Source organism: Oreochromis aureus, linkage group 13 (assembly GCF_013358895.1).
Source record: "Oreochromis aureus strain Israel breed Guangdong linkage group 13, ZZ_aureus, whole genome shotgun sequence".
Taxonomy (NCBI): Eukaryota; Metazoa; Chordata; class Actinopteri; order Cichliformes; family Cichlidae; genus Oreochromis; species Oreochromis aureus.
The window spans coordinates 18904076-19048254 of record NC_052954.1 but is presented as its reverse complement, the minus strand read 5'-3'; the positions used below and the strand labels follow the sequence as shown (position 1 = coordinate 19048254).

The following is a 144179-nucleotide window of genomic DNA, read 5'->3' as shown; positions in this document are numbered from 1 at the left end:
TGTCTTTTCCTCTCTGTCACACACACACACACACACAAGTTGCAGGTGCAGCAATGTTCAACAGTCCCCTCCGGGCCATTGAGCCTAAAAACTCCTGCACATCTTAGTGATGCCATACTCAAAACTCTCTTTATATCTGTGTCTCCTTCTGTAAAAATACTGACTTTAATGCGAGACAATGTAAAACATACGACCACACAAAGCCAAAGCACACTATATTTAGGAGGGGCTTGTCAAATTTTCAGTGAGGCTCCTGCACTGTGTGATGCTTCCCGGTAAGAATTAAGAGTCAGATCAAACCCACCAAACGTGGCTTAGGGTTAGGCTGCTGTATGTTTTAGATAACCTCTCCACAGCTGATACACTGCATGAAAAACTACTTTACTTTGTTGCCATACAGCCACTGCTGCACAGCAGCTTCCCCCCTACAGACTCCAAAGCTCATTTGGAGCATTTTTTCACACTTTTAATTTGAAACCTAGCGAAGCAGTGTCTCTATGAGAATCAGATCTGTTTGTTAGAGCTGAGAGTCGAGTAGTTTGGAGGATCTCGGGTAGCGTGTCTCCTAATTCACTGAAAGAAAGAGCAATCAGCTAAGCTTCAGATGGCACCCAACAGACGACAGATTCAATCTCCTTTCTTCGAGCGTCTCTATTGTGACGTTCCCACATGCTGGTGAGCACGCCGCGTTGCTCACATTACTGATAATCTATGCAAATAGGCCACAGATTGACTAGAATGTATCTAATTGAGAAACATATGTGTCACACTCAAAAATAATAATTCTTACATCTCCCAGCGTGCGTGTGTGTTTATTTTTCCCCCCCTTACTTTATTTCTGTCAGCATTCGTTCATTTATGCAGTTACATGTGACTGCGATGTTGGCGTCTTGCCGTTTAAAATGAGGACACCGTGTATCTTTTGTTTGTCGGTACAGCGTTGGGAGTATTCCTCGCTCTCACCTTCTCTCTCTCTCTCTCTCGTCGTGAACCCTTCTGCGGCATCGCAGGAACGTCCTGGCCATTATGAGAAGCCATTAATGAGTGCGTGGCGTGGCGTGTTGTGATGCGCGGCATATTACAGCCATTCATCAGAGTCAGGAGACACTTGACAGGCGACAGCCAACAGGTTGTGTAATCATATAACACAGCCATGTCAGGCCTGCCACAGCTCCGTGTCCCATTCAGGCCTCTAATGTTGTTTTCCTCTGGGTAATTGACAATACCAGACAGAGAGACCCAGTGATGGATAACATAATGGACCGACAGGCACACAAAGATGGCGGCCCACCGCCAGAGTGATGTCATTTCAATTTACATCAGCTTTTGGAGATATCTGCAGCAAATTTGTGCTTCTTAAAGCTTTGGTCTGCTTTTCCTTCTTCTTGGGTTTGTAATTACTGAAATGGGGCAGCACAGCGATCTCACGAAAACGAGAACTTCAGCAATGTAGTAGCTCACGCGGCTACTACTACGGCAATGTACCCTTGACCTTGACCTTGAGCACAGTGTGGTGAAAACCCATTAGGTGATTACTGTGTGCAGGTTTCACTATAATTTGACGGACACTACAGGAGGAATCAGGTGATAAAGAAGGCAAAAAACATTATTAATCATCCTGATCATGTTTTGTGATCCGAGCTCAGGAAGTTGCTCTCAGTGCAGAACAAATAGATACTTAAATCTCTCGTTCCCTCAGCTATTAGATCGCTTAACTCTTGACAGGGGTCATTTAGATTGACGTCTTTTAATGATTGCTCATTTTAGACATTTCTTTCGCAATCTATTTATTTTCTTTGGGGTTTTTTATGAGTTTTACTATTTACTGCTCTCTGTCGACTGACCCCTTTGTTTGACACACCTTGGCACTCAACAGTGTTTGTGGTTAGTGTTTCAGGCTTGTAAGTTGTATGTCTATAATTAGGTAGGTTGTGATCAATAAAGTGAGTTGAAAATGGAAAAGTGCCAGTAAAAAAAACAAATATGACGCTGAACTTGAGCACAGTTTTGGTAATGACTAATTACTGTGAGTAATTGCACTTGTACGTTTGACTGAGTCCTGTGCAAGGAGTAGCAATTCTTGTGAACTGACACCAGAGGCCTCGTCATGGCGTGAGCTCAGCCGTCCACATGCGCTAGCAACAGAATTTCAAAACAGCAGAAATCCCACCCTGAGAGCTTCCTGTTTCACAGTGACTGTTGAGAATGATACGTTAGCAGAATGCTGGTGTTTTAAAGGCAAAGTGAAACGACAGCTGTATTGTTTCGCTTCAACCAAGAGTGTGGCTGACAAAACTAAACTAAAATAAAATGTTTGTGTGTTTAGAAGCAGGTGTCGAGCTTATGTTTGTTTTTTGTTTGAAAGGAGTTCAGAAGTTCAACACTTCGTGCACTTCCTATCTGGTCGTACCTGTATAAATGCCTGCCTGCTCTGCATACCTGTTTGCGCCCCACCCTTCCTCCTCTGTGTCTGTTTGTCTTCCTCTTTTGCAGGTGCCAAGAGGATCTGCCTAGCTAGGGAGCCACCATAGGTCCTCTTACATGCTTTCCCCAAAGGGCAAATACTGCCTTAGATGGTGGCTCATCATCTCCTAAGCATTTTTTAAATTCCTACCAAATTTTCCGTCCCAAAATCCGATTCTGCAGATCATTTCATTTAAGTGAGACCAGGTGAGAATAACTCCAGGAAGAGCCAGATTATCTAAACCCTGTTATCTAAATATAGAGCTAAAACTCAAAGAGAGTAGTAGTAACACAGAAAGAGTTAGAAAGTCAAAGCTGAAGCGGGAATTCTCTGTGTAAACCACAATGAATGTTTAAAGCAGTTGGCCAGAGTCATAAATATGAAAAGCGAGACAAATATCATCTTTATCCATTAAATAAAATCATTAAAACCATTGATCCAAGTTATTGTGGTGATTAGGTCTAAAGATGACAAAGTTAAAGCAATTACAGTGTACCAGCAGGCCATCTGACGCTCAGGAATGTGCGTCTCCTACTCTGCACAACTCCCAGCTCCATCAGAGAGGAAGAGGTGGCCCTGAGGCTGTGTTAGACATTGTTAAGGATAGCAAGTATCCTCACACAACCTGTTCTGCTCTGTCCCTAAGCTGGAGAAGAGAAGACAATGTTCTCTCTTATCCTCCCACTCTCACCACTTCATACCTCTGCTTGTTTGTGAAATGCCTCTTGCAGCACAAAATCCAAAAACGGCCAGCTTGTGCGTGTGAAAAGCAGGGCGTAAGATGTTAACCACAATGAAACTCACCAGCAAGGATAAAAATAAACACCCCCTGTCTTTTGAATATCATCACTGTCTCCTAAGCTGGAGGTAAAACTCCTTAGAGAATAATAGTTTTGATTAGACTCGCTGTCTGTCATTGTGTCTTCGTCTTGCCTTTCTCTCACCCCTTCACATATAGTCGATGTACAGTATACGCACTCAAAAGAAAAAAGAAGATGGGAAGAAAGGGACGAAACAGAAAAAGCAAGAAAAAAGAGGAGGGTGTAGGATACTGGATGGCGGAAAAATAAAACAAGAATGAAAAAGGAACGCCGAGAATGGGATCATAAATCTGTCACAACAGAACGGGTGAGAGGCCTGGAAGACCTAAAAGGGCTTATGTCATTGTTTTCCAAAAAGCTCTGTTTTCCTTCTTCACATGTACACAGGCCCCGCAGCTACGCTGTAACCCTGTGACGCAGAAAATTTCCCCTTTAGTGTGGTCACACACTGAAGGAGTCCACCTAACCGCTGCGAACAAAACGCACTGCTCCTCTCTCCTAAATCTCAGCTTCATCGCCTCACAACGGCCGCATTGTTCGACCTCAACAGTGGCCACGCTGTGCGGCGCTAACGTTAAAAAGGCGTGCAGTTACAAGCTACAGGGATAAATACTCTTCAGTAAACAGCAACAGTCTGTAACGTGTTTGCAGCAATGATAGGCTTTCTAAACAAATTAAGCCAAAGCGGCTCTACGTTACTCATCCTGGCCGGCTGTCTGGCCAAATTCTGTCTCCACTGCACAGTTGTTTGATCAACTGTTTGTGCCGAGTCTATGTGTTAATGTGAGGGAGGGAGAGAGGAAGAACAGATATGAGTCCACGGGCTTGAGCTGAGACGAATACAGCACGACAGCCGCAGGGAGAAGCGGTGAAACTAGTCTTCCTATACTTTCATGTGTCTGCAGTCATGTGCTGTCACATTCGGAAGCTCTGTTCTTTCTTTCGCTGTGCATTACTTGTCAGTCTGCCGATGGTCGGCGTGTGTGTGTGTGTGTGTTAAACCTGTCACTTTCTGCACTCTGAAGTCCGTGTCCTAATCGCTTTGGCTGATCCCTGCTAGTCGGGTGTGTACAGTATTTGTGTCGGGCTGGCTATATGTGCACACGAGTGTTTGTGTGCAGGGCAGATGCTCCCAAAGCACAGCCTTTGCTCAGCATTCACACACACACACATAGCATTAAGGAAGATTACCTTGCACTTTATTTATTTATTTGCTTCCTAAACTGCCCCCACCCAACTCCCAAAGCCCCCCCCCCCCAAGTCATTTTTCTTAATCCCTGGTGGAAAAGAAAACGGGAGGCAAATAAAGAGTGTAATATTGGAGCACTACAGACACTACAGACCTACTTTTTAAATGGCTGATAAATTTTCAGATTTAGGGCAATGAAAAGTGCACCAGACCTTTGAATGGGAGCCACAATAAGGTCCCGGTAAGCTCTTTTAAAGTACAGTGTGCCCTACTATTACTGTTTGTCACTACAAATCTCTTTCGAGCTAGACTTTTTCTTTTTCTTTTTTGGAAATCAAAGGTTCTTGAGTCATAGCATGTTTTTTTTAATGATTTCTCATTTTGACACTGGCCACAAGCATCATGGTGGGGATTTTATTTTAAAGCAAAGCCTGCACAGCTCCTCATAAACAGCAGCTGCAGACTGCTTCCTTAGCTGCCAGCTCAGGAGCGTCCAGTCAAACCAGCCACATCACTCCCTCACTTTTTCTCTGCATGCCAAGTGGGCTCCAAGTCAGGGAAAAAAACAGGAGCCAGGATTGATTCAACCAATGTGCACAATCGATGAGATGCGGAATGAGAGAAAGATCCGTTTACCTGCGTGAACCTTGACCTCGGTGGTAGTGCCGCTGTGGTCGCCACCCCCTCCCCCGCCCCGCCCGTCATGTATTCCTCACACAGGGTCCCTCGCTGACCTCTCCTTAAGTGGCGATCTGAAGGGAAAGCGAGACAGAAGAAGAAGGCTGTTAAATTTCTTTTAATGGAAAGCCAGTGAGAGCCTGGTTCAGACAGAGGACAAATGTATCACAGAAAACAAAAAAAATGCACCCCGGAGTTGAAAAATGTATGCGGGAAGCCATGAGGGAGTTTGCTATACTGCCCCATTTACTCTACCTCCTAACCCTGCCGGAGAGCCAATGAACCAATAAACAGCTGCACCACCAATCACACTACCGTGCGTATATACTGCAGCAGCAGTCCTGTGTAAACCCCCCACCACCCCCATCCACGCGACCCCACCACCCCCACCCCTGCTGCACAGGAACAATGTCCTTCCTAAAGGTTATCAGCAGCCTGCTGCTTGGTCAGCCCTCATTCTGAATCCATTACACACAGAGCATCGAGATTCACTGCCTTAATACACCTCTCTTAGTCTCTCCTCACTGCTTCACTGCGCCCTTTACAGGCCGATACAAATCCAGCGTAGGCCCAGAACACACACACCAGAACACACACATTTACACGGGTTTTGAGATTAGCCTATCAGAACTTTTCCTTTCTGTCTCTAGGACATGTGGGATGCACTTCAGTGTGATTGGTACAAATTTCATCACCACAGAAGCTGTGATGATGAAATGGAGTACTACGCTAGCCCCTACCTTTGACCACCGATGTCCAAATCCTCCAAAACTGACTTTGTCATAAACTTTGATTTATGGCCAAATAACTTAGAAACTAATCACATCCCCGCCAGCCTCAGCTGTAGTCTGTGTTTGGTGTAAAACAGCAAATGTTGCTTAGTATAAAAAGCTAACAGACTAAATCATTTTGGGGTCCTGTTACAATAAAGTTTATAATAGCTGACAATAATAGTCCCCCAGGAAGATACACAATTCCCCTGCTTCCTCCAGTGTTTCTTCACATGCAATCTGGTCAAGAAGTAGAATAAGTCTAAAAACCGCAGTTTAGAGTCAAAACGTGGACAGACAAAATCTTGTTAAAAGTCTGGGATCCAGAAGTTTATGGTTGATTGATTTCTCTTAGATCACTTTTGTTAGTGTCCATATTTTGCAAAAGGTTTGAAAACAGTAGTTTTGCTTCAATCAGCAAAAATCAGCACTCTTTGTCCTGGCAGCAGATGTTAGCTGAAGCTATAATAAAAGGAATAAATGACTGAAATGCATAAAAGATAACACCATGTAAAAAAAACAACACCTAAAATTGCTGATACTAATATTGACAAAACAACGGACATATGGTTGGAAAAGCAGTGGTCACTACCATCCATATTTCCTGTCTCTCTTTACTATTCCCATCAATAAAGGCACAGAATCCATGTGATGCGATGTCAGGCACCTCATACATCACGGCACCTGCTTGTTCATTTATTCCATGATGGGAAGGGAACATACTGAAGACTATAATGTGAGAAGGGGGTGGGGGGGGGATGTGTGCTGATTTTGGACAGAGTCCAAAAAAGAAGAGGACAGGGCAGAGAAGAAAGCCATAAATACGCAGGGAGGCGAGCAGGTGTTCGAGAAATATGATTTACGGGGGTCTACGTAGCACGCGGTGCTGACAGGTAAGCCTATTAGGTTGCTATTACCCAGCTATAACATGCACCAGTGTTTAAAGGTGATGGGTTTAAGAGAGAGTTAAGCTAGCCATACATTTAGTTTTAAAAATGCAGCAACTACATCATTACTGAGCTGGTTTCACATTGATTTCATTCACTGCGTCGCCTTTTTTTGCTTTTTCCGAGCTGACATAATTCGGCAGCCATGAAAGAAATACGTGTTTCGCTTCGCTTGTTGAATAAAAAACAAGCAAACAAACAACAGCAAGCTTGTTTTATTGCAGTAGATGTTAGGTCTGATTCTACTTTAGAGAGCAACACCAGGTTTTTCTCTTTTTTTTCCTCTCATATTCTGAAAACGACATTAGCCTTCACATCCAAAAGAGTGCAAGAGAGAGCTAAACACTGAGATGGCAGTGCATTTCTGCGCATTGAAAACTGCCAGGGAGCAATCAGTGAAGAATGCAAACGTTTATAAGAAACCCAATGCACTAGAACATGGAGATCTGCAATCGAATTTCACTTGAAATACTGCACGAGAGACACAAGACTGCGAGAAAATTGCTACCACTTGAGCAGCACACTACAGATGGTGTTGAGAGCAACACAGCACATAGCAATGTGTTCTTTAATAACGCGGTGAATATTGCAGTGAAAAGCTGAGTAGCTTCTGCAGACTCCTGCTTTTTTTTCCTTTCCCTGTCAGAAGTGTGAACTCTTTCATCCAGGATATAAGAGGCTGCGGTAAAATCCTCAAAGAGACTAATCGCGTTAAATGAGGTTTGTGTCTGTATCCATGACTTCTGAGTGTGCGTGTGTGTGGGATGTCAGGGGCTGGGGTGAGGGAGGTTGTAGGTGCCTGTGAGCGACTACAAATTCTTGTCACCTTTGAATCTAAACTCTGTCCTCTCTCCGCTCGAGTCAGCCGTCTCCTGTTTTCACTCGGTTAATGCTTCTATCCTGGTAACTGTATCAGTTGATCGGGGTGGTCGTTTACGGAGACACGAATACCTTTTCTTTATTCTTAAAAGTGATTCAGTTTCTGAAGATGACAAAGCCTAAGTTTGCCTTTTAAAAGCCTTTAACACCACCACATTTACTTTGGCTTCCTGGAGGGGAATCCTCGCCTCAAGTGGCTGCTCGTACAGTTCAGCTCATACAGAAGCATGTGCACAAGTACGCACACATATGCTAAATAAAAAAAGCAGGAGAGCTTTAAAAGCAAACCTCATCTTCCTTAAAACAGCCAGGGCTGTCCCTGGGTGTCTTAACACAACTCATCAACTGTTAAACCAGAGAGAGAGGCAGAGCAGTAAAAATCAATGCCCCCAGCACAGCAAACAGCAGTCAATTATGTTAGTTGGAAGAGGAAAGAGCGAGAATTTGCAGCAGTGTCTGGAGAGGTAAGGAGAAAGAAATGGGAGGAATCCAAGGAAGGAAGGAAGGCAGGAAGGAGAAAGTCCATCTTAAGCTAAAAGCAGCAGGCTAATATATGTAATTGATTACCTCTATGCAAATAGAAGAACTTTAAAAAACCACCAACTGCAATTTAAAGCAGGAGCAGAGGCTCTGAAAATCGATTGACGCCATGAGCGAGAGAAGCCATTTTCCTCTAGCCAAGATAAAACACTTTACTACGAGCTGTCAGATACTTATCAGGAGGAAATTAGCAGAGGAATACCATTTTCCCAAAACAAACAGGTCAAGTGTTTCTCCTCTTTTGAGTGGCCTGTCCCACGCTTTCACCGTCTCCCGCTCTGATATCATCATCTGTTATTTCCTCCTGTTTAAATGCCAACAGTAACGGAGCCAGGGCTGTATTTCATTCAAACAGTTCATTTGTAATAAAAGAGGAGGAGGGGGGAGAGAAAAGCCCCACGCAGGCAGGCCTTGCGCACCGGCAGTAGCCGTCTGTTGTTTGAAACAGTGAGGATGAGGTCTCCGGTTTTGCCTCAGCTCCCGGGAGCGACCCCAAAGCCTGCCAGCACCCGCACGCACTCGCTGACGCAAGTCCGTCCTCAATCTACGCGCCCGATCTCACCAAAACAATATCTGAGTTTCTGGCCTGCAGTCGGTGTTACTGGCTGGAAAAAAAAACAAGGAGAGAAAACAAGAAAGAAAGAAAACAGACAGAGAACAGAGCACAAAGAGATGTCGAGGCAGGCAGCAGCCCACACAAGACAACTTTGGTGGAGAGAGAGAAGAGGCCAGCTCGGCATCAACATCAACACCGGTTCTGCAGTCACTGCTCAGCAGGTAATTATGATAACAACGTGTTCCCTAGGCGGCCTCTCTCTGATTTAGTTTCCAAGCACTTACCCTTCCTAAAATCTCCCCCCTGATAACATCTGATATGATTACAAAGTCGAGATCCCTTTCAAAGAGCGCCCACTTATGTGCCTTTAATTTGGTGTACACTAACTTTCCCTCTTGTGACTACTCATTGAAGCTTCTCGTCTTATTGTGTACGCCTAGTTAAGATGTTGCACCCTTTGGATTGTCACAACATTTCGGAAAATGCCGTGACATAAATGAACCTCACCTACCGACACCATCTGTTACGGAGCGCGCCACTTGCTTTCTATTACCTTCCACTGTAAACACAGCTTTGCCGCATGGGGAAATACATTCAAATTCATTGTGTCTGTTAACATCCAGTTTTAGCAGTGGGAATTTGGCCCCGAATGGAATCAACCGAGCTGACCCTGTGATTACCTCTGCGGTGCGGCATTTTCCTTGGCTGTCATCACAGCCGACCCTTTAAACGGCCAGAGCTGCTCTGCAACAGAGGCTAGGCTGTTGACATACTGAAGACATTTAAGATAATCCCGGAGATGTCTCTGTGATTTCCAAGATTACATCTTCAAAGGGGAAATGCGCCCGGCAGCCTGTACTTGAAAGGGAGAGAGATGCGGAGGGCTCTTGTTCTGAAGGAGGGGGTGGAATAGCTCAAGAATGCAATCATGGTTTTGGAGTGGAATAAGGCCTGTCCTGGCTAGCTAAGCTGGCAGGAGGGTGAGAGGATAGGAGGGGAGCGTGGCGAAGGAGAATCAAACCTGAGAGAGAAAACACACCTGTCGGAAGGGGACAAAACACAGCGAGGCTGAGATAGAAGCCTCACCTGTGCGACCAGACCTGGGCCTGCCTTGTCAAGTTGAGATTAAATAGTTATTCATTTCCTCCACATGAACCAACTTTTTTTGCCTAAGAAAACAGACTTAAATGCTTCAAAGTGTATAGTTTTATATTTGATTGTGTCATAATGCTGAGGTAGACATCAAAGCTTCTCAAGCCTGAAGGATACGGTCGTTGCTAACCAAGTTTGGGACAAAATATTGCTCTGGTTGTTGCGTAGCACTTTTCTACTCAAGCACTTTATACCAAATGCCTCACACTCAGATGAACACACTAGAAAGCAACTTGGGGTTTTGCCCAACGATACGTTGGCATGCAGACTGGAGCAGTCAGGGATCGAACCACCAAACTCCTGAAGTACAGACACCCTTAATATGGCCGTGATATACCGATATATGCTCACGCGTCCTCTTGTGATATGTGTGGAAACACTTCATGGCTTCTTGTAGAGACAGAAATCAACCTAATGCAGCGAATACAATAAAATCAACCTTTACTTTGTTGCCACATTGTTACATTTTCATGCAACAAAACACTGAACTACCCTTTCCAGTCCTCTTCACAATAAAAGTCCAACAGAAATAATACTGGTCCTTTTTTTCTGCCCCCTTATTTCCAGTGGGTCACTGCATGTTTGATTTGGCACAGATTTTACACCTCACATTTATCCAAGCTTGGAACCAGTTTGTGTCTCTTCCTGGTCTCAAACCAGGGATCTTTTATAAGTATGATAAGCCTGTTAACCACTATGCTATGAAGTCACTATAATTTAAAAAAAATAAATAAGTGAAGTTAGTTCTGGTGGAAAAACAAAGAACCTCATGGGGGGAAAGCAAAGAAAAGCAAAAAGCCGTAATTATTAAAACTGAATGATATCATACACAAACACTAACACCACAGTTCAGTGAATACATAATTTGTTTTTCTTCAGTTACACAGATCATAAACTACAAGAAATTAGTGTATTGTAATGTAGTGAGATTGCAGATTTGCTTAAGCTGGGAGCAACGTGGAAACCGGAGACCACAGGACGTGAATGATATTTGGCGACTTCAAGTGACTACAGGTGAAATAACTTCCAGGCAAGCGACTGGAGCATCTACCAATGAGAGGATAGCATTTATTGACAGATGATTTGGACGTAAATACATTAGAGACTCACGTAGGCAAACAGAATCTGGAATCTCCACAAGCGAGCAGGTCACTTCCAGTGTGGACGTAGCTTTAGTTTTCATGGGGATATATCGCAAGCTATCTTGTAACTCCCGTCCATATTTCCAGTTCTGACCCACTGACTGGGACCCCCTTCTGTGATGGTTACTTTGAGGTTAAATAAAGCCAGTTGCCCAGTGGATCCACTGACACACCTATCAGTTAATAAAATTGAATGCCCTGACTGCTAGATACCATTTGTTTTATATCTGATCATGCATGCATGTACATGCGCTATTGGAAAGGAAGCTTTAGGGGTTGTGTCCTTTAGTCTTGAAGACTACAAACAAAAGTACAACTAAACTGGAGCTAGGAGCCATGTACTGTCCTGCGATATTTGTTACAAACGTCATTATCTTAGGTCCATCCACTCATGGCGCGTGCCAAGTAAAAGTTAAGAGGGCAGATTTGTCCTCTGCACACGACCCATTCTGACAATGAAGGACTTGGGGGCTGTAACTCCAGCAAACATGACTTCACTCCTGTGCAGCCTCCAGGCAGCTCTCTCCCACAGAGTGTTTACTGCATCATCACAAAGCATTTTTAGATCCAGTGCATGACATCTGCAAGCAGCCGTGAGCCGCTGCATCTACGCAGAAGACCCGAAAGAGAAACGGTAAATCGAATGCGCCACGTCAAATTAATTAGGAAGTATTAAATAAAAGCAAGAAATTATGACTCATATCTGCAACAAATGTCAGCAGTGACGTCCTGTGTGGCTGTGAGCACCTCTTAATGACTCATGGAAGTGTTCACTAATGTGGCTCTGACGGACATTAAAATCATTCAGCGGGATTCTTTCCAGTCGCTGACCGGCATTGTGATAACACCGGGGTATTTTAACACAGCACATGAGGAAGAGCTGTGAATAACAGAAGTAATAATGGCTATTTAACACCACACAGAGTGGCAGGCAAAAACCCGAATGCGTGTGCTTCCTCTCAGCTGGATTGATGACATCATCGGGACCAGAGCCCAGAGCTGGGATCAAAAAGCACAGAGTGAGGCCTGCCTATTATCAGCTGCACATACTGTACAGCATGAGAAGGCACAAACATCCAGTCAAAGAGGCGCACAAGTCACACAACCACCAGAAGGCTATTTATGAGCCGCGGAAGAAAGGGAGACAGAGGAAAACAAATCTGTCATCAGCAGGAGGCTGGGAGTGAGTAGACGAATCGGCTGAATCATAACTGCGTCTCGCAGAAAGGAACTTATTTTAGAATGAGCACCGCTAAACTGCTTTACAAGTGTAGGCAGCATTAGGTACAGTATGTTTCCTCTCAGTGAGCTCTGCATCGAGGGCCCCTCCTCGCATCTCCAGCCTCACTGGCCACAGTTGAAAAATTAATGCAGCAAACTGACAACACTTAGGGCCTCCCTCCCTCTCGCGCTCACTCTCTCTCACTCTCTCTCCCCTTCCTCCCCATGTACCAAACAGGATCAATTACCAAAGCAGGGCTCCACTCAGCAGCGCTAAAGAAACAAGAGGCACTCTCCATCACAGCTGCGTGTGAGCGTGCACACGCAAGCATATGTTTGTGTGGTTCGGGCGCGCTTATGATGAGCAGAAAGAGGAGGAGGAGGTGGTAATAGTCTGTTTGCTTCTCTAATGACAGCAGCAGAGTGGATTAGTGAGCCTCCTAACCCTTCAGCATCACTCCTCTGAGTGGAGCTTGTAAATAACCAGTTATGGTCAGTGGGAGAAGGAAAGAAAAGATGGAGACACCGAGACTAATAAGCTAACAAGCGCTAAATATGTGAATGTGCAAGCATTTTTTTTTCTCCGTGCACCTTCATTTGTATGCAGGTGGAGATTTCAAGGAGTTCCATTTCTACAACATCAGCCAAGTTATTCAAATGCAGCACATCTGACTGGAGAGGATAACATAAAGAAAGGCATCAGCAGAAATGGCAGCAGGCAGTAATCCCCCAGCCAGGCCACTTGTGTTTGCCACGCAGGCAGACAGCGCTGTCAGTGGCAGCACCCATACAGGCCTTATCAGTGACAGCCATAGGGCTATTCTAATAACCCCGCTGATGCTCTGCGGTGCAGGGACAGACGGGGAGATGAGCATGCAGACAGACAGGTGGACAGGTTTCACTTCCCGCATAAAGAAAGAGCCTGAGAGCCAGGTATCAGCTCATGCCTGTGTGTGCGCGTGTGTTTGTGTATGTGGAAAACTTTCTAACATGTAATGCTCTGACAGCTTCATACATGCTGTCACTGTCATCTGAATATGCTACAAGGTTCACCAGCCCACCTATTAACCCCGCACACGTGCCCACTTTGCATTTACGGCAGCGTTCTCTAAACTCAAGCGTGCTGGTTTTGCAGCCCCTGGTAGGCGCGTATCTGTCTCCGGCATCATTATCACCATTCAAAAGGTCAAGCACAATGCTTCCAGCCTCTTCTTTGTGATTTATGCCTTTGTGCTATTAACTCTCTTCCCATTACTCTCCATCTGTAAATCTAATCACACTCCCTCACTGTTGCAGCGCCTGGTGCTCTCAGGACAGAAGCCGCGGCCGACGGGAAACAGCTTATGTAAATACAACACTGTTGACATAAGACGGGCAGTACACGGTGCCTCTCTGCTATGATGAGACACGCCGATTGGCGTCCAGATAAGAACAGCTATCGCTTTATTGTTCTTTCTTTTCATTTGCTGCAACTGTTCTTTGCTATCTTTTAAAAATCCCGACATCTTAATGTTTATTTCATATCTACAGGATCATTTCCCTGAGCTCACCTTAAGAGACTGAGGTGCTGTTGTTAGTAAAAAGACCAAAAGAACAACAAAGAAATGCAGGCGCAGTGCTGCAGGGCTCCATTTGTAGTCAATGAATAACTCGAATATTGACACCAGTAAATGAGGGTGTCACTCATGACGCAAAGAAACAGAGCAGCGTTCAGCAGAAGCGCTTCCAGGCATTCTCTGCATGTATGTGAGCCAATAATCATTACCTTGGCTTGAGAAAGGCTCCACAACCACTTGAAGCCCCGTGAAAACATCTACTCTCGCGTGTCTCGAAGCGGCCTTGGAGCACTTTGAGGAAAGTGGGCTGACAAGCCGCTCTACGGCTGCCACATGCAGTATAAAGACTTAATCAGGTCTCCCGTGTCTAAGTACAACGATGGCGTCTGAGAGAATTCCCTCTGCAAGGACTGATGGGAACCTCGGTGATGACACAGAGAAGCCTGCAGGCCTGTCAGCTCGTCTCGATGCGGCTCAAATCAGCGCTGGCCTAACGGAGAACTTTTTACCGCGGCGCTGACACGCACTCATACACTGGCTGACACAAATCTCCAGCATCACTTCAGCCATCCACTCAGTCCTTCAACATCATACTCGACATGTGGCGTCTGCGCGTGAGATTCTCAACATACACACAGGCTGAGTCATTCCAGGTTTAAATTTGGATGTTGCATGACACACGACCATCTCAAAATAAAGCTCTGATATGCAGAAGAGCAGCAGTGCTTTAGCACAGAGCCAGCTGGACCGGAGACTACAGTGAGGATGAACTGGTAAAGGTTACGTTAAGTTCACTTGGCACAAACTCTTTGGTCTGCATCAGTTTCTGCGCTGTATCGAAATGTAAGATCTAAACTTAGCAAAGCAATCTTAGCTCTAGATTTGGTTTCACGCTCTGGGATAGATTGGCAACCTGTCAAGGGTGTACCCTGCTTCTCACCCTGTGACAACAGGAATAGGCCCTCCCAGCATGCCTGAATTGAAAAAGGAGAAGAAAATGGATGGATTTGGTTTCATTTGATTAATACAACATTAAACAGAAAAACTGTCAATGAAAAACTTAGTACCCGATGTAGCAAAACGCTAGAAACTTTGCCAATTGCTGCTTTTTTTGCTCGCTATTCAAACCACAAAAGAAGAGAGTTTTAAGAAATCAACGCAAAGCCCTAATCTCTTTGACAGATATCATAACTAAGGATTTCAGGATGGTGACTTATATTTTATGTGCCACCAAAAAAAAATGCTAGGAAAGAGCGTTTAATAATTGATGGTACTGGAGTAGGGAGATAACCGCTTTCCTCCTGTTATCAATCATTAATGGAGTTTCCATCAAAAACACTTCAACCCCTCAAGTATCAAATATCTCTTGAAGGTGGAAGACCCACATTCAAACATCCCACTTAATCAAAGGGCACACAATGTGCTCTCAGTTTCTCTCATTTTCGCTTGCTCAAATTAGGATAATCACAGCACAAATTAGAAAATTGTTCACAGCTTAAGTGTAAAAGTAGGCATTTTCGCAGAGGTCTTCTTTTGAGTAATGAGGGTTAATGTGCAAATTTTAAATGTTTAAATCACGGGGGAGAGAAAAAGAAAAAAAAACAGCCAGTGTTTTTATTTTCTTACAGAGACAACAGATCAAATGCTGAATCTGAGAAATGCTTTCTTTCTTTTTTTTAATATGATGCAACACCTCAAAGTAGTTGGAAAAGGGCTATGTTTACCCCTCTGTTGCATCAACTCGTCTTTTAATAATACTCACAAGCATTTGGAATTTGAGGAAACCTATTTCAGCTGCATTAGTGGGCCCGCTTTTTCATATTTTTCATTTCATAATGCAACACAAGAAGTCCGCTGAAGTGCAGGCAGGTCAGCATCTGCACTCTTTTACTGTGCAGTCACGCTGTTGTGATATGTGAAGAACGTGGCTTTGTCTAGCTAAAAGAGCTGAAATATAGCATGGCCGACAATTTGTACTGTGGTATTTTGAGGATTTTCACAGTATATCACTGTGTTACTGCTATTAATATTATATCTGTAACACGAGCTAGTTGTCTCATAGAAGTACATAAAATACAAATCTTTTTAATGTCATCATCAAAAAGGAGTAACACAAATAAACCACCAAAAACAATAAAATATCTACTTTTAGGCTCTGTTAACAAAAATCAAATATTTGGCACATGAGTGGCACGTGGAGTTGGTGCTTAGAAGGCTGCTTTTCATGCTTTTACCAGATGTAGCATCGGTTTATGTAGCTGCTGTTTTCAAACAAAGTCAACATATGGCTCATTAGCATATCTGTGCCTCACCTGGCTCCCTCTTTGTGTGCCTGTGTGTGTATGTGTGGAGGAGCTGCCTGAGCCCCACCCACAGTCAAAGACCAGCACACAAGCAGCAGAGCAGAAATGATTTAAAGTTGAAAACTTCCAAAAAGCAGACACAACTCCTGTCTTGGTCTTGAGTTATCTCGGTGCATCTCCGCTCTCTCTTCTTCATCCTCCATCTGTCTGCATGTTCTCAGCAACAGAGCCTCTCCCAGCTGTTAGCGAACTGTTATGCTACCTGGCTAGTTAGCGTCATTTCCCAGCATGCTCGTAAGCGCCGTAATTACTGGTAAATTATTTTATGTTTCACAAATTACTGGGAGCGTCACCGGGAGGTAAAGACAGCTAACTGTGGATTGTTAACGGCCGTGCCACCGTACTGCTCGGTCTGTGATTTTAGTCCTTGTTAAGTGGTTGCTAGGCAATGGGATGAAATCAAAACAGAAATTTTGTTGATATAAATGAGATGTTACAGTTGTGAAATTAAAATGACACAATGCTTAATTAGGAGTTATATGTGGATTAACACTACCAGTAGGTCATTTTAGCCCGTTGGTAGGTGGCTGCCAGGTAACGTGATGACATCATTATATCTGATGTGGATAAGAACCTTTGGGAGCTTTAATGTAGCTGTGTGCCAATTCTGATTGCTAAACTTGTGATCGTGTTCGCCACTACGCCAACCATATGAGTCGTGCGATTAGAACTGTGAGTGAGAAGGGTTCACAGTTACTACAGACCCACTCTCGTGCTTTTTACTGCTACCGGTAGACAATAATATAGTCCATTTAAGCCACTTGAAAAGCCCATGTGGATGTTTTATCCGTTCGCCACCATGCCACCCAGCATTACAAGCTACCCCTTTGCTTTAACTCAGAGGATTTGCTGTCTATGTTTCCTAAAAAGGAAAAGAATGTATAATTTTAACTGGTCATGCCACATGACACTTTTCCACTTTGCCTCCATCCATTTTAAACAGATGACAGCACTTCAAGATCTTCTCTGTATACATTCTTTTGTTTGAATGGTAGAGTTTTAACTAGCATGTAAAATGTTCATCAGTTCAACAGCTTTCAGATGTGATCCTGAGACCATGCAGTGGTTTCCACCACAGCGTATCTTCAATGCATTTCTTCTAAGTCGTATAATTCGTATAATTTATTTTGGAATTGTTCTTTGTGTGCGGCGATTTCTTTGGATTGTATATGAATCCCAGAATTTGATGCAATCTTGTGTTGAGACTTTTTTTTTTCTTAATTACCTATCACAACACATTTAGAGTGATAAACCTATCCCCATTCTTACTTCTGAAAGCCTCTCCGCCTGTTTTAACATAATCTTGTTACTATGTAACCCTAATTAGTTGTTAGATGTTTCACCAGGCTTTTTATAGCCCTACACAAATTTTATAGCTTGAATTTGATACTAGTTACACTGTAAAGTGAGCATATGTTTTCTGAAAAGCAGTGCAGCTTCTGAATCTCAGTGTTTGATATATGTTGTCTCCGTGCTGCTTTCAGTTAAATATAAGCAATAAATTATTTGCACCATTCATTTACATTCAACAAAGTGTCTGAACTTGTATATGCAGCACTGTTTGAAGAAAAATCTGTCTATCTGGCTCGCTCTGTAAAGCTGAAGGCTGGCCTGGTCAAAGTCACGCAGGACATGATGTGCATCAGCGACACTCACAAAGAACCGTAACACTGCTGCGACCCTTTAAAACAAACATAAGGTTACACACAGCCCCGTGTGTGTGTTTGTGCATGTAAAGCTGCACACACACACACACAGGTCAGTTAGAGTTTACAGCTTTGGACTGTCTTTAAGGGATCAGCCAAGATCCTTCCAGTCCACCGCCCAGCTAAGGCTACGCGGTGTAAAATTTACTTTTACGGTATCCTTGCAGCATCTCTTCTAACAGGCTCACAGGCTAAGATTTCACATACACACCATACACATTCAACACTACATAAGCACTGCAGCTAAGTGATACCAAAAATGACAGAGTATCCCTAATTACCCATCAAGATGGTTCTGACAGTGTTCCGTGTGCCAGTGATCAGTGTCATGGCGCATCGCCAGCAGCGACTAGAGTTTGTCTGATTTGTAGCTGCAGCTCAGTAGTGGGTGGTACACCATCAGAGCTGCAGTGCCATATACTTTCTCTCTCTCCCCCTTCTCCTTCTGCCACCCCCCCACACACACACAGACACACACAGTCACACTGTCCTGTTTCACTAGCCCCGACCTTGCCTGTCATCGGTATAAAGCAGCTTTTCAAGGCTGCTGCATTACAGAAACACAGGGAGGACACTGAGATGATTCTGTGGAGAGAATTCGTCTTAAAAGGTTCAGACACAAACGTGGGCTCTGCTTTAATTTAACAAGGAAAGCAATATGCTTACATGCGGTGTCTAAAACACGAGTTAGTGAGTGAAAATAGACTGTCTACAGTCATGCAGCTGTGCTTTGAGCTGTGCCCCAACGCCAACGTGCTCACAAAAACCGTGGTAACACGCAGATGGTTATGTTTACTACACTTAACACCTAGTTTTCTTGTGTTAGCGCTGTTACCTGTACTAAGCACAAAGTACAGGTGAGGCTGATGGGAGTGGCATCAGCATTGCAGGCAGCTGGTCATAAACACACAAGTGTTTGGAAGCTGAAACTTTTGCCAGAATGTTACGCGAGCAGAAATGATAATAAAAATCACAGGATCATTAAAAGAGAAGTCAGTTTGTGCACAGTCCATTCAGCAGCTGTAAAAGCACTTGTAAGAAAAAACCATCACCAAAGTCAGTAGTTTTCTGGGGAACATGAATGTCAGTGGAAAATGTCTGGGAACTCTGTCCCATAGATGCTAAAATAGGTCAGTATACACCAAAGTGTTTTACCAACTGACCATCACTGCTACAACTAGAGCCACGTCACCAACATAGACTATATCAGGGGTGTCAAACATAAAGCCCGGGGGCCAGAATCGGCCTGCTAAAGTTTCCAGTCTGCCAAATGAACATCTTTGGAAAATGTGAAAGAGAGCATAAATTTATATTTTATAGCTATCCCTTCTGATCCAGACCTCCCCACTTAGCAATTTATACAATACCAAAGTAAATAAGCAACAGACAAACAATTAAATAACAGAAAGTTCCTGTTTTTTCACCATCTACTATAGAAGAAAAGACAAAATATTAGCAGCATTTTTAATCATGTAAAAAAAAGCCCGTCTTTGGCTTATATTAAAATATCTCCAGGATTAAATGGGTAGTTAAACTTCTTTACACTGACAGAAAGAGGAGTTTTACTGGTCCAGGCCACTTAAGATAAAAGTGGGTGTGGCCCACGACGTAAACAAAACTATATAAACAAAAGTACTGGGTCACCTACAGAGTTCACCGACAGGAGGTGTTTGACATGCCATGAAGCTCCCAGTTCATAGTTTATGTGCTGACGTTAATGCCAAAGAAGGTTTAGAGCTGGTTTATTAAGTCAGCAGTGTGCTGGGGACTTTTATGCACTCAGCACTCGGCTCTGTAAACCTTACATGTCTGACCTGCTGTGGTTCCTAAATGCTTCAACGTTGCAGTAATACCACTTACAGCTCATTGTGGAATATAGAGAGGAATAGAGAAGAAATTTCACAAACTGACATGTTGCAACAGTGGCATCCTATTACAGGACCATGCTGGAATTCAGTGAGCTGTTTAGAACAAACCATTCTTTCACAAAAGTCTGTAAAGCCAGACTGAGGCTGAAAACACCTGAATTACAGATTAAGAGGTGTGGCTACTTTTGTCCACGGAATGTAGCTAAACATGAAAAGCCTGTCCAAATATTAGGTCTAGACCATGTCAGTTGTATACTGTGAAAAAAAAGGAAAATCTTTTACTTTCAGACAAAATAAAATAGTTGAAAGCACCACTTTAGAAAAGTGAGATGACTACAAAAACAACAGACTTATTGTGTTAGCAGTTGGCCTATTTAATTGAATAAAAGAACCTATAAAAACAATAAATGCACGCGTGGAAGATGTGTCATAATTTATCTCATTAGTGTTGGGATAGCATATGTTATTATAGTGCCATTGTGAACCTATGAAAGGCTGATTTATACAGTGTAAGCACACTGTGAGCTTTGGCTATGGTGCTGTAAGTGAACTGAATTAATGCACAGAGCCAGCCAGTTAATATTTGCTTAGTGAAATGCTATCTGAAATCTGCAGCGCTGATGGTTTTTTTAATGCCTTTAAAGTGTAAACCAGCCATGAGTTTGTCAGGTCATATGAGCTGTTCTGATCTTAAACCAGAGGCAGCATTACTAATGAAGGGCTGATCTATGCACTACACTGTCTATTGTATTAATTGAGTAAATTAACCTCTTTGCAGCGACAGTATGTAAACATTTAGTTTCAGGCTTACTGGAAGAAGCCGTTGCATTTAAATCATGGAGCCATCATGGGCTTGGGTTCCTGCCAATAAAGTGTCAGAGGTCAATTACCTTTCAAAAGATAACAGCCACATCTACCATTTATCTTATCGCAAGCCTGATTTCCATCTTGTGGATTCATAATAAGTAAACAAGATGTTGAGATATTTATTTTGAAAGGGAGCAGGCATAATAAAGGGGACTAATCTACTTGTTACACATGCTCGCCTTTTACTTTGTGACTCTGCTGACTCACACAAGATGAGCTGAATCAAAGCGGCTTCTGATTCAGTGACTTGGGAGCTGAGTATTCAAGAGGCTTTGAGCTAACAAATAGGTTTACTGCTTTATCTTAAAGGACCATACCTGTGGTTTCGAAGACCTTTCATTTGCTGCGCACATCTTAGATTTTTTTCAGTTTTTATTCAAAGGCCCTTTGCTCATTGATGACTGTCTGCCAGGACAGAAAAATACAAGACAATCAGAAGTCTTGTTGTTCCTGTGCCAGAGCCAGACAAACAGAATCAGAAAAAGGGGCATGAAAATAGCAAAAATGCATCAGCTGAAATGATCTTTGAAAGTCATCAGACTGAAATCATAATTCTTAAATACCTTCCTTCCTTCAACATTACTCTAACTACTCCAACCAAGCAGCAGAGCAATCTAAATCTGAAAATGATTTTGACAGACAAAAAAAGACAATAATCATTTGTTAGTGGTAAAATAGCTCCTTCAGCTCTCTAATAGAAAACATAGCCTAACGTCTGATTGAATCAAGAACCAAAAAGAAAAGCTTGATTCAGTCAGACTATGTTTTTGCACACTGAACTTAGCATGTATACTTTAAACACCAGCCAATGTTAAAGAACAGTATACCGGCCATTTTATTAGTTACACTTTGCCAGAGTAGGGTTGGACCACCTTTTGCCTTCAGAACTGCATTAATTCAACAAGGTGCTGAAAACATTCTTCAGAGATTTTGCTACATATTGACATGAAGCATCACACTGTTACTACACATCCATAATGTGAATCTCCTGTCCCATCACATCCCAAACGTGCTCCACTGGATTGAGATCTGGAGACTGTGGAAGCCTTTTGACTACAGTGAACTAACTGTGATGTTCAAGAAACAGTTTGAGGCGATTTGAGCTGTCTGACATCGTGAGTTATTCTGCTGGAAGCAGCCATCAAACATGGGTACACTGTGGTGTAGAGAGGAGTGTGGACAGCAAGCATATTCATGTAGGCTGTGGTATTTAAATGATCCTCATTTGGTACTAAGGAGTCCAAAGTGTGCCAAGAAGATATGCCCTGCACCATTATACCACCGGCAGCAGAATGAACTGTTGATACAAGGCAAGATGGATCCATGCTTTTATGTTGTTTACACCACATTCTGACCCTACCATCTGAATACTGCAGCACAAACTCATCAGAGCAAGCGGCATTTTTTCCAATCTTCCAGTTTTCAGTTTTGGTGAACCCATGTGAACTGTAGCTTCAGTTTATTCTTAGCTTCTTAGTGTGGTCTTCTGCTGCTGCAACCCCTCTACTTCAAGGTCTGACGTGTTTTGTGTGTTCAGCGTCACTCTTCTGCATACCTTGGTTGTAACAAGTGGTTATTTCAGTTACTGTGTCCTTCCTATCAGCTCAACGGAGCGTGGCCATTCTCCTTTGACCTCTGACACCAGCAAGGCATTTTTGCCGAGAGCACTGACACTCACTGCATATTTTCTCTTTTCTGGACCATTCTCTGTAAACCCAAGAGATGGTTGTGTGGAAAATCCCAATAGATCAGCAGTGTCTGGAATATCCAGACCAGCATGCTTGGCACCAATAACCACGGCACAGTCAAAGTCACTTAAATCATCTTTTTATCCCATTCTGCTCCTGCGTTTGAACTACAGCAGGTCATCTGAAACATGCCTACATGCCTATAGGCATTGAGTTTCTGCCATGTGATTGGCTAATTAGACAACTGCATTAATGAGCAGTTGAACAGATGTGCCTACTGAAGTGACTGGTGAGTGTAAGTTTTTATGCTGATTTCCAAACTGTTTGCTTTTGGGTTTAAAAAACTGGAAAAAATTATTGATTCTTAAATAAGTTAGAGTTTGTCACAGTCTGCACTGTGCTCTACAATTGTAAGACACTTAAATTGCAATCAGGAACCATTGTCAAAACCGTTGTCGCAGTCAAAAGCTGAAAAGGCACTGCTTTGACAAGCTGCGCTGTCAGAAATTCAAATCAAAATGGGAAGTGAGTAAACATGGATATGAAACGGCGCGTGTGAATCTAGTTTTCTTTCTTTCTTTTAAAGGTGGCTCACAAATCTCTGATGTGGCGTCTTCAAATATACTCGCAGAAGGAGTTTTCACTCTGCTGTCAACCACATCACTAAGTGCCGATAACATAACTTAAAGACGACTAAATGCTGTGTGTGCTGTGATGGATTAGCTGTGTCAATCAAGCTTCTGCAAGTTACACTTCATAATCTAGTGAAGTCACTGGAAACAAACAGCAGCTTAAAAACAATCAGAAAATGTCAGAAAAGATATGCATGTGTAAAATACAGTGTAAGTGATTTGGTGTCAACGAGCTGGGACATGCAAAAAATCATAATATTAGTAGCAAAACTAAGTTATGGTCCTTTAATTGTGAGTTTTCATTTTCCCATGACCGAGTGAGCATTCACCAGTCTCGTCACTTGGCAGGAACTCACCTGTTTTGGGGAGGGGGGGAGGAGGGGGCCACTACTACAACACCAATAAATGTCAAAACAGTGAGCGGGATCAATATGCAGGCATTAATCTCTCGAGAAGGTATGCGATGTATCAAACTTGGCAGACGCTGTGTGTGTCAATCCACACTTATGCTCTCTTTAACAAAACCGAGCAGCTGCAATTAACGCCTTTTTATTCGTTCTGTCATTGGTTTTGTCATTAATAGCGTTGCCCCAGGCACAAAGAGCCAGTTTAACTGTCAAAATCTTCCCTTCAGATCAAGTGCACATCATCGTGGCTGATGAACAACCTGATAAAACTGACATTTCCCTCCTGCCTGCACCTGTGAGTCTAAGGAAGAGCGTTATCAGAAGACATGGGACGGTGCCAGCCCAGCTTGACTGAGTGCCACACAGTCCAAAGGACAGACGCTTCACATAAAGACAACAAACAACTTAATACCCTGGTGTGTGTGTGTGTGAGGGCGCCTGTGTGTGTTTGGTTGTGTGCAGTGTGAATTTTAATGAGAAACGCAGAGAAAGACACTGGGAGACCATAACACAAGAGATAGAGCTCTGAGATTGTCTCCCACTGTGTCTGGACTGGCGGCTGCTACTCTTCGTGACCCCGATGCTTCGAGCCACAGATCAGATCAGGGACGCTGTGCGACAGATGTCTGCCCTGGCGCTCTGTTCCAGGCATGAGTGCTGCTGGCACACAAACCGACGAGGGGTGGCGGCGAGGGGGAAGGCGAGGGGCAAAAAAGGGAGAGAACAGAGTGAGCACAGAGGACGAGGTGGATGGCATGAAAAAGGAGAGGAGGGAAAAGAAAACAGGAGAAGAAGAAATGGGTGGGGGAATTCACATGTCACTTCCTGCAGACTTCATCAGCAGGACGAGATCTACTCCGTCACATCTCTGTCAGAAACCAGTTTGGGCAGAAAGAGATGCTACAAGTTCAGACGTACCTCCAGCTGACCCCAACTGACCTGGGGGACGAACAGGAGGTCCTCACGCTCATTTTGAGAAATAAACGTTTGCGTGAGGCAACACACAAGCCTGATAAAACTACAAGTTTTCAATCAGGCATCGCTACACAAAAGTCAACGCACGACCTCCACACAACGACTCGCTTCCACTCTGAGGAGCAACACGCGATAAAGATGATGAGAAGAGAGAAGAAGGGAGCTAATTATAGCCGCGCAGCAGGATGGCCAGAAACAAACTTGATTATCATCATCGTCAAGAAGGCACAAAGGAAACCTGCTGCCTCCCCTCTTCCACCACAATCCAATAGAGAGGCTTTTAGCCTTCGTAATGATTTAGAAAGTGACAAGTCAAACAGATTTACTGTGACAGCCTGAAAGGGACCAGCACGAACACTATAACGGCTCACGTGATCCAGACCTCTGAGCACTTCTCCTATTCCCCCTTCCTCTGCTACATCCCCTTTCTCAAGCACCCCCAACCCCCCCTCCCCTTTCACCCACCCACCGTTCCAGTGGTCAGGGAAGAATGAGGCCGGCTCAATAGAGGTAGGCAACAACCCTATTCATTTCCCCCCTCACTCAACACGAGCCCCCTTCAAACGAGAGGGAAAAGCACTGCTTTTGTGGAAGTTAGTTACTTAAAGCGACAGCCCACCAGATAAGGATCTGGTCACGGAAAACTTGTGGTACGGAGTAAATGGAGATACCTTTGTACAATTTTAACACCATTACCCATGGTTTATCAGATTTAATGAGCCATGAATGTGAGGTCAAATTTTCAGCTCGCAGGAGCAGCTGACAACATTTCTACAGCACTGTTTGCCCTTCCAGCAACCATAAAACACAATTAAAAATGCTTATTAATCTGCAAAGGAGAATCATTAAATGTGGAAAACATAAGGCAATCATTGCAACATCTTTTTTTCAAACCATTATTAGTTTTCGAGTAAAGACAGTGCTTTTTCTTACCCTCTGTTTTTCATCCATATTCATTGGAAGGTATCTTTTGTGCCCTGAGTGACAGGCTCTACATTTGACTTTCATTTCCGTGTCTGAAACATGGAGAAAATTTATGTTTGAGCAGCGCCGGTCCCTCCAGGCCTGAGATGGTTTTCCTGGTGCAGTCATCTGATTTTTTTTTTTTTTTTTTTTTGCCTGCCTCTCTCCCTCTCCTTTCTCTGGAAGGTGAAAAACACCTTGGCTGTTGTGAGCTTTGAAAACAGAGCTACCCCTAAAAAGCCGTCAGAGATGGCAGCAGAGGGATGTGCGTGGAGAATACTTAAGAAGGAGAGACCCTCAGGCTACCCAGATTTGGTTTCCCCCCGTTCTGGCTTCCAAAAACAAAGGAATTCCAGAGAAAATCAGGGCAGGACCTCACCCCAAGCCACCGCTACTGCTGCTGCTGCTGTTACTACCACTACCCCCATTTCCCTCACAAACACACAGCACAGCAAAGGTGATTTCATGCACCCATCAATGAGACATTCCTTCTCTCTTGTTATACATTTATGCTGATTTGATACCCAGGGAGACATGACAAGTAAAAGAGGATGGCAGTGTGTGTGTGTGTTTGTGTGAAGTTTGGTCCTAAATGTATATTTCAGAGTCTGGTCTATCTGCTGCTCTCGTTTACTGTCACTAACCAGCATGACTTAGACATCATCTCTGGACCGGAGCACAACACTGTGCAACCGCCTCAAGATATTGCAGGTGAGGCTATGATATGACAAACTGCACCCCCACCCCATCTTTTCCAACATGCCCCTTGCTTGACTCAGACATGAAACGTGTGAGGTCCTCACGTGTGTCTTTAACAATGTCAACACATGCCATTCAGCCTCCTCTCAGCTGGAGCTGCCAAGTAAAGGTTGGAAGACGGCTGTGAGAGCAATACAGCTGAGCCGTATAATAACTCTGGTAGATCGTTAACATGTAGGTAACGGGTGGATGTTGGGACTGGAGCAGACACGGCTGACTGAAAAAATATTATCGCCTTTTTACTAACAATATTTACAAGCATGTTAAATATAAATCGCTTTACTCGAGCTCACATATTTATGAACAGCAGCCCGCATCCTTAAAACACAAGGACTCTCGTTGGTTTGTCAATAATGTTTGCCAGATAATTAAAGAGCCCTGGGAGACAATGATAAACATTGTTTAGAGGCTGATCCCTGGCAAGCGCCAAGCAGTGTATCATTGCTGTCTCCGGAATACACACGATTACCCTGGTCTCATTACTGATATGATAAACGACGGCTTCCACCGTGGCTTTGGTGTGCCGGGAGGACGCACGCAACAGGGGTAGATTAGGAAAAAAAAAGTGGTTAAACACATTGCCCCTGTAATAGACCAGCGCTAAACAAGAAAGATGGGTTATCTGCAGGAGGACTGCAGATAATGTTTGTGATATTTGCAAAGTCAGGTCTGCAGCCAGCTTTTATGGTGCTTCCAACCATTTATTATGAATTGCTGAGATTACTGTTTAATAATGTGGACTCAGACTCTTTGCTTCTTTATTTGCTTCACTCCTCATCATCCCATTGCTCCCTTCATCCCTCTCCTTCTCTGTGAAGTTAATGCTGTTGCTCGGCCCCGGCCCACCAGCCCGTCTCTTTTTACAGTTAGTGTATCCACACAGAGGTTTAAAATATGCCCCTTTATCTGAGCCGCCCAGGCGGGAAAATGAAAGGGATGTCAGTCCTTAGAACCCTGGGAAAGCGCCTGGCTCAACCGCCAGTGTCAAAACTGAGGGGAGGGCAATAAGCGGGCAAACACACTGCACACAGTAATAGACTTTCTTTTTTTTTCTGTCACTGAGCAATGTTGAGAAATAGGAAGAAAACAGCCTTATTAGAGCAGCGAGGCTCACGATTATATGCCAATATGATTTGAGGAGGCTCTCCATAACAACCACAACAGGCATCATTAACTGACCAAAAGGCAAAACTGGAAAATCAAACCCCAGCGTACGGCCGACTCTCCGCCCTTAAAGCTGAATGACATTTTTATTGCTCGCCCGCACCTCGCCAAAGAAAAACGAATGCCGCTTTTCGCTATTGACCACGTTATCAGCCCAGCGCTCTTTGCATGCGTAAGCAGCAGGCGTTGCGTGAGAGCAGATATTGCACGACTCCCTCGCAGCCTCATAACCCACACCGCGAGCTGGAGAATAAATGCTGTCCCTTTGCATTAGTAACATCCCAGTTAATTTACATTGTCAGAAAACAAGGAAGTATGTATCCCTGGAGGCCATGTTGGGAGACAATCCGACCGCCTTCATAGAATCTCTGCCATCACTCTCCATCTCCCACGCAACCTCCACCAGAAAATCAGCATCAGCGTGCACTCTGAGAGACAACAGTGCCGACTAGACAAGGCGCTGTTTATAGCACAAATGGTATTATAAACACAGCATGTGGTGTATTATCTTTAGAAAATGATTCATTATGGCCTATAAGCTAGAAAGATTTGCAGCACGCTGGGTGGAGGGGGTAACTGAACTGTATCTAAAATTAATTCCTATCATTGGGAATCCTCCTCAAGATGAGGTGCTGTTGCTTGAAAACATAACAGGTTATATTGACGCGAGCCCAGCAGGCCGGCCGGCCCAGCACCTGGCATGAAATGAAGCGCAGGACAAGCTTCGTGAGATAGCGAGAGGAAGTCTGAGCGCAGACCTGAGTGGCTGTCTGGCAAATGAACCCACGTGGGACGCTGTGCAAGGTGTGAGGACCTCTTGGAGGAGGCTTGCAGACGTGCTCGAGTATCAAGAGAAGCAAGGCAAACACAGCAGATCAGTGCCAAAACTGTAAACCCACTGACCCGGCGTGAAGAGGGAGAGGGGAGTAATTAGTGACTGTACTTACAACTCAAAGGAGGAGGAAAGAGTAGAGGAGAAAGTAGGGAAGAGAAGGGGGCGGGGGGGCTGAGAGCACACAGTTGGAGGATGAAGACAATGAGTTTGTTTAGCTTAAACAGGATTTACAAGCCAAACAGACACACGCCAACGCCACTCACTCAGACACATACTATCTCTTTTCCTCGCTGCCTCCCGCCCCTCCCCGCCCCCTCCCTGTTTCACCAACACAGACGCACAGAAACGCAGCTGAGACGGGCTCTCTGCGAGGATTTCATCAGCTGGAGGAAAAAAGTGAGGGTAATTGCTCGCGATGGTGAGAAGTCTTGAGTGCATGCAGCGGCGTCGGGGCGAATGGATGGATAGAGGGAACATTTTGTTCCTCCTGTGCGGGCTCCGACTCTCATATTGTTCCTGATGAGGCCGGGTGTCATTTATGATTCAAGGGCCCCCGCTCTCTCACGGCGGATGGGAACAGGACACGGCCATTGTGACGTCCTGTGCACTCGTTTCTCAAAGAACATTAAATCAAACATGCATGAGATGGTGACAGGGGTGGGCCGGCAACTTCTCCCTATTCGCTCTCCTCACCTTCTCTGCACTTTGTTTCGCTCTCGTCTCAGGCAGAGAGAGAGAAAAAAAAGAAAGCACTTAGAGGACTGCGTCTCCCTGATGTTGGCAGAGCTCAAGAGCTGAAATGACGGCTCTTAAGAAAGAGGAGTTAAGCTGGTGTTTTGTCTATATTAAACAGATATCTGTCAACAAGGAAACAACTGACAGGCAAAGCAAGGACAACACGGAAAAATTATATCCCCGCTGTAGTTCCTCATAGTAACCAGAGCCTTTATTTACCTCAAATGCAGAAGGTAACAGGCCTTTATCTGAAGCAGGATTGCATTAGAGGCAGCATTTTATTTCTAATTCCCTCTGTTTGATCAGCGTAAGTGGTCACGATTAAACAAAGCCTCACTGCAATCCCCCGCCATTTGCCATGTTAAAGCTCAATCTGTTAATACTATGGCGACTTAGTCTTGAGAGAAAACAAGGAAGCTAAACTCCACCTACCCACTGCACACATGGTATTAGTTCTTTTCCGATCTAACATGAAAGTAAATAAAACCCAACAGGAGCAAACAGAGCAACTCATTCATGACAGCACGTGCAAAACATTTCACCTGACGTCCATAAACATCTCCCGCATGCCCGCTCGGGCTCACGGCTACAGTCCTACACGGTCGTTAGCCAAACAATGCCGCTCGCCACCGCCGCTTGAGGTTCGGTGCCTTGCTCGAGAACTCAGCATTAGTCATGCTGACTGTCCAGCCTACCTCAAGCAACTCAGGAGTTTAAAAGCAGCGGTCTCTTCAGCCACAAACCACAGTGCAAGGTTGGCAGCTTGAAGAACAGTGGTGACAGGCATGTGGAACTGAGGGGTTTTTTTAATCCCGGCGCCTCATGTTGGTCCACTTTTGGCTTTCTGCACTGAACTGATGTCATTGCACTCTGTCAGCAGGATGAGTTACATCTGCTGTATGCTTCATTTTCTCTGAATTAGTTACACTACAATTACCAGGCTTTAACTTGAAGGGAGCTTAACTGTAGACTTATGGGTAGAATTACAACAACATTTAGGAAGTAGTTAAGTGTCTGACAAGAGGGCACAACCTCAGCTCAAACTGAATATTTCAGGTTTTAACTCCCTCTAAGCTCTTATTCTCAGAGCAAGTCTTTAAAAATGCTCTGAGGCAACACAAGTTTTCCCTTATTAAAAAGACCAAAATAGGCACATTGAAAAACAAAAGGCTGGGTTTTTAGATGACAAGTAATGCCAAGTTTGAACCGCACTCAAGACACAGAGAGCGGGAGAGAGAGACAGAGAGAGAAACACGGCCTGACTTCTGCTCTGGACACGAGTGGGTGGGTTAGGGCTGCTGGTGAGACACCAGACTACAAGAATCTGTGTCAAGTTGAACAGGCAGCAAGTATTTCACAGTAGTCCTCAAACAACAGGAACAGTCAGATGAAATGTCAGGCTGTCAAAACATTGATTAGCGTTCGCCAGGTTTTTAAGCACTTAGCTGGCTGCAGCTGTGCCGACACACACAGCAAACAGCGGCAGAGACGGTGCAACTTGGTAAATTGCTGAGTAACAAAAAGCTAATTACTGAGACACAAGTAATTAGTTGTTTTCCCGCTACGTACTTCTAATCAGCATTACCTCACTGCTTCACCGAGGTACAATGACGGGGGTAATGTTAACTCACTACCTTAATCTTTTCTGTGACTAATCAGCATGTGAGACTGAACAACTGCACAACTTAAGCACGCGTCGCAACTTTCTGCAGCCCAAACTATCAGAAAAGACTGATTGATACTAAACAGATTTGGTTTTAAAGGATACATATTTCCCAATATTTTTCCCCAATATTGGCTAATGCTGCAGCTTAAAGAGAATAATCTCCACATTCTGCCTCAGGATCAAACACACTGTTGGATGCAAACTTAATTTTTCTTCCCGTTTTGCTGCAACTTGTAGCGGGGCCAGTGCATGTGTTGTCTTTCTATCTGCTGAAAATTTCACTATTTTTCCAGTAAGATCGCCTTCACATTCTTGCACAGGCAGCCAAGCACTTCATTCTCAGAGAGCACGCCTGCTATTGTGTCCAGCACCATCTTAAATGACTTTGGAGAAGAAGAAAAAAAGAAAAAGAAAAATTTGATTTCAAAGTGTGTATGCTGGAGCCTTTTAGCCTGTTTAGTGAATCAGACACTTCTGTCTTGTCTCTCAGTCTGGCTGGCTGGCTGGCTGGTTGCAGAGAGGCCCCATGAGGGACAACAGAAGGAAAGAAAACTCACACGAACACACACAAACACACACATACACAAACAGACACACTTCCAAGTTTCAAACAGTTGCAGATGGCTTTAATTCCTTGCCCTCTTTCTTTCACAATTTATCAGGTAACCTACTCTGAATGACTGTGCCGCCTTTTCATGCTTTGGTGAGATGACTTAATGCTCCTTTGTTTTGTCAGAAGAAGGGGGGGGCAAACAGCACTAATTAATGTGGTGCAGCTGACAAGTGTTGCTGCTGAAACAATTTCATTACATCACCAATTTAAATTACCCAGGAAGGAGACACTGGAGGGTGCACCCATCCAAAATCTGTTTATACACTTTCTGAGACATACAGGGAGTGGACACAATAATACGAACACCTGCAATCCAATGCAATACCCCAGTAATGAACCCAGTAACTGTTTTTAAGCCTGTAATATCAACTTTTATGCGAGGCTGTGTCAGATTTCTTAGGAATCTGGTGCTTTTGGGTGTTTAAAGCATGATGACATTATAACAGCAGTTAATTTGATCATCCGCTCCAATCACGCTCCCTTCAACTTCAACCTTACTAACAAGTGAAGGGCCCTTTTTGTCACCCTCTCTCAAAGTTCAGCTGTCCTGTAGCAGGGTGCACGGTAATGAAAGAGCAGCAGTCTCCACCTCCTCCTTCTCCTCCTCCTCCACCCATCGTGAGCCCCCCTCTTCTCCACTCTGCCCAGACTGGCCTCACATCCAGACAGGAGGAATTTAACGGGGAGGGTCCACCAGACTTAAGGCAGAAGCCTGCACTGAGTCAAAGCTGCTCATCCACACTCTGCTGCAGAAGGGCTTGTAAATGTGGCACTGCTGTTCTCTATCGGGGATAGTTTAATGTAGAGCAAGCCAGATGCACAGGCTAATACTGAACCATTACAGATGTGAGTGCACTGCAAGGCTCCAGTGCAGGCATACAGTTATTATAAATCACCTGAGCATTGTCTTAATTGTAATAGTCACACTACAACACACATATACACACAAATACATATAGTGCAAGTAAACTATCTATCAGAGGCCAGAGTCACAAGGTCTCCCTGCAAAGGTCCCAAACGGCCTAACACGTTGAGCCACTGAATGATCTTTGAATGATCCCTGAGTACATCCAGCAAACACAACTAGTGTTATCAGATAGCAATTACCACTGAAGCTGCATGACATGTGCTGTTCAGCAGAACAGAGCAGGGCAGCATATGGACATGCCTACTAATTGCATTACAACAGGTAGCGGATAATAGCCTTGAAGGGAGTCAACAAGCCCAGGCACACTGCTGACTGTTAGCTAAGTGACACACATTCTCAGTTTAGCATCAAACGAGCCATCAGCTGATCCACCGAGACGAGACATTCACCCACACATACACACGCAGACCTGCAATCACTGACTTACTAGCGCATTCCTTTCTAGTGATTTTAAGAATAATGTACACACGCCTCACGAAATGATCCTACAGACCCAGTGACTTTGGACGTGTCGCTCCAGCGTAACTACACAGGTAGAGGGGATACGCGGCACAGTCTGGATATTACGCCGCGTAAACGAGCTCCGGCTCGGCTCTTAACGTGCACCCGCTGGCACGAGACTCTCAGCGGCTGCTAAAAGGTTTCCAAGAGGTCACCCTATTGTTAGCAGGTAGTATCTGTCCAGCGGGAGGCAAAACCACACACGCAAACACACGTTCAAAACCCCGCTGTGTAACACAAAAAATAACCAGGCGCGAAACTTACTTTGAGCTCGGACCCGAGCGGCAAAGCGGCGTATTGTGTCTCCAAACCGCGTGTTTACGATGCTCCCCTCGCTCACTCGCTTCCCTTCCACAAAGACGACGTGAGAGCTCCGAAGACGCTGTGACTGAGTGACTGAATCAACTATCGTAGAGCACGGCAAGTTGAAGTGTCAGATTACACTGGCTATTCAGTTACCAGAGAGAGCCGTGCTCGGCGGCCGGCGTGAAAACGCGACCTAGACTTTCCGCGGAAGGACACCCGGGTGTGAAGGCGTAAGTAGACGCTAACAGCCTGATAACGGCACGTTTCACACTGGAGCGGAGTGCAGCCCGCAGCTCCGGCTATTGTCTGCTTTTGTGTCATTACAGCAGTGATGCCTCAGAGCTCCACTGTGTAACCGAGCCAAGAGTTAATTGCTAATTCAGCCATTGTGTGAGTTTAATAGCTGTTAGTAAAACATGATAGGAATATACATGAAAGCCAACATCGTAAGCTTATCTGAGATACAGATTTATTCACGTTATTATCAGAAAAACAACTTAATAACTAGCTAGTAATTATTATTGTTTTGTTGTCGTTGGTAGCAGTAGTGATGTGAACTCTATTAACTTTATTAGCCAATTTTTATTGTTCTTTTTATTATTATTATATATTATTGTGCCTTTAAAGTGTAGTGGTTTACACATTTGCCAAGAAAGCAAACAGTCCCTTGTTCAGTCTCAGAAAAAGACACAAATCCCTTTGGAGTTGTATCAGGAAGGGTATCGGGTGTAAAAATCTACCAAGTCAAACATCCAATGTGACAACCTGTGCATAAGGGAGCAAACAAAACTCTTAATAACTGTCTAATTATTATTATTATGCTTTAAGGTTAAGTACAGGTCATCCCTCACATGTTAAATCATCATTAAATGTGAAAAAGGATTCAAATTGAAGAAAAGTCAGCAAGACACAGTACTTGTTGGTTATTTTTTTTGTTTGTTTTTTAAAAGAATAGAATAGAATAGAATAATCCTTTAATTGTCCCACAAGGGGAAATTTGGTAATCATTTCACTTTAGCTTCACTCAGGGGCGATTCTAGGTTCAGATTTTTAGGAGGCCTCAGCTCATTAGTTGGATGACCTATTGTAGTGTCTAAGAACAACCAGAGATTTCAATCCAATCCACCACTTTTCACCCGTTTCAGGGTGGAGCCTTTAGTTATCAAACCCGAGGCAAAGGCTCATTTGTTAAAGAAGTTAAAGAAGTATTTTTGGCAAAGCAGATAAGATGAGAAACATGCACAACATTATTTCAGTCTCTTAATCACATAGAGGCAGCCCACCAAATCATCAAGCACTTAAAGCAGCATTAATCAGTACAGACACTGGAAAATCACTCTGCAACACCATAGACCCGTACATGAAGCAGGCTGGTAATAGAGTTGTTTTAAAATTGTTATTAAATTTTTTGAATTCATACAAACCCTCTGTTTATTATGCAGACTCAGCAGAGAGCATCGTCTACCCGAATTTCACGAGTGGAGAAATGATTTGTAGTCCGTCACATCAATGTAGTGGCAGCCATCCTGTTCGAGCCATGTTTAGAGTGGAATGAATCTTATAAAATGCTGCCATTCATATCAATATTTTCTGTCTAGAACGCCCACTGGCATTTTTAAGTGCGCTACTGGAAAGCACGCAAAGCATCTGTGAAATGAATGAAAAACTACTTAGTGAAAAATAATTGTAGTTTTTCCAGCTAACGTCACTATTTGCTCCTTCATTCTTCATGTTCTTGCACAACCTCTCTGTCCTTACTCTCCATCCTCCTCACTCAACAAGAAACTAGGAAAAATATAATCTTATAATAATAATCACAAGAGCAAGTGGGGGATCCACAATCTACAACAGTACAGCACACTGCCGTGTTATGTGAAATCATCATTAATGAATGTGGACAAATGGAAGCTACAGCTTTATAATTTTTGTGAATGTGACCACATGTCCACTCTCACCTGTTTCTTTTTGCTCTTTCTTTTTGCTGTCTTCATCCTGCTCTCTCAGTCTTTGTGCCGTCACCCAAAAGTTAAATGTTACAGTGAATGAAAGACATAAACTGATCCGTCAGTTCATAGCAATATTCAAACTGAATACAGGCTACTGCTGCACATAGACAGGTAACATGATTTTGACCTGCTGTCACCTGGATCTGGAGCTATACTGTAAACAAACACTGAAGTCCAATTCAACCAGAAAAAGAACAGAATTTTCTTTAACAAGCTAAAATAAGTACATCAGCTTCTTGACTGGCATCGAGCGATATACCAGCAAACTTTGGGATCAGAAGGTTAAAATTAGCTAAAAATCTCTAATGATATAAGCCACCTTAGCTAATGTTTTTGAGGCTATTTTGAGAACAAATAAAAATTAGTAGACACTTTACAAATCAAACCACTATCCATGCATAATCAGAACGGTTTGAATTTTGCTGTATTTCAGTTAAAGTGTGTTTTAAATCTGCATCACTGATTTGTGTCATTAAATTAGCTCTTCATCTTCTTTCTGCCGCAGCAACGAAAGTCTTATCTAGGCGACAAACAACACTGCTGAAGCAGCAACACCTCTGTGTGAGCACACTGTAACATCATCACATCAACAACACTGGACACTTCGTTCTATCCTGTATTGCTGTCAGTCGACAAGTTAGGAAAACATAACATTTGACGCTAATTCCAAAAACATATAGTCAAATATGCTATTATTAGCACTATTAATATAGCTATGATGGGGTCGTTTTAGCACTTGCTTATGGCTTTCCCTTGTTCATCTCTGCCCAACCTGCAGTTGCTTTATGACCCACCAGTGGGGCCTGACCCACAGGTTGAGGACCTCTGATTTAAATAATGAGCAGGTTTGGTTTGAAAAGTAATCAGTCACTTAAATAAGTGTCATTTTTTCTCTCAGTTACCAAATTAATTAAAGTTCTATTAAGCAGTTACATTTGTATTATAAGTCAGCAAGACACAGTAAGAAACTACTGTTTAGTTGACCATATCTTTCTCTTGGGACCCCCCCCCCCACACACACACACACACAGTTACAGGTAATCGGTTATTTAAATAACTTGCAAGTATTTTTTTCTGCCAGTGAACAATTTAATTAAGCGTATTAGTCAATTATTAGAAGTTTCATGTGTATTACAATATATTTTGATAAGAAAAAAATAGCCTTAATGAACAATTATTAGTTCTAGCAGAATATTAAATATTGTTTGAAGTAATAAATAACATTAAACTGCAGAACTTTATTTACTTATTTGTTTATATTCGAACGTTTCATTAATAACTTCCCATGTGTGAAGCCTATGTGCCGTCTGCGCTCCGCTCCAGCAGTTGTGCAGGCCGGGCTCCAGGTTTTGCAGACGGCCGGTCTCTGGTGGAAGCCTCAGAATAACAAAGACATGTTTGAGAGCAGCGGCAGGCTGGGCTGAGCGGTGACGTCAAGGAACAATGTCTCTCCTCCCGACACGCACACGCGCGCACGGCAGCACGCAAGCTCTTCCCCTCTCTTCCTACTCTGGCGAGGCTGAACTGCCCAGAGGGAGGGCCGGTCAGCTCGCGGTGCATCAGATAGAATCACTCACTCCTCACGCTGTGCCTACATACAGGATGTCTTCTGTGTGTGTGTGTGTGTGTGTGTGTGTGTGTGTGTGTGTGTGTGTGTGTGTGTGTGTGTGTGTGTGTGAAGAAAATTAAAAAGAAAGAGCAGAGTCCCAGCTAGTCACAGCACAGGTAGACCTGCATGCATGCTTTCCAAACAGTGTATTTCTTGTCGGTGATAAGCATAAAGCCAGTATTATCAGTAAAGGTGATAAAGATTGACAAGATCAGGCCTTCTGAAAGGTAACTGACAATTTCCCTTCACACACTGTCCTCAGTCCAGGGGTCAAATTCCTGTCAGCAGCTCCCGGCCCTGGCTCTTTTCCTTTTTGAAGGGAAGGAAGAGACTGCCATCCTTTTAGCTTCCTGCCTGCAGGGCTCCTGACACTGATGCAGCACGGCCCTAAATGGGGGTATCTGCAGAGAGAGGGGGTTGGTTGGGTGTCTGCATCACACTGCGTCTCAAGGACACCCCAGCCCTCTGGTCGAAACAGCTATCCACACTGATGGGGACAAATGTGGCCAGTGACATCACCGACTCTGGCAGTCACTCATTTTTATTTCAGGGGGCCAGTTTCTTAGACGGAGATTGGGCGAACAGTCAATGTCACAATGCTGTAGCTATGAGCTCATGATGTGATTTTTTTTTTTTTTCCCTTTAAAAATGGCTCATTGAGATGACCCCCTGTCTTTGTGGTGACACCGCTTCTGTTATGGATGTTTTTCACCTGTCGTGTTACAGCAGTAGTATTGATGTTAACACTGTGATTCACATCTGAGAAATCACATATATATGTGTGTGTGTGTGTGTGAGTGTGTGTGTGTGTGTGTTTTCCCTCAAATCCTCAGGCCGTCGTGTTGTCAGACATTTTGAACCTTCTCCAATTTAAAAGAAGACAAATATAGGTTTCCTTATTACTCTTTCCTCAGAACTTGGGATCAGCAACTGACAGATCTATTGTTGGCTTTTGCCATTTAGTTTTTATTCTGATCGTAATATTAGCCGTTCTGGATCATCCATCAACGCTTTGTTTAATACCAACTCCAGGCGACAAGCCCCGTTATGAGTGTCAGAGGGGCTTGCAGCTGGTCGGGTCATTCTTCGGTGGCACTCCGCAGTTCAAAGAATGGCTTGTTGTCAGAAGTCTTCACTTTCATGGTAAGGCATGCGCCTCAGCTTCTCCAAATAATATGGCCAGATGGCTGCCAATAAGATGGATGGATTATAGGTGGGGTGACTTCGGCTTGACTTGGCTCTGTGTATAATTTCATACACGCAGCATTTCAAAGGCTGAGCGAATGCATCAAAGGAGAACAAAGAGAACTCGCAGTGAAGCATGCTTCGACAAGGTTAATACATATTGCATTGTGTTGGAGTGTATCAAATTAACATATGAAAACTGTTTAGCCCTTTAAACATTAGTGAACATCAAGGCAAGCCTCGGCTCCCGACTCGTGCTCAAACACGAAATGATGTACATTTCCTTTGGCCACCGTTCTGCTGGTGACAAGGCGGCTCTCTATAGAGGCAGCGCCGGGAGTGATGGATGCTGCTGGGGCTTCATGTTGCTACATGATGGAGGGAAAATTTCAGTTGTGCTGACATCAGCTCTCCCATTCACACAGAGGTGTGATGGTGGTTTATATGCCACCCTGTTGTCGCCGCCATGACTGAGTGACTGACAGAATGACTGATACGTCTTTCACAGGACAAAGACAAAACAATGTTTTCCACTGGTGTAAGGCGTAAATCTGTTTTCTGACCCTGCTCCTAACCAAGCTTTCTGCTACTTTGCTAACAAAAACTTGCAATTATGCAACTAGTAGTTCCATAACAGTGCACTCCAGTACTTTAGAAGCACTCCCAGGCTATTTCTCCCAATAAATTCTGCAGTGACCCTTCGGGATGCTTGTTTTGCGTTATTTATTGCATTAACCTTTCATAAAGTGGGAGTAGAAAGAAAAGAATCCCATGAAGTTTCACCACTTTGTCCATATATGTAGAAAAATGCTTCAGACCTCATTTGAACACAAAACACCCATCACAATTTTTCCAAAGCCCACTTTAAACCTTTAAATTGTTTGTTCTGCGTGATGACCACCAGCTTTTTTTAAAAACTTTTTTCACTATTTTCTTAACCACCCAATTCAGGGTCATAAGGGCCTGGAGCCTATGGAGCTGTCTTGAGGTGATAGGTGCAGTGAACCCTGGATCGGTTGCAAGCATGGCTTAAAGAATATCTGACCAATCATTGCATTTTTAAAATGGAATTAGTTGCCACAAACTGGCATGAGTCATGGGTTAAACATGCCGAATATCCTGTTTTTAAAAAAAAATAAAAAAAAATAAATGCTTGTGTGTGAAAATGATTTAATTGATTGACCGGGTGACTGAATCCAGAGGAGGTGAGACAAGGGTTAATTTTCAGGACAAGTAGAGAAGATGTGGGGCAGTAAATGGATCGTCTCCTGCAGAGAAAAGGCAGAAGAGCACTATTTTAAAACAAGACAAGAGAAGTCTGGTTGAGTACACCATTGATTGTCTCTGGCTGTGAGAAGAACAAGGAGCAGAGCGAGAGAGAGAGAAAGGGAGAGGAGGAGAGAGGACAGAAAACAGATGATATGACTGCTGGACTTTGGAAGCTTGGACAGCCTTTTATAAATGCTCGCTCTCGCTCTGTCTGCGTGTTTGTGTGTGTTTCTCTGTCTCGGTTGAACTCTCCATTTCTCTTCTGTTTTTCATGGTGTATGTTGACTGAGCAGTAAGGCAGACAGCCCGGGCCCCATGCTGACTAGTCCGACTGGCTGTGGGGAGCAGAGAGGCAATCAATGAGTGCTCACAATAGAGCGCCAGCATCCAGATAGCTAACAGCTCCCTGAGGCCATGGGAAATAGGTGGAGAAGAGGGGGATGATAGAAGAAGGGGAAAGAAAGGAGAGAAAAGGCAGAAGAAAGGTACAGAGCATTGAGCAAAGAGATTTCGTGGGTGTTATAGGTGGTTTTCCAGCCACTGGCAGAAATAAAATAGAAATAATAAAGGAAAAAAAAAGCCTGTTTGAAATACTAAAGCACACATTCCTTTGTGGTTGTTTATGTTCACTAAAGCATGTGTAACTTGAAGATTACATACAGTTCAGGAAGCAAACTCTTGGCTATATCCAAATCAGGAGTCTTAAGTTATGAGATGTGAAGTGAAGAGTGGTGGTGCAATGCTTTGGGTGATGGCTGCAGTGATAGCACTATTTTTAGTTGGCTTCTTATTCCCCTCATTGTTGCATAGTTTGCATGTTTGCATACGTGTGCGTGTGTGTATGTGTGCATGAGAGAGAGAGACATGGAGCGCGAGAGACTCTTTTTTTTATTATTATTATTATGCAATGCAGTATCTGACCTTGGCAAGAACATGAGCCAGAGGGATAGGGAGAGAGCTGAGTAAATGTGTGACCATTTCAACCTCTGTGTCATCCTTGACTGCACAACTAGCTACCTCACTAGTCACAGGGGAGCTCTCATGAGGACTCCGAACATTATTAATTCAGTTTATTCAGTTCCATAGGTTGCCTGCTCCACGTGTTACACCACCATCAGAGCTTGTTGCGAGGCTGGAATGGAAAAAAGGGTGACTTCTTTTTGTACTAAATTAAACATAGCTAATACTCGCTTGGTTTGCTTGTTGAAACCGGTCAAATTCCTATTTAAAGCACAACCATTACCTGCCGTTTAAAACAGCTGTCAGTAGAAATCCTCTTATTGCTACAAGGAAACCTTGACCAGAGTTAAAAAGGAAAACAGGCTGGCAGACAAGCCACCTAAGCTAGTGCCTATTTCTCAGGATGACATTAATATAATAGCGCTGGTGCCCAAAACAACTTTGTATTGATTCGCATAACCTTTTAAGCCAGTCGATTGCTGCACTCTAACTCAGAATGCTTTAGCATGGCTATGTTTTCAAGCAAGGATTTGTTGCGGTGTTGCATGTTAAATATTATGTCTGGTGTTGTCGTTTTTTTAAATATAGTTTTGTAAGTAGGCTTTCTCAGCTCTTTCTCATCAAGTTGTTAAAAGTAAGAAGTGCCATCTTTTACTGACGTGGCTCTTTCTGGTATCATGACCCCTTCAAAGTTGAAGTATTATTTAAAGCTATAAATACTTATGTAACGTCTGTTTTAATGTGCTTTTATTCCTGATGTGCTGACTCATACTCTTCAATGGTGCTATTGCTTCCCATCTCACAGGTCATGGTGACTCATCCTCAAACACAGAATCTTAAGATCTTGAGGGAGTTCATGAAAAAAGCTGAATGGCCAAAGACACTGGGGTTGTTTGTAAGTGCATGGCATGCTCACTGCATTTTCCACTTGAGTGTGCCCAAATATGTTGTGGCAACTGGGTGTTTTTGGCGTTTAACAGGGATTCTGCCTCTCAGCGCACATGCAAAAACAAAGCCTGTTCCAAACATGCGACATTAATAACCACCACGTAGTAGTTGTTATTGTGCTGCAGCTGAATGTTTGCGGGACATGTTTACAAAAGAATCTCCACCCTTTCCTTCTTTCTAAGAAATCATTGTGACAATTGAGCCATTTGAAAGCAGATGTTGTCTTTTCAGGTTTTCCACATGTAACACCCTCTGAGGCAGTCAAATATACTGAAATGCACACAATGAAACCACATACAGTACTTTGCAAAAATCGTGAAAACGGGACACAAATGCAGTGATTTATTGAAACAAGCAAAAACAAAGTTTTTATAATTCTAGCGAGCTTGAAAGTCAACTCTCTTAACTCTCTATGAATATTCAAAGCTCTTTTTTGGATGTTGGCAGCTTTTTGTTCCATTCTCTGTGAAGCTGATCCCACACTGCTTCAATAATATTGAGGTCTGGGCTCTGGGGAGGCCAGTCCATGACTGATAGTGTTCCACTGTGTGTTTTTATATCCAGGTATACTTTTACTGCATTGGCAGGCTGGTTGAGGTCATTTGTCATGGTGAAAAACAAAGTTGTTCTTTCCAGATGGTTTTGCATGGTCGATCAAAATCTAATGGTACGTTTCTGTGTTCGTATTTTGACAAGATCCCCGACACCACTGATTGAAATACATCCCCAAACCATGACAGATCCTGCAGCGCGTTTCACAAGTGGCTGTAGACACCAACTGTACCTCTCTCCGGAGTTCCTACGTACATATTGACAAAACTTTAAATTTGCATTCATAACTCCATGAGACCTGTTGAACTGATTTTCAGTGCAGTTTTTGTGTGATTCTGCATACCTCAGCCTCTTATCCCCGTTTCCCTTCTTTAACAATCACTTCTTGACAGCCAATCTTTCACTGAGACCATTTCTGATGAGACTAACTGGATCAGCTGAAGGGCCAGATGCATCTCTCCGGTCCTGTGGGATCGTTTTTAGGCCTGTCACTTTTTCTCTTGTCCTCCACTTGTCCAGATTCCTCAACTTTTTTAAGGACACACTACACACCATGGCAAGATATGACAAGTTTTTGGCTAATGGCTCTTTGGGAATCACCTTGTTGTTGCAAAAATACATTTATACCTGTCAAACTGTGTTTTCTTCCTCAGTATTCATAGATGAAAACTTAACAATGGAAAAAAAATTATGTTTTTGTGACAGCCTGCTCGTAACAAATCGCCTAAAGGTACAATTTAAAATTGGTTGTTTGCTAAGTTGTCTGTTATGTGTAGACACAACACTGGTTCGTCTGTTAGGTACATTTTTATGCTTGAGTTGACCAAAAGGCCACTGTTAAATGGCTTAACAAAAACGGCATTCCTTTGAAAATTGTATGAGGTATGAGGACTGGAATGAAAATGAGTGAAAAACAAAGAAACTTTGAAAGACTTTCAGAAAGTCAGAACTGTTGGACAAGACCAGTTTTAAAAAACTGCAAAAAAGGCTCCTTGGACACAAAATACAAAGAAGGGGCAACAGGCTTTTTCCACAGATCTCTAAATGTTGTAAACTAAAGAAGTAGTCTAGTAGTAGTAGACATATATATATGGATATTAGAGAACTGAAGAGACTAAAGTAGAAGTAGGCATTCATGACACTGCAAGAGAACACTCACAATGTCCACTTAACAGCAGAAACACAGCCGGTAGTCTGCTTAAGAGACTTAGCCATCCCAGATCTCTGTGATTATATCCATTAACAATGACTAATCATGTTATAGAACCTACCACTACCTACTTTGCCAAAAAAACTCTGTGAGTGAGCTTACAACCTCTCATGTGTCTCTGGAGGGAAAGTGCTTTGTTCCGCAGATGAATCTCGGAGCCATGAAGCAGCGGGAGTAGGTATTGAATCTCCTCCAGAAAAAATAAATAACGCCCTTGTCTGCGAGTGACCAGCGCTCGCTTCCAGACTTTCAAGGCAGCTCGAGTTACTGTGGCCCCTAAAAGGAGCAGACAGGTTGTGTCTGAGAGAAATACCTTCCCACAGATGACATCATTGTGCGGGAGAGCGAGGCACAGAGCAAGCCAGGGATGGCTCCACCACAAAGGCTCGATACTCTATCAAAACATAAGATCATGTCCTGATCTTTTTCTCCTAACACATCTAACTGCATGATGTTATCGCTGAGAACACTGTGTCCTCTGTCAGAAGGTTTGGATGTATTGCTGACTGATCAAGACCCTTATTAGACTGTTATGTGTCCATGGAGAGGAAAGCTCCAATCTTCAATTATTAGTATTCATAAGGCATGAAAACATGACCTTAATTCCCCAGAGTGGCAACGCTCAGACACTACAGTTTTCTATTTAATATGTGCGAGCTCGCACACATGCACATACACACGCGCACACAAAAGATGGTGTGATCTAACCAGGCAGTCTTAGAGATGAGTCTATTGTGTGGGTTGAAATTAGCTCCCACCACCCTTCTCCCAATGAGGGTGGTCTCCCCTGGGCGCTGTGGATGACATTAAAGGGATTTGTCCATGAAGATCTGACTCCATTACTGCAGATAATGCTCTGGTAAGACAACCACAGAGATCAGAGAGAGAAGTGTGCCGCTTCCAACTTGTAATCATGTGTATCTTAATAATCTGAAACGGACTCATCTTTTCATCTACTTCATCTTCATCTTCGCTTGTTTGCAAAGCAGCACAGAATCACGGAGGTTAACAGGGAGCAGCACTGTGAGAGCGTTTACTCTTAAATGTTGCCCATACAGTTAGGTGGCTGCTATTAAAGGATGGAGCTAAAGGGTAAAACCAAAACATTTTAAGCCAAAGAAAACAAAGTGATACTACAGAAGACAGCACCACCTGCTGGCTGTGTCTAGTCAGTGGTGTGGGGGGTGGGAGGGTTGATACGTGCATGCATGCAAAGATGCAGAGATGTAAGTGCACTGTGAGCAAGTGAGTCCCTGCAGTTGCAGAGCCTAAAAGGTGTTAGAGTTATGGTTTGTGATCAAAGAGTCCCAAGTTAACTTGTTGCATTGCTCAACTTGATCAAGTTTAAGCAATGAAACCAAGAACCAGGACAAGCAGTTATGCTCTGTGACTAAGACAAGAGAACAAGACGTTCGTGTTCAATCGAATGTTCCTGTACAAGCACAAGTGGGAAAACAAAAAACATTCTGTCCTACAGCGGTCATTCACGGTCTCACTCTGTTGTTGACACTCCTGTGTGACGTGACGCAATAAATGGCGTTTTAGCTGTGCAAACATCTCACCGAGAACGGACTCTGGACCTTATTTACCAGTGAGCTGTTAACCTCCCCAGCCACCACCCACCCACATGTTGCCACACATGGGACCTACTGTACACAAACAGAAAAAATGACTCATCCTTGTGTTAGGAAGGGAACCGCCCAGGTCCTTCGACGAACAGTATCAGTATGTCTGCATCTATATAGCACCTGACCCAACACTCAACTCACCGCGGCTCTCTTGCCCTCATATCCTAATGCTGTTTGGAATGCGTTGCCAAGCAATGGTCTCTGTAAACACAGCACCTGGCAATTCTGACAGGAAACCTCTGTAGCTCTCTGGAAAATTAGATGCCATTATGGCGTGCATGCCCATTTGTTCAGATAACTGGATATCCTTGCATGGGATCTTTTTGTCAGTCTCAGCTGTTTTGCTTCTACTCTAGCCCCGAACTGTTTTTTTCCCCTGCTTTTGTGCATTTACAATAACTTTTCCTACAACCTTATCGCTATGTGTTGGTTAATGAGCTCCTAGCATCAGCTCCCATTCCTCCTCATTACTATAAGCAAGCTTTCACCAATTAACTCCCCCTCTGATTTGCACAACAGAGGTGGCCAAGAAAGTGCCATTACTGAGCCGCCGAGCTGCTTACTCTGTCCCATCAATTTCCTGTTATTGTTGGCAGTTGAGCTGAAGCCCCAGTATTGATCTCTCACCCTGGGAGAAGATAAGGTGAGGAATCGAGATGGATTCCATATCTATTATCTAATGGAATTCCTCCTCCCAGAAAGGGCTATGGATTTTCTGCCATTGGACCTGCGAAAATGTGTGTCTATGTGGGCCTCCACTTCGTGTGTGTGTGTGTGTGTGCGTGTGTGTACGCAAGTGTCCCCTCTTCAAGCATAGAATGACACTTTTGTAGGATAGATTAATGCAGCAAGCACAATATGGCGGAAAGTGGCACTGAGGCTTTACGGACTGTTGAAGCATTCAGGGAAATGCACTCTCTATGAATGTGTATTGACCTGCTGCTCTTCAAATGGCCCTCTCAGGGAAGTGCAGATACATAGGCTCTCATGTGTGGAGTATTGCATCAAATTTTGACACAGAGTGGTGCTGTTATGGTGGCTTTCGTTAGACTGCAGCTTGTATATATCCAGAGGTATTACTTTCTCAAATGCCATTTTTCTTAAAGTGTTTGTAACATAGACAATAGATCAAATGTGGATGTAGCCGCAGTGGCAGATAATAATCAAACATAGCAAGCTGCATCATTAGTCTGTATAAGTACATCACATGGACACAGATACCTGCTGATTAGTGGAAAGTAGAATGATTGAATTAAATAATTATTCACTCGCCAAGACTTCTTGGATGGACAGTTAGTATAATTGATTATACAAAAAGCCTCGCTAGTTTTGACAAAAATGCTCAAAAAGGCAGCACCAACACCGCAAATAAGTAAGTAAGTAAGCCGAGATGAGAGCTAGCAACTGTTTGTTTCCCCATGTACGTGTAAGTCAGGCTACCACAAGTTTAATTATGCAAACTGTAGGTCCTGATAAAGTTTAATAGTGGAGTTATCCTCTGTGCAGTTGTTAAAGAGGTGGAATTACATATCGATGTTTTGCATGTGACCATTAACCATGTGATAGTGTAGGGTCAGATGAATAAGGCCCCAGTCACACAGGCCCAGAGACTGTCTGACAATCGCCAGTCGTTTGAGACAAATCTTGAGTAATGTGCACATGATGTCACTTGAAAAACCTCAGTGGTTACTAAAACTGCTTACATCGGGCTCTAAACATGTTTATTTTTACTCAGGGATGTACTAAGCCTCTGGTGGCCTTTTGTGGAATTGCACATTTTGGCATTTTCAGGTTAGAAGTTACTACTTGGTTTCTAAAAATGATTAAGTGGTTAATTATTAATAGTTTAATTATTTTTTTAAAAACTCGGTTATGTCTTATAGTCAGGTATGAGCAATATGACAATCTTTTAGAGTGTCAGGCTGTGCAAAAAAATGCTCAGTAAATGATAAAGTGAGATTCATACTTTTTTAATAAGTAACAGCAAAGGTTAGTAGTTAATTTAAGTTAATTTAAGAGTTTCATGTCATGTCCAATAAAGTTACTAATAATGACTTCAGTCCATTAAGTTGATATTCTTTTAGTATTCATAGTTAAGTATGCATTAGCTTTATTTTGGAGAGAATGCATATGAAAAACTCTGCATAGACTTCAGTATTTGCACTTCCATTAGATAAGCAATAACATTATGCCTCATTTGGAGTCTTGATTGCATCCCTCTGTCCTGGTGTATACTGTAAATGGAAATGGCGCCGTGAAAAGCTGTGATTTTATGTACCATGCACAACATATTTCACTTTTTTTTAATCATTTCATTGACTGTTAAAATACTTTTTTTTAAAAAACAACCTTCCGATTTAAACCTTTAAAAAAATAATCTATGGCAGCAATTTTCAGAAGGTTAAACATGACTCTTAATAATGGATTGTCTATAAGGAATATGCGAACGAGTTAACAAGTGTGTTTGTAGAAAGTTGTGCATCAGAAGATTAACCATTTTTGGAAAAAAAATCATTGCAACTGTAAGTATAAATTGATGTTTATACAAGTTCATTGTACTGCACTGGTTTTAATTTATCCTTTTTTTTTACATCTTGCATGCTACTTTATCAGATCATCAGATAAGCTATGCAGATTATCCTCTTTTTTTAATCACACACAGGCATAGGCTGACCCTGCAGAGATAGCACCTCGGATTTTCATTTTCTAATATCCCACAGACATTAAGAACAGTTTCATCCCCTTTAAAAAGTGAGTGCACGGGTTAGATGGGAGTTGCTGGAACTATAATATTTCTGTATCCCATTATGACTTGATTATCTCCCAAAGAGAATAACAAAAAGGTGTTTGGATGGTGTTGGAAATAACTAAGAATCAGCAATGTACCACCGTGATAGCTGCACTTGCAATAACTATACACAACAATATTACAAAGAAGCATAAATCGATGCGCTGTGCAGCAGAATGCAGGTGTCTATGTTCGGGGACGATAGAGTCCCTGTGTAATCAAGCTGCGGCACAGCTGTATAGTGAATATTGTCATTCTGAGTGACTGCTGATAAGATGGCACCTGCTTTACAACACACAGGGGACAGAGCTGCAGTGTTTTTTGTGCAATCAGGGAAAAGGAATTGAAAAGCTGTTTTGATTACAGTGTGTGAACTGTTACAGTTACTTTAACCTACGCTGCATTGTAATGGATAGATAAATACACTTTCTTCTGCGGTAACAGGCTAAAACCTGGAAGACAGAAGTCGGTTCTTTAATGGGGAAAGTGATAGCGTTAGTGGGTAAATGAATGTCAGCAGCAATTAGAGGCCTGTCTAATAGCATCTAACAGAGAAGCCAGAGCGCAGACGGGTCAGGAGTTTACCATGTATCACCAGCATTATGTCCACACAGAGCTGATACTTTCCAGCCAAGGATGTCTCGAGGGCAGGGAGGCAGCAGGACAAGCAGGCGATTAATGTGCATACAGCGGAGATTAACAATAAAATACAAAAAGCTACCATCACTGAATAATTCCCTGAAGGGTATATGCAACAGCTTGTTGTCCTTCGTCTTGGATTTGAGCCTTGGATGTCTGTGGAGAAGCTGAAATAGGTTTAAAATTAAAAAATTAACTGTAGGGATAAGATTGGTAGGAAAGGAATAGAAAAAGACTCCAAAATAAAAATGTAAATCAAAATAGGTGTAATCAGTACTGTGCAAAGGTCTTGAGCCACCCTTCATTTCTTTGCATTTTCCTAAAATAGAGGGAAAGTTGTCCAGCAGTTTATTTAATCATGTGAAAACATACATGGAAGTATATAAAGCGAAAAAACTGTAACAGCTTATAAAATTCTAGCAAACTTGAAAGTCAATATTTGGTATGAACACCTTTATTCTTCAACAATGCCTGAACTCTCTTAGCCAAGCTTTCTTGTAATTTGTTTAAGTAGTCTTCGGGAATAGTTCTCCAGGCTTCTCGATAGACATTCAAAGCTCTTCTTTGGATGTTGGCTGCCTTTTGTTCCTTTCTGTCAAGATGACCCCGCAGATTAAATCCGGGTAGTGTGGATACCAGTACACGATTGAGCTCAAACAATGACAGAGCCTCCACCATGTTCTACAGATAACTGTAGATCCTCACTGTTGTACCTCTCCCCAAACCAAAAATGTGAAATTTTGGATTCATCACTTCCTAAGACCTGTTGCGTCTGATTTTCAGACTAGCCCAGATCCATCTTTCAGTTCTGTATCAATTCTTTGCCAGATTTTCTCCTTTTATGAATGATATTATTTTGAGATACTGTTAATCTGGTGTAGATATTCTTTTGTTTTTTCACGTCTGTCAGATCTTTTTTCCCACTTTTCTGAGGACACACTGCACACCATTCCGAGATAGGGCATGTGTTCGGCCAATAGTTGTTTGGGAATCACCTTGTTGATGCAAAAATGCTATTTTATGCCTGTCAAACTGTGATATCTTCGGCATTTTTCATAGACTAAAACTTAAAAATAGGAACAAATTATATATTTTTTGTGAAAGAAAAAAAACTTTGAAAGACTTTCAATGCCAACAAAAAACAATTTCAAAAATTAGAAGAAGGTTTGGCAAAATATAAAAAATTCAGTGGTGGCTTGAGACTTTGCACAGTACTGTTTCTGGTCATGCACAGGCAGCACAATATCTGATCTGTGCTGTGGCTGCCATCACATGAAAACTCACACGTGGGAGCAAAAATACAGTCCTCATCATGTTATGCACTAATATTAAACCACAATTACTGCAGCACAAGTCTGGCCAGGGACTTTTTTATTAGGAAAATAAATAAAAGGATATTCAAAACTCAAATAAAGCACTAACAAAGAAAGAAAGAAAGAAAGAAAGAAAGAAAGAAAGAAAGAAAGAAAGAAAGAAAGAAAAGGGCTTTGGCTGCATATTCAGAGGTTTTCCCCATGGGTCTGGCACACTGGGCTAATCTCATCCCATGCTGACACAGTGTCTACCTGCAGAGAGAAGGTCCAAGGATAGAAAGACAAAAAGAGCAAGGATGTGTGTGAAAAAGGAGGAGGGGGTGAATGGAGAACAAGAGGAATGCTGTTAGAGAGCAGACGATGAGTGGAGTGACGTTCACAGCAGCAGTAAAAGAACAAAGAGGATACAGATAGTTTATAGTGATGAGTGCCGAGATGACGCAGCGATACTTAAAGCTGTGACATCCTGAAACCTGGGAAATAAAAATAAAATGCTGTAGAGCTATAGAACAAAACACATGTGCACATTCTAGATGGAGGTTTAAACTGTGGTGCTTTAGCCTGCATTTCCAGGCCAACTAGACACCTTTTGTGCCTGTCATTACTGAAGTGTGTAGGAGGCAGCGGCAGAAGATGACATCAAGCTTAATTAGATATAATTATCCCTTTCTTTATCGTCACCCTCCAGACCTCAGAGCTATACTGTATAGCGTACACTCCAAACAATGCACACAGCACCCTCTTTTGGCAGAAAAACCCTCCTCTCGCTGGTGTTTACTAGCAGTCAATGGGCCATATGGAAAGTGAAGAGGCTCCAGTTTTGACACCATTAGCTTTAATCGGTCCCTTGGTGCAACATGTCTGAACACACTCTGTACTCCGGCGCCGAGCAGGATAGTTTGTCACCTCTTCTGAACGTTTAAACCCGACTCTGATTGTGGAGGAGGAGCACGTCGGGCGCTTTAAGTGTAATTTAATAGAAGCAAACTACAAAATAAAGCATCGCAGAAAGACTGCATTCTGCTTAATTACAGAACAAACCCACCATATGCCAAAAAAGGGGTTTATCTATGTAAACATATGATTTGACTTTGATTTGAGGCTTTTAATCTCCCTTCTGTCATATGTGACTCTGATCCAATTTTTAATTAACAACATCTTATTGCCACAGTAGTGTACTTTTTAACAACACTTTTTTTTCTTCCCCAGATTACAGACATAAAAAAGAAACCATGGTGCATAATTAAAGGCTTGAAATGAGACTAACAGGATTTTAGCATTATGGACGCCAACTCTTCCTGGATGACTTAGTTTATATAAGAATCTATTGGCGAAAATGCAGTCGAGACATTTAACAGGTGCGTGTGCACGCTGCCTATAAGGGTAGTTTAATAGCTTTAATATGATACATGTATATTTTTCTTCTTTTCAGTGATGCTAACTTAGTCGTTTCCGAGATTCTTGCAGATAAAATTCGCCTTGTATCCTATAATAATCACCCGTGTCCATGGCAACCATGTTTCCTCTGGCACCAAGGAGCTCAGGTGCATAGTCTTCCTCCACACATGCTCACTCTCTTCCCTCACACACACACTCAGGCTAACGGCTCCCCTGACAACTGAGCACAGCTTGCATGGAGTGAATGAAATGAACACCAGAAACACCCAGCAAACTGTTACATCAACCCTTTCTGGCAAAGTCCTCCCATCACATCTGCTTTTGTTATCAGCTCAGAGGAGCTGCCTTCTGTTGGGTTAGGGTTTGAAGGAAATCTGTCCTTCCCTGTTCTTTTTACTTTTTCTCTATTTTGAGAGGAGGGAGGGGAGCGTATGGAAATCAGAATGGTAAAGACAAGTAAAGGTGCCTGTGACATATATGTGCATAATTGGAGCACCTGTGGTTATTTTTGGTTCCACGCTTATACCACGCGCAGATAGCATTATGATGGATTTTAGCGTCTCTGTGCACAACAGGGCACTGAGTGACACTCAGAAGATTGATATTGTCTTCGGTGAAAAGATCTGTGTCACGCTGAATACAGAACATTATGTTATAATGCTCCTCGTGTCTGTTTCCCGATACGACCTTGCCCGTCAAAGCCTCCTAAGTGGGGTAATTGCTTGTACAACCTTCAGGAGGCTGCGCATGCTTGTCCCCATTAGATTCAAGCATTTCTGGACAGGGCATGGACAGTGCACATTAAGGGCGGCGTCTATTCCCGTCCTCTCCTCCTATCTGCCTTCAATTTCTCCCTCTAATCTCTCCATCATTCTCTGTCTTTATGAGAACTTGTGTTCATTCCCCTGCTCTCCTGCTGCAAGTGAAGTCCCAGCCAGCCGCCAGTCTTTGCCTACGGGCGTATGACAGAAAGAGCTTTCATTTATTAACGATTATATCACTAACACAAACCAGACCAAAGAGCTCCTTCTTTTTTTTTTCTTCACTGGAGCAGCACTGGTCATCAGAGGCAAGAGTGAAAGATCCCATGTGGTTGAGATCTGATAGCTTCAGATGCAGTTCTCTGATCAGCAACATCAGAACAGAAGAAAGAGTTGTCGTATATTCAGGTCTGCATGGCTTGCATCCAGACAAAAACACACTGATTAAGTGGCACGCTGTGATCAAAATGTTGTTTTTTTTGTCTGATCTTAAATCTTAATGAACCAGTGAAACACTGTTTTTCTTGTTATTATATGGAAATATTGCTATCTTGTACTTATAACCATTTAAATAACTCCTTCCAGCCAGCTGGCTCTGCCATGCTGAAGTGTTATTTTCAAAATCCTATTTCCCTTCCTTCACCTTCACTTTTTATAGTGTATTTACATTTTGTCAAAGAACCCTGGTCTGAATAAGAAAAAAATAAGCTGATCAACATGCTGATTTGATTAATTATGAAGCTATGGGAGCATAATTGTTAGATTTTTAATTGCAGAAGACTGGCAGAAAAAGCAGCTTTAGTGAAATCCAGCTGACAGAGCTTCCTCATAGCTGATCTGCCTTACTGCGATTAGATTTTACTCCTGTTTTGTGGTTCTTGTACATCTGAAACACCTTTACCTCACATGATTTAAGCTTTTACATAACAGTTAAACAAGCTGTCCAACAGATCATCCTTACACTGCCAAAACAGCTCTGACCCATCAGTCCCGTGTTTGTGTTTTGGTGACCTCTCAGGGTGCAGTGTGGTGTCTGGCACCAGAACGTTGGCAGGAGATCCTTCAGTTCCTCCAGGTGAGACGATGGGGCCTTAGTGGATGTATGCCTTGCTGCACAGCCTGCAGGTACCTGACTGGATTGGGATGCGGGGAGTTTGGAGGCCAGGTCAAGGCTCTAGGCTCTTCTGGTGTGCCAGGGTGCATCCATGCCCTGCAAATGGCAGGACCTAAGGTTTCCCAGCAGAGCACTGCAGCATAACTACATGTTCAGTGTTTCTTAGCTCACCTGTAATTGGTTTTAATGCTGAGGCTGGCTAATGTAGGTTGTTTGTCTCTACTGCACTGCTCTCCAATAACACCCAGAGGAGAGTTTAAACTTGTGTAGGGAAAGCTAATGATTTAAAACAAATATCCCACCTTTATGAAGGCTAGAAGAATTGGGTAAAGATCTTATGCAAAGCACTTTACTGGACCCGTCAGCTGAATTTTGTCAAATGGGAGAAAAGTAGGAGTGATCAGGTGATTTGAGATTAACCAAAGTTGTCACATAAATAAGGCTAAGCTCAAGTTTTAAAAGATGTTATCCGATGTGTCAAACATATAAACCACTAAAGGGTCCAGTAAAGGTCTGCTTAACTACCTTGAAAAGTGTGATACAGCATAAAAATGTGGTCTCATAGCTAAAATGAGACTGACACTCCTAATATAACCAGTTCCAAACATAACCCGACGCAAAATTTTCATGGAGTCAAATCTACTTCTTTTGGCAGTGTGTCCAGTCATACTATTATACTACTTACCAGGCAAAGGTGGAGCCAACACAAAGACATGTTGGCTTAGCCGGTCTAATGGTCGCTCTGTTAGCCTGCAGTAATCCAGCCCAGTCTCAGCAGCCCTCCATCTGTCACTGGAAAAACCGCAGTGGTCCCCCAGGTGGGAGCGTTGTGTCAGCCTGGCAGGGTCATTACAGCAGGTCCTGGGAGTACCGCTGGTGCAGTCTGCTCTCCCTGGCCAGATCTAACCCCTGCCAGGTAGCAAGCTCTCACACAGACCTAATGTATTCACACTAATTAAACTGTGCCAGGCGCCACAAGCCTACGGCCGTTAAAATAGAAAGACCAACTGTTTGTATCAGAGGACTGGCAGTGTCATACACTTAACCCCTCCAAACCCACCTGGATCACCTGCACCAGAGGATCACAGACTAGTGCTTTCCTTTTAAATATCCACAAACATTTACTTTTTAAAAATATTTCCCCGGGAGTTTTTGGCTTAATTAGATGTTAGAGGCAGCAGGGAGGTGACACAAAATGAGGTGAGACAGATGAGAAATAACATGCAACAAAGGACTCTGGCTGAAATTTAGTCAGCCAAGAACATCTCCCACTGCTATTTTCTACCCTTAAAATTTGAACTTTGTCTTAGTAATTTAACTTTTTACACCTTGCAACTCCATTAATCTGCTTATAAATCTTTATTGGGAACTAGCAGTTTTTAACAATCAAACACCTCAAGTCCAATATTAGTGCATGGATGGAGGCCTCGAGCTCTTCCTGGATCAGGATTGACTTCTAAGTGATCTGTGATGCTGGAAATTCTGCTCGCAGGAATGTGCCCTAAACCCTTTTGGTGAGGATGTGAAACTTTCCACTTTCAGCGGATGAATTTTTAAACAGCCTTCTAGCGCAATAATCCACACGCCGAAATTCAAACATCCAAGAGTAGGGACGTTTACCAAAAAGGGTTGCCGAGGATAATGGGTGGCCCCTCACCTTTTTGTGCAGCACACATGTGCTCTCTTGAGCTGTTATAAAACATATAGTCCAGACTTTATGTACTCCCTTCACCGATCTGCTTCTACGTGAAAACAGAGAGGGGGAAAAAGACAACATAATAATAATTAACATGCGTTACTTTGGCAACATGTGAAAGAAGATGGAAGGATGAGAGGAAGATCGGGGACATTTTTCACGGTTAAGGTTTCTACTTTGTTTAACCACTGAGGGAAATTATGTCATAACAGTTTATGTCTTATTTCGTGCACTTCTTTGTGTGTTTTTAAGTGCTCTCTTGACTCTGTTTGAGGTGGGAAGAGCGTGCGGCTGCCTGCTAAACACAAAGACGTGGAGAGCTTCGTGCAGCAGTCCAATATGTTAGATTGCTTATTAGTGATCTCCTTCCAGAAGTGGTGTAGGGGTGGACAGTGCCAGATTGCGCACAAGTAATCATCTGAAGTGTTCAGGGAACAAAGTGAGCAGGTGTTTGATTGTGAGAAAACCATTTGGGAGACATTTGAGTCCAGAAGTTGGCAGCAGGCGTGATTGATAGATATTTCTCCCATTTTGCATTGCAGAGGAGTCTGTGTGTGCTGTTAATAGGTTTTAGCTTGTACAATTTGGTATTTATGCTGCAGTTATTGGGGCTTGGATATTATGGTTTTATGATTTTTATGATTTTTATGCTCACTTGTGATGTTTCAACAAGTCTGACTTGATCATAATACTGAATTATGAGTCTTTCTGGTTTGGTTTTGTTAATTTTATGTTTAAAATCTAAATATACATTTATTTTCTTTTTTTTAAATCATGTTGGGAATGTGTGACTTCAAATACCAATAAGCTGCTCTGATTAAGTTAGTAGGTTTAATTGATTTCTTAATTTATAAATTATCATCCTTATGCTCCTTAACTGTAATTTCTTTCAGTTGATGGCGGTACACAGTGTAATATAGGCCGCATTACCGCTGTTGTTGACTTGCCTTTGTACTCTGTCCCTCTGATGATCTTACCGCATATCGCTGCTGACCCACAAGCCCTTGCCTGCCAATTTGCATAAATCACAGTCTATATCTGACAGTTACTAGGCAGTACGGGCGGGGAGATGCCCAGCCCCCGTGCAGAAACCAGGCCACCAACCCGGAGAATGGGAGGCCTGGCTGCCAGAGTGACAAATGTGTCCAGAGCCTACTCTTAACTGCCTCCTCTTGTGTGAATGGTGTCTGTGTGTGTGTATGTACGTGTGTGTGTGCACATCTGCTTGCACATGTGTGAGTACGACCCTGTATAACATGACAAAAAAAGGTTAAAAAGTGCTCAGGGGCTCTAAATAGAGTAACAAAGAGTATATCTAAAAAATCCCCTTAATTCAGTGACCGACATATATAGAGCCTTGTTATTCACTTCTCTACACCTCATCATACTGGAGTGGCAGATAAACAGAGCCAGTACAAGTGAGCTGGTTGGTAAAGCATGAAGTGCTGTGAACCATGACAGCAGGTGAATAAGGAGGGCCCATCACTCTGAACCTTCTCAAACATGGCAGTGACCCAAGGAAACCAGCCTACCTCTGTTATTCCACCTGCAAAAGTCTAAATCGATGACCACATGAGATTGTACCTGTTCAGTGATACAAAGACAGCGGGACACATAATTAAAGGCCTTCCTGATGTAAACAGATGTGTTTTCTACTGTAGAAAAAGGGTTTTGTTCCATGTTTTACCTGGCAGAGAAGCTGAGACTCTATTGTTGACATTACTTTCAGCACTGTGTGTGCGTCACATGTAACAGAGTACACAGCTGAGCAGATGGTGCCTTCATGTTAGTTTGTGCAATATGTTCCTGGAAAGTCAATTTAGTATAACTCTATGATATATTGAGAAAGATTTCAATTGATATGTCAATTTTGGAATTTTTTTATTTCTTAAAAATGTATACTAGCATTAGCCACAAAAATCAGGTATCTAACTAAACCTCCGATGTGTGTATTCATTTAAGGAGTATTACGGTCTCTTCTTAATGAACCACATATCTGATGTTTTAGTTTTTAAAAATCTGATTTTTTTTGTGCAAAACCTAAAATGTGCATCACAAAGAAGTTAGAGGAGGTTCTAAGCCTACAGAGGCAGCTGACATGTTGGGAAATGTTCTGCTTGGAAATGTTGGGTCCTACCATCCATGTGGATGTTACTTTGACACTTACCCAAGCATTATTAAAAACCATGTACAGCATTTTATGGAATCAGTAATCCTTGATGGCTGTGGCCTCTAACAGGAGGATAACGTGCCCTGCTACAAAGCAAAAGTGGTTTAGGAATGGTTTGAGGAGCACAACATGCTGCATATTGCCCAAATGACTTTTGATTGGATCAGTTATGATGACTGAGCCTGATTGCAAACAACATGATTTCAGATTTCTGTAGTTTATAGATATTGTTTCATTATGACACCTATGATTTAATTTTAATCTAATCTTCAAAAGAATAGCCACAAATGACTCTCATTAGGTCAGCTGATGACACTTACCCGTAACGCTTGATACGGAAATGTCAGGTGGAGCTTAAGGACCGTGCTGGAGAGTTTAATGAGTGTCTAAGTGCTTGAGTAGCCGCATTTGGAGACACCGCGGGGCTCGAGATGCGTCTCTCATCTCTCCAATTAGACATGAGCAGAGGCTTACTGTACTGTGAGGCCAATCCAAAGTGACAGTCAGAAAACAACATGGTGGGGATTGAGGGGATGAAAGATGGAAGTCAACTGGAGCGTGACAGACCAGTCATTTCCCAGAGTACGCCACTGACACTCCTGTCTGTCTCTCTCAGAAAGACTCGGGCTAAAACAAACAAACAAGCAAACAAACAACAAAAAATAAACGCAGTGATTTGTTACACTTATTTCAATCACAAAGCCGGGGATTATACATCTCTGGGCAAACCAACTAAACTGTGATAATGTGACCAAATAGACAAAGACAGCAAATCCACTAGAAAAGGTTTTAGTAACTGTGGGTCACTGTGAGTTTCCGTGCAAACCCCACTTAAACTCACACTGCCTCTGCTGCATGTGATGTGATGCCTGGGGTCCTGTGTTATGCTGTGATGATGAAGTGTGCCCAGCACTGACAATGCAGCTGTTTACACATCCTCTGCTCTCACTGCAACACCCAGCCACCAGGTTACGTAATGCTAGTCCATGTGGGTAGTATGTGAGAAAGAAAGGGAGGAGGGCTAGGGCAGCACAAGCTGTAATAATACAATTGGATATATCCTCCACTTTGATACTGATCCCTATACAACTGTGCTTCCTGCCTCCTCTTACACATTGTATATACTTGCCAGGATGTGTAAAGAAGCTGCTGATTCACCCTGTTCCTTAAAATAACTGGGTAGTCTCTCCATATATCTGCCATTTCAGTTGATCCGAATCTTATCTGGATAGAGGCATAATCCCCAAAAAGGCTGTTCGGAGGACGGTGGTATACCAATCAGGATTCAGGTGGAAACATTTAGCTGTGGTCTGACAAAACCCCCACACTTCAAAAGCACTTTTGATGTTTCGCCCTTGTTTTTTCAGGCCACTCATGCATCAGTACTTTTGTGAAAAACAGACTCTGAGACAATATTAGAAACGATGCCCGCGGGCGGTTCTTTGAAGCTGAACGCCAAAGCCAGTCGGCCAGTCAGCCCATTGATAGCGTGCTACTCTCCCCACTAGTTTGTATGATGCCGGTCTTCAGTCCAGCTAGAGGGAATACAAAACAGCTTTTTCCTCCAACCCTTGTCAGCAGTGATGTTAAATCTTAATATTGCAGCCCGGGCTTCAACGGAGGCCAGTAAAAATCTTGCAGTCATTTGCTCAACAGAGCATGTAACATTTGGCATAAAGCAAGTCAAGCAGCTCATAACGCATTCATTCCAAGTTAATATAACCAAAGTCAAAGAGTATCCCTGTGCCTTTAGTCTTCTGAAGTACTAAGTAAATATTCATGATGGCACGGGTTCATATTCCACATGCTCGCTCATTTCGCACTAGTTTTCTTCAGTGCACTAAAATACTTAAGGAGATATATATCCCACGAAGCCCTGAGCAATAAACTCTTCACTGAATAACGTTGGCCTGGAAGTAACCATAAACCGCAGAAGATCGCAGTGCAGCTTTGTTTCATTTTATTTGATTAGATTTTCTTATGCTACATCTTTGCATCATGTCTGAGATTCGGGGGCTGAGCCTTTCCCGGGCATAAACATCGCTGCTACGGCGCCAAGGATATCTGTTGCTCTTAAAATAGCTGCACCAGAAGGCATGAAATTATGCATGTGTTACAGTGGCCATCAGGGATTAACAAAGGTGTTCTATTTTATGCCTCTTCTCCAACAAACGCACAGAGGGAAGTACTTTAACCGCTCCTCCTTGTAATGCATGATAACGAGCCTTGTATTGAAATGTAAGACAAATTATGGTCTATGGAGACAATTACTGCTGCCTAATATTCACGTGATGTCACAGAGCCAGAGCATGCAAACATATGGCAGTCATAATATATATCACATGACCGCATAAACTGTACAAGACACTCAGACTGATATGGTCAAAGTGTTAGCAGCTGGATGTTGCTTTCATCTAGTAAGTCTGTGTGCAGTTTTGACGATTTGTAGTGTTTACACATGCCTTTGGGCAGAGGTTATCAGTCGTCTTAGTAACTGTAATTATTATGTAATTATCAGATGTTCAAACTCAACTGGCTCCTTTCGATGTGGAGGAGTGAATTGCCACCTTATCGTGGTGGAGGAGTTTGTGTGTCCCAGTATTTACAGGGGCTATGTTGCCACCTGGTAGGGTCTCCCAAGGCAAATTGGTCCTGGGCGAGGGCCAGATAATGAGGCATTCAGCTGACAAGGACAAAATCAAGGAACCAGTGTGCGCTACCTGGAATAGGGTTTACAGGGCCCGACCCTGGTTGGGCACGGCCCAAAGAAGTGACATGGGCCCGCTCTCATGTGGGCCCACCACCCACAGGAGGCGCCACAGTGGTTGGGTGCAATGTATGTGAGGTGGCAGTCAGGGGCGGAGGGATTGAAAAACTATTTCAGTGGTCATGAGGATGTGCAAATGGTGGACAGGGAAGCATGTTGGTTTGAGCAGAGAGTCAAGGAGGACATTTGTGTTTATGTGGAAAGTGAACATCCATGAACTGAGGAGGCATAAGAGTAAATTGTTCACAATCTTAAAATTCTGTGATTGTAGTCATTACCCAATTCTGTGTGAAACGTAATCATGGCCACTGATGAATGGATGACAGTGACAGTTCTTACATGAGCTTGTGGCTTTCAGTCATTATGCAGCTGTGCTTTTTGTAAGGCTGGGGAAACCTGCAGTCCAGTGAGACTGAAGAAGTAACTCATGTGAGTGATGAAACGTTTCTCCCACTGAAAATGTGTCCAGATGAACAGAATCAGCTTTCTCATTACCTGAATGATGGAGCATTACTAGCTATGTGAGTTATGGAAAAATATGGTCCTGGATACACCTTTCAGTTAGTCTCCAGAGTGGTTTTGTTCATTTCAATGTATTGTTTGAAACTTTTCTGTGTTTGTTTGTTTCTATTTTTTTTTAAGTCTTAGTGCTTATTTAGTCTTTCTAATTTATATGGAGTCAGGCAGATTTTAGAAGTTAAGAACAAGTCTGACAATGCAAACCTTGACTTAAAGGTATGCAGCGATCCAAACCTCAGTAAACAGCAAAGCCTCTTCAGGGTTTTTAAAGGAACCTCATAGATTTTCCTCAACAAATAGTAAAGCTGGCTGCAGTTACTGCAAAATGACATATGCGTTAGCCTTACTTTTATATGGGAATATAATCAGAATATAACCAGTTTGGAACCAGTTGAGTGCCATGGGTCGTAGATGATTTGTATTAATTGGTGCATGCTGACTCAGATTGATTGGTAATCTGTTTGCTTTCATACGTTAGATTCAATTATTTTCAAACCTTCAGCAGTATGTCTGTCCTGTTATTCCTCTATTGTGACAGAACCAATAACTATAGTAGCCTCACTGTGGACAGATTTTGCCACAGTGATACCTTCACAGCCGTGTCAGATTCAACACCTCGCTAGTGTCTTGACACCCAAACTGATGTCATGGTTATGGAGAATTTGGGCCCAAAATGCAGACTCCAGGGCAGGTTTAAATAAACAAAAACAAACCTTTATTTACATGAGGCAGCAAATCCAAGAGGCAGACGAAAACAGGAAACACATGAGGGGGAAAACAGTCAGGCAGACAAACAGAACTCCACGACAGAGAACTAAGGAAAACTTAGGGCTTAAATATAAACGAGGTAATCAGGGAAAGAGAACACAGCTGAGGAAAACAAGACACAAGTGAACAGAGTCAACTCACGAGAAAGAAGGAACGCAAAACTAACACCACACACTCAGGACAAGAGACTATCAAAATAAGACAGGAAACATAACAGAGACAAATACTAAGGAAGATAAACCTGATAAACACAAAGAGAAGACTAAATACAGGAGACCTAACAGAAACACAGATTAGACACAGTGAACACAGGAGGACAGGAAAACCATGAGAATAACTAACAGTGATAACTACGAATGCCAAATATGAATGAAAACACAACCTAAGCAAAGGTAATATTCAAAACTACAACAAACCAAGTCAAACAGAGAATATCTAACAGAAACTGAGAGTCCAAAACTGAAACTGCTTGGGCCAAAACCAAATGAAGGTTGAGTTCAATGGTGTGATCTGCACTGCACTGCAGCAGACGTGATCCCATTGCGAGATGGTCTCCAGTGTTGATTCACTTCAATTAGCTGCAATCTCTGATGCAGAAATGTATTCTGTTTATAAGGAAAAGCCTGGTGACTTCCCCGTTAACTTTACAGGAGTTCTCGCTTCCTGCTATTCATTTTTTATAAACACTTCTTGCTATTCATTCCATTTTCCTCCAACCCTGCTCTTTCATGCCAGTGCAGTTGACTGCACAACAGGGGGCAGCTTATATTCTGGGTACTGCTTAATTATTAATGTGCTTCTTAACACGTAGCCTAATCCGTCTACACAACTTGAAATACTGACACAGGGAGAAATCTGCAGTCTTACTTGCAACCTTTCTCATAATATTAGAAGTTGACCCAGTTGCACCAGGTTTTACAGAGAGTGCAGGAACATCTGGATTTATGGTGTTAGGCTGGTAAACTATTCAAACATAAAACACAGTTAGTGAAAGCAGGGTTGCATTTTCTTCAGGCCCATCCTTTCTATTCTATTCAAGTAAATTATGTAGCACAGTATAAATTCACTACAATGCATAATAATCAAGGAGAGACTGCTGATTTATTTGCCGCATTCACTTATCTGCACAAAACTTTTGTGTCTTTTTAAAATTGTAATGAAATCAAGGAAGATCAGTATGCAAACATGCTCACTAAGACAATATTGACATGCAGATTTTGGTTTTTGCAGATATAATATTTACTGTGTTCATGATCTTAATTGAAACTATGGCATTTGCCTATTACACACACACACACACACACACACACACACACACACACACACACACACACACACACACACACACACACACACACACACACACACTCACCCCACCCCCCTATAGAAAACCATCTGACTATAATGAATGCATTAAAAAAAGTAAGTATAATCAGTATGCATTCACTTGACACTTTATTAGAGACAACATGCTAGTACCAGGTCGGACCTCCTTTTTGCCATCAGAGCTGCCTTGATTTTTTCAAAGCTGCTGCAGATTTGTTGGCTGCACATCAGTGATGTGAATCTCCCGTTCCACCACATCCCAGATCTCTACTGCACTGAGATAAGTTGAGTAAAATGAACTCATTGTCATGTTCAAGCCCTCAGAAGATGAGTACGATGAGGTCATAATAGGATGGACAGATTTAAACTTTAAAATACAGCTTTTGGAATGACTGTAATAAAGTTGTAATAAGCACTATTGTATGTGTAAATATAAATGCATCAATAACTTGCTGAGATTGCTGCAATAGTCTAACCTTTACCTTTCACAAAAACTCAGCTACTCAACCGTCACCTGGTAGCTTTAGTTGTCAAGTGCTTGTACTGAGACAGCAGAAGACATATAGTGGCCTGATCTGTGTGTTGGGGCCTCCAACATAGCCTGCAACAGAGGTAAGGTCAGAGCCTATTGATTTTTAACACTGCTCAACGAGACAGCAGGCTACTCAGTGAAAGACACCACTGTGGAGCCTGTGTAAAGAAACATGTCTGCAGCTCAGTTCCACTAACTGCTACATCCATTTCAAGTAGGTGTACTATTATGAAAAAGCAATGCAAGAAATCTCTATATGATTGCCTTCACGCTTGGATGCTTTCATCCATTTTATCACTCAGATCTGCAATCACCTCGAAGAAGAAAGGAAGCAGAAATGTGGCGCTTCCATTGCAACCTCATGCGTCGCATGAGCACGGCCTTTGTATGCCCTGCAGTGTAGGTGGGAGGGAAAGTGGGGCACGGGATCTTTAATGTGCAGGGTGGAATTATATATCCTTTTAATCATACTCCCCCACCCAGCAGCAGTTTAGGATGAGAGTGACAGAGAGCCAACACAAAGCTAATTCTGCCCCTGTCACATCCGATTGTCTCTTACCTCGCAAATGAGCAGCAGTAATGACACTCGCCTGATGGCCCATGTTCGTGCACATTTGCAGGGATAATGTTTGATAGAAATCAATCCGTGATAATATTGTGGATGGGAACACTGAGGTGATTTCCCTCAGATGGGTTTTGTCTAGTGTGAATATTTCAGCTGTGAGGGTGTCGCTTTCAGGTTCTTATTTCATCTCGGAAGGGACGCAGTGTTTTCCAGCATGCTTAACCAATGAGTGCAGAATGCACCATAGGAATACAATTTCATTTTTGCGTTTATGCTATTTACCAGTGCGTGTTGTGGCAGTGAATGGAAGACTTTTACATTAAATTCATTTAGAATTCTTGATTATACAACACAAAATGCTTTTAATAAATGGAAACTTTGCAATTCCAGTTAAATAAACTGGGTCATTAAAACTATGGCTATGATTAGTCACATGTTGTAGTTCTTAACCAAAGTGCCAAAAATCTAATTATTGTGACTCAGCAAGTACAGGAATGTTGCCAAAGAAAACTACATTGAATAATATATAACTTGTATAGTTTGATGAGAGATATTTGTGTTCCTCACGAGGGAACGACATCCATTCTATCCAATCCACAGACTGTATATCAAAGATGGCCATAGCCATGTCACCCATTGGCTGGAGAACTGTGTATTATTTTAAATGTCAAAGAGTGCAAAAACATCTGTTAGGCTGGTAATGTTAGTTGTCAGCTAAAGCTAACAAGTTTGGTTAGCAAGATGTATTCTGTATAATAAACTGTACTGCACAGATAGATGCCATAGAGACTTTTTCCTGGAGCACAGACTTTTTAAAGTTTCTGTATTACACAGAAAACTTTATTTGTCAAATAATTGCACCAAAACGTCTCCAGACAGCACCAACCACCACAAACAGGGTCAAGCTGTTCACATCAGCGAACAGAATTAGCCGAGGTGAAGCCTAGAAGACAGCAATCGGTTACAGATGCCTAAAGAAATCAATGAAAGCCCCTCACTTTAAGCCAAAATTACAAATGGCTGATTTTTTTAAAAATTAAATAAAATACACACCCACAGGAAGTTTATTAAGAAGGGAGTAATTATATGTGGAAAACATGTTAATCTCATCGCTGAGTTTGGTATTTCCCATAGAGAGAGTGTGAAAGGATGGACTTTGCTTCCAGGTCTGAAAAGTGAAGACAGCATGTCCTGATCCAGATATGTCAGGGCCATGAATTGCACAAAGATTTGCCTTAAGCAAGTTTTATTTTTAATGGCTCCGGTGGTTTAAAACAGACTTCTGGTTGTATAGAAATCTATAGGAAAGTGGCCTTCAGTTACCTCAGTTAACACTTTTCTGATGACTTTATGAGATTTTTCACCAATTTATTGTCACACTGCACAAAACATTAAGTCAGTTTTACGCATTTTGTTATTTCTGAGATTCCAATAGAAGCTAATAGAGCAAACAGATGTATCAGCTGGCTGATTGTATTGGCTGATATTAGCTCTTTGCATTACATTAAAAAGGAGGAGACCAGAAACATCCTTCAACCATGTTATGAGTGTTGATGTTGCATAGTTTGCCCACCAGAGGGCGCTCTGTAACATCCTGTTGGCAGCACACATTTTGAATGGCACAAACACAAAAACCTGCTGATCTGTGCACGGTCAGTCATAGTGTGAATAAATAATGAATGTTAGGGAAATGTGTTTATGTTTGATGTTTCTGAAAGACAAAACACTTTAGGCCAATATATTGGAATATCAGGTTTTTAAATTACCACATATCGGTATCAGTATCGGTCTTAAAAAATCCTAAATCATTGGGATCTATTGGCTAACTTCTTGTCATTAGCCAGTTAGCATAGGGCTTCACAGTCAGATACACTCCTTGCTCGTTACTTACAGTTTCAAAACACGATAATGATGATGTCACCATGTCTACAACCACCTACTGCCTCTGGTATTTTTTCATGGGAGTGCATGGGACTGACTCAGGCTCGTAGCCCACCTCAAGTGGCTGTTGGCAGCATTGCAGCTTCATTTGTCAGCCCTGGAGGTGGCCGCTTGATCCAGACATATCAGGGCGGTGAACTGCACCAAAATGTACCAGTAATGAGATGATGAGTAAAACAGCAGTAATAAGGTTTATTACATTTTAATTACTTGTGCAAGTGTTAAAAGATCAGTGAATAAATCTAGAGCCCCAAACTTAAACAGGGAACATTAATTAGTCCAACAATGACCTGATATAATGATGCTGAGTAATATCCCTTTTCCCCTAATTTCATATAGCTCCATGAACTTAATGCGTGGATATGTTGAGAGCCACTAACAACACCATGAATTATAAATTTTTTCCGGCGACAGAACATATTATGGGATCAGAGAGGCAATATGAGCAAATCTTCCTTTTTATTCATGCCAGTCCTGTTTAATGAATCACTGGGAGATTGCTCTCACTGTTGCCATTAATCAGAGCTTCTCTGCTGCTGATTGAGGAGGGTAATATGAACAGGAATACCAATGAGTGGAGGAATGTGCACGGGCTGAAAAATGGCAGAATAACTCAGCCATTCAGACAGCCAAGTGCTGTGTGCAGTCTAAACACAACCTTGTCCCATCCTCACCAGGAATGAAGTCTATTACCATTTGACCGTGTTCTCAGATAGGGATTATATCTGCTGCACACCCACTGAGACTGAGACAATTTGTTTTTTGACAGCTATTGGAAAACCATGTACCACAGTCATATTGGTACTTTGGAAACAGCATGATGCAACATCTAAAACACAAATTTGTTTCATTGATTGAAGAAAACTGGACCAGACTCAGGCACTAGGGAGCTTTGCACTCATAAATTGAATCTATAAATTTGCCTGCATGCAGTTAATGCCCCGAGAATAAGGATAGTTTTTAGAACTCATCTGGGGGTTTGTTTTTCATATTTTGAATCTTCCATTCACGTAATTGTAATTTCCAAGCCTTTACAAGTAACTGTAACTCACATTAGTGACCAAGAAATTTAAAGGAATAATTTCACAGTGTAGGGAGCATGTGACATACAGGTCTGCGGATATGTAACAAGCACCATATTAGGACAGGGTGGCATAAATATTGGAAACCAAGAAATAGTGCTGCATGCCAGGGGCAGATAAAGAGTTCGGTTTGGGCGCTGGGGTGACTCTGGTTTTGTGCTTCAATGTGAGCAACATATTGTTATAGGGACAGCTATTATTACTGTTATAATATACACATCAACCCAACATTTTTCTGGTAGAATTTCCTGATTTTCTACGTGGTCCTGAATGTCGCAGCGACTGATTTTGTTCCATTTCATTTTTAAAGATCCTCTAAATGCCCCTCCTGCCTGCTAACTCCTTCAAAAACCCAAATTCATCGTCTTTAAGCTTCAGTATTTGAGATATAATGAGGTAACTGTGGCTAGATTGGCTGGAAGAAAGGGAAACAGCTGTCCTGGCTCCTTCAAAGCAGTAACAAAATTTTACTTCCATCAGCCCAAAACATTGTAATTAACACTGATATATTTCTGGCATACTTCAGGGTAGTGGTTGAATACTTCATAGAAAACCCTAAAGGTTAAAGTGACACTTAGTGATGCAAGTCTCTGCCCAGGTGTCCCAGGAACAAAGACAGAACGTGTTAAATCGCTAATTTTGTTTGTTTTTGGCTTTTTTTTTCACCTGTCCACAGAGCAGACAGATGCAGAAGTTTCATCAATCTTGTTGTCTAATTTTTGTCCAAAGAGTGAATGAGAAGCCAGCAATATTACAAATACTGCTGTATTTGATACAGGCAGCATTAGGCAGCGTTTTGGTATATTTCAGTTTCATTAGCAAACTGGCACACCATGATGCAATGTTTGCAGGGCACAGACTTGGATTTTTTTGCATCACGCGCTCTCTTAAGCCCGAGGGCACACGTATGCGCATATATTTCCTCAATAACTGTGCTCACATAAACACACACAGATCCCGATGCGGAGATTATGACTTATCACACACAGCGCTCCATCATACAGTCACCCACATCTGCTGCCCTTTCTGATTACTCCATCCTCCTTTACCTCCCCTTCTGCCGAACCCTTTTTTCTTTCCCGCTCCTGCAACCATGCGCGTTATCCCCCCACGCCCCGGCCCCCGACTTCCTTTTCTTAGTGTTCTGCAGACTATCCTTCCGTGCCAACCAAAATGAACAGAATTCCTGAGGACATTGGAAGGTAGCCGGGACGCACGTCAGCTGGCACATTTTTACTCTGGTGTGATGTCTTCTAAGCCTCAGATGGCATGTTAACAACCTGGAAAAAAGGACCACAGAGTGGTTTCAATACACCTCGCATGATTGAAACCGAAAAGTGTTTTGTTTTTTCTTCACATGTGCACACAGGTTAGAATACCAGCATTAGACAGCAGGTATGATTTTTTTCCCCCCACCTTCCTCTGAAACGGTGGAAGCATTGATGGAAAATACCATTGTTGCATTTCAGGGACTATACGGGACAATCAGAGGAGCTCTGTCTGTTTGGGCAGATGCAGTTTGCTGCAGTCTCTGCAGGGTTTTTTTTTTTTAATTTTTTTTTTTTTACTTCTTCCACCATTTCCAGAGAAGGATAAATGACAAAACCATGTCAGGCTGGCGATGCAAAGAGGATAATTAGGATTCACGAAACACAGTTTGTCCTCAAAAGCAAATCACATCCCCGGTGCTCAGGGGCTACCAAGGCACAGATCATTTTATATATCAGCACCTAGCAACTGGCAGATGGAGTGAACTTAGTGCAGGCTGCCAAAGCTGATAGGACACTGCAGGACTGCAAAATGAGCTGTGATGATTCCCCTGCTGAGGCCAACAAGGGAGACATACCTCATTAAGATGCAGCGCATCCTTGAATGCCCGGCCACACTTTACAGCAGCAAGTTGCTCTTTGGCAAAATATATTTACAGAGCTATTGAAAACATACCATTTGGAAGCAAATAGCTGCAAAGCAAACACACACCAGCTTGGTAGTAACAAAATGTATTTTATTAGAGCATCAAATACAAGTAAGGCACAAATTAAATGGCTGTATAGTTTCCAGTTCAGATGAGTAACATTGCACATTGAAGCAGTGGCACAGACACAGTATCGTAACATGGAAAACAATAAGGCCTTTGTATGAGACGTGTAGGCTATTGTTGCTATTGATTACTGCACGGACATGCTGGCAAAACCACATAGTGAGTCATCAGGAATTCTGTCCATCTCCTTATTAGTATAATACCATAACGCTGCACTGCATGGAGAGAGACAGGCCATTAAAACAGCACCTGTGGTGAGGGCATAAACATGTGTTCCTCATAAATATCCATCCTGAAGACGACTACAAAAAAAAATCCCCACCTCTTTTTCTACATGCAGGTAGACGAATACTCTCATTACAAATCCCCTTCGTGTCTTGAAGGAAAGCAGAGGTGAATGTTGTCCTTTATCTGCTTTGATGTGGCATGTTCGAGGGTCCCTGGAGGCCCTTGGCAGGCTCTTGCTGCTGAGACTGCAGGTACTGTACAAACACACCAATCTGCAGCTCAATGTCACCCACCGCCTTCTTAACAGTCTGCTTATATTTCTCTCATCGATATCGCCTACCCTTTTTTCCATTTTTTCGCATCACATTACTAACCCTTATTCGTCCACAGCTTAATTCTGTAAATTACTATTTATTGCATTAACCTGCTGATGTCACCCTGCCTTCTCGTTATTAGAAGAGAAGCTGGATTAGTGCAGAACGAAACTCATTTAAATACTTTAATGCTAAAACAAAGGAGGGGCAGAGAAGATATGAAACAGAGGCAAGAAAATAAAGAGTTAGAGACACTGAGAACAAGAGCCGCGAGAAGAAAGAGAGACAAAAGCGAGGGAGAGACTCCTGGGACGGACCAACAGGGCTGCGGCGAGTGGAGCTTAATTTCCCAACACCATCTGTTACCAGTCCCTGGATTGAAAGCTCCACTTATGTCAAACCTCCCACAACAGGAGAACACCGCAGAGTCTTTTTCTCGTCTGTCCCCAGTAACTCGCGCTCCACACCTATGTAGCATACTCTATCTTCCTCTACAGGGCAAGATAAGACACTTAAGATGAGATAATCTCAATCTTAAAGCAATTTTCCGGCTCGTGGCGAGGAAAAAGAAAACCATGCCGTGCTGGAAAAATATGCTCAACTTTACCAGCTCACTGCACACGTAATTAGTGGAGTCTTCATACAGGAACTCAATTCTGTTGTGTCGCGGTCCAAATGATCTCGATAAACTCTCTGTGTTTAATCTTTGCCGACTGGCACAGATTAAAGGAAAAGCCCACCGGGGCTGCCCGGTATATATATGGCTTTCTACTGGGAAACAAGAGCCCATGACACAAAATGTGTCAATGGAAGTGGCTCCAAGGTACTGCCCCCCCTCCCATCCCTTTTTTCCCGGTGGTGTGTACACTGAGGACTCCGGTAGAGAAGTGTCTGACCTACATTTAACAGTGCAAAGGCATGGAAATATGTCAAATTGCAAGGTTGAACAGAATTATATACATTATGTGGAACACAGAGCTTGAGCGTGGCCCCTAACTTGTAACATGTTACATCAGATTGGACAAAGTAGTTGCTGCACTTTGGATAATGCTATTTTGAGGGTAGAGGTTGTCATTTGTAGCAGTGCATTAGTGCCTGTCAGATTGCATTTTCCTTGTTGTATGCTATTATTCATTACTTTAAAGTGTGCACTCAATCTGCCATGAGGAGTTTTCCTCTCCTCTTTAGCTTCTTGCAATCATTTCTCCTACAAGTAGAAATTCTAACCACACAAGAAAGCGAGTCACTGGCGCAGAGGCATGGAGTGAGGGTAACCCTGAGGACTGAGTATTTCTTGGCATTTTAATCACTTCATTTACAGTCTCTCAGGGTATTCTGATGCAAATTATCTGAAAAGGTCACACTGCAAAGAGGGATATCTATTCTGTTCCAAATGGTGTTTATTTATAAACAGGCCCAAACACTGACTAACCTGTGTATTAGTATTATTTAGTCGTCACTGACCTTCATATAAAAAAAAAGGTTTTAGATCAAAAAGAGTTAAAATACCTAATTTGTCAGGTGACCACCCTTTTAGTAGCAGCTTCAGCACATCAAACCAGTTTCATATTTTAGATGAAAGGAGCCCCCATGTGGCCACTCGTGTTACTACAGCGAAAGCTTTCTAATCAAACAAAAGCTGCTGTGAAACTACATATGCGCTCACCTGCCACTTAGGTACATCTGCTCAACCGCTTGTTACTTCAGATATCTAAGCAGGCAATCAAATGTCAGGGACCCAGTGCACATACACACAATCAAGAAGACCTGGCGTGATTTTAGTGACTTATAACTGCATATTTTCTGAGAATTGACAGCCTGAAATACAGAAAATTTCAAATGAGCAATATGAAAATGCCTCGTCAATGTCAGAGAACAGTCATTCTGCTTTGAGTTGATAGGAAGGCAAATATAACCCAAATAAACTTTTATTACAAGCAAGGTATGCAGAAGAGCGTCCCAGAACACACAACAAACAGAAGCTGGAAGCAGATTGGCTACAGCAGCAGAAGACCGCAGCAGGCTCCCACTCCTGTCAGCCAAGAGGAGGAAACTGAAGCTACAGTTTGCACAGACTTTACAATATTAGCAAAGAAGATGTCTTTATTTCTGCTGTGACATTTGGATGACAGGACCAGACATTTCAGGTCCCTGAGAACAAAGTGAGAATTATTTAAACACCACAGTCTACCTGATTATTGCTACTGTGCACCGATCTTCTGATGACTACTTCCAGGAGGAAAACATTTTTAGGATGTGGTGAAATATCTCCAAGGAATGTTACCAGCACCTTGTTGAACCTGCTTCATGGAGAATAAGGGCAGATTTCAAGACATAAAGGAGGTCCAACCTGGTACTAGCAAGATGTACAGATATGGATTTTTGCAATTTATGTAGTCCTATGTTGATTGTCTGTTATGTGTAGCGCCATGGTCTTGGAGGAACATTGTCTCGCTTCACCGTGTACTGTACCACTGCACATGGTTGAAATGACAATAAAGCCACTTGACTTGATGTACCTAATGAAATGGCTATTGAGTCAGGTTTACTGCCCCTGCATTTAGATTATTTACATTAAAATATAAAAACTTTGCATTATTTAATGAGTTGTACAAGTGAATAATTGAAGAAGAAAAACAAACAAACAAAAAAATCACTTTTTGGCTGCTTGACAGTAATGTTACAGCAAAGCCACTGGATGTCACCATCAACACTGCGTGTGTCATTTAACTATGTAAATATGTAACTTGTATTCATCATATTTACTGCACTCACACTGGAAAACTGGCCCAGAGTCCTTAGTAATGAAATTCGCAGATGTCAAAGCTACAAATATCAGCTTTTCCAACAGCTTCTACTCAGCAGCCTACAAAAACACAGCAGGTCATTCGGATCAGAGGGCTGGCTGCCAGCTATCTGACTTTTCACTCCTCCAGTGTTTTACAGTAACACTCAAACACCTGCTGGCTTCTTTCAAAGTCTAGAGTTTAAAAACATATGGTGAATTAAATTCTTTCAAAAACAAACCCAAAGACATTTTTCCAATTTTTTCCAAACTTTATTTGATGACAATATACAAGAACATCTTGAGCACGGAGACCCTCCCTGGCTGTCTGGGATCACTGTGGGAAAGAAAGAAAAAAAATCAATACCACAGCAAATTTAATTTAAACTACAGCAAAAGAAAACCTCACAGTGAGTTTCCGTAAGTTAGAAGACAAATGTTCAAAATAAAAGTTGCATTTTTTGTTGGGAAAGTTTAAATTCACACTTGAATGCAGTCTGAGTAAGACATTTTACTTGACGAACATAATGTCCAGAGTACAATTCACACATCGACAGGCTTTTAGTTGAGCTTCCCCACACAAAACAAGCTAAAACCCACATGCTACACTCTGCTTCTATTAGCTACAGATATGCACTATCAAAGCAGTCTGTTCAAATCTAAGTCAGAGTGGGAAAAGCCCACTGTAGCAGATAAAGTGGTAGAATGGGCTGGAGTAGTGGGAAAACACATAAGCTGGGAGTTTAAAAACACCATTGTGGGGGGTGAAAGACACTGAAGGAAAACTGCAGGGAAAATAAGGAATGACATGCACGGCAAAGCTCAGGTCTATCAGCGTCTGATGTGCAACACATTAGCACACCATGCTTGTTCTGCTTCTATACCTGCAGACTGACACTTCATTTCTGCAAAAGAAATCCATGGAAAGCAAAATCAAGAACAAAACATGGCACAAAAACGATGTTAACATGTTGAAAATTGAAACGTGGAATAGAAAAGAGCTCTGAATGGACCCAAGAGTTTTGACCAAGGCCAATAAACAGCACCACAAGCATGGCTGGACAGTGTCAATATTTTCCTGGCCAGCTGTGCTGTAGCTATTCCAGATGCAGTGAATTGGACTGAAACACCGTCCAGCTGGGCTGCGACATTCAGAGATCTATTCTGTGTGACTGATGCCAAAGAGGGTACAGAAGTATGCAGGGTTTCAGAAGATTACATAATCATTACTAGTACATTAAGTACTACTTTGATGTATTGTTTGGGCGATCTCCTCGCAATGTTAACAGGTTTATAACACTACAACACTATTAGTTTACAGTAGTACTTGTTAGTACTAGGAGAAGGGATGGGTAGTATTTCGAATTAACCGGTGGGGTCAGATCCTTTCATATTGGATGACTCGTGTACATCCAAAGACAAAAGCACTACAGCTTTGGTGAAAAGATGGATCAGGGAGGGTGCAAAAGCAGGAGTTACTGAGCTACTGAATGTAACTCCTGGATTATCTGCACACTGCACTTAAGTCTATTTCTGGAAAGCATTTACCTTCTACAGTTTCCGAAGATAATGAGATATGATTGGAAAGATGACAAAGGAAATTAAAACAGCAGAAGAGTTGTGGAGAAACAAAGATTAGCAGGGTAGAATAAAAGGACAGGTGTGTAATGAAAATCAAATAAAATACAGAGATTTCACAGTAGCTTGGATAATGGTCGAGCCCATTTCCCTGTGGCAAACTATGAGGGTGGTCAATGAGTGCTCACGATACCTTTTTGCCAGCAGCGCCAACACTGGCCTTCTTGACGCCTCGTACTTTCTTCATTCTGTTCTTGCGTTCTTTGCGCTGTTTCCTGGAGGTCTTCTTCTTCTCATAGAGACCGTGCTGAGGACAAAGACAAACGCATTTTATTTTACAGACTGTAAAAGAACATGGAAAACCTCGAGACTGTGACAGGCTTTTAAAAAAAGACCTGTCAGAGTCAGAGCCAGAGTTATTACAGTTTATAACTCTGGCTACGGTTTATATTTTGTAATTAGTTTTTCATTTTATTTCATTCTGACTTTTTATTTTTAATTAAATTTAGTTTCTAGAGTGGATTTTCTTGTTTCAGTTTAGTTTTTATTAGTTCAAGTGTTAGTTTTTGTCTCTTTAAATACTACTGTATGACAATCACATGTCACAGGCAAAATTTAGGAAACTCAGTGCAGGTATAAGACTTAACAGACTCAATAGACACATCCTTTTTAATAACACTTATCAAACTAAGAAAGGACATTTCCTCTATATTCAAGGGCTGCTCTGCTAGAGTTCCACCAAAAACTTAAAATCAATCAAATCCATGTAAAATCCGGTATCTAGTTTACAGGAGGGCTGAACCGATTCACCATTTAGCACTTCTTTATCAGAGATAATACTATCAATATTACTAACAGGAACACATTTTCTTCTTTTAAACACAGGCTACTGGAAAAAATGAATTAGTGGTAGTTCAAGGCATCATTAAACTGTATGTCCACCTAATGGCTCTGACCACATTGTTTTTAATACTCTCTGCTCCACTGCATCCCATACTTAAGATGGAGATGTCACCAGAACCGATTCTGAAAATGCAACAGTGTTTTGTTGCTGTAGATCTCTTTTAGGCAGCATGTGTACTGAAGCTCGTCTATCCTTACATGCTGAAAAGGACAGGAAACCTCACACACACCCACAGAGGGCACAGCAAAACACTAAATGGAAGACTGGGACTAGTGCAACTAGTTGGGGGTACGGAAGTACTTTGCGATGCTTCCTTGATTGGTTGCCATTTTATTTGCAGCAGCTGGCTTTGCCACTGTAAAATCAGCTATGGTCCATGGTATATGAATTCTTAGCCCTAATGCAATGTAGCCAACATTATACCTGTACCACGATTAGGAGGCCACACAACAACCATCCTAATAGTTCAGTGTGTGTTAACAGACTGTTAAAAACATTTCAATAAATGGTCTGCCACAATCAAATCAGCTTGATTTGTTTAAATACATGGGATAACCTTTTTCCTCCTCCACGGTGCCATATTGGGTACAGAGAATTAGGTACGTCTTGTGATACTGGTTTCCTTAATCTCTGGTTTCATGACTCAAGCAGAGTCTTCATGGCAAGGTGCTAACTATTTTAAAAAATACATATCCTGATAGGTTAATAGAAGCCCCATCATTTTCACTTTCTATATCTCTCCAACATACTGCATGTTTATATGCAGCTACATGCAGAATATCAGCCAATATCCCTGTCAGATTTTTTACTCCCTAAAAACATCAAATCTGGTACTAACCTGGCTCTAGGTTCAGGATAATAATAAATACTACATCCTAATGTCATCAAAAGCTCTTCTCGGGTAAAATAATAACATAACATAACATAACATTACACTGGAAGTCCAGACTGTTGCAGAATTTGAGACATGGCTGACAGAACATGCATCTCCTGCTCATATATACCAATTTCAACAGACAGCTCTCTGATCTTTGTATAGCCACTCATGTTGACACTTAGCAAAGTTATTCAAAACTCACCCTGGCCAGTCTGTGCTTGGGCTCATTCTTCTTGGCATAATCTAGGGAGTCGTACACCATGGCAAAGCCTGTTGTCTTGCCGCCACCGAACTGAGTCCTGAAGCCAAAGACGAAGACGACATCAGGGGTGGTCTTGTACATCTTGGCGAGCTTCTCCCTGATTTCAGTCTTTGGGACTGTGGCCTTGCCGGGATGGAGGACATCAACGACCTACAGAGAGGAAGGGGCAGGCGATTAATGTGTCTTGCTTCAGGACTGGAGCTTAAGCTCGAGATGTGATCAACTGAGAACATGTGAGCCCTTACCATTTGCTTCCTCTGAAGCAGTCGGTTCGTCATGAACTTGCGGGTCCTGACTGTTACAGTGTCGTTCTGAAGACGGAAGGAAATTATGCATTAGCAACCAGAAAACTGCTGTACTTGTAAGAGTCTCATAATAGTGAAGACAGAGGCTCATCTGTCTCACCCCTACCACTATGTTGACATAATATCAGTTAAGTCCTCGACTCTCCTAACGTTTACACGGTGTGCTAACTTAGAAATAAAACAACTAATTGCTGTAAAGCCTATTTCTGCCCGTTACTGAAGTGTTCCTGTGGTACTTTAACAAACATGCTAGCCTAACGTGTGGGCCGCCATTAGTGTAATTATGCTAACGTTAGCTGCCATAGGTAGGACTGTAAGCTGCGCTATTTTGTGTTTATTTACTAAATTAACGGATTATCTACGCGTATTAATGTGGCCATGTGGTGCATAGAAATCAATTTACAACGACTGGAAAGACAAGTGTAGCCGCTGTTGTGTGCAATATGCGGATCGACCTCAGTCAGACTAGCATCCTGACGGTATCGCTGAAATTTCTCTAAGATCGTTTCACACTACAACAATATCAACATTTTATTATAAAGCAGCTCTAAAGGATCACTTGGTCTGAGAGAAATGTGTGTTGGTGAACGGATGGCCACGATGATCGACAGATTTTACTCGCAATTTTCACCACAAGACTCACCATCTTGACGCCGGCCTCGCTCAGGGACGTAGAAAAGGAGGAAGGACCAGCAGGCAACCGGATTAATGCCTGCACAAAATTGAGCGGGCATGTTACTCGTACTGCCTGATGGAAAAGATGAAATCGGCGAAATTTAATTTTTTTTCGGTTTCTAACAATATTTAATAAATGTGAAAGCATCTTAATTACGCTACAAAGAAATATAGCCTATTATATGATACTTTTAAAGCAAAAATCAGAACTTTCCTCACCATAAAAAACATTTGGCCTTGAGGTAAAAACTGTGGACGTTTGTTTCTGCCACATAAGAAATTGTTTTTCATCGGAAAAAATACTGCTACTTTTTTTTTTTTTTTAACCATTGACAAATAAAAATTCTTGTTGCTATACAAAATATCGGGTTATTAAAAAAAAAACTGGTTCTTATCTCAAAGGTTTAGACCATTAGCTCAAAATTTTGACTTAATTTACATTTTAGATTCTCCCAGTTTTTAGTAATTTTCGCATTGGTTTAAGTAAGTCAGTCCAACAAAACTTGTTTTCAGTGGAGAAAACAAACTTCTAGAGTAAAATGACATAATGAACAACACTTCTGGCAGTTCTTCAGTTCAATAGACATCAATTCTCATTTTGTAGTCTCATTCATTTTAGAGGATGGACAGAAAACACATAACACAGCTAACAACATAATAAGGAAACAAAAGAAGCACAAGGTGCAGTTTTGTTTTTTTAATACTGTAACATACTGGGCTGAACCTTTTAGGTAGGACCAAATTGCTTTTTGATGAAAGCATTTCATTTCCAAACTGCGCTGGAAAAAAGAACACTATAAGTGCAGGTTTTTGTCAGGGTAACCTCAAACGCACACCTCTTTTGGAGCTTCAAGATCCATCCACATTAACAATGCCCATCCCCTTAAAAAAAAAATAAATAAAAAAAATAAAAATAGGGGGGAATGACAATATAGTTTTTGCATATTCATATATGGTGTAAAATCGGGGAATAGACTAAGCGTAGAGCTCAAACAATTTCCAAACACAGTTTAAAAAGAAAGATTTTTTCTTTTTAAACCAAGTATAGGTCAGATTTGTTTTTACACGTGCATACATATGTAGTCATTGAAGAGATTATCAAAGAGCAGTAACAGGGACAGGATTAAGTCCATCACCCTGCCCTTTTTCAAAGATGTAAACTAAGTGGTGCAGTGTTGTTGGTGGTAATTCAGTATCCTCCCTCTTGTTTATTATGCGCTTTTGAAATAGAGCAATCAATTTACTTATGAACGTAAACACCAACAAGACACCAAACACCATTTCTTTTTTTTAAGAAAGTACTTCACATGCACTATTGTGTTAGATGGTAATAGGTGGTTCGCTAAACAACACTCAATGAATAAAAGACAGGAAAATGTTTACAGGGGTAGTCAGATGAGAAGAAAGATCAACTTCTGCGCACCTGTTTGCACGAGTGTGATTCTGCCTCTCAAAGTTGCCAAAACCACACACAAAGAGGAAAAATAAAGCCCCCAAAATCTTGTTTTTCCTTTGTTACGGAATTTTATTGATCTTGCAGCAACAGTGTCCACTGGCATTGGAGTCTCATTTAAAATAAACGTCATTTAAAAATCAGAACAAAAGGTTACAGTAAAATTGGTTTCAAATTTGTCTCTCAAAGCATAATATTAAGCCCTCTTTGTGAAACTGAAGTCACTGGAAAGAAATCTGCCATGTAAATTATAATGCCGTAATGTAAAGACTTATCACGAAACATGGCCAGAATTAATAACGGCAAAAAGAAGGAAAAAAATAATAATCCGACAGACATCAGAGGTTCCAGTCTTACTGAGAAACAAATTCCATGTTGAGTCATTTACCGAGTTCAGAGCTGCTACTTGGACAGAGTACAATTAGCAGGTATGAATATGATTTGTGCTGTTAAAAAAAAAAAAAAAAAAAAAAAAAAATCATTTGAACATAATGAGTGTGCGGTACTCTCACATTGCCAACTTCAATATCCCATATTTACCATTGCACTTCCAAACTTCACAGCTGTTTGAGGAAAGAAAAATGGCAAAGAAAATAAAAAGTATTCCTTTTGCTCAATTGCCAAGTACAATGTTACCTGTTCAATGTTGCAGTGAAAAAATAAACATCTGTTGGAAAGTACAAATTGATGACCAGGTACCTAGTTACTGCATTTCATGTAAAGTAAGGCATGGGCAGGCGTGATTCATGAGATGAACAAGGTAATCTAAAATGGGTTAAGGACACTGGGGGACAGATTTGATTACAGCATCCATCAAGCCTGATGCAAACAGTGTTTTCTGGCTGCTTAACAGTTCCAACAAATCCACAGGCTTGACAGTGCTCATATCCAAACAAATTCACTCAGTACTAAGAAACCGTATTAAAAAATAAAATGCATATAAAAACATCTGGATTATTTCAAGTTTTCCAAAATCCAAAAACACAAGCGGGATATTAACCGTTTCCATGTTCTTCTAAATGTTTTTATCTGGTTTGGAAAGCTCCCAGCACATGGTGCCAAGTATCCTTCGATTTTATCAAATTATGAATGCAGAGCTCCTGCCAACACAACAAGATCAAAGTGTAGTAAAAAAAAAAAGTAATTTTTTTTTTTGGCAGACGAGAAACATGAAAATAAAAATCACAGCGAGGCCACGGTCGTGATGAATTGAGTGGCTTTATATTGTTATACTGAAATGTAACTAAAATCAAAAGCTCGTTTGTCAGTTGCCAGGTTGAAACCTTACATAAGTGGGAAGTACAATCAGTTTTTGATTAAAAACAGCTCAATCGCAGGCTAAAATTCATTCTTAAAAAAAACAACAACAAAAAAAACCCAACAACAACAACAAAAAAAACAAAAACAAACAAAAAACCAAACAAACAAAAAACAAAACACATCTTGGAAATTGGAAACTTACGCACGCTTGTGTTGGTAATGAAGAGTGAAGTCTTGGAATGGCATGAAATCTTCACCTAATTGAAAACACAGCATCTCTTTACAAACCATCACTGGAAACTAAAGAGTCCAACTGATAATAATAGACTGTGGGGCTTTTCAAGTAGTTCCAAAACAATTAAACAAAAATCACTGAAATATCATGCTAACAAAGGTCTACAAAACCAAAGACTGTGAGGAATTTCATATGTTTCGATTGATTCCGAGGCCAAGACGAAAAAAATAACCACTTCCTCTCCCAATTTACGTGGATTATTACCTGTTTTACGTCTCTGCTGGGGGACTCTGGAGAAATTGGACTAATTTGTTTGGGCATTCTGGGGGACGCTCCCTTGTTGTGAAGTTAATTTGTACTGCAACTGGTAACCATGGAAATCTATTCAAATAAACTGAGTTTCCAGCAATGGCCACACTGTACCTGTATGATAGACTGAATCCCCATGGTTTACACACAATACATCCAGCAGTGAGACAAAGAGCTAAAGAAGATGGCTGCCATGAGGGCTCACGACATTGGTTTCTACAAGCCAAGCCACTGGCACACGTGTTGCCAGGTTATTTCCTTTTGCTGGTGTGGTTCCAGTCGGTTAGATGTCCATTTCGAACTGAGCATCATCACCTTGAAAGCACAAAAAAAGCGAACAGGACAAGTAGGTATTAAGATGTGTCTAGAAGAAGCAGATTAATTAATCAATATGTGGAACAGTGAATAATGAATAGGCTACTATCTTTTACCAGTTGTAGGCTTGCCACCGTGGTTGTTGACGTGGTTGTTGGCTTCATTCTTCTGGTTCTCAGTCAGGACATTTAGGCTGGTCACGCCAGGGATGACAGGCAGGTGAGCCGGTGGAGTCTGGGCAATAGGAGAATTGCGCCGATCCAGGAGGAACTTGCGGTCGTAGATGATCCGGGTTCCTGAAACGGGACACATCAAGTTTCTGCTACCTTTCAAAGAGATGGCGAATATGGGTGCAGCCTAATTTGTTTAAAGGCAAAAGCCTGGTCTTCATCCAGAGGGGCCAGATTCAGGCCAAGTCAACTATAAGCAATAACATTAGTGAAGCCAACTTCCTGCAAATGCTTCCCCATTAGGTTCAGTATGGTCTCTGATTACCAGAAAGACACTTGCTTAAAGAGTTTCCCTGTACACACTATTGTCTAATAATTTCTGAATAAACGTACTAAAATCTGCAGTCTTGATGGCCATGGTGACATCACAGTATTTGCATTCTTGGCTGACTCAAGAAGCGGTTTGACCTTTTTCCTCTTCTCCATAGCAGGCAAACACAGGTGAAACTAATAACATTAACATCAGCTTGTTCACAATAACGGCAGCGCAGGTCAGGTTGATTTCATCAGCAGCACCTGTGTGACTGATCAAATCAGCTGAGCTTCTTCAAATTTTAGTTTCACTTCTTCCTCTCAGGCGTTTTCTTCCTGCTTCCAAGAAACCCCATTCTTAGGGGTTTCTTAGCCTAAAACTAAATGTGCATTTAGAGTGTAGTTGAGCAGTTTCATTTCACTGTAAACTGACTGTCCTTTTGTGGTTGTAATGCTTAATACAGACATTTCCTGTACAAACCGTTTGCTGATAATGAAAGAAAAACAGTGTTGTGTAATACTGTGCACTGTTTTTGTGGAGACCTGTAATGTAAATGTTCCTCTCTTTGCCTGTATCCGTGCTAAAGGCCATAAATGCAACAGATGTGACAGTTCACACAAAAAGGTCCAGATATATTCTTATAGTGCATCTTTGAGGTATTTTTGTTCATTTCCCCAAATAATAATTAACTCAATTCAGCGGCTACATACTGAACATAGAAGATAGAAACAAACTATTGATCCAATATTAATACTATTGATATTAGGATTTATCCACCCACTTCTAGAAATGAATACTTTAATAGAAAGTCTCTGTGGAAGTACTATTACTATGCAGAATAAAGCATATCAATGACGCCAGTCAGGCAGGAAAATTGTGTAAAATTGTCCTTATTGGAAAGGATCCTTTAGTCCAGGGATGTCAAACTCATTTTACATTGTGGGCCGCATCACAGCCCATTTTGATCTGAAATGGGCTGGACCTGTGAAACTGCCCTTTCTGCAACTGAAAACAGTTCAACTACACATTTAATCCCCGAGAGATATAAATATGAGAAATACAAACAAATGTTCAATTTCAACAATATTTCTCTGTATGATAAAGAAATGCTGCTGTAGTAAATGAAAGAAATCTGTCAGCACAACTCTTTGGGGATAAATTGTAACAAATAAATGTGGAAAATTACAGAAAGTTCTGGTAGCTCATTGCCCATACTGTGCTATAATTACAAAACCAACTTTCTGTTCATTTACAGGACTTGTTTTACTGCGGACCTATTGTCAAGACATTTAATTCGTTGTTTATCTGTTACTTAATCACTTTGTACGTATACACTGACAAGGTGGAGATCTTTATGTGCAGAAAAAAATATATAAAACGTATTAAAATACATTTAAAAGTTCAAAATTTATGCACTCTTTCACATTTTCCAACACCATCCAGTGGGCTGGATTGGAGTCTTTGAGGGGCCGATTCTGGCCCCTGGGCCTTATGTTTGGCACCCCTGCTTGAGTCCTTGTAGAAATCACACATCCAGTATTATGAACTGAAGCTAAAACATATGGAAGCTTGTTTCTGCCACTGAAAAACTAAACTTCTTGCGATCCATAAGTCAAAATATCGACTTAATAACTCATTTTGAAGTTAGTAAGTTAATAAGTCAAAACTTTGACTTATGCATGAAAAAAAAAATCCCAGTGGTGAAAACGAGCTTCCACAGAGACACGCCTTTACCTGTAATCTAACGATCATCAGATTTCTGTTTACCACTGCTGGCAAACATAACACGTACACCTTCTTTACACACAGTTTCAGGTAACAGTGCACTAATGGAATCTCTGCGTTGCCAACGAGCCAATCAGGCAGCAGCTAGAGCGCACGGGGGCGGGGCTAAGCTTTGTTTTTGTTTTCATCTGGATGACAAGGCAGCCTAGGCCAACACTGCCAGGAACAGTTGAAGCTTAGCTGAGACCACAAGCACCACCTCACTCCAATAGTCCCCTCTTTCCCTACAAATCGACGACAAAGCAGGCGAGCTGCCCTCTCACCTCCAGGAGTGGTAGAGAATAAAGTGCCTCCGGGGGTGGTACAATAGTCATGAGGTAGCTGCGTTGTGTCGTTGATCAACACCGTCTTGGTCGGGATGGCCCTGCTCTCGCTAAGCTGACGACTGGTCGACATTTTTGTTTAGCGCCGATTCGGTGACAAATCCAGCAGCTACAGAAAACTGGGGTGTTTGTTTCCCGACGGACGGTGGAAACCCGGGCCGTTCCCCACTCTCTTATGTCTTCCCTAAAGCTTTCTTGTCTCTCCTTTCGTCCTCCCAGCCGTCAGCACCGTCCCCTCCCTCAGCAAGGCAGGAAGCACGACAAGCTGCGGCCGGATGTGAGGTGAACGGTGCGAGGCGTCACTGTCGGTTGAAGCCTATTTTTATACGTTAACAGGGAAATCTGTATGTTCTTCGGAAATCATGCATGCTGACAAGAAATGGTGTTTCTGTCATGATACATAAAAAAACAAAACAAAAGGGGGGACATGGCTATACATGCATGTATAGTTTCCTCTTTCCTTGCTAAAAGTGAAAACATTAGCTCTTATTTTATGAAAAAGGGTTTAATAGCAGAATAGGAAATAGTTATAATTAAAATGTATTAAATAATTATAATAATTCTTAAAACTGAGTTTGGTGTTGCTGTAAAATATACACATCCACGTTAATTTCTATTTTTAAGGTTGCTAAAGAGGCAAGTATGAGAAGGATGGCAGCAAACGTGTTTTACAAGAGGGAAGGTTTACAAGATGGTAGTGAGACGCGCTATGATGTATGGTTTGGAGATGTTAGCACTGAGAAAAATACATATATATTGGACAATAGGATGTTTACGATGGAGCTGGCAGGCAAGAGGAAAAGAGGACATCCATGAATCTTGTCCTCAGAAACGATTCATGGATGTAGAGAAGGAGAACGTGCAGAGGGTTGGTGTGATAGAGGGGGATGTGAGGGAGATGATCTCCAATACGAGCAGCTGGAAGCTTTCTCATAGATGATCACGTTGGGATCATCTACTCCATTTGCCTCAGAATTAAAGTGTAGTCGGAAGTGGCATTTTAAATCAACCTTTACAAAACACAGATATACCTTAAAGTTTCTGTATGTAAGCTGTTTCATACAGGTTGCCTCTTACATCCTCTGTGGATGAATGTCTATATGAAGGAGTCTGCGAGAATAGAAATAGAGAATAAAAGCTAGTAAAAGCACTGTTTCTGGGTGCATCACTAGTTGGATGGAGGGCAGCTGGCAGCTGTATCTGGTCATAATGGGTCTGCTGTGTTAACCTCCTGGAGCTCAAAGCAGTTCAGAAGGTGTAGCATCAGTGGTGAGCTGATCCAATGTGAATATGATTGTAAGGTCACCTCTGAGTATGTATGTGGGCAGTTAGCTGAAAGCATTATCTACAGATCAAAACAAATATAATGGCAAGGCACTTGGATTGAAAAAAGAAAGGGCAGAAGATGAACTGGACAGCAACAAGAGCAGGAAGCTGAAGCATGATTGACAACTAACAAGAAATACTGGAAGGACCTAAGAGCAGTTTGTAGTTATTCATGCAGTTTAGAGCTCCACGCCCAATCCTTTATCTTAACTATGTATATTCTTGTATGATTCTTTTTCAAAAGAAAAGATGATTCTCTATGTGTGCGTGTGTGTGATGCCAATAGTTTCCATGTTTGAGAGTGTGCGGGGTGAGATTGACATAATTTTTGTCAACAGAGACTGGATGTTTGTAAACTAGACCAGACAGACAATAAACTAAAAATTCACCAACTATGCATCTGAACAGCCAGACCAAAAACAATCTACTGGCAAAATGCTTCTTGCATGGGTCTGCATGGTGAGGCCATCTTGTTCCAATTTGGGACCTGTAGATGGCGTTACATGGACTCTCTGTTTCCCCCTTCCAGCAGGTTTATTGCAGAGGAGGCATGAAGTGAAAGTAGGAGATATATAATCATTAGAGCTTGAGGTCATCAGTTCCTCCTGCAGATGAAGGGGCACTCAGCTAAAGACATCTTTTCCATCTCCCGATAGCAGAGAGGAAGAGCGGTGCCTTCAGACACTGCACAGGTGTTTTCGTTCAACGTTGACCTGTTTGTAAATTTATGCATGGTGAGGTATCCGCTTCTGTCTGCTTACTGGATTTGAGGCCATCACTTGCACTCCTGTTGCGACTTTAATTGTTTGTGCATATATTTGCACATTGTTATATTTGTTTAACCTGCGTTGTTGCTGCTTTGCTTGAGTTTGTTGATGGGCCTTTTTTCACATTTAACATTAATTCCACATTTAAGTGGAATTTGGAATACATATATTGAGAATCCAGATTTAGACTCTGTTATCAGGACTGTTTTGTCAGGGAACATTTTTTTAAACCACAAAAACAGACAGCTGACATCATTTAAACTCTTAAGTAAGTAGCTAAAGCTTGAAAATGAGAAGAAAACCCTTAAGTTAGCAGGACTGTTTAAATATTTTAAATGAATTTGAGATTAACCCAATTTTCTTATCTTTATTTTTTGCACAAATTTAATATATTATGTCAGTTTGTGAATGTGAATGTCTTATATCTTATATATGTTTCATATTTTTTGTATAAACTCTCAACCTTTAGTACACATGTATCGTGGATAATATTGTTAGCACTGATGTTCACAAATAAAGTTCTAGCTTGTTGGTTAATAATAATGAAGTTCAATGGGTGGAATTTTTTTTTTCTGTTGAACCCAATATTTCCAATTGCCTGTGAAGGCATCATTGGCTAAGTACGCATGCGCGGTGCCCTCGGTGACTGACAACGCAGCGCGACAGCCTTGCGCAGACTACCGACGCCATCCTTCACCCAAATCCAGCGTGAAACAGAAAGCCAAACGAAAACATGAGCTTCTCGGTAGAACAGAGGGGAAACCAGAACTCCCTGAGCTACCGCTTGTTTTTCAGTAAGTAGGAAATAAGCATAAGTTATAACTTTTCGTCTTTATTCTCTACTTTTAGGACTCTCTTCAAACGCCACCGGCTAGCCGCAACCTCCCACGTGTCACTTATTCATTTGTTTTCGCATGTTCCCTTCAGTCATATCAGTGAAGTGTGTGTATTTACATATATCCTTGCAGTAGGAATTAATATAACTTTTTAAAACCGATAGTAAATTTCATCTCTAGTCCAATAAACTGGCCTAACCGGTTCTTTCGGTTTTGCCCTGTGACATAATAATGATGATGGATCTGACATGAAGTGGCGACCTAACAGCTATATACCTGGCTGTACGTGGGAGAAGGAAGTTGTTTTTGGCTCACTTTCGCACGATGTTAAAATACCTGCAGACGACATAAATCCTTGGAGATGGAGGGACAACGCCCTCAATGATTTATAACAACCCCTGCTGTTATTGATTGTGGGTCAAAGTATACTTAGTCAAGGCCCTTGCTGAAATTACTATCAGCACATTATAATCTAGTGTTGTTGTTGTCTCACAGTTTACAGTTTTTATGGCTAGATTACTGCAGGTTTTTCATTAAAGCACGTTCATGCCAGCTGCAGTAAAGAAGCACAGTCCAGCCTTTGTAAGCAGGGGCCTCCGAGCAGGATATGAATGACTTCATTCAGCTGAATGCTGTCATTGAGCAGTTTGTATTTGCCTGCCGTATTCATACAATGTTTAATCTTTGTTGCAGAAAATGCTGAAGGGAAGTACATCTCACCATTTCATGACATACCTATGTATGCTGACGAGGGCCAGGTAAGCCACCTTTACACTGTTACGTGTGTAAATATGTGTGCATTTATAAGATCAGCCCTCAGGATGAATTTCACCTGCAGCACAGGCCGTGATGGTCAGCTGCTTTTTTTTTTTTTTCTGCAGTAGTGAGGCAATAATCGATTCGCAAGGCAGTGGCCTTTACTCCATGTTCTCAGTGCTGTGTCAATACCTTTTGTGATTGCTGTGAATTATTTATCTTATCTGCCAGCAGCACTTAATTGAAGTAATATCTGAGCATGAACTTGGATGCATGATAAAAAGTTTAGAATTGTCTCGCTTAAGTATGTATAAAAAAAACTTAAAATAACTTAAAGACAGTTCAATAGATTTCTTTCTGTCTGTTTTTCAGAACATCTTTCACATGGTTGTTGAAGTGCCAAGATGGACAAATGCAAAAATGGAGGTAAGACTGGTGGTGCGCAAAGTGCATTCTTTCTAAAGGTGCAGTTGATTGACACAAGAAGGAACACAAACACAAAATATATATACTTTTGAGGTGTTTTCACCCACTGAGTGTAGCCCTGACATAGGTGTGCGTGAGAATGCAGATAAGATATTACATGCTTTTTAATCTAGTGCAAAGTCTGTGCAATACCTGTTTGAACCAATAGGAGAATAGTGCAGGTAATAGTCCAGCGTATATAATTTTTCCATTAGTAGACTCCTGTTCTTTGGGAGAAGGGGCAACTTCAGACAATGATCTCCCTTGACAAGGACAGTTTCCAGTGTTCCTGCAGTTTTAAATGATGGTTCTATTAACAGGAAGGCCCTGTATATTAAAAAAAAAAGAAGTTATCCCCCACTTGTTAAAACATGAATTAAATGTTTAACACATTTTTTGGAAAGCAGAGTTCAGTTTTACTAGCTCACTCAGACTGGATTGCTGCCAGACCTGTTGCTTTTAGAAGTCACTTAAAGAGAACCTGTCTGACAGAGCAACATGTCATGCCATGATCTAAAAAACAGATGAGAAACAAAGTCACTGATCTGTAGCAGTCTAGAGAGGGTTACAAAACTATTTCTAAGGCTTTGGGACTAACCAAGAATGATGAGAGCCGTTAACCACAAATGGAGAAAACTTGGAATGGTGGTGAATTTTCCCAGCAGTGGCCACCCTACCAAAATCACTCCGAGAGCATATTTTCTACTCATCCAGGAGGTCACAGAAGAACCCAGAGCAACATCTGAAAAAACTGCAGGCCTCACTTGCCTCAGTGAAGGTCATAGTTCATGATTCAACAATACAAAAAAAGAGAGAGATTAGGTAAAAATGGCATCTATGGCAGAGTTCAAGGAGGAAAGAACAAAAAAATGTGCCTGGATGACTTGTTGTAATTGATGGAACTGTGATTTCAACTCTCAAACAGACAATCCCGAAGAAGAATGCCTCACACAAACACACCAGCAAGTATCCCAAAAAGTTGACTCCGTTCATCGTTTTCGGTGGGAGAAATGTTTTGTCACTCATCAAGTCTCGAGACTGAAGATTTCTCCATAGCGATGTTTAGGGCTCATTAGCAGTTATCACAATCATTTGATTGCAGTTCTTGTTACCAATGGTGGCAAAATCAGTCATGAGGTTTAGGTGGTGATTACTTTTTCACACAGGGCCATATAGGTTTGGATAGCTTTCTTCCCTTAATAGATGAAATCATTCAAAAACTGCATTTTCGAATTACTCAGCTTATCGTTGTCTAATAATCGCATTTATTTGATGATCTGAAAAATGGAGATGTGACAAATATGCAAAAGGAGAAAAAAAATCAGGTTTTTTCACTGCATCGCTTATAGTAGTTAATTTCCTGTGCTAGTCATTTCAATACAGTAATGAGCTGCTTCATAATATGAGTCTGTGACAGTGCTGTAAATGTTTGTGTGCTCACTCCACTGTGACAGTGTGAAGTCATTGTTGCTGCACTGTTATATTTTTCCACTTGCCAAATGTTTGAGTGTTACGATCGCTGTAATTTCTGCCGTTAAAGCGTTTTTCCCTTGGGCGAGAGATGTGAGCACATCTCTAATGAGCTCCACCGCGGACATTATCTCTGCACCAGTTAATCTGTAGCATTTCATTAACTTGCTGTCATTCAGCATTTACAGAATATTTCCCCTACATCTTTATTTGTCAGCTGCTTTCTTCTGTTCCCTGCTGAAGAATCTCCTAAGCCTCTTGAAAGTCGCCTTCATTACTCCAGATTTTCACCACAGGAACTCTGGTTGCAAACATCTTTACCAGGATCTCGTCTTAGCATTTAAGAATAAATTTTCCCTGAGTTTTGTCATCATTAGTGACTTTTTGCACTGTGATGAACTCTCTGAATTCTGCATCAGATCTTGGAAGATTTGGCTTGAGCTTATTCCACAGTGTATTTACTGTGGCTAATGTATTGTTTCCCAATTTGGATAGCTGTATTAAGAATTATTGTTTCTAGCTGTGAATGTTACATTAAGTTCATGCCATCTGCCAGGAATGAACTTAATATTAACTTTATTAAAAATTAATTTCTTTCAGATTGCTACAAAAGACCTGTTGAATCCAATAAAGCAGGACGTTAAGAAGGGCAAGCTGCGCTATGTTGCCAATGTTTTCCCACATAAAGGCTACATATGGAACTACGGAGCCATTCCTCAGGTCTATATTTTGTTCAAAAGAGCTGAAGTATCCACATTAGTAGATTGCTTGAACAGTGAGTGATTTAACTTCCTGCTTTCATGTTTTAGACGTGGGAAGATCCGGCACATAAAGATGGAGATACTGGCTGCTGCGGTGACAATGATCCCATAGATGTCTGTGAGATCGGCAGTAAGGTGCAGTGCATGCTGATGATTTTGGGATTGTGTTTCATTTCATAAATGGATAATACTGCCAATTCTGTGAGTTCTTCTTTGTTACTGAAAATTAACCATGAGCTGGAACGTCCTGTGTAGGTGTGCTCCCGTGGTGACGTAATCAAAGTGAAAGTCCTCGGCATCCTGGCCATGATCGACGAGGGCGAAACAGATTGGAAAGTGATTGCAATCAATGTCGATGACCCCGAGGCCAGCGAGTTTAACAGTAAGCACCTCAGATTTCTCAGTTTTAGTTTTTCTGCATCAGAGTCATGAACTTACGATGATGATGATGATGTTGTCCATCATTAGACATTGGTGATGTCCGGCGCCTGAAACCTGGCTACCTGGAGGCCACAGTCAACTGGTTCAGGAGGTACAAAGTGCCAGATGGGAAACCAGAAAACCAGTTTGCTTTCAATGAGGAGTTCAAAGACAAGGTCTCCACCTAACACCTCATTTAGCCGATAAATCATTTTCTTAAACACTTTGTCTGCATTTCCTTCTTCCTTGTCAAACTTAGCCTTCAGTTTGGGAACTGACAAATTAGTTCCTGCATGTTCAGTTGTAACAGCTTTGATTACTTTATAATTACTATTACACTCCTACACTCAGTTAAGTAGTTACTGTTTTATGTTTCAGGACTTTGCCATTGAAGTAATCAAGAGCACTCACAACTTCTGGAACACCCTCATTTCCCAAAAAGTTAACGCTGGTGAACTGAACTGGTAAACTGTGACTTTTATCAGCTGCTTTTAGAAGAAATGCAAACTTGCAGCCATTAATTTCTTGAATATAAGTAGCCATATTTACTATAAATCTCTATATTATCAAACAAAACAGCAAAAACACATGCGTCTCAGCTGGCGACAGCCCTTTCTGCTGCTCTGCAGATGAAGCTACTGCTGCTGTTGGTGAGGTAAGACTTTTATCCCTGCCAGATTTTGCAATATAACATCAGAAATTTCAACTTTGGGCCTCTTTGATGGATTTTTCTTTCTTTCTTCTTTCTATTTTTTTTTTTTATTTTTTTTTTAAGACATGGCCGTGTGGAAAAGAAGAGCCTGTCCCCTCGTCAGGTAACATTTCATATAATTGTTATGATTACTTCTGAGGTTGAGTGCTCAGATGTGAGATTTACACGGTTGTTTTCATTCGCAGTTGATAAATGGTTCTACTATGAGAGGAAGTAAAAGAAGACCTTCAAGTGGACCAGGAGGAAAGCTCATCTCTCACAGGAATACTTGAAGACAGACTTGGATTAGGAACCAATGGGATGATGGGTGGTGGGGTCTGGGTTTACCTATTTTCTTGTAGATGGAGAAGAATAGCGATACTATTGATCAATAGTAATGATACTGTAGAGAAAGAGAGCACTTATGTCATGACCAACGATTTTTCGCTTATTTACCAAAAAAAAAAAAAAAAAAAAAGTAATCTCTTTGGAGATGTGCTGTAATGAACAAAGTACAGGTACTGTGCCTAGTAGATACGTGTGTCCTGTCTGAGACTGAACTGCTTTAATAAAGCTTCTCTGGTTAATTTATCGTCAACGTGTGACTTTGGAGTCATTAGTGTTTAGTTTAGACCAGTGGTTCTCAAACTGTAGGGTGTTATAGTCGCCTGATTTTAATGGAAAGATGGAGCTGAAACAATCAGTTTTTTAAATTCAATTTTTTTTTTTTTTTTTAAGAGTTCTGCTTGTTTTGTTTTTTTTGTTTTTTTTTTTTTATTGTGATCTGGCTTCTCAAGCGGCATAACAGAAAAGATTGAGAACGACTGGTTTAGACCATGGGCTTTATTGTTATTTATGTTTATATGCAATAACTGGGCACGCCACCACATCCCGTTGAAAGCATCAGAAGATGGCAGCTTCCAACAGGGTACGCTGTGGTCGTTAAAGGATGGATGTGGTCAGCTACAATATTCAGGTAGGCTGTGATATTTCAATGATGCTCAATTGGCATCAAATAGCCGCACCATTTTTACATCATAGCCAAAACCCTGATGCTTTGACACCAGGCAGAACAGATCCATGCTTTCATATTTATGCCAAATTGTGACCCTAAAATCCAAATGTTGCAGCAGAAATTGAGGTAGAGAGAAAAGTAAAAGCCAAAACTTACTTGCATGTACCGAACAAAATAGCCAGTGAGAAAAACGGTTTAAAAAAAGGGGTAACTAAGTTGAATCAGTATATTAGTTTTAAGGGAAATGACGTTTGCTGATAATTTGCAACTGAACTTATCTTTGAGTACTTCCATCCATCCATCCATTCGCTTCCGCTTCTTTGAGTACTTTCATTTCTTTAATTTAAAAAAATGTATTAGTGATTTTAAAAAGTGTTATCTGGCAAGAAACAAAAAGTTTGAGAACTAGTTCAGATCAGACTAAACTCTCATGGTTGTAATGCTGCCACCTAGTGATCACAGCCCTCATCGCCTTTACTTTTACAATATACAGTAATATTTGCACTCTGCTTCAACTACTAGATATTATACATTTCCTCCTGAGAACCGTGGAAAAATGAATCTTCCCATTGAACTCTTTTTTTGTCATTTCCTTCCTCTTTAGCGCTAAAAGAGGCCACCCAAACACGTGAGATATTAATGGAAAGCCCAGGATGTCCTATATTTAGTACATCGGGACTTAGTAGGGTAGCTCAAATAAGTAAAAAGATATAGATCAAAAACAAATGTCCATTACAGAGGACATAAATGAATAAGTTGGTTCTATATATTAAATTTAGATCCCGAGGCCCAGTTTTTGTAGCCCAAAATTATACTAAGAGGCGATTGTGTCTCCTTTATTTTTCAATTCCTGGTAGGAAAACTGTATAATTAATTATTAACATTTAATTACGTTGATACTATGTATTTAGGAAGGTTACACCGAAAATGTGGAAAGATAGTGGCATGAAAAGTATGTTTTTTTTTTTTCACACCCCCATCCCTTCCACACCCCCGCAAACTAAAATTAAACTACAGTCAGCAGTGTGAAAAAGCAAATTAAGAAATAATTAAAAAAGAAATTAATTAAAAAATATTTTAAATTAATGTTTTCAGGAGCGTTTGAAGTGTACTTTTTGAAATTTTTATTATTATTAAAAAACTTACAAACAAAAAACCCCATCATGCGCACTTCTTAACTTGGTGTGTTAGTAGCCAACCCGGTGACGTACTTCCGGTTAACTGTCAAAGTTAGAGGCTTCGAGACAGAAAAAAAAAACAACGGACGAGTTCAGTTCACTAACATTGCTGACCAAGGTAACGCCGCAAATGCTGATTTAAGTTGACTTTGTTGGGGTTTAAACTTTTCCATTCAAGTCTGCTTATTGAAGCCATTTGCCGACATCATAAAGGCCGAGGACTGGTCACTGTGGACCCCTTCGCGCGCTCGTGTTTATTAAATTTACCGTTGTTTATTAGCTGACGTCGGTACCGCGGAGCTGCACGTGATAAGCTGGACTATAGTAGTGATTTCACTGGAACGAGCGTTTATAAAGAGTAGTGAGCCAGTCGTGATTTCTGCTTTTAGCCGTGTTTACTTGTTTTGGAGTGCTGATTTGTTCATTTCATCACTAAAACGGCAAAGCAAAGTTTATGAGCAGTGCCTACAGTGCTACAGCTTTAAATCCACAGATGAAGCAGTTAAATGCCACGCTGATATTTAAGTGACCCTATGAAAACATTATATAATAAAGGCATTAACAATTGGGTAATTTCTCAGAGCCCACAGGCCTCACTATTCACTTTAAGTTCACCCAGTGACAGGTGTTTGTGTGTCATTGAGCGAAGGCAGGGGGAGACTACCAAGATCAAGTGTCCTTGTCGCAACCCTCACAAAAATAGTCAGGGGAAGATCACTGTGAGCGAGTGAGACAGCTCTCAGATCAAACCAGCGTCTGAAAAATCACTGAAGGCTGTTTGTTGCTTTGCTTAGCTCCTTTCCTTTCAAGCTTTAAAACTCGTGTGATTACACGGAGCTTACACATACCAGCAGAGTAATCCACGCAGGGTCAGGAATAATGGTTAACAATGAGCTTCAGTGCTCGATGATGGCTTTTTGTAGTAGTTTTAAAAAGTTTTTATTTGAGACATGTTTTCATTTACAGACTTTATGACTAGCATCTTATGTACATCACTGTCTTTAATTTGTCATAATTAACTTCAGCTTTCTGTCTTTCAGGAAGTCATCAGAAATGTCTTTTCTATTTGATTGGATCTACAGGGGCTTCAGCAGCGTCTTGCAACTATTAGGTATTGAAATAAATCTCCAAATTTTCATCCATTATCATCCTATATTTGCCATTTATCTGAGTCTGAATTGTGGCAGGCTAAGTAGAGACCTCCCTCTCTCTTCCCACCTCCTCCTGCTTTTCCTGAAAGGACTCCAAGGTGGTCCCAAGCCAGACAAGAGATGTAATCTCTTTAGCATAACCTGGTTGTGCCCCTGGGTTTCCTCATGGTAGAACATACCCTGAACACCTCACCTAAGACGCACCTGCGAGACATTCTGGTCAGATTTCTGTACCACTCAAACTGTCTTTTTTCAATATGGTGGTGTAGCAGCTCTACTCTGAGACACCTTTCGGAGGAAGCCGATTTCTGCTGAGTCTCGAGCTGAGTGTCATCCCAGCTGCTTTACACTCCTCTGAAAACCACTTCAAAGTAAGGTGGAGGTCATGACTCGATGTTCAGATGAGATCCTGAGACCACCAAACCCTCCACCCTCCACCCCTTGGCTAGATATCCCATAAAAATAAGATAAGCCCATAAGAATCATTAACAGAACTGATAACAAAGGGCAGCCCTAGTGGAGTCCAGTATCTGTATTATAGCTGGCAATGGAAACCATAATATCCTCAAATATCCTTGAGAGGATCTAGAGCTGGTTCTGTGTTCCAGAATATCAGATCTCAGCAAAAACTTAGTGTGTGAAAAAAACAATGGAATTTTCTGTGCCTCAGCTTTCGCAGGTCAAGGACACAAGGATGAAATACTAAACAATGCCTGAATCAAACCAAAAGGAAAAAGGACAAAATAGCTTGAGACTGATATTGTTGTTTTACAAAATGGTAGCTTGGAGGTGGTAAATAGACAGTTTGTAGTAAATTCCAGCCTGAATACTAACAAATATGCAGATTTTCACTTTGTTTTTGGCATTCACTCTATTTCTACAAAACATAGATATATAAATATATGTCTTACAGATATTTCTATGACTATTCTGGCTCCCAGTTCTCCTGCTCAATGTTTCTTTTAAACCCATCAATTTGACTTCTTTTTGCTATCAGGGTTGTACAAGAAGACTGGGAAGATGGTTTTTCTTGGACTAGACAATGCTGGAAAAACAACGCTCCTGCAGATGCTCAGGGATGACAGGCTGGGACAGCACATGCCGACACTATACCCAAGTATATTTTCACTTGTCACCTCAGGAATTAGCGATGTGTTTCTTCACTGCTTATCCTAAAGTCAATCCCCTCTTCCCCTAGCATCCGAGGAGCTGACAATAGCTGGAATGACTTTTACGACATTTGACCTTGGAGGTCATACACAAGGTGGGGGTAAAAAAAAAAAGTGATTCTCAATCTTATTTTTGAGCTTTCCAAAATATTATTGATGTATTTGTTGAGGTGTTGCACAAAAATACTGAAAATGTGTGTCTTTACAGCACGAAGGATCTGGAAGAACTACTTCCCAGCCATAAACGGTATCGTGTACATGGTGGATTGTGCTGACCATATGCGACTAGCAGAAGCAAAAGTTGAACTGGATGTGAGTTAATTGTACTGATGTCAACACAGACAGCTGCCCATAGCTGCCACTGATAGGAATGATCTGTATGATATGTCTGATATGACACTTCTTGTGTGTAGGCCTTGTTAACAGATGAAACCATTGCAAACATCCCGGTTCTAATCCTGGGCAATAAGATAGACCGTCCAGAGGCCATCAGTGAGGATGCACTCAGGGGAGTACTTGGTCTTCAGGGGCATACAACTGGAAAGGTTTGTACAAGAAATGTGGGATTAAATGATGATGTGATGTCTGGCAGGAGCTTTATATCTGCTGAGCATTAGAGTCATTTGGTATTCATACGGTCTAAACCATAAACTGTATTTAAAAGGTTAACGTAGTCTCTGGAAAAGTGAAACCTGGTCAAAGTACTTCAAACCTGCATTCTTTTTAGTGGCCAGCAGGAGGCGACACCTCTGGTGGGAAAAAGCAGTCAGATTGTATAAAGGTCTATGAGAAAGTGCTGCTCACTTGAACTTTGACCTCAGTAAATACTTTCCTGGTGTCTTTACAGTCTGAGTTCTCAGTTCATAACTTACTGCACATGACGTTCTTTTGTAAAGTACGGTCCCTTTTGGAATAAAATACAGGATAAAGCTGGCTACGCCCCTGTACCAGCTGTGTGTTTCACAGTCAAATCTAACTTTTGCTTGTTACATCCAGTTAAAAAAAAATCAAGGTGTGGCAGCCAAAATGTCAAACTCAAGGCTTCAAAACAGCACTTAAAAGAAAATAAAAGGCGATGCCACGATGCCTATATCAATTTCTTACTGTTTGTACACGTTACTGTGTTGGAAAGACTAAAATAATCATAGCAACAGTACTTAGAGACAGTCTTCTTACTATGCTTTTAAGACTTCAACAAGTAGTACATATACACTCGCTGGGTACTGGGTTGGACTTCCTTTTGGTTTCAGATCTGCTTAAATTCTACATGGCATAATTTATCAAGGACAAATTCCTCTGAGATTTTAGTCCATATTGATATGATAGCATCACACAATTTCTACAGATTTGTCAGCTGCACATCCGTGATATGAATCTCCCGTTCCACTGCATCAAAAAAAGTGCTCTACTGGATTGAGATCTGGTGACTGTGGAAGCCATTTGAGCACACCGAACTCGCTGTGACATTGAAGAGACCATTTTAAGATGATGTGAGCTATTTGACATGGTGTGTTATCCTGCTGGAAGCTGCCATCAGAAGCTGGGTATACTGTGGTCACAGTGGCTATCCATTTACTTTTCAGGAGCCAGATCGCAGCTGGGTGGACTCAGCAGTCAGCCAGCTAACAATATAAAATCTGGTGAAGACCTGCTCAGCCTCAGTGTATGCATTGAGTGGGGATCACATTATAAATATATAGATATTTGGATTACTGAGCAGTTCAGGGATACCTAACAAAGTGGCTGGGTAGTGTATGTGCATTCTGTGCAACAAGGCCAAATCGACCTACAGAAGAAAAGACTGCCCCACAACGATATTTTACTCCACTTAAATTTTTTTGTATAAATCTGAGAGATCATTTCTGGTTCAAGACCTAAGCGTGGGTTTATTGATCCATGCTGATGAGTCAGGCAAAACCTTTTCTAATAGAGCTTAAAGCACGGTTAAAGTTTAAGATGTGTGTTGTATGTGTTCAGTGTTCATGGGCAAGGTTGCTGGATAGAGTTGTAGATTTGAAGCTGTTCTTTTTGATGTGTATTTTTGTTTCTTTTCAGGGCAAAGTGCCGCTGAAGGAGCTGAATTTGAGGCCAATGGAGGTGTTCATGTGCAGTGTGCTGAAGCGACAGGGATATGGAGACGGTTTTCGCTGGCTTGCCCAGTATATCGATTGATTGACATTCTTTAATAGCCTTAACCAGATTTGTTCCACACAAAACTACCTGCAGTAGAGAGAGATTTTATTAAATATGCCAGTACAAAATATGTTTTGTATTTAAAAGCCCAGCATTATTCATCTGTTTGAAGAATCCTGTATTTTATCTCAGTCGTATCGCAGCAAGTCAAAGATAAGTTATGAATCATTGGCCTGTATTATTCAGACTGAGTGTGGAGAAAAGCTCCATGCTGTGGTTCTTCTACCTTTACCTAAAGCCTGTAGGGAATTGTTTCTGCCGTATAGGACATGCCATGGCTGTGAACTTGTTTCAGACCCGGGTTTATTTTTGGCTGCTGGTGTTGGCTTACAGCGAAGGTCAGTGTAGTTAACACTGTGTGTTTAGAGCAGCTCTTCTTTGATTGAGGATGAAACATTTTTGTTGGCAAGATTGCACATTATTTATTCTGTTTTATTTTTTTCTCTTTCAATTGATCGTTTTCAAAAACAACTTTTTTTCCTAGAAAGTGCTGCAAAAATGTGTTGGTGTATTTGTTAAAGTCAATTTGGAAGCCTACCTCGGAGGATGCTGACAGTTCTTGTGATAGTATGTTTATTTTAAGGTTTACATTTAGGTTTACAAACACGGCCACTAACATTAATGTTACCACAAGTGCACTGACTGACTTTTTGCCTCTACTAGATATCTACGCCAGCCAAACACACCGATAGGTGACTGCACTGAAAAGACTTGAGTACTTTGTGATTGGTTGCTGCTAACAGTACGCAGTGATTTATGAGAGTACTTGGGTGGTGCTTAGCAAAAAAAAGCTTATGCAGTATTTTTGGATAAAATTATCTTAAAACATTATAAAATATTTTATGTATAAGAGTGTATTTATATTTTGCAATAAAAACTGGTCTGTCTGTTACTTCGCATTCATAATGCTTGATATATCTCATACAAAAAAGATCTCATATTCTTATCGGGTGTGTTGTGCAATATTTTAGCAAAATAAATATGTTTGGTAACTCTTTAAACCTTGTTTAAGAGATTTTAATTCATTTTTGGTTCATCCACCAAAGGACCATCCATCCATCTATTTATCCATTCACATTCACAAGACTCACTGGTCCTCCTAGAACAGGAATGTCAAACTTATTGAGCTTTAGTGGGCTGGACCAGTGAAAAGCTCCTTTCTGTCAGTGTAAAGAAGTTTAACTACACACTTAAAGGTGTGAAAACAGCTGTGTACTGCCTTTTGTTCCTGGTTATGCTAGGCTCAGGGACTCTGCTGATCGTCTGCCCCGTGACAATGGGTGCTCTCACCAAGCTTCGTTCTGTTTAAAGGATGTTAGCTACCACTCACCGCTTGTCTGCAGGCTTTATTAAATGGAAAACTTCCACAACAGTTTAACATCCCAGTTCTAGAGCATTAAGGGCTAACACAGAGAGACAGACGACCCTTCACATTCACATCAGTCAACTTAGAATCACCAATGAACCTAAATGAAAACTTGTTTTTGGGCTGCAAAAGTACCTGAGGAGAAAAATGCCTCACCTTGGATTTGAACCCAGGGCCACAAACCACTGTACCACTTTTCCACAGATATTAGCAAGCATTCGGTAGAATTAAAACACAATATGCCATTCCATATGTGATAAAATGCTCTAAAATAAAATATTTTATCTGCTAAGAAATATTCCCAAAAAAGTGGTTGCTGGTATTTAAACTTGTAAACAATCCAACATGTCTCTTATGAACGATATCAAGTCATTTTCAGCAGGATAAAGTATTCGTTCCTGTCACAACGTAGAAGCTGCAAAAAAACAAATACAAAACTAAATACCAAAAACAAAACAAATCAGGTCAGTACGATTAAAAATGTCTTTCCCAAGTGTGATCTGGCAAAGAGGACAACAGAAATTGCATGAAAAATAGCAAAATAGATAGGATATTTTAAGTGACCCAGGACTGGATTGATTACAATGTAGAACACAGATTCATAAAGATACTGGCAAAACAGGTTATTTATTTATTTTATATACAACTTCATCGTAAATGCAGTTGACTTCAGCCTATATGCTGATATCAGCAAAGATATTAGACATAAAAACACACATAAAACACCGTGAAACGTAAATAAACTTCTAATCGGGATATAGGAACTGCTTCTAGTTTCCTTGTTTCCCATTGGCTAGAAGGTGTTTGCTTTCAGACCAATCAGGTGCAGGAACGAAGCAGAACCAGGAAGTTAGAAACAGGGCGAAGAAGTTAGACGACACTGTGGGAAATATTTTTGATAAATAGTTTAAACTTGAGGTCACAGTGACTTATCTGAAGGTTTGTTCTCACTCCTGGCATGTACACATTTTTAATGAGCTGCTTTTTCTGCGTTTCCGAGTGTTTTAAACGCCGTTAAAATATTTGTTGATTTGCTTTGCTGGAGCATGGAGTTAAAGGACGTGGAGAGGCGCTGCTGTGTTGTGAAGGTGTCAGAGGCGTCTTCGGCAAAGAAACCGGTGAGCTGCAGCGGAGTTGTTGTCCACCCTCGAACAGGAATCATCATATGCACCGGACTCCCGTTTTCACGTTTCATCACCGACGGAGACCCCCTCTACTGGGACCACGACTTCTTGCCACCTCGCAGCTTCAGTGCCAAACTTCAAATCCGCGTCAGCTTTCCAACTGACACCAAGCAGAGCGCACAGAGAGCAACAATCACACCCTCCAGAAGCAAAACGGCAGCAGGGCAGAAGGAGGCTGCAGCCGAGCTGCTGATGCTGGTTAACTGCATGGAGTTTAAACACGCTTTCCAGGCAGTTTTTCAGGAGGCTGACCAGTGGCGTTTCCATTGTGATGAGGAGGATCAGGAGCTGCTCAGAGATTTCCAATTCCTCAGCTGGTTTGCTGTACTCAGGGCAGGTGTGGTGCTAGACAGCAGCCAGGATTCAGGTACCATCCCCTGGAAGAGCAGTGTGCCTCTCCAGAAGGGCTGCCCTGTTGTTGCCTGCGGCTCACCTTTTGGCTCCCTCTGCTTGGATCTCTTCATCAGCACCCTCAGCAGAGGTATCATCAGTAACCTCGCTGGAGAAGATAACGCTGTCATCCTCACAGATGCCCGCTGCCTGCCAGGCACAGAAGGTGGAGGGTTGTTTGTGGTGAAAGGTGCAGGCAGCGTGCACCTCATCGGGCTGATCGTGTCTCCATTTGGCTGGAAGGCCAATGAGTGGATTGGCCTCACTCTGGTCTGCTCTGCCCAGTTGGTCTTCAGGAATCTCATCAGCTGCATGAGTGTCCAGGATCCCCTCAGAAATGTTTGGCTTCATCCAGGAGAGTCAGGCATCCGGATGTCCACCGCTGCTCACGAGTCAAAAGCTGTTAAATACCCCACTGTTTGCTTTGTGGACAGCGGGCAGTTCTGGGGTTCAGGGGTTGTTGTTGGCTCTCGATTGGTTGCGACGTGCAGGCATGTTGTCAACAGGAAGTCTAAAGTCCGCTTGAAGTTCCACCACAGGGACAGGTGATGGCACATTCACTATCTTAGACCCCCTCCTAATTGAAGCATAAATTAATTCAAACCTTATTAAACACTAAAATGTGTTAATTCACTAATCTTAGTCTTCTTTTCAAACCTAACACAATTTTGGGTAGAAAAAAACAAGCAAAAACAAGTACTAGGAACTTGCCTGCAGATTGACCGGGTTTGGATGAGAGAAAATCAGAAATATATTCAAACTTGTGCATCAAATTCTTGATTTTTAACGCCACTAAAGATGTATTCTGTACTATTATTCCAGCCTGGAAAAAACGAGTGTAATTTATAGGAAGTAATAAACTTCTGAATGTATGTACAGTCCTATAAGCTGACACGGACTTGCTGCATCAAAGACAAAGTGAAATTCACCCTTGCTTTCTGTATGGATCTACACCATATGGGATTATGGTCTTTCATGTTTTGTTAGCATCTTCACCACATTTTGGAAGTATGTTTTGTGATCACTGAATGTGTAAGACTAATAATCCTCACTTTTTTGGTGATTTTCTTTTCTCAGAGTCCATGATTCAGTGGGTGATGTCCTTTTTTCCACTAAAGCATCTTCACCCTATGACCTCGCTTTGGTGCAGCTCAGAGAGGCTGTCCCAGAAGCTGTGGTCTCACGGATGTGTCAGAGTTTCATTCCAGGTTGTGCAGCAGAAACAGTAGAATTACTGTTATTTTTTTTTTTTTTATAAGCAGTGCCAGAAGAGAGTTCCCGCCTCTTTACACTTAAAAACCGTAATGGCCTTTTCTAACTTCAGGTGACTCTGTAGTTGTCGTCGGATACGGTGGGCTGGGTCGAAGCTGCGGTCCGTCCCTGACCTGCGGCGTCCTCTCCAAAGCCATTAGCTGGAATTGCCAGCCTGTCATGCTCCAGACCACATGTGCAGTACAAGCGGGGACCAGCGGGGGTGCTGTGGTGCAGAGATGCTCAGGAGAGCTGCTGGGTAAGGATGTCCTGCAGGAAGAAAGCCATGTACACCTTTTGAACAGAGGGGGGCACATGATAACCACAGAAACCGTCTCTGTGCAGGGAAAAGTCAACTGTGCTTATAACAGTGGTTCAGTCAGCACTGCTGTATTTGCGGTTTTAAATTCACAAAAAATGTTTCTTTCTTGTGTTGCAGGGATCGTTTCCAGCAACACGCGAGACATGGCCACTAAAGTGACTTACCCACACCTGAACTTCAGCGTCCCAGTGACTGTTTTCCAGAGATTGTTGCAGCACTTTGAGCAGACAAAGGATGTTAATGTATTCAGGGAGCTGGACAGCACAGAAAAAGAAATCAGGAGGGTGTGGAGACTACAAGGTGCTCAGAGCAAACTGTAACCAAGGACCCCTGCACTACACTGACACGTAATAGAGATAACAAGTCAGAATGAATTAGATGAGATGTTTGCAACTGAAGGAATAATTACTGCTTAATTGTCATCTCAGAGTCATGTGGTTAACCAGAAAGTCTTTATAAGGATACTAATGTTTACAGGCACTTTAAGTACATTTATACCTGTTTAATTGCACAATAATGACATTAAATTAATTTTTTTTCAGCTAATGTTTAGTGTTTTCTTGGTGTGCTGCTGGATTCCCAAGGTTATGAAATACATTTATTCATTTATAAAATAACAAAAAAAAAAGATTACGTAAACTGCTGGGATAAAAAAAGCGAATCCTCCAACTTTTGATCCTTATTTATGTTACAGTTACAGCATCAAAGACACATTTCTCAGAGCATGTGTTAGGATTTACACCTGCGTCTGGTGCATACAGTTTTTTTTTTTTTTTACCAGGCGGGGAGGAATATTCAGCATAATAAGCTGACAGGCTGCTGAAAATGATTGGTCCCTTTGGGTAGCCAGAGGACTGCTGTCGGTTTCAGGTATTCAGACATCTGTTGGCAGACGTACCCACTCGCAGCGAACACATTTGAGGTTTCACCCACCGGGAAGCTACTGGTTCTGATTTCCATTATCACAGAAACGTGAAACTGAGAAATGACATTTCAGAGGATTGGTTGCTGTCAGTTTTTACAATGCTAAGACGAGCTTTCTGGGCCTGAACTCCTGAGGATGTGCATACGCTCTAACATGCTGAAAGGTTTCTATTTCACTGTTCCCAGGCTGAATAGTTCACAGTGGAGAGTTTTCAGCAGTGTCCCGAGGAGGCTGAGGAGAGAGTTTTCTAAAGGCATTGTGCTGTTAGAAGTGCTGATATGCAGACTTGTGTCTGTATCTCATTTCTGCTGGTCTCCCATAGCTACAAGCCACACTTCACTGCAGAATGAGGTGCGGTAGGGGTAGAAATGAGCTGACAAGAACACTGAATCCTTAAGGAGCATTTCGCACAGAGACGCATATGTTTCAAATAGTGTTTTTTTTTTTTTTTTTTTTTTTAATAGCATCTTATTATAGGTCCAGTGTTCGTCCATGCTGCACTGCTCATTAAAATAAGGAAACCACAAATATATAGATTTCAATTTGATATCTGTAATCAAAAATATGGCTAGCCTGTCTGTGCATCTGTAACCAACTTTGCTAGAGGGAAGTTTTTATTTTAGAAGAAGTAGTAGTTATATTCTGACCGGTCTACACGCTACTGGAAAAACTCAAAGGACCACTTTTAATTAAGAGTATAGCATCAAGTCAGTTAAACTTCTGGGATCTTGATCTGGTCAGTTAAGTAGCAGAGGGTTGTTAATCAGTTTCAGCTGCTTTGGTGGTAATGAAATTAACAACTGATGCAGTAAAGAAGCAACACTGAGACAACCTTTCTCACTAGTTTTGCATTTAGCCAGGGTCAGAGTCACCTCTAGTAGCATGAGGTGATACCTGGATCCTACAGAGGTTGCACAGGTAGTTCAAGTCTTCCAGGATACCAGGTTTGCTGCGTCTCCCAGCACAGTCTCTCGAGCATGGAGGAGCTTCCAGGAGACGGGCAGAGAGCCTGACAAGGCCCTGTTGAAGGCCTTGAACCCATCAGCAGGACTGGTATTTGCTTCTTTGTAGAAGAAGGAACAGGATGAACGCTACCAGAGCTACAAAATGAGTTCCAGCAGGTCACTGGTGTGAATGTCTCTGACCAAACAATCAGAAACAGACTGAGAGTGGCCTGAGGGCCTGACATCCTCTAGCGGACCCTGCGCTCACTTCCCAGCACCATTGAGCCCGATTGACATTTGACATAGAATAGCAAAATTGGCAGGTCCACCACTGGCACCCTGTGCTTTTCACAGTTAAAAGCAGGTTCACCCTGAGCACAAGCGACTATGTGAAAGGATCTGGAGAAGTTGTGGAGACTCAAGACTGTCCACGACCTCAGTGATGGCCTGGCCCACATCTGGGAAGAGATTCCCCAGGACACTATCTGTCTTCTCATTAGGAGCATGCCCCAACAATGTCAGGTATTCATACAAGCATGTGGGGGCTATAGAAACTACTGATTACCATTTTGAGTTGCTCCAATCAAATTTAATCATTTTTTCCATTTTTAAGGATTTCTTTGAATTCAGCCCTGTATAGGTTGATAACTTTAATTTCCATCAAAAGATGTGACATCCTTTTTTCCCCTAACACATTACCCAGTCCACATCAGTATAGGTATCCAGCATTGTTTTCCCACTGGGATCTGATGTGTTTTCAATGTGTTCCCGCAATTTTTTTGAGTAATGTAGTATCTAACAGTTTCAGCTTATCGATGTTATATGGGTATTGGTGCACACATGTAGGTCAGTATTGTGAAACAACAACAACAAAAAAAGTGAAACAAAAAAACAGTTCATCCAACACAGCATTAGGTGAATTTGTTTATCAGAGAATTCTGGCAAAATCATGAACCCATGCAAGGTGACTTTGCTGAGTAAGCTTCATCCCCTGGATGTCAGTCATGCATGTAAGCACCTTTCTGTCTGCCAGATTGACTCGCTGATATCCTGGCCAAAAATGACATGTTCTTTTAGAAACACAAACACTTATTGTAAGAGTGCTATAGGACCTTTTCTTGTAAAGGATCCCTTACATTTATCAAATCTGACTTGTTCTTCAGTTAGTGTCTCAGAATTTCCCTTTGTCCAAAACTCTGGTTTATGACTAACCGTTTGCCTAATTAATCATACCGATCAGCCCATCTGCTGTACTTATGTTGTGCTTATTTGCCATTTTTTCACACTAACAAGCTGCACAGAAATACAGTCAACTTTCTAAACCAGCATGTTATTTTTGTTATTTTATTGTATTGTTCAAAGAGCAGATTTAGAGAGAAACAGCAGAAAATGACAGACTTTAGTGCTGCTTTTCAATGTTCCAGGAAAAAAGGAACAAATGTCAAAGCTATGCATCAGAAAGTCGGCTTTCCCAGCTCACATGTCATTTTGAAATATATTTGTAGTTTTATTTCATTGTATTTAGTGGTCTCAGTCAATAGTTCTCCAGGCTTTCTGAAGGTCTAGCTTTGGACACTGGCTGTTTTTGTCCCCCCCCCCCATCATTGTCAATCCTCAATCCAGTCTTTGTACCTGAATATTTTCAGAAGAATGTTTTTTGTCAAGCTACTTAATGCTGACCTATGAATCATTTAAGCATAAGCAAAAACTGGCACCTTGTTAACACACTCAATATAATGTCTTTTATTGAATCAGACATGTTAAAGTCAGACATTCTTTTAGATTAGTGGCTCCTCAGTGTTGCACTCACTCCCCACCTCCCCTCCTCCTCTCTCTCTCACACACACACACAGAGCTTCCAAGGGCATCTCCACACAAGCTCTCAGTGAGTGGCCAGCCACTAGAATCATTACTATATTTTCTCACTTGTTACATCAATTAAACTTCTACCTGATTAACTATCAGCAAACTCTACATGAATTATGATTCCGTGTCCCGATTTCCTCTTTTTTTATATTGTTTGTCACATTTTAAATATACGCTTTAAACCAGTAGGTTTGATTTTTCATTTAGAAACTGCATTTACTTGCCTTGTCTTTGTCTAATATTTAAATTGATTTGATTTGTAACATTTAAGTGTGACAAACATACAGAAAATTGTACTGTCATACCATTTTTCTTATTCAGAATCATGTATAATGATGGGCTGGAGATACATTTCTTTTCACATTCCCGTAGACACACACAGACACTAATCTATCAAGGTTACAGCTGTCTACACACAAAATCCAGACATTAGAACAGACATTCATTATCTTAATTAGATGTATATTTTGATTATATCATTAAGAATAAAGATGATTTACTATTAGCAAAAGCAAATACAGATAAACTCTGTCATAGCATTTTGTATCTCTGTAAACATAAAATGCTGGATCTTAAGACCTTGGGGGGGGTGGGCTCTCTTTCAATCACACCTTTCTTGACAGCAGCCAACAACCAAAGAAGAGCTTTGAATATCATTCAAGAAGCCTGGAGAACTATTCCTGAAGACTACTTAAAAGAAATGACAAGGCGAAAGTTTGCCCAAGAGAGTTCAGGCTGTGTTGAAGAATAAAGGTGGTCATAGCAAATATTCACTTTCAAGCTCATTAAAATTGTACAATCTCCTCGTATGCCTTATACACTCTATTGCCCTGTTCCCAGTTTCCTGGGAAATTAAAGGAATGAAGAGCGGTTCAAGACTTTTTCACAGTGCTATAGATATTTAGTATATGTGTATGTCTATAGGATAGCCCAGTATTTGCTTACCGGTGAGTACGCTGAATTTAAAGACCCTCAGTTCACTGTTAATGAGTTGATATTAAAACGCTAAATAAAAAGAGCTATGTGGCTTGTTTCAAGGGTTCCAGTGGTGCTAAGCTCCAAAGTTCAATCTCCTGGTAAACCACATTAACACTCCTATTGTGTTCAGGTCAACCCTAATGCATGTTATGTCATTTTCAGCAAATGGAGAGCTGGGCTCCCCTTGTGCAGCCGGGGAACAAGGTGCTTTGGCTCCAGTTTAGACATGAAAAGAAAAGAGAACACACTCAGTTGTATGGTGGCCACTGGAGCCACATAGATACGTTTATTTTATTCCATTTTTTTATTAAACACAATAACCAATCCACACTATGATACGATGTACACTTGTCAACTAAGCAGCATGTTCTGCTAGTCTTTCAAGGCATTGATTACGGGACTAATAGGTGACATTCTGCCTTCTGATACACACAATATATACAAGCTAAAGAGTGACGCATGAGAAACATTTCTTAAGTCATGAATGAGACAGAGCACTACTGTCACATAAGAGCTGAAGCATAAGAGATGAAAATGGCAAAGTCAAAAGGTGCTTTTCAATATTCTAATGTGGCTTTCTCTCTTTTCTTTTTTTTGCCAGATTTCTGCCTTAAAGCAAAACTGGTTATCTAAATGTTGTTAATCTGCAAACATGATCGATGAAAGAGGCCAATTTGGACTACTGAAGTGCACCCGATCTCGCTTTGTTTTATTCTTTTTAATGCAAAGCACCTGCAGCTTCTTAAAGTCTCCATTATGCATCAGCTAAAAACTGCTCAAAGATAGTTTAAAGGACAGACAACAGAAAAGAACAAAGATTCACAAGTATGAAGGACAAAATTCATGACACCAGACCCATAATTTCTTAACTGTGATCTCCCCCACCCCTCCCTTGCTCTTTATCATCCTGTAACAAGAATTACTTCCATAGCATCCGTATCTTCACCCTCCCAACCTGTGCCAATTCCCCCCCTTTCCTTATTTTTATAATCCCGTGTTGTTCTGAGTGTGAGCGCTTGATCCCGTCCATCTCTTTGCAGGATTTGTGTGTATAGGTGTGTGTGTGTGTAAGTTTGGGCCCACTGAGATGCTCCTTTAGAGATCGGTTGGCCCGTTTACCAGATATATCCCCCGTCATCCACCTCTCCCACCTCCTCTTCTTCAGCCTCCTCTGCAGTCTCCTCGGCTTCTTTCTCCTCCTCGTCTTCCCATCCAACCCCACTTCCAAAATCACCTGAATATGCCATTTCGTAATCTGCGGGAAGACGGAGAGAAAACACACGGGGCATGGGAGGGGGGGTGGATGCAGAGAAATCGAATTATCCGCTGTGGCCATCTTGCACATTGCAATATATTCTGTTCAGCATGCCTTCCTCTCAGCTTTGATGGAGTCCTTTCTGTGCCAGTGAGAAATGCTAAAATCAATTTAAAAACACTGACTGCAATGGCAAAAAAAAAAAAAAGGGGGGGGGGCATGTGTTTGACTTTGTCTGGATTTTAATAGCTATTTCTAAACCTTGCCAAGGGACCTATTCTTATCAGGCACAGGTTCAGTCCAACCAGTCCTCATTTATCTTGAAAGACTTTTCTCACAGCGACAAGCGGCGCTTTAGAATGCAAATGACTCCGGACACATGAATGTGGCACTTGGTCCCTACTGTGAGTTATGCTGCAGTGGGCCTCAGCCCTTTAACATAAAGAAAGCCTTGTGCAGAATGCATGCACCGGGGACACGTGCAGAATTGCGCTGATCTGCACTGATCTTTCACTGCATTCAGCTTTCAAGTTCAAAAAATCAGTTTTTTATCGGCATCTGAAACCTTTCGACACTCACCGCAATCTGGCTTGCCACGAATCCTCGATCCGGCCACTTCTCCTCCGTTTTGGTCGACACACCAACACTCCCCCCTGTCACACTGCTGCTTCCTGTAGAAGCCGTCTTCATCACAGCTAGGAATGAATCGACCTGCCATTTACACGCACACACATAAATAAATAAGAGCCAAGTAAGGTAAAGCGGCCTCGCCTTCAATCTCGACAATTTCTCAGTGCGGCTCATCACACATGGCGCTGAGCCCGAGTGACAATATAATGCATGCAGCATATGTGGAGGCTAATTCTATATTCCATGAAAACAATATGTTCATGGAGGAATACCCAGAGGAAGTCAGCATGCTGCAGCTTACTGAGGTGATGTGGGGGTGGCTGGCTATCATTATGTTATAAGGGAGGACGTATAAAAAGCTGCCTGTGATCACACTTAAGTGTAGCTGTGTTTATCGGTGAGGCAAAAAATTAGCCTAGTTGTAAACTTCAGAGATGGGCGGATCTGTTGTGTCGCTTAATTGTGTTTTGATACATTTGTAAATGTAATGAAAAATAATAATTAGGGACGGCTGAACTGTCCATCCAGTCTTTCGGGGGAACGTCAGCGCGTCAGGCTGGCAGACTGCCCCCTGCTCACCGCTCTGTGTCCTTGGAGAGTCTTGACTCAGAGCCCAGTCAGCAAGCCAAAATCAAAATCTGCAGTGCGCACATGAACACTCACACATAATCACACACTGCTCCTCTTTACTTCTTAACATGTACGCGTAAGACAAACACAAAGACGCCCGTATCATGTTATAATCCACAGAAAGGATCAGGGACTAACCCCCTGCACCTACCAAACTTCCTCTTGCCGCCGTCTAATACTTGGATCCTCTCAAGTTCAGCGAGGCATGGGGGTTCTTAAAAGAAGTGGAAATAAAGGCACAATTAGTCACAGAAGAGAGAAAATAACAAAAATCTTAGAGAGCTGCAACTATAATCCATGTATTTTTGGACCCTTTCTTCACAAATAAATAGCTGTACAATCCTGGGACCTAGTTTCTGCTCGGCTGCTCGGCTGACACGCTCAATCTCCGAGAGCTGTGGGAGAACCAGGCTGTCAACAAGCAGCAGAAATGTTTTTAGTGCCTTGCGGTGACCGTTTCGGCCCATAGGGGGACTGAAGGATGAGGAGGAAGACAAACACTGATGGGCCAGTGCACAACACAGACGCAGCTACACCTCGAGGGCAGCCGAGCGCCTTGAAGTTTGATTGCATGTGCCAGAAGGGAAAATGTCAGCATACAGACAAGCGAGTGCGAACCCACAAGCCTGCAAACCTCACATAATCCCCTGAACACTCACTCTCTCTCCAGAAGCAGAGGCACCATTCGGCAGTGGAGACCTTGCCGTCCCTGTAGGAATCACAGGAGTTGAAGAAGGGCCGAATGCAGACCTCATACTTGTCTAGGTTGATGGCAGCCAGCTCGGCCTGATCCAGGTACAGGTCGCTATTGGTGTCCAGCTTGGAGAACATCCAGCCTATGGAGTCCTTACAGCTGGCCACCAGGCTCCTGTCCAGCACTGCCAACACACAGAGGCAGACAAACAAACATAGACTTTTTTCAGGGGGACAGCTGCACAAACGGAAAAAATCATGCCAGCATGCTCAGAAACATCTCCTGTTTCCAATGCAAATCAACTGCATTTATCATCCTCCTAATGCTGTGCTCTTCCAGTGCTGCCAGTTTCAACGTTAAAAAAAAAAGAAAGAACAAGTTTTGCATATGAAAATGGCATTATGTCGTATTGTTCTCCCGGCTTTACAACGCCGGTTGATGCTTGCAACTTCCCGATTGTACCCTGAAGCATAAACATCCTCCCGTATGTGATGCAGCATTATGTTACACTATCCATCCAAGATAGTTTCAGGCAAATGGTTGCAAGTGGCGCCAACAGGATTGTAAAACCACATTTATTAGAATTTGATTTTCCTGCTGTACTTCTTTTTGCTATTTTAATTATAGTGATTGGCTGATACGATTACTGATTACAAATCCTTGAACCAGAAAATAGCTTGTGGAAGGCATCCAGTTTATTTCTTTATGAGGCATCAATTATTTTTTGTGAATTTAGAGATCCAGAGACGTACAGTGTTAAACAGCCAAGAGCTACAGTGTCGACTGTCAGCAGCAGAAACAAGCTTTGTCTTCTGCTTTGAAAAATAGATTTAATGGCTTTCTTGGACATTTTATAGTACGCAACCCTGTATCTAAAGCATTGAAATGCCCTCTTCATGCAATGAGTTTATTAAGTAGTAGCTCTAACCTGATGTGGTGCTGACTGCAGTGGCTTTGGCCCCAGGCTTGCTGTTGTTGTTCTGCTTGGCATTACTCTGCAGTAGCTGGAACCAGTCCCTCAGACGCTCCCCGAGATCAGCCAGATCCTGCCCGGTGCAGCCCTCTGTGTAAGTACAGGAGAGAAAAATATTTGTTGCACCTATTTATGCAGTTATGATGGCTGTTATGCTTGAGTAGATGTGTGAGAATAAAAACACACGAGTTGTATGTCATGTATGTTGCTCTCACCATGTTTACTCTCCTTGGTTGTAGGAGCAGTAGTTGGACAAGGACACAGCCCAGAACACTTCAGGGTAAGATCCTTCCCCGTAAGACACGCCTGCTGCTCCAGCTTGCACTGCAACACACATACAGTCATTAAACACACGCACACACACACACCGATGACATCGACAAGGGGACACAAAGGTGAAGTGAAATGAGTTATTGCCGCAACGCAGATCAAATATTCATGAGGTGACCGACTGTAAACCTTAATTCAAAATCAGAGTCCTGCTCTTGAATGCGCTTCCCAACCTTTACTTGCACACAAGGTCAGAAATAGTGATTCAAAAGACAAAGCATTAATCAATAAACACATGGGATTCTGTCACCGCAAGCCACCAATTGGTTCCTCTGAGGCCATACATCACGGCTCTTTGTCTCAGCTTTGTGTCCCTTGAGATTCTCCTCACACTGCTTAGCTCTGAATGTGCAAAGGTGTGTGTCGGTTCTTACCCCACGAGGCAGAGCACGTACAGCATGTACCACGCATTTCAAGATGTGTGTAAAAGTATGTGTACATCCGTATGACCTAAATTTGCAAGAGTTGTCAAGGCTATTTAGCAACGTAGCATATAGTAGCGGAATTTATGTGTTGAATCAGCATGTAATAATGTTCACCGAGGGGAACGAGCCACATTAGAGGAGCTCAAGTGCACATCACAGTCACAGCACTGCTAATATACGTAAAACCACATGGAAAAATTAAAGTGGTGCTCAGTGCAGTCAACTTTGTACTGTTGTTTTGCTATATGTATAAAATTCAACCATAAATCTCACTTTTTAACCATTTAACCACTCATTAATCATATTCGATATGCACAATATGGTTAGGTTTTGTCAGTTTTGGAGTATTCCACATCATCAGTGTGATTTTTTTCCCAAAAAGCCCAGAATAAAAGCCAGACACGGCAAATATGATGCAAATTAAAACTATTTTTAATTATTATTTGATGTTTTTAATTTGTCAGGCAGTATAGTAAATTTCTGGCAATTGTTTAATTGTTTAGACATTAACAGGTTAATTAAAGTGGGCAGTGGAGGTGTACCTTTGAGGCATAGTTGTGTCCATCAGATCCACACACAGGCCCAGTGGAGGAGATAGGACAGGGGTGACAGTTTCCATCAGGAGACCTGAGAGCGGGCTGCTTCAGCCTGCAGGACAAGGGGACAACACAAACATGTCAGCCTGGCTAAGTCCAGCTTAGACAGCAACTGCTGCGTTAATTCAGAGTACACACACAGCAGCACCAAAACACAAGCGCGAAGCTAACAGGCCTCCTCTGTGTTGTCCGAATGCATTAGCTTATCATTAAACAGCAGGCAGTCGTACTTACACTGGTGCACAAACAAGCTTTAATACTACGAGTGTGGCCGACAGGGATAAACACTCCAGTTTACAGCAAACTACGGAGTGCATGCTTGGTTGAGTTGACCTCATGTTAGTGCGCGTAAAGAAGATTTTTTTTTTTGGACTATTTTTGTGTTTTGGGAATTAGTCAATTTTTGCCCAGGGGCTACACACACTCACCTGTGTTCAAGTTTCTTGCGGTTGACGCACACAGCTCTCTGGTAGCCCTGGGCGATACACACCTTGTGTCGGCTGCACTTAACCTTTTGACAAGGGTCCTTGGTGGTGTCTACATCTGGGGAGAAAAAAGAAAATGAGACATGTGCTTTAGCTTCCACACTGCTTCACTTTTCCTCGCTCCCTTTCCCCCTTTTCTGTCTTTTTCTGCCCCCTACTTGCTCAGCATAACCCGAGAGTCAGTCTAAATGACTCGAGCTGTGCAGAACTGTTGGTGTTGCACTATTTTAAATATGCACTCTGAGGCACTTTTATTTATTGGGAGGAAAAATCTTATTCTTGAACATAAAATTACAAGAGCTTCTTTAGTTTGCTTTTATGCACTTGTGCTTGTGTTGATCCAATTTAGCTCCTCAATCAGCTGATATTTTTTTTTTTTTTAAAAAGCATTTAATAACTTGCAGACTTCTTCTACTTACATATTTAAATTTTCTACTACACTTAAATAATTCCTGCAATCTGGGCTAAAGCCAGAATTTCTACCTCGGTGTGCCACATCCATCACACTCTCTGCAAGCAGCACCTCACACATGCTCATATGTCATATCTGTCTCTTCCTCCCAGGCCTCCTGGCGCCTGACCTGGATGTCACCCTCTATTCTCTTTAACTACTTCAGCCTATATTCACCTGCACTATCCATCAGCACAGCTACACAGGATACAGTTTATTTTCACACTGCTATCACAGACTTCATATGTAGGACTGAGGTTCGCCTTGAATCCTTACTGTATCCTGTTTTATGGCAGTTAGCAGGCAGGCTTAGGATCTCCTCTCTTGTCCTTTCTGGTTGCAGAATACATTAATTCTGCCTACATCACAGGATTATTGAAGCGAACCGACAGAGATCTGATTTGAGTAGCAAATCCAAAACAATACAACCCCCCCCCCCCAATCCTGCTATGGCTGAGCTGGTTGTATAACTGACTGACTGACTGCTCTGCTGCTGGGGAGAAGGCTTGGAGGCATTAATGCTCAGATGCAGACTCCTCATCCATTTAAACTGTCAGCAGTGGAGCCTTATTCTCTGGTTGCTCCTTATCCCAGTTGGCATTGATTGTGTACACTATCTCAGTACACAATATCACAGACGTCTCCCAGCTTTTCTTACTCGACTCTGTCCTCTTTTGCTGCCGCCCGCCTTTCTTTTCCTCGCAGGTTTGATGTTTCACCACCTGCCCTGTCCAATTCACACCAGCGCATCAGCAGAATCATGGTGCATCAGCCAATTCCACCCTTTGGGGACCCTCTCTCTGACATGAAGGAGAAGGCGATTAAGTGTAGTAGGTAAAAGGCCACGTACGCAAAAGGCTATATGTTTTGCAATTCATTCAACCAAAGAATTCAAAGGAAAGAGAGAAGGAAAAACATAAATACAAATAAGATGATCCTGATTTTTCTAATAGCAAAAACATTCGTAAATAAATCTCGTCTGTAGTGAGTGGCTACAATGCTGGCACGGCGTTGTGTTGTGAGTACAGAAGCATAAGGTGGCTGCCTGAGCCTCATGTTAACTTAACAGGCTTCCACGGATTAAAGCAGTGCTTGCGATGATGATGTTTCCATAGCAACAGGCTCTCCGTGGTCTGGGAATCATTTCTGGGTTGACTGTGATTTGCAGCTCAATCTGGTGTTTCTAAGAACTCTCTCCCTCTCCGTGTCTCAAACCCCCTGTTGTGCAATCATGTTTATCAAGCCACCTTTCTTCCATCTTTTCACATTCCTTTGTCTTCTCCTCACATCAGACATCCTCGCTGTGCGCCCTCACTCTTGGCCTGCCTGTTTTGCTTATTATTTTCCACCTCGCATTCCACTATTTTTCCATCTATTCCCCGGTGCACCCACCTACTTTAATTCTTTTTACTTTCAGAAAGTCTCTCCTCTGGTTTTAAACTAATGCCTCCAGCAGTAAACCTCTCCTAATTAGGCTCCCCGTGCTTCAGTCTAATCCAATCGAGATTTGCATGAGGGTTATCCCTGCAGATTGGGGATAACGGAAGCAGCACTCAGGCCACATCCTCATCATCAGCTCTTTTATCTAGTATTTACACACCCAGTCTCTAATGTCATTGGTGCTATGTTGTTTTCTAGGTAGGAGTGTACTCAGGTGTGCCTGCACTTCGAGCAAAAATAGTCCTGCCTGGATCAAGACGAGTAAATTACTGCTGCTAAATATGATGCTATAACTGCAGGCAACTTGGCAACATTACATTACATATATTTTTATTTTGTATAAAATAAACAATTAAGATACACTGTGTTATTTCCAGCTTTTGTGCTAAGATAAGCTGCTGGCTTTAATTTTACATTTAGTAGATGATCATATTCTGTAAAAATGCTGATTAGTGGCAGCTTTATACCATCTAAAACACTTTACACATTCACCAGACCTATATGGAAGAAATAGCAGTGAAATGACTGAGATTTAACACAATTTATTAAATTAAATTATTAAATTTCCTTAGAAAATGCTAAATAGAAGAGCCTCAGGAGCAAAAACATAATTTGTTTCACGTGCAAGGCAAAGTGGACAAAAGAGTCTCTCTTTTGCCTCTACCTTGTTTTAAACAGGTTGGATCTCACAACATCTATCAATAGTCCTCATAGAGAGTGGACTCAGCACATTCACCCATTTTCATGCGGTCTGCCTTTGACATAACACCAGGAAGTGTCCATTTACAATTTATTGTCCTGTCTACCTGGGAATGATATATGCAAATCCAGCGTGTAATGTGTAAAAACCATTACATACTCACAAACTGTGTAAGGAAGAAAGAGCAGTGAAAGGACTACAATTCAGATTACAGTGGAGATTTACTGAATGTCCTTAGAAAATGTTAAATAGAAGAGACTCAGGAGCAAAAACATAATTTGTTACAAGTACAAGGCAAGGTTGACCCCCCTCTAGAGTTGGAATAACAGGCTGTTTCCTTCACAGCCTTGTATAGTTTGAAATTACTGGATAGAAGGAACCCCAGGCGGGCCTAAATAGGATGCTCAGGAAGAGGTGATGGTGAGAAGGACAAAAGGGAAATTCCCCAGGGAACTTAATTGGGTGTTTTTCTGTTTTTGGAGGTTTAGAGTTGGAGTAGTGCGCATACAGTACATGATGTGCGCACTGTGTACAAAGAGCTGGGCAAAGTCCCTGGCAGGGGGAGCGCCAGAAGCGCTGGTTGTTGTAAAATAAAAACAAGGTAATAGCAGTGGAGATATTTTGCAAAGGGCAAGATTTTCCCAACAAAAACAAAACTGTCTATCCATTGTTTTTATCTTGTTTTAAACAGATTATCCCTTACATTTATTAATACCCTCTAGAGCAGCGATGTCAGATACATGGTGGGCCACATACAGCTCACTTTGAGCTCACTTGGAGTCGGAAAGACTTATTTACTTTGGTGTAGCATGAACGGCCATGGACGAGGTTTTATCAGCAGGAAAAGCTACAAAACGTATTATAATTGAAAACCCTAAATGTGTGCCCTCCTTCTTATGCTGTTTTTATGCTTGATGAATTGCTTGTGTTGTGCGCCGATTTCGACAACGTAGACAAAGTCTTGGCTTCTAGTTTTGACTTCTTCTCCTCCAATAGTAGCACTTTAGTGGCGATGTTATCTGAGTGGCGACACTGATCATTCAGGACAATACTGCAATGGCTTCCTGTGCCTTAACAGTGGGTATGAATTCAAGTTTCTGTGAAACATTGTTGTGGTAGTGAGTGAAGCGACCATTACAGCGGGTATATTGTGGTCTTTATTTTTCAAAGCCATCCAGTGGAGTCTTTGCTGGGCCGATTCAGGCCCCCGTGCCTTATATTTGAATCCCTGCTCTAGAGGTACAGTCCTTGTAAAGTGTGGGTTCAGCAAATTTCACCATGCTGTTTGCCTTTAATATATCCAGAAAATGTCCATTTACCATTTATTGTCCTCTCTATCTTAGATCAGCATATGCAAATCCAGTGTACACTTAAAGGTATACATAAAAACATCAGTGCTCTACACATGCACTTAATTGTTAGGGCGTGTGTGCTTGATTACTCTTACAACATTACATTACAACAGTTTGTCTACCACAATTTAATGTCTTTAAGTATGCCAATTTAGTCCTTTATGGGGCTGCACAAATCAACTGTAGATTTCCTGGACCTGTTTTTACAGCAACAAAGAGAGATCACTGCAGTGCAGCTTTAGACAATGGAAACAGCAAAACATAAGGAAATTAGTGACAAATACTCATTCATTTTGCAACACATGTACTGCAGATCCTATTCACAAATATATACACTTCACCAAGGCCAACATTAGTCAAACAATTGTATGGATTAGTTCTGCTGGAGCAGCACATGACAGAGAAGGCAGAGCAGATGCATCGGTTGCGTCAGGTTGCAAAGTGGCTTGTAGGGCCAACAGCAAAGTGGAGAAAAGGTATCAACTGAGCCATCTGATGATATTAAGATTGGGATTAACTATTTGTTTTGGTTCTGGGTCTTTCACCCAGCCTTTTGTGTTTTGGACTTCAGAGTTCTGTTGATTCCTGGTTATAGTCAGTTTGTTTCTTAGTTTGTTATTGTGTTTTCAGCTTTGTGTTTTTGTTCCAGTTACTGTTGAGTTCTTCCAGTTTTCCCTGCCTCTCTCGTGTTCCCCATGTATAGTCTCCATCAGTGATATTCCCTTTGGTCAGTTCTTCCTATTGTATTTTGGAAGTCTCCTGCCAATCCTTCACTGATAGAAAACTGAAAATGCTACGTCCAGATGAACAGAATCAACTTTATGGGATCTCCTGCCTTGTGTACGCTGTATTTTGTTGTACTTTCCCTCAGTCTTGTTTCTCAGATTAATTTCTGTTGTGTTCCCTGCTATTCCACATCTCATTAATTATCTTGTGTGTTTATATAGCCCTTATCTCCCCATAGTTCTTTGTTGTCTCACCCTGTTTCATGTTCATGCTACTATTCATCCCAGTCTGTACTGTTCCTGTAGAGTGTCCCCATGTTCCTGTGTTTACTGATGGATTTTGGTTTGCCTTAAATAAAATGTTCTTTTCACTTGTCACCTGCTCATGAGTCTGCATTTGTGGTCCTTTTCACTAAATTTCACACAATTATCTGCTAAAGTACCAGGACATAAAAAAACACACCACAAGTCAAACAAAGACAATGCAAATGTTTCCAAGGGACACAAAGTGTTCTGTCCCTTGGAAACATTTCCCATCAGAGATATTCACAGCGTATTTAGTTGTGCTGTGCATGTAATGTCAAATAAATGAAGGCAATTCCTTAATTGGCTTGTGTCTTATCTATCTGTCCTTTAATAAGCTGCGGTGAGCTCTCTTGGCCACCCTCATTCGGGACAGCATCGGCTAAAGTGGAGTCAGCTACTACGATTCCTGAATGCAAATTTCCACCTCAGTCTGTTGACGGCTTTGGCTCTCGTGTCTGTTGACATTTCTAAAGCTCTGTCTTCCTCTGCAAAGCAGTGTAGCAGTCTGGGCAGCCCGGCTGAGAAATGAGGCCTGTAGGCTCAGAGCTTCGGAGTAAAGACATCACACTGATTTAGTGATGTCTCAGAGGGACAAATCTCCTCTTTTCACTCTTTCGCTTCATTAGGCCAGTCATAAAGGAAGGCAGCTCAATGGAGGGAGATAACACACTTGCGTCAGAATGAGAGAAGGGGAAATAGATAGATGAAGGGTTTTATGCTGTGTGAAATGAAAGATGTGAAATACTACTCATCTGACAACCTAAGGCAAGCATTTTAAAGTTTCATAAAAGCTGAAGACGCAAATGCCACTTGTGAAGTTGATCCACAGTATGCTGGTATGTTTGACTGCAAAATAGATAAGATGAGAGCCTCAAAAACTCAGGATTAGGTTCAAAGATGACATTTCATTTTTTAATGTTTGCCATGGCAACAAGTTAAATGAGAATTAAAACCCGACTATTAGCGTGGCTTTGTGTGGCCACTTGTGTACTACTGGAAATCTTCGATTGTCTTGCAAGATAATGACTGAAGAACTGGTGGTTCCAAATTGACCGTAGCTATGGATGTGAGTGTGAATGGGACAGTAATCTGTATACCCTCTCAGCTGAGATAGGCTCCAGTCACCTGTGACCCTCAATCAGATAAGAGGTTAAGAAATTAGATGGATCTTAATCTGGCCTTGCACTGTCTCAACATCATCCCTTAGAGTTTGGATGTACACTCATCAGCCACTGTGATCGGCATACCTACTCAACTGCTCATGCAACTATCTAATCAACCAATCACATGGGAGTAACTGAGTTCATTTAGGCATGGAGACATGGTAAAGCCAGCTCACTGAAGATCAAACCAAGCATAAGAATGGGGATAAAAAAAAGGATGATTTTAACGACTTTGAACGTGCCATGGTTGTTGGTGCCATAAGGGCTGGTCTGAGTACAGACTGCTGAATAACCACTTGCTACATTAAGGCAGTGGTTCCCAAAGTGGGGGGCGTGCAGAGCCATTGTTGGGGCGGGGGGGGCTGCTGCACTGCTAGCATAATGGGCAGGTTTCTGATGGGGCTCCCACACAAACGCAAAGCACAGGATCAAGGATCATATGCTTCCAAACCAACTTTCTTCCAAACCAAAGACTATAAAATATGATGAAGCATATCTTGCCTTTGGCTTCATCTGAACAACAGCGGTGCCAAGGTAGGGATCCCCGACAGAATTTGTTTCCCCTGCGTCGGGAGCACGCGCTGGGCTGTCCAAATAATGGACAAACAGTATCCCACAATTCTTGATTTTTAGTTCACAAACACTTCTTATACTGAAATTTTGGCAATGTTAGCTCTTTATACACTAAAGTTACAGTGGGATACAAATAATATCAGGCTGATCCTGCCACAATTTGCTCCCCTGGTTCAAATCACGGACAAGCACTATCCCACAGTTGTTTAATTTTTGGGAACCACTGCATTTAGGTATGCAGAAGACCATCTCTGAACACACAACATGTTGAAGTTACTCTGAAGCTTCTCTGTTGGAGTAGGGATGCATCTAAAAGCTGCAGGACAGTAGCTCTCGAGGACTGGAGTTAGACACCCCTGCCTTACTCCAACAGAGCACTTTCACATCACGGATGTGCAGCCAACAAATCTGCAGCAACTCTGTGAGACTGTCATGTCAATGGGGAAGAATATCTTGGGAATGATTCCAGCACCTTGTTGAATCGATGCCATAAAGCATTAAGACAGTTCTAAAGACAAAAGGGGGGTCCAACCTAGTATGGGCAAGTGAGTGTGTAATGTTTTGTGCATTTTTCAGTAAATGTTCTCGTCCTTGCATTCTTCCTTCTGAATAAAATATTTTGTCTTTACAGATGAACAGAGCATAAGATATTTCTATTAGCATCCTATCACACTCTCATACACCTGCCAACTTGCCTTCACCCACAGTCCACAATTTCCTGATCATCAGAGTGCCTTAGAGCTGGCAGGAATAAAGCTGATGTCAGTCATTTTACACTAAATCAAGGCATATTAGCTTCACACCTCTGCCTCACTGTCTTCTCATGCTTTTATACCTCTCACCCATTGGAAACAATAATTAGTCCTTCATTAAGTCCTTGGAAATTCCGCTAATGGACTCAGCTATTCAGCTGACTTCATTTAAGCTGCAAATCTAGTGACAGTGGTTAAGGACAAAACTCCATGTCATGACTTCATCTGGCAGCAGCTCAATTAAGGCTGGAGTTGCAGCAGGAGTTGAGGAGGTGACCTCAGATGTTCTGCCTCCACTTGCAGTTCCTGCTAGAGTGGAGACGGAGAAAAAAGGAGGAAGCAGAACGAAGTGATGATGGGTGGAAGTCGAGCCAATGTTTAGCATTTCCTGTGGGAGTCACATCAGATCCGCTCAAGTGGAGTGCAAACATCTTTCAGCATCTTCGCCAAGGAATCAGTGCAGCTGTGGACAGTGCACATCTGACCCCGGAATAAAAATAAAAACACAAAAACACAGGCAACACTATCTAATATGGTGAACCGGCGACCGTCTGGAAAGCGCTACAGTTCAAATACAGGCCACGGATCGTGCAGCAGCACAGCCAGATAATGACATTCAGTTTCAATCAATCTTGCAGCTTTGCTTTCACTGCAAAAGCATCCATCGCAGGGATTTCTTCGTTTTGCATGGATTTATATTCATGCCTGAATAATGAATGCATTATGACACATCTTGAGTACAGAAAAAGGTTTTTTACATGCACATACATTACTGTATTATACAAAGCCTGGGAGGTTTCATGAATATAGTTTTATTTTGAGATAATTGGATATACTTTGGATTCTGGTGGGTAATATGTGTGTGTTTTGTGTTATCATTAAGATCCCATAAATAAATCTTACAGGGTAATAGCCTGTTTCACTGGGGCCTGGACATTTACGTATTAACGGAAGATGTTCTCTTTGAGCAAATAAAGTATGAGGTTGTGTCAGGGTTACAGAAGAAACATTAAAGGGGTGTTTTGCTTTGGACTGCCTCATTTGTAACCTTAATGATACTAGTCCAGAGTTTCCTGTTGTTCCCTTAACATCTACAGAAAAAAAACAATCCTGTCTAGGTTTCTTTATCTTCATTTTATTTGTTAGGGACTGCGTACAACATTATTTACCAAAGTTACTATTTGATTCATTGCAGAATAGTTAGCCTAAGGCTTGTTTTCTTCCACTGTGACCAGGCAGGCCAACAATTAAAATGTCCACACGGCGATACAACAACAGGAAGTGAGACGAAACTAACCAGACAAAACACAGACAAATTACACACACTCACACATACTTTGTTGGCATCTTAAATGTATCAGACAAATTATAAGCAAGAATATTTGAATACCAGTCCAAACAAATATAACACGGGTCAATATAGAGCCAGGAGTGGGCAGATTTTATAGCGATGATGTTAAATTGGCTTCTTTCCATTTTCTTTTTGAGCAAAGATTCTAGTGGTTTGCTTTGGCTTTTATTTTGTTGAGAAAGAGCCAAGTTACATTTAGTGGCTATTTTAATTTGACATGTTTCTTAAAATTAGCATTTGGGCCAGGGACATGTCAATTTAGAAACCACATCAATCTTTTCACCCTTAATTAAAAGCAACTTTACAGTCCTTATGATAGCATTAGTTAACTTCTTTAGCTCAGCACACATTATTAAATGTACTCCATGACACTATAACGGAAGGCAGAGTTTTCATAAGAAGGCCAGTTGGCTGACTACTTGTCCAGCAGGCTATTTTATTACAAAAAATGTTGAGCCTAAAGAAAAAGTTTTGATTTACAAGCGCAGATAAGCTCTGTGCTTATTACTGTCACGGTACTGGGTCTGCGATCCAGGATTTGTGTTTCAGTTCTGGTATTATAATCTTTGATTATTGTTGTTGGTTTTCTTTAGTTCTCAGTTATCTTAGTTCTTCCACTCTCAGTGTTTATCCCAGCCTGTGTTTAATCTCTGTGTTTGTTCATCTCCTGTGTCTCCCCAGTCAGTCGTGTCTCCTTGTCAAATCCACGTCTCCATGCCTGTCTCATGTTTCCTGTTTTATTTTGATAGTCCTGTCCTGTGTGTGGTGTATTCTGCTTTACTTCCTTGGTCCTTGGTGATTAGACCCTGCTGTTCTCTCCTCCTGTGTCTCGTTCCCTTGCTCTCCCTGTCCCTCTGTCGCGTCGTACCACTCCCATGTGCTCTGTGAAGAAGCTTCTCGGATGAGAGGTGAAACGTCTTCAAGCAACTTAAAGAAGTCCAGACGCTTTTCTTTCCAAGCTCCTTAGACCATGTGCTCTGTCGTGTTCCTTTTCATCCTCGCTCCTAGTTTAAAGTTTCTAGTTTCCCAGTGTCTTAGTTCCTTGTCCTTAGTTTCTAGTTCTCTGGTTTTTGATTCTTGTTTCTAGTGTATTTTTTGCTACAGCGCAATTAAAGCTGCCTCTTTGAGTTATCCGGTGTGTGATGAGTCCTGCATTTGGGTCCACATCCTGCCTGCCACTCAGCAGATCGTGACAATTACACTTTTTGATCTTTCAGTATCTGCCCTGCCCCTCCACACTTTGTTAGAATGTCAGTATGCAAATTTAGGCTTTGACAGCCAAAACGTTTCTCAACTAAACCCTAAAAATCACAGATAGGGCTGTGCGATATGACTAAAATCTCATATCCCGATATAAGAATTCTATCGTCCGATAACGATATAAATCACAAAAATGTAACATTTTCTGTAAATTCTGTGAATCTCGGGCAGCTCGACTTGCGGGAAGTATTTCCAGCTGCGCGTCATGTAGCTGGAGTCGAGTATTTTAACAGATGTATGAAACTATACATTTATAGACATAAGTTGTAACGGCCGCCGTTTTCTTTGTGAGTATTTATTACACGGCGTGCTGCGGGGAAAAGCCTGTTCTAACGTTTGAGTCTAAGGTTTATTTTTTAGCACCTAGCGGCTCTTGTTTTGCTTCTCATCCGTAAATAATCTGCTCTTTCACGTGATTCAGTTTATTTTGAAAAGTCTCAACAGGATCTTGAGCTTTATTGTGAAAGGTTTATGTCGAACATAAACAAGCGGACACGCGATGGTGTTACCGTCGTTGTTGCTAACCGCAACGCATAAAAACAGGCGCTTGTCCGTCCGTAGTGTGGTTATATTAAATATAAGAGAAAGAGAGAACTTTATTAAGAAATTAATATAGCCACTACTGTGACCATCAAAACAATGAAAAAATATTGGCGTAAACAGTTTATTTTGCGACACCACGAAACAAACGATAGCGTAAAATGAAACGATAGACGTTTTTATATCGTCATCTGATATATATCGTTATATCGAACAGCCCTAATCACAGATATACAGACATAATAGTAAGGGGGCCTAGCACTGATCTTTGAGGAACACCTACTATGCTCAAGATGCATAAGTCTAAAGAAGTAAGTCAGCGAAATAGACAGTGTGAAAAGACGGTTTGAAGCGGAGATGGGTTACATGTAAAATTAAAATGAAAATTAAGATAATGGGAAACTCAAACTACACCTTTCCGTAGTTTGTTTTTAAAGTAAGCACTTCATTTGAAGACAATTTTAATTGAATACCCCTGTTATAGAGCCAAAGCGTATGTGATGCAAACCCAAAATGCTGATATGAAGTTGTTCAAAGATGCCATGAACCTGGGCTTTCTACCTGGGGTTTTATTAGTATTTGAAATTTAGGAGATGTGAGTTATTATCTTGGTTTTGATTTCCATTCTTTCTTCAGAGCTTCTGGTTCTTCGTGTTGTTTTCGAGCCATTCTGGTTTCACACTTCTTCATTAGTGTTCGGTTGCTCTTATGTTCTGGGTATATCCTCTGTTAGCAGAGTTTGTTTTCTCACTGTTCCCTTTCCACGGTTCTTCACTTTTATCCATTCTCTAAAGTTCTTGTCTCTGCGTCTCCTTGTTTCAGTTTTTGGTTTTTATTTGTTCTTTTATTTTGGCAGTCATTTGTCTCCTGTGTTTTGCACCTAGCTCCACATCCCCTGTATTATCCTAATTTATTTCACCTGTCCCTTGTTTCCCCAGCTATGTCTCATTTCCCTGATTAGCCCTCAGTGTGTGCATCAGTGTATATATTGTTCTGCCAATACTTCTTTTTTTTTTGGTCTCATTGTTGTTATCCAGACCTGTGTGTTTCTATCTGTAGACTTGTGAATTTTGTGTTGCTTTGGCTTTTGGCTTTTATTTTTTAGCCAGCCTCATTAAGTGGCCTAGCCTTTGTTAGACCAGACACTGCTTATAGCTCACTGGATTGAGCACACAAACCACATGCAGTAAGGCAGTTCAAATCCACCCCAAGGCCATTTACTGTGGCGCTTTCTGTGTTTTCTATCTACTGTCCTAAATAAAAACTATAAAACAAACAAAAAAGAACAAAGTCTGCTTATCTCTTGAGTCCTTATCCTGCAAATCATTTAACCTTTCAACTTTTGGAAGAACTGGAAGTATACTTTAAGATTTAAAAATAGGAGGGACAATTTTTTTTTACAATCAGCAGGTGAAGTACTGTATTCAAGTAACAATGTAATTTAATTAACAGTAATGGAAGTTAACATATGTTTGAACTCATGATGTGATTCACCTGAATCTTGTAAGCAGATCACACTTCTATGTATATGTGTATTTAAAAGATTAATATCCAATATACTCAATACTGAAGAAAAAAATCTAAAGAGCAAGAAAAGATTGCTGTATTCAGGTAATTTCCCCGGAGTTTTGAGTTGAACATCACAGACAAATGTGGCTAGTTTTATAAAAATCTTTCCAAATAAATTTACTATTATCTTTTCCTTCTGTTAAGCCTCCATACAGTAAATCACCACATCTGTCTCTTATAGACTTAACAGATATTCTAATGCCTAATATCTGCTTTTATAAGTTTTTGGCATTTCTGGCTAAATTATTATTTTCCCAAACACTACCTTTCACGCTACCTTTTCACCTTATCCGTTAGCGCTGTAAAGACATTTGTTCAACCATCAACCCACATTAAACAAGTCACTTCACTGATGTATTCAGTTTGCCTTAAGATATATGCTGATGCATTTGTAAAAACATTTGTATGAGTAACTGCAGCATTTCTTGCAGTCATGGTTAAATTATGATCGGATAAGCCAGCAATCAAATTGAAACTTTTAGCTTCTCTTTCTATAAAAATATTACGTCTAACTGGATACTTCAGAGTTTCACAATACTTGCTGGGGCTTTTATAAACTGAGCTGAAAGCGGCTTTACTGGAGAAAAAGCCTGGGCATGGAATCATGTTTCAGAGAAACACAGACATAATGGAGTTCCACAATGGAAAGCCAAGAAATGACTAATTACTAAAGTTAAACACGAGACCGTATGACTGATACAAACGCAACAACGAAGCACTCGGTATATATTTAGTAATATTGTGCAGCAAGTTACAAAGCTGTGGTTTTATTTTTAGCTTTAATTGAGGTAGTTCATCTTTTACTTGAACTGTAAAAGCATTAAGAACCTTATTTGAGCCTAAATACATCTATAGGAAACTCTCAATAAGACCATCAAAAGGGCTTTCCCCCCCAAATAATCATTTTTATAATACTTATGGTCCGCATAATCTTAAAAACAGCATAGTCATACATGTTGGTCCATCTTATATATTATTATCACACAGAAAGTGATAACTGAATACAAGTTATTTAAAAAAAACTACAATTTATTGAGTATTTATTGCTTTTTTTCCTAATCAAGCAAGGACACTCACAGGCCACCTTGTTAGGTAAACCTCTTCAACTGCTCTTTAATATAGCTAATAAACCAGAGACATTTAGGCACGTAAAGTTCAGACTTAGTATTGGACTAGCCAATAGACAATTTTGGTGACTTTGAACGTAGCATGGCACAAGATAAGCTGGTCTGAGTATTTCAGAAATTGCTCATCTGGGATTTTCCCTCGCTGGGTTCTCTGGGTGAAAATGCCTTGTTGATCCCAGAGGTCAGAGGAGAATGGCCAGACTGCTAAAAGCTGACAGAAAGGCAACACTAACTTAACTAATCACTCATTATAAACATTTGTAGAAGAGCATCTTGGAAGACACACATCAAATCTTGAAGGTGGTGGCCACACCGGGTGCACCTCCTGTCAGCTAAGAACAGGAAACTGAGGCTAAGATTCACGCAGGCTAATCAAAATCGGACAAAAACATTGCCCGGTCTGATGAGTCTTGACTTGTGCTGCAACATTTTGATGATAGGACCTGAATTTAGCATAAACAACATTAAAGCATGGGGCAATCCTGGTCTCTGAGGAATGTTTCCAGCACCTTGGTGAATCTATGCTGCCAAGAATTAAGGCATCTATGAAAGCGAAACTTGATCCTAAAACCTCTAGGACCTTCTATGAGCCATTTGCAAGCTATCAAAATTCAACAAAACGCTTTTATGTTCAGCAGCTCTCAGCAGCACACACAGAAAGGAACAAGATGTTGTGAAACTTACTGTCATTAGAACCTTGATTTTCATCCCAGGTACGCACGTAGTCATCCTGCAGAAAGAGGAAGAAAACACTACTTTACCATCTGCTGCCAAGACAAAAGAGTCAGGTAATTCACAGTGAATGCACAGTGCTGCTGATATTATAAAATACAGCATGAACACTGCTATCATCACAGTGGAGAAGCGATGTAGTTTACATTATCACTGGACACTGATTATAATGTGTACACTGGCATGATAATTAGCTAAGTGAGTCACACCAGAGACTGTGGCTGTACATTCTTTATGGAAATGAGCTCCACAAATCTGCACACTCTGCCTATATTCGAGACATATGGTATCAGGGGTGAGCTGCCTTTTAAGTGCTCTGCCTTTTTACCCCCGTTTAATTAGAACATTAATCGTTCTAATTAAAATGGGCAAATTGAAAGAGATTTTGCAAAAAAGGGAGAAAAGATGGATGGAGAGGCAAAGATAAAGACACACAAAGAGACAAGGAAATTACTCATGAATGCAAAAGACACTGGACAAAGGCGGCTATAAGAGAGCTGTACAAAAAGTGAAGAGAACTGACCTCTACTTCCTGGTGAAATGACAGCAAAAGGAGAGAAAAGAGTCGATATTAGTGAAGAAGAAAAGTGCAATTTTGGACAGAGCGTATTAAGCTGTATTCAAGACATCGTGAGGACACAAAAAAGACTTTGTAAGTTCATTTTAAAATCCCTTAGAGCCTGATTTTATAATAATATATGTAACAAAGTCTTTTGTTGCTTAGTTTTGTTTATTTACCACAAATTTAGAAGATTAGATCAGATTAGATTTGACTGAGAGAGGCCCAGCAACATTAGAAAAGTGGTTTCACCTTATCACTAAATGTAACTGAACGATGGCTGGTGCAATATTACATTTTCCCAACACTGCTTCACCACGAACCTAAACAAGGCGAAAAAGGTGGAAAAAAAAGGGTAATGAGTATCATAAGAACATAAGGTGACAGATGTCTCAACCTGTAGTTGGTGGCACATATGACATTTCAGTTTTCTACCTGTTTCACCTTCAGGTTTGGGACACCTGTCAGCACTTTCCTGATGCAATATAATAACATCCTGATATAAATACACAGTGACAAACTGCAGTAAAAATACATACAGTAAATACAGTAAATTTTGTACATTGAATCGCTGAAAAAGAAGGCCTCTTTACATTTTTATAGTATAATACTGGATTTCTTTTCTGGCATGACTCATCAGAATATAAATGTTTATTTGTGATTTGTGATTTACAATGTTTGCATGACTGACAACCGTGTCACGGTTTAGCTATCAACAGACAAACTTTACCAGGATTCCTGCAGGGACTGATCACATCGAGACAGAGTTCAAGTATCATAAATACAGCAGCATTCCCTTTGTGGTGTAGTGCAAAGCTAATAGCTCAAAGAAATTGAATGAGAAATAAAGATGCAAGAATATAAAGTGGTCCCTGGGTGTCTCTGGGTGACAGTTGCACTGGAAACCCCCTTTGATTGCTTTAGCCCCTCATAGTTTGCACAGAAGATGCTGACTAGTCTGCAAACACTTGCCAACTCCTCACCAAGCAGCAGTGAAACTGTGAAATGAGTTGTTGAGGATATCCTGAACTTTTCTGCTGGTAAGCGCTGCTGTTTTTACCGCTGTTAGCCTCTGTTAGCCTCTGTTAGCCTCTGTTAGTGAAACCTTCTTCTAAGTGGATCTAATATTGTTAGACTCTGGTGCTTAGTGAATGAACTCTAATACAATGTAAGAATGTCAAACAAAAGAAAACAAAAAAATGTTTATCAGAGGGAAAGTTTGCTTAAGCCTAACACTAGCTAGACTAACGTTAGCTTATATCCAGCTACTGTTGCTGTTGTTTAGCCAGTTGTCTGGAGACGGGAAGATTGCATGTTTAACCTGTTAACAATAAGTAAGTGTGACAATATTGGAGGTGAATAGTCATGTTTTTGCATGTCTGTATGTGTTAGAGCCCTGACTTCAGTTCAGGAGATGAGGCTTCAGGTAATGAGGAAGAGGAAGAGGTGGAAATAAGAGAGGAGAGAGACACAATGACAAAGAGATGACGAAAATATAGATGTACAGGTGTTAAATGGTCATTTATAGTTTGAAAGAACTATTTGTGATGCTTAAATTAAAAGTAACTTATAAGGTGTGCTACATATGAGGCCAGTCTCTAGCCACATATATAAGATGTGATTAGGGGGAACCATTAGGCGGGACACCATGGCAGCATCTACCTGCTCCTATGCATTTTTAATGGATTAATACTAAGTTTATGAGAATGCATCAATTTTCTAAATAACCTGAAGAAATTACTAACTGTACTTTTAAAAATTGTTATTTAACATCTTGATTGACATGGGGAAAAATGAATTTTTAAAACATTTCAGCGTGTATTTTGGGGCTCTTCATCATCTGCCTGCAGGAGCTCCTACTAAGGATGGAGGATATGCAACATGTCTGACAGAACCCTCTGTGTCTGTCTGAGTACAGACTGCTCAGAAATGGACTGAACCAGATGCAACAGCTTTGATTTTGCCTGTACACAGAAGCTGCCATAACCACAACATCTCATACTTCATGAGTTGTCGTGTGTTCTCCGAGACTTTCAGCCTGCGTTAAAAAAAAAATACAGCCTTTGCTGCAAAGGAGAACTCAAATTTTCAGTGTGGTCATTCCAACTCAAAGGGTAATTGAGATGAATACCAAGATACCTAGAGGATTTAACTTGGCAGGTTATCACGAGGAAGTTTGTGTATGGAGGACACTGTTTGTGTTCATCTGGAGACAGCCAGCAACCTCCAGCCACCACTTGCCAACCAGCCAGGGAATACATATTTTTCCCTAGTGATCAGGGGATGCCACTCATTTGCCAGTGGGTCTTTAGTCCTGTGTGACAACGGAATAATACTTTACAGCAAAAAGGCGTTTACACAGATTACAATAGGACTGCCATAATAACGGTAAAATTCTGCAAAGCTTCTACTTTTGTTAGACACACAGTATGATAAGTTGTTCTTATTGTAGATTACTTCAGGCACACGGTTAAATAGTTTAATGTTAGCAAAACAAGTGTTTGGAGCATATTGCCATGTCTGAAATAATAAATATGAGTCATTTTAGGATATTTACAATCAGCCACCACCCCTCCTTAGCGATGACTGACTCATAACTGTAAACATTTACTGTACTGGGAGAACGTGCCAAACCGCTCCCCTGAAGGTGATATATCCCAACACAACATGCGAGAAAAGCAGCCGCCGTGAAAGCCCGGATCGTCTTTTTTGACCCTCACCGCTGCGATACAGAGAGGTACGTATTTTCATCACTAGCAAAGCCTCCACTTGTGATTTAAAATCTACCCGAGTGCAGCTCAGATGCTCTGCTCATCCTCTCCTCGCTGCACTGCCAAGCTTATTTCCCCTCCTTTAGTAACCTGGCTCGTGTCTGAGTCTTAATTCAACACTACAGATGAGCTTTATGGACGATTGCTGGTTATGCAGTTTAACCTTGTCTGGTCTGATGGAGTCACACATTAAGAGGGTAGACATCAAAGAGTTTACAACCTGGGCATTAATCCGATGCCTCCCATGCCTCTCTTATTGATGCTTCAGCTCCTGCATTATTTAGCAGCCTTTCTGTATTTGTGATTCTGCCAGGACTGATGAGGAAACTGTCCTGCTGCGCTGACAGGACTGGAAATCAATGATTTCATAGAAGAGAGACAGCAGAAAATGTATTCGGGGAAAATAAATTCTCCTGAGTGCAAACTGAAAGTGAGCATGAAACGCGGAACAAGACGACAAGTTTGGCACGCAGCGGAGAAATTACATCACCTCAAATATGATTCACAGACCAGTACTCTGATGAAAACACTGCTGGCTTTTACACAGAAGTGATTAGAGGTAGCAGGCAGAGAGAGATGAAAACACTCAGGTGCATCCAGGAGCTCTGTGATCTAACTGATAACATCAGAAAGATCTCCTCTTGTTAAACAGAGCGGGGAAGCTTACCCTCCACATCAAACACGGCAGAGTGTTCGTCCTGCTGCCGGGCTACAATACTGATTGACAGATCACAATCCCTCATATCTGTCGGGGGAGGATCACAACCCTGTGAGCCTGTCCGCCGAAAGATTGGGTTCGACTCGGGAGGAACTGCACAGAGTCACAAAGATCTCTTGACAGACTGAGCTCATGCTTGTTTGCTGGATTGAAAAGAACAAACAAGAAAGCGTTTGAAATGAATGTGGGGGTGTATGTCCCCCACACCTGTGACTGACAAGTGTTTTCGGGTAAATGTCAGCTGTCAGATGCACTCTGCTCACCACGGTTATCCTGAGGGGTATGTTCATGGTAACTGCAGAGTGCATCACGGGCTCATCAGTAACAAAGGATACAGTAATAACACTCTCTGGAGGAGATGCGTACAAGCCTGGATGGAGCTTTATTGACCTTTTGCTGCAATTTCTGTTAATATCGGCCTTCAGTGGATTCATCACATTCGTGCTAAACCTCACAGAGCTCCGGCATATCCACCACATCAAAAGAGACCAGGGGCCACACAATTCACACAATAACAAAATTATTTAAGCATGACAGCGGCCAAAACCCTTTTGTGAGGGAGGTGAAGTGCCTCAGAGCTGTTGCATACTAAACACAAACGTGTAAATGTGAGCCACTTACAAACATATAATTTATGCTGATACAAAATATTCATTTCTGTGTCCCTGTTTCCTGAAAAACAGCAGATGACTGTTTCTGGTTTAATCGTGGCAAGTAAGTACATGTCTAATTCTTTAAGCAAAAAAAATTCTGAATGTAGATCATAAAAAAACCACAAATTGTCAACTTTAAAATACAAAATATAATCTTTGTCCATGCATTTTTAAAATAAAACTGATTTAATATTTGGCCTTGCTGATGCTTAATTTACAGCATCGTGTTAAATCTACGGCGCGCTGTAGCCTGATGTGGTCCATCCCAGAAATGTAACTACATCGCCGTGGTAGCTCGGTTTGGTACTAATACGTGGTTTGAGTGCAGTATATTGATTATCATGAGGATAATACCTCAGTGAAACCAAATGTAATAGGCTGTAATTGTTGCTTATTGTGTTAATAAAACAGATTGTATTCTGCCCATGAAGACACACGCCATCTATCATTGCCCTAGCTTTGACAACACATCTATTAAACTCAAGACTCAAAGTCCGTCCTTACTTTGTTTCAGTAACTGTTGTTTTGCAGGTAGCTTCAAGTGCAGGATGAACAAATCAGCTTCACTTGCAACGGCAGACCAATGGAGACCCACCAGTGCATGAATATAAATACATCTGTGATGCCTAAGTACTAACTAGTGTAATCATTTTTTGCACTTGCTGAAAAAGAATCGATGCTGATGCTTTTTCTTCAAGGGTAATCGTAAAAGTCTCAAGGCTGGTGAGGATGTGAACAGACTGCTACCTGGACCTTCAGGACCTTCACTCTTAAGCTTACTTTACACCAAGGTCATACTAATGTAACATAATCTTCCTTCAGAGTTCACAGACAGATGGGCTTCATGCCCAAAGTCAGAGGGACTGAGGGATGAGGGCACAAAGAAGCTCATAATGTACAATAAGAATTTCTGTCTGGTGGAAATAGTAATTAGCTAAGTGACAAGCAAAAAAATCAACCCAGTTTCACCTTAAAATGCTGGAAAATAACGCTTGCGGCGTCTAGTGCAATCTTTATAAGCCATATTTATGCACTGATGTTTTATTTATTATCAATGAAATTTTTGTGGAAGCACACTGATATAAACTTGGTTGGGTAACAGCTGTACAACCCCCTCCAGATCTGCTAAATGCAATTATATTGCCTTGAGGTTGCTGAAGAAAACCTCAAGGCAATATAAATTTAATATATGATGCTACATACAGAACTGTACCACTTCCTCCTACCTCATAAAAACTTGCTTGTTGTTCACATGCTTCTCGGCTTTAGTTTACGGATCACATACCAGAGATGAAACAAAACCCCCTCAACAATATTCATATTCTATACCCTTTCTTCTGATCTTATGCGTGTTTGGTTACAGGGCATGAGAAGCAAGCCTGCAGATTCCTATCTCTGCATGCACCAAGACAGGACTGCAAAGCAGAGGCAGAGCAGAGGCACGGCATCAAATGCTGAGAGGCTTGTGCGCTTACAGGACAGAGAGAGGCTTATGTAAGAGTGCTCCAAAGACTGGGTAAGTAAAAGAAGAAGTTTAGTACTTTTTGAGAATTCAATCAATGGTCAAAATGTGGGTGAGTGCAAGAGGGCAAAGTAATAATCTACAGTACTGTGCAAATGTATTGATCCACCTCTCATTTTGCTTCTGATGAGCCAAACTTTCTTGTATTTTTTAAAAGTGGTCTGGAGCAATAGTTCTCCAGCCTTTTTGAAGGCCTTTCATAATTTATCTTTGGACGTTGGCTGCTTTTTTATTCATTTTCAGTTCAGACCTTGCACTTGATCGTTTTCAGATGAATGTTGTTTTTTGTTTGTTAAGCTACTTAACACTGACCTGTTAGCTGAAAACCTGGCATATCTCAGCATGGTGTGCAGCGAGAAGATGGAAGAAGCTGTTCTCAAAGACCGGGAACAGGGAGAAAAGGCTGAGGTACGCCAAATTACCATGGACTGGACAGAAAATCAGAGGCAACAGATCTTATAGAGTGGTGAATCAAAATGGTTTATTATTGTTATTTATTTATTTTGTAATTATTCTCTGTGGGTTTTTTTTTTTTAAGCTTTTAAGGTTTTGAAGATGCAAAATTGAAACCTGCATTTGTAGAGCAAGTCTCTGGGTGTTTAGAGAAGTACCAACAGAACTAGTGCTATTTTAAAAATGTATTTTACAAGAGGGAGGCATCAAACCAAAAGACACAAATAGAAAACACTAGACAAAGAATGATTGGACAGGTTTGAGTCGAGTCGTTTCAGTCTTGAGAACATTGAGGGTTTTCTTGTGCGTTTCATTACGGTTTACTGTGCGAGCGTTTGAGCAGTGTAAAGGTGCACAGATTTGTGTCTATATACAACTAATATCGAAGAAAAGCACAAAAAATATAGGCAGATGTGGACAGATTCTACCTCGAATAAACAGACATGAACCCCCTTCCTTACTGTTTCCTGAATGAGTAATCACCTTCACTCTGCAAGTGGTGGATAAAAAGCATTCAGTTACATCTGCACTAAACAGTGAGGTACTTCACTAATATGGTCATTGTGCATCATACATAATTCTCATTCAAGAAAGGCTCTAATGTCACTCTCCACGCTCAAGTAGGGACAAATGACGTCAGAAATACTGTGAGAGCAAAGAATGGATAAAAGGTCAAATACAAAGCCTGACTGAAAACTGTATCTAATTAGACAAACGGTAAATTGGTTTTTCCATTTGAGTGAATACACATTAAAATGTACAAAACCCCCCCAAAAAACTAAAAGGACGGGCTACGCTGAATTAGAAAAGACATTTTCATGCAGTACTAATCATCCATGTTGTCTGGCAATACATGAAGCATAGACACAACAGGCATGCAGACATGCACAGATCCGGTTATGAAAAAACAAACAAAATGAAAATCACACCTAGTCCACAAAACCTCTGTGCACTCATGCCAGCCCTGTACTCACTATCTATAAATAAAATCAGCCCTTGTGCCTTTCAGGGCCCTGTGGGGAATAAGAAAACAGTGTGCAATTCACAGGAGAATCTGGTGCACACAGCAAGAAGCTTCACACTTTGCTGAAAACACAGAGCTCAACTGAAAAACAGGCTCATACGACAATGGAAAATCAATGAAGCTGCCTAGGTAAGGGTTTCAAAAGGGATAAGAATTGGCCGATGTTCTGAGACAGGGGAGTCTAAAACAGTGTAATCGGACAAGAGTCACATCCACGTTAACACAACAGGACCGAAACCTGGCTCATCTCGTGGGAAAAGCAGATATGGGGGTCTATCAATTTCAGTCATAGACCCTACTAAAATTCACAAATTCCTATTTTGACTAAAATACATATTTTTTTTAAATTCATACATATATTCCTTTTTCCTTGTTTTGGATACTGTTAAGAAATTTCAGCATATAAATATTCATAATCAGTAGGTAAGACCTACGAATTTTAGCACCAAAGCTTCCTTGGTTCAGCTTGAAGTCTGCTTGAAGTTCCCTTTGCTGAAATGTTATCTTGAAACAAATGGGTCTTGTGACCAACAAGCTCTTCTTTTTGGTGTTTCAAATACTGACAGGCAGACAGATCAAGATATTCAGAAGCCCCCCAAAATTCTTAATTTCCACCAGAGACTAACCCTGAATTTTGTGGTCAATCTATGTGGACTCTATGATCTAACCGCTGTCACCAGCTATGCACATGTGGACTGTTTCAACAGCGATGAGTTGTTGTCTTTCTCGGGAGGTACACATCATGTTACGATGTAGGGTTATGACCTGCCTAAAGCATAGAATTAACACAGACCCAATCAGTCAAAATCAAGTTCATTTTTATTCGGTTGTGAAGCGATAGGTCCTTAATTTCGCACATAAATAATGTCTACTTGGTGACTCACTGCTCAGTTAAGCTGATGTCATCTTACGTAAGCACAATACTGCTTCCAAACTTAATCTGCACAAAAATAATAAATTATGAAATGTCAAGTACTCATGGTCTCTATATTAAAGCTGGACGTAGCCCCCACATCATCAGCCAGTAGTTTGTCGACTACAGTTTTGAGGCATCATGTCTGGCAACACAACCACTGCCATATTGTTTTTGGAGCCAGAAATGACCATACTGCTTTGTTCATTGTTTATCAAGAAAAAACTGGGCCAAATTAAAACATACCAGTTTGCCCTGCTTGACTTTTATTGTTTAATCTATGCTGACAGTCTCCTGCAATTTGCTGCACTCTTCCTGGATATATTCACCTTTCTGTACAAAAACTGTAAAATGTTATTACTTTTATAGTTAAATAAATATTTAATATATTACTAAATATTCACTATTAGTTGAAAAGTGGTGGATATTTTTTTAAACCATTCCTTTTGCCAATAATAATAATAATTATAATAATAACAATAAAACACTATAAAAATCACATCTAAACTCTATTATTGTCAAACTGCACATAAATGATCAAAATAGTGATAAAAAATAAAAGTACCTTCCCAAATTAGGTTATATCTGCCAATATTAATGCTGAAAATGATTAAGCTTTTTTATTGAGCTACTTTTAAATACTTTTCTGTTTAATTTCTAGTAATGCACCCTATTCTATAAAATCACATTTCTTTATTAGCTACCCTGCAAGGATTACATATCTCTGAAAAACAGGTCAGAAAAACAGGCCATGACTTTGAAAAGTGTAGTAAATATATTCATAATAAATAAAAGGACAGCTGAAATAAAAGGCTTCGGGCTGTGGGACATGGTTAACTGTTTATATCTTCAGGGGGATTAAAAATATTCAGAAAAATGAAGACAGTGTGTTGGCAAAACAGCTGGTTAGTTTGTACGCTCATTTTACCAAGTCACTTCTAAGAGATGCTAATTTAATAGTGCTGGTTGACATTAACTTGCATGTTTTATTAAATTAGATTTGATTTCTTTTCTCCATCATCGAAGCTTTCTTTGCTAATGCGCTAAAAGAATTATTACACTCCATCTCCTCTACATCACATATGTTGGCCAAGATAGTTGGCAAGATAACCACAGAAGCTAGTTTACTTACTAATGCTAGCTCTGTTTCCACAAACGTACATATAGTAACTGATCTCAGTGCAGTGAAAGCATAGACAGTGGCAGCTTTATTGTGACTTCACAGACCATGCACAAACAACAAGAAAGAAGCTACTGGCCTCTCAGCTTGGCAAGCTCATGCCTCTGTTAATGAGAAACTGAAATGCCCATGAAAGACACCCTACGGATTGGAATCAATGTCAAACCTGCTTTTTGTGACAATAGACAGTTGTGGCAACATGATGACAGTAATGTAAAGGATGAATGCAAAGAGGTAAGACGCTTTATGATAAAACACAGTTTAAAAGGAGAGGGATTGCTTTCACTTTGTTATGTTTGAATTAATGTCAATCTTTAGATTCCACTGGGCAAGCACAGCTTGCCTTGCTTGTCCTGACACAACTCCACTACTATACTGGGCTCAAGAGGGTGGAGAGCTAATTTTTAGTTAAAGCTAGTCAGCTTGGTTTGTCATATTGATACAAATACCTGCTCATTATTCTTAGCCTAAACTATATAGTCTTTCCCTCAGTAAAACAAACAAAAAACAAACCTGACCTCACACTTTTTGATCAGTCTCTTAGTACAATTAACCTCACAGCAAGCCACATTATTTGTATCCATATCAAAAACAAAAGGTTCTGTTCAGTGACTTAAATAACCACAGTACTATTCAAACAATTAGTGCTTAAATACAGTTAAACAGCTTATATTAAAAAAAAGATACCCAGCCCATACAGTTGTCATAAAGTGGGAAATTAACTAATCTTATGAGTTTATATTTGACTTTACATCAAAGCTCTTTTGCTCATGTGTTTTTAGTTTTAAAGAGAGGAGTGTAATGAACGCTGCTTTATCAATTAAAACTTAAATCTGAAGGACCAGACTTGCTAACCTCCTTTCAAAACAAGAATCGCAGCTCCATACACTGGATTTATATGTGCACATGACATATTTGCGTGTGTGTGTGTGTGTGTGTGTGTGTGTGTAGAGTTGATGTTTTTCTCAGTTTGATTACAACAAACAGTTTTTCCTCTCAGGGTTTCCCAGGTGCTAAAACACCTGGATACGTAAAGTTATTTCTAACCACTTCTAACAATTTCTCCACAGCGCTAATCAAAATCCTTTGTATCCGCTCCTGTACCCACAGGGCCTGATCTCACACTGGCTGTGAATCAGCCTGGCTCAAGACCAACTGCATTTACTGTGGAGACAGCTACTGGCACTTAAAGTTATTGTTAGCTTTAAAAGGGGCAAAGTTAGATTCACTGAACCTGCTGTAAAGAACCTCAAAAGGCTCACTGGGTCTTAGAATGCTGCACGGTTCTTTTTCGAATGAGATTCATGAAACAAATTTATATATAGAACGCTGTTTTGCACCAGAATTCATATAAACATGTCATACTGATATGCTATAAGAATTAATTTAGAGTGTTTTTCAATTGATAATCCATCCATCCATCTTGCTCTATCCAGGTGTGGGTCAAGGGGGCAACAGCATAAGCAGAGATGCCCAGACCTCCTTGTGGCCAGGCATGGCTGCAGGGTGGGCCCCAAGTAACTATTTCCTGGCAGGATAGCCATGTACCTCTATTTTCTATGATATCATCACTCTTAGTCTGTCTTCTCACCCCCAGGAACAATTTGCCTTGGAAGACCCTACCAGGGGTAAACTGCCCCTAACAACATATCTCCTCTGATCATGCATAATCATGCGTGGCTGATATTTTAATTCTAACCAAATCACGACTTAAATCACCTCAGAGAAAAACCAAACAACTCCAAAAAACAGTAAATGGGATCTTTACTAACTTTGTCGTCTACCTTCAGGACACTGGCAGTATCCCATAAAGAGCTCTTTATTGGTCGTTTTTGGGATATTAGGTGTTTCCTGCAGCAAGTTTGGCAAACAGACTCCCAAACTAGGTGTGGGAAATGCAGAAGAAGGTCACTTAGAAATCGAGGCAGGCAGGGATTGCTGGCAACTGGAAGGAAAATGGCTGTTTTAAAGCCCCAAGTGTTGTTAAGCAGGCATTAGTCACACCTGTATGAAGACTTCTGAATTGTGATGCACTTATTCCATTTTGTAAACAACTGAATCTTCCAAGAAAATTGAAATTAATCACCCTCTTAACTCTTTAGCAAATTTGTCTTTGTGACACCTGTTCCCTTCAGCTGTGGCTATTGTACCACTGTAGGAAGCAGCTGTAGCCTGGCACGATGAAAGGCTATTTCTTTTTTTTTCTTCTTCTACTCAATTACAGCCCACCTAGGCCTCTGGTAACCAGCCAAGACACCCCACAGTGCACCAGTACTCTATCTAAACTCTGAACAAGCAGACCCTCTCTCCCAAAACAGTTGGAGGCGATCAAGATGCACTCCGTGTGCATTGCCTCAGAGCTTTGGATGCTTACAGCCTCGCGGAGAATCTGGTGAGCGATAAGCACCGACTCATGCCAGAACAAAGCATGACTAGATAGATTAATGGTTTTCTGATAAGCCGCTATCATCATTCATAGCATTAATGCATCAGTAGCAGTCTATTTTAACATCAGACAGCATGTGCAGTGGGAATAACAGACTGAGCGTCGGGCTAGTGATGATAATTTACTGTTCGTCTGGATAGCCTTTAATGGAGAGTTTGGCTCCAGCGTTACAGACGATTTATCCACAATCATTTCTGTATGCCATGGTGAAATAATAAAAGAAGCAACTGAGAGTGTGCCCACAGTTCTGCTGCACTGTAGCCAGACAAATGGCATGACAGACTAAAAACAGACAGGTGAGAACAGGTAGCAAAGGTAAACCTGCCAGTGTTTTGGAGCAAAAGAATACAACATCACATCTCAATAAGAACTGTCAGAGTCTACTCCAAGTGCTTCCACCATTCTGCATATTTAATTCACTGACATCAACGAGGGATCTGATGTTTTTGTGCAGGCCGATGAGTTTCTGTTCATTAAAAATGAAGTGAATGGATAACAGGTGCAGGCAAGATTGCTACTGGGTGGTCCTGAAATGCCTGACTGGAGACGTGCATGTTTTTAAGATAAGGATTTAGGGCGCAGACAGTGCAGGATAGGAAGGGAGAAAGCACAAAAAATATATACAGTACACAGAAAAATCCAGTTTTAAACACTGAGCTATTTCTGACAAGTACATGCTGCCATATTTGACTGAGGCTAACAATGAAGAGCATCCTTCGGTATAAAGTTGAATTGCTTACTCTTTATTATCATCAATTTCTAGACACATATATATGTTCATATTACTTCAACAGAAATAAAGGACCAGAACACTTTCATGGCCGTGTGATTTCATGGACGCTATTATTTTTTACAAGGTAAGTTGAGAATAAAATGGAATCTACTGTTGATCTGCTTTCATAGCATAAAAGTAGATCTGCAATGCACAAAATTACAGCAGACTCCCATCATTTAGTACACTGTCTATACATAGTGCTGTGAAAAAGTATTTGGCTCTTTCCTGATCTTTCCTTGGGGGATATTTATCAGATTTAAATGTTTTAGATCATCAAACAAATTTTAGTCTTAGAAAAAGATAACCTGAGTAAATACAAAATGAAGTTTTTAGATGATTATTTCATTCATTAAGAGATAAAAGCTATTCAAACCTGCTTGGCCCTGTGTGAAAAAAGTGATTGCGCGCTAAACCTAATAACTGATTGTGCCATCCTTGGCAACAAGAACTGCAATCATGTGTTTGTGATAGCTGCCAATGAGTCTTTCACATCACTGTGGAGGAATGTTGGCCCACTCTTCTTTGCAGTGTTGTTTTAATTCAGCCACACTGAAGGATTTTCAAATATAAATGACTTGTTCAAGGTCACGCCAAAGATCAGATCAGACTTTGACTCGGTCACTCCATAACCTTCATTTGTTTTGTTTTTTAAAGTGTGTTCTAGATCATTTTCCTGCTACATAACCCGAATGTGTTTGAGATTCAGGGGACAGATTGATGGTCCGACATTCTTCTTCAGGATTTTTGTGGAAGAAAGCAAATTTCTTGGTTCCATCAATTATGGCAAGTCATTCTGAAACAGCAAAGCAGCCCCAGACCATCACACTACCACTACCATGTTTGACTGTTGGTATGACGCTCTTTTTATAAGATCCTGTGCTAGTTTTATGCCAGATGTAACGGGACTCAAACCTTCCAAAAAAGTTCCAGCTTTCGTCTTGTCAGTTCATAGAATATTTCCCCCAAAGTCTTGGATATCATCAAGATGGTTTTTGTAAAATGTGAGATGAGTCTTTGCAAGCTTTTTCATCAGCAGTGGTTTTCTCCTTGAAAATCTCCCATGGATGTTTGCCCAGTCTCTTTCTTATTGTTGAATCATGAACTCTGACCTTAACTGAGACAAGTGACTCCTACATTTCTTTAGATGTTCTGAGTTCTTTTGTGACCTTCTGGATAAGTGGTTGATGTACTCTTGGGAGTGATTTAGGTTGGACGGCGACTCCTGGGAAGGTTCACCGCCGTTCCAAGTTTTCTCCATTTGTGTATAATGGCTGTGACCGTGTTCGGTGGAGTCCCAAAGCCTTAGAAATGGCTATGCAACCATTTCCACAGTGACTGATGTCAATGACTTGTTTCTCACCTGTTCTGGAGTTTCTTTAGATTGTAGCATGGCATGTTGATTTTAGACTGCTTCACTTTGTCAGACAAGTCCTATTTAGGGTATTTCTTAATTCAACAGGTCTGGCAGTAATCAAGCCTGGGTGTGGTGAGAAAACTTGAACTCAGCTTTCAATATGTGGTTAATCACGGTTAATTAATAGTGTAACAAGATGGGGCAATTACTTCAGTAGGATTATGTTTGGATAGCTTTTTTCCCTTAAAAATTGCCTTTCGTATGTACTCAAGTTGTCTTTGTCTGATATAAAAATGTGAGAAATGTAAGTGTAACCCTTAATCGATTGTCATTTAAGCTAAAAAGTGACAAATTCTTCATAAAATTGAGAAAATGACAAAAGTTGTTCATGTTTGAGGTAATGTAACAAATCTGCACCCAGTTACCATGATTGTCTTCCCTGTTCCCATGTTTGTCTTATAGTTTTTTCCAGGATTTGGTGCATTAGTGGAATGAAATGTTGAGTGCACCTGTCAGATTAAAGGATTGAAGGTATCCCATTCTATTATTTGTTGACTGTATCTGTTAAATCTTTCTGCCTCGGATGCCAAATAGATTGAAGGGTGGGAGCCGTTTTTATTGGAAGTGAAAGAGCCTCTTATCCTGATCCTGCTTTTAAAAACCTGCAAAAGAATAAATATAAAATATTTACGGTGCATTTTCTGCAGCGTATGTATTCAGTGTGTTTTCGTGGGGGGAGGTTTGGTGTGCATCTGTGTGCATTTCCGTACATGCCAAAGCAAGAGTGAAGGAGCTCCTCTTTCATGTTGTGCTGCTTTGATTATTGCTTTCCAGTGTTGGATTAATATTCAGCATTCGGCTCTCGGAGGACTGTGCAAGTCAGTTTGCGTAATCTCAATACCTATAACTGTGTCATTGGCAGTCATTTATACATTAACCAAAATATTCCCAGGGACTGAACTGCTCCAGTTTTTGTCTTTTTTTAACTCAAAGACCATCATGGGGCAACTATTAAGAAAAACCCCAGCACTATTTGGTTGCGAAATTTGTATTTCAGCTGTGGACGTTTACAGTTTTAATTACTGAGAAACCCTAATAAAAGAATTTTCCATTTATTCCCGCACCCTGAAGCAAGACTGGTGAGTGGATAGAGTCATCAAATTCCCAGTGATACGTGCTCCATCCAGAGACTGCAGTTGCTACAGCAGCAAGCTGAAATCAAAGCGGTTTCTACTGGCGATTCCCTCTGGATGTTCACTGGTTACTTTCTCTGATGTTTTCTCCTGTCATCATCATCATTAACAAAGACACTGCCACGCACATGGGCGGAAAGACTTCCCAAAATCAAGAGCACATCTGTATGCCTGTATGCATTCACGCATATGCACTAACACACTGAGACAATCACCCTCGAGAATAATGATCATGAAAGCGATTCAGTGTGTAAAAGTAGGGGCCGTTTGTGTTGCACAGCAGCTTTGACGTTAAATTAAGGGAAAAGGGGGAGCAGAGAAAGTGACATCTTTATATTAGAAGCTCTATCGTTGACCAAACTGTTTATATCTTGGGATACTCCTCAAATTCCTGTCATATTTGTGAAAAGTGATGTTTCTGCATAGATAATCACGAAGTGCCGAATTCATAATGACATCGCTGCTGTAACAAAAATTCTGCATCAAATATGGAGCCACGACCAGTGAGTTATAATCCCACCATAATTCTGACTTAATCTTTCCATGCCCACAATTTCATTACTTCCCTAAGTACAGTTCCAGAGGACGCACTCTTTAAGTAATCACAGTCAAACTAATCCGTCCCCGAGAGGGGATGCTGACAGTTTTCACACACGTTCACGTCCTCTCCGGGGACCCAAGACCCGTGTTTTAAGGAGGAGGATCAGAAATGACACCGCAATCTCTCCGGGAAAGGTTATTACTTCGAAAGGCTCATCTTTTCTTCCAGAACAGATAAGCCATTGTTCTCACAACAGATGCTCAAGCTGAAGCAAACCGCTCACATTTCAGATCCATTAATGATACCTATCATTCAGTGCAGTTACCACATAGGATCAATTAAAACCCAATTAACAGGAGTCATATGGAACCTAATCCAACTGCACTATTGCCCAAATCCTGTTGGGATCATTACTAATCATTTCAAAGAGAAGCAAAGGAAGGCAAAACTATGGCTATGCAGCCCCAGACATGGCAATATATCACAGTGCTCTGAGAGCTTTAATCAATCCCTGCAGCCCAGTTTAGTGTGTTTAGTAGGTGAAAATGCTCATCAATCAATCACTGCTGGCTCTGCTCTAATTGCTAAATTCCCATGTTTGTGAAATCTCTCGGAACACGTCTGGTAGCACATCTGGGGCAACCAGTAGTCAGGTCAGTGTGATGGAATAGGTTTATGCCTCTGTGCAAGTGGGGCTGAAACTTAATTGCTTAGAATGAGCAAAGGGCTCATAAGCGAAAAGTAGGAAGAACAGCAGTCGATACTCTATGGACTGTGCTTGCAAATGTGGCTTTTTTTTCTTGGGTTCTATTGTGGAAGTTTACTGAATCAATAGTTATAAAATCACCCAAATTCAATATAATAAACAATACCATGTTTTGTCACTTATATATATTTCCCATTTCATTCTAGTATAAAAGCCCTACTGTGTAAAATAGACGTTATAGTGCTTAATTTTTTATGTATTTTTCACATTTTGAAACATTTGTATGTGTTAAAACACCCAGCACCAAGTTTCTGTGCTTTAACCCGCTTCGAAAGTGTGTGATAATAACTATTAGGGTACACTTCCGAAATGTGGAGTGCGTGTTTCCCCATCAGCGCATCTCATACCGCATTACAGCGCATCTCCCAATCAACACTTACATCTCTGAAGCGATTCCAGTGCTTGATCTTGCGGCTGTACTGTGAAATGGTGGACAGCCACTGCTCGTCTTCCATGAAATTCCCCGTCTTTTCCGCCTCTTTGACGCTCTTCACTTCGGTTTGAAGGGTTGACCCCGCCAGCATCACCAGCGGGACGAGAAGGCACACGATATCCGTATTTCCCACCATGGTAGCGGACAAACAAAAACACCTCGCGCACACCGACTGTCGGCAGCAGGAGGAGGATACCGAGGCTGGACTGAAAGTACCACCTGATTAGCCTATAGGATGCGCCTTCTGCTCGAGGAGAGAGAGAGAGAGGGGGAGAGGGAGGGAGGGAGAGGGAGATTTTCAGGGTGTGTTTCCGTGAACACGCCACACATTTATTTGCATGTTCCTGGGTGCTGTTGGTGTTTACAAGCCACGAATTCAAATGTCACGTGACGCCATTCATTGACCCCCTCTCCGCTCTGGGCTTTTTCAGGTGGGACACTTTTGTTTGGTTTGTGGGGCAGGCTAAATAAAGGCTATAATAATGTATTATTGACTCCTCAGTTAATTCTTTTAGGATTGTGAGGGGAAACATATTTAGATCACCTTTATTACTGATGAGATAAGTAAAACCTTCCACCTGAAAGGCTGGGATTAGGCAGGTTTTAGTTTTTATTTGAGAAATTTTGGCATCGGGATAGTCGTAGATTGGATTTCCTGATAATTCCAGCTCATGTCCATGTAAAAAAAAGCCTTCAGTCAGTAAAAAGCCCACTCTGACACACACTCAGCCAGCAGTTCTGCTGCAGCACGGTAAGATGTCTTTTTCATTAAAATTTCACCGCAACAGGGAAACCCTTTGCGACCCTTTATCTGCAAAAGAGCTATGCAAATGTACTTAGCGATGTTAGTTTGGAAAAAGAATACCAACTGGGTCCACTTAGAGCTTTTTCCAGAGGCTTCAATCATATCACACGACTTTCATCAATGAATGCAGCTCTCTCTTGGTCGTCATGGAGATTAATTACTTGGCAGGGATGTTTTTGTTTTATTTACAGTTTATTAATTTCATATTAATCAAACTTTTCAGGTATCAACAGCAGCTATTAGGCGATTCACTTTATACCCCACCCCCCCTTTTTTTCTAAAGTGACTGGATTTTTCTTTTTATTTATACTTATCTTGTTAGTTATCCTTTATTCATCCAGAAAATAGTGTCCTTGAGATTAAGATATCTATTCCAAGAGAGTCCGTGCCGTTATTTAAATACATAATCAATTACTGTGGCTGTTGCATTTGTTGTAGTTGTTGAAAGTAAGGCTACGAATCTGCTCCGCATAATTCATTTAATTATTTAGTAAGTGCCTGCACTTACTCAGTTCAAGAGTACATTTGTTTACAAAGTTGAGACTTTATAATAAATACAGTACGATATGACATATAATTAAAGTTGGATCCAATTGCATATAGACAAAACCTAATCATCTATTTAATATAAAATAGTAAATGTAAGTATTTTCAGAAGAATAACATAAGTATTTAGAAATTATCATTTGGTTTCATGGTCCAGTAGCTTGTATGATAATTTAAAACAATTTAGGAGCGATAGATTACAGCTGCTGCCCAAACAGACCCTTAAAAAATCAATGAACCATAAAGATAATAAAATAAAATTTATTTGTATAGCA

General features: G+C 41.4%; 7 protein-coding genes across 13 annotated transcripts in view; 3 read left to right on the top strand and 4 right to left on the bottom strand.

Annotated features, from left to right (window-relative positions):
• zmiz1a (zinc finger, MIZ-type containing 1a) overlaps positions 1–33071 on the bottom strand; it is a 109338-nt gene extending 76267 nt beyond the window's left edge. For 2 of the 4 annotated variants that reach the window (XM_039621703.1, XM_039621697.1), the window contains exons 1-2: positions 32850–33071; positions 5111–5226 (exon numbers count right to left, since the gene is read on the bottom strand). The gene's annotated coding sequence lies outside the window, so the exon portion shown is untranslated. Of the gene's footprint in view, positions 1–5110; positions 5227–16227; positions 16634–32849 lie in introns of those variants that run through there. The other 2 variants (XM_039621702.1, XM_039621699.1) reach the window with 2 other exon arrangements.
• A 38185-nt stretch (positions 33072–71256) lies between these two features.
• On the bottom strand, positions 71257–75852 carry rps24 (ribosomal protein S24). 3 transcript variants are annotated; one of them, XM_039622007.1, is made up of 7 exons: positions 75826–75852; positions 75575–75679; positions 74872–74937; positions 74567–74776; positions 72777–72890; positions 71890–71910; positions 71257–71342 (listed from the first exon to the last, which is right to left on the bottom strand). In XM_039622007.1, exons 1-6 carry the CDS (start codon positions 75835–75837, stop codon positions 71905–71907), a joined length of 513 nt encoding a protein of 170 aa, XP_039477941.1. In that variant the 5' UTR covers positions 75838–75852; the 3' UTR covers positions 71257–71342; positions 71890–71904. The 3 variants fall into 3 exon arrangements, with proteins under 3 accessions (XP_039477941.1, XP_039477942.1, XP_031591072.2); XM_039622008.1 differs by having other exon boundaries at positions 75575–75643; XM_031735212.2 differs by lacking the exon at positions 71890–71910.
• A 1258-nt stretch (positions 75853–77110) lies between these two features.
• Positions 77111–82033, bottom strand: eif4ebp2 (eukaryotic translation initiation factor 4E binding protein 2). Its single transcript, XM_031735215.2, has 3 exons — positions 81710–82033; positions 79295–79474; positions 77111–79178 (listed from the first exon to the last, which is right to left on the bottom strand). Exons 1-3 carry the CDS (start codon positions 81840–81842, stop codon positions 79147–79149), a joined length of 345 nt encoding a protein of 114 aa, XP_031591075.2. The 5' UTR covers positions 81843–82033; the 3' UTR covers positions 77111–79146.
• A 2465-nt stretch (positions 82034–84498) lies between these two features.
• ppa1b (inorganic pyrophosphatase 1b) lies at positions 84499–89859 on the top strand. Its single transcript, XM_031735244.2, has 11 exons — positions 84499–84656; positions 85392–85456; positions 85827–85880; positions 87990–88109; positions 88199–88285; positions 88406–88532; positions 88619–88746; positions 88949–89034; positions 89150–89225; positions 89346–89385; positions 89468–89859. The coding sequence occupies exons 1-11, from the start codon at positions 84596–84598 to the stop codon at positions 89497–89499; spliced, it is 876 nt and encodes a 291-aa protein (XP_031591104.2). The 5' UTR covers positions 84499–84595; the 3' UTR covers positions 89500–89859.
• Positions 89860–91450: 1591 nt separating this feature from the next.
• sar1ab (secretion associated, Ras related GTPase 1Ab) lies at positions 91451–96968 on the top strand. The gene is made up of 7 exons (XM_031735263.2): positions 91451–91572; positions 92495–92565; positions 93603–93722; positions 93804–93869; positions 93983–94086; positions 94188–94319; positions 95830–96968. Exons 2-7 carry the CDS (start codon positions 92508–92510, stop codon positions 95944–95946), a joined length of 597 nt encoding a protein of 198 aa, XP_031591123.2. The 5' UTR covers positions 91451–91572; positions 92495–92507; the 3' UTR covers positions 95947–96968.
• A 1167-nt stretch (positions 96969–98135) lies between these two features.
• On the top strand, positions 98136–101024 carry tysnd1 (trypsin like peroxisomal matrix peptidase 1). The gene is made up of 5 exons (XM_031735262.2): positions 98136–98272; positions 98379–99452; positions 99985–100115; positions 100232–100417; positions 100598–101024. Exons 2-5 carry the CDS (start codon positions 98380–98382, stop codon positions 100798–100800), a joined length of 1593 nt encoding a protein of 530 aa, XP_031591122.2. The 5' UTR covers positions 98136–98272; position 98379; the 3' UTR covers positions 100801–101024.
• Positions 101025–105445: 4421 nt separating this feature from the next.
• On the bottom strand, positions 105446–142782 carry spock2 (SPARC (osteonectin), cwcv and kazal like domains proteoglycan 2). Of its 2 annotated transcripts, XM_031735237.2 has the most exons (11): positions 142501–142782; positions 125776–125784; positions 125205–125250; positions 111155–111269; positions 110673–110778; positions 109591–109699; positions 109331–109465; positions 108368–108586; positions 107860–107922; positions 107028–107159; positions 105446–106448 (listed from the first exon to the last, which is right to left on the bottom strand). In XM_031735237.2, the coding sequence occupies exons 1-11, from the start codon at positions 142687–142689 to the stop codon at positions 106309–106311; spliced, it is 1263 nt and encodes a 420-aa protein (XP_031591097.1). In that variant the 5' UTR covers positions 142690–142782; the 3' UTR covers positions 105446–106308. The 2 variants fall into 2 exon arrangements, with proteins under 2 accessions (XP_031591097.1, XP_031591098.1); XM_031735238.2 differs by lacking the exon at positions 125776–125784 and having other exon boundaries at positions 142501–142781.
• Positions 142783–144179: the final 1397 nt, after the last annotated feature.

Coding starts and splice junctions, on each gene's coding strand:
- tysnd1 (XM_031735262.2), top strand. CDS start 98,380: ATGGAGTTAAAGGACGTGGAGAGGCGCTGCTGTGTTGTGAAGGTGTCA. Junction 99,453..99,984: donor AAGTTCCACCACAGGGACAG/GTGATGGCACAT, acceptor TTCTTTTCTCAG/AGTCCATGATTCAGTGGGTG. Junction 100,418..100,597: donor ATGCTCAGGAGAGCTGCTGG/GTAAGGATGTCC, acceptor CTTGTGTTGCAG/GGATCGTTTCCAGCAACACG.
- spock2 (XM_031735237.2), bottom strand. CDS start 142,689: ATGGTGGGAAATACGGATATCGTGTGCCTTCTCGTCCCGCTGGTGATG. Junction 107,923..108,367: donor CCTCTGCTTCTGGAGAGAGA/GTGAGTGTTCAG, acceptor ACTTCTTTTAAG/AACCCCCATGCCTCGCTGAA. Junction 107,160..107,859: donor CGGCGGCAAGAGGAAGTTTG/GTAGGTGCAGGG, acceptor TGTAAATGGCAG/GTCGATTCATTCCTAGCTGT.
- sar1ab (XM_031735263.2), top strand. CDS start 92,508: ATGTCTTTTCTATTTGATTGGATCTACAGGGGCTTCAGCAGCGTCTTG. Junction 92,566..93,602: donor CAGCGTCTTGCAACTATTAG/GTATTGAAATAA, acceptor TTTTGCTATCAG/GGTTGTACAAGAAGACTGGG. Junction 94,087..94,187: donor AAGCAAAAGTTGAACTGGAT/GTGAGTTAATTG, acceptor TCTTGTGTGTAG/GCCTTGTTAACAGATGAAAC.
- rps24 (XM_039622007.1), bottom strand. Junction 74,938..75,574: donor GCGAGGCCGGCGTCAAGATG/GTGAGTCTTGTG, acceptor TTCCGTCTTCAG/AACGACACTGTAACAGTCAG. Junction 74,777..74,871: donor TGCTTCAGAGGAAGCAAATG/GTAAGGGCTCAC, acceptor TCCTCTCTGTAG/GTCGTTGATGTCCTCCATCC.
- eif4ebp2 (XM_031735215.2), bottom strand. CDS start 81,842: ATGTCGACCAGTCGTCAGCTTAGCGAGAGCAGGGCCATCCCGACCAAG. Junction 79,475..81,709: donor ATTCTCTACCACTCCTGGAG/GTGAGAGGGCAG, acceptor GTCCCGTTTCAG/GAACCCGGATCATCTACGAC. Junction 79,179..79,294: donor CGGTGGCAAGCCTACAACTG/GTAAAAGATAGT, acceptor TGTGCTTTCAAG/GTGATGATGCTCAGTTCGAA.
- ppa1b (XM_031735244.2), top strand. CDS start 84,596: ATGAGCTTCTCGGTAGAACAGAGGGGAAACCAGAACTCCCTGAGCTAC. Junction 84,657..85,391: donor GAGCTACCGCTTGTTTTTCA/GTAAGTAGGAAA, acceptor TCTTTGTTGCAG/AAAATGCTGAAGGGAAGTAC. Junction 88,747..88,948: donor ATGAGGAGTTCAAAGACAAG/GTCTCCACCTAA, acceptor TTTATGTTTCAG/GACTTTGCCATTGAAGTAAT.